The sequence below is a fragment of the Clarias gariepinus genome, chromosome 21 (genome assembly GCF_024256425.1).
Source record: "Clarias gariepinus isolate MV-2021 ecotype Netherlands chromosome 21, CGAR_prim_01v2, whole genome shotgun sequence".
NCBI lineage: Eukaryota > Metazoa > Chordata > Actinopteri > Siluriformes > Clariidae > Clarias > Clarias gariepinus.
Window position 1 is genome coordinate 22,236,928 of NC_071120.1, and position 144,179 is coordinate 22,381,106.

Here is a 144,179-nt window from a genome sequence, read left to right on the forward strand (position 1 = left end):
CGAGGTACAGCTTACAGGCCATGAGGAATTTCTTGCACCCCTCCGGGTCTCCGGCGTATCGTTCCGTTGGGGTGGCCATAGGTGGTGAGAATGTGGAGCGCTGTTGAGGAGAGGAAGGAGCAGTCCGATAGGCAGTGATGTCGCAAACACTGCAAGCTAAATCGCTAACTGCCCTCACTAGGCTGTCCATTTGCCCCTGTAGCCGGCGGATATAATCAATCATGGAGACTTCATCTCCCGGGAGGGGTGTCCCTGCTGCGTTCTGGAAGGTTTGGTTATCTATCACGACTTCCATAGTGATGAGACGAACTCAGGTGCAGGTTGAAGTAAACTGATATTTTTATTTCTCTTCTAATTAACACAAAGAACACACCGAACGGCTTTCTAGCCGCTTTTACAGGCTGGGTCTGCAGGGGGCTATCTATAAGAACAACTGAGAATGCTCTAGCTCACTTTTTTCTGGAGATGAACCATAGAGCAGAATGACTTTCCGAGAATTAGCGTGACCTTGAGGAAGGCACTTTTTCCCTATGAGCCTCGGCCTGCAGACGCCAATTAGTCCTGGGAGAAAGAGAGATAAATACAAGATTAGTAACATAACAATTGTGCATAACAGTGACAAGACGAGGTGGCATGGGTTCAGCTGGGTTAAATAGTGTGACACAGGAGGTAGACACAGGTGACTTCAGTTTAGTGTTAATATAACTTAATGGGGAACAATACCGACATAGACACACTAGGGGGAGACAAAGCCATGGCTCAGTAATCCGGTGAGCCAGATCTTACTCCCCAGGGCTGAGGTGGCTTAGATGTGACAAATATTTGCTAGTTTTAAAAAGGTTATGCTATTGTAATGTAAAAGAATCAATACGAGACTAATGAGCATCGTCTGTTATCCAGGTATTTTACTTACTTTTAAACAAAATACAATCTGTATTTTCCTGGTTTATGCAGATGACTGTTTTAACTTTGACTAGTTTTTAAAGAATAAATTTTTTAGTCATATCTCATAAGTCATCGTCTTATACCTTTTTAGTCACATTCCTTTGTAAGAGAGAAGATCGGTTAGACCCTCATCCTCCACTGTCATCGATATCCATTCCGCCAGTATCCATCATCACCATTTGGGAGTCCTGAGAGTCAGTCACATGCAGGAGCCAACATTCCATTCACAAAACAAACTTTGTGGCAGTTTACTAGTGGGTTTGGTGGGTACTAACCACCGGATACTAGGAACACCCACAGAACGTGCTGTTCTGGAAATGCTCTGACCAAGTAATTAAGTCATTTTTTTGGTTCCAATGAATCATGCATGTTTTTTTATAATGTACATTCGAAACTAAACAGAAAGACTTCCTCTTGCTTAGTTATGAGCCTTTATTCAACTACATAAGAGCATTTGACCATGCAGCAATTCAACTCATCAAACAGTTCACACACTACTCCAGTCTCATCTGAAAATTTCATTGCCAGTAGTTTACTGGGAGTTTGCTTCATACTGGGAGTCCCTGCTAACATAGCAGTAATTATACGTCTTACTGGATGGCTGAAGGGAGGCAGTTTTACCCCAAGACTGATGCTAAGCCTGGCTATATCAGATCTGCTCACTCTGCTGCCTCTGCCAGTTTGGATTTGGTCTCTGCTGCATGACTGGGTCTTTGGTCTGGTCATGTGTAAGTTTCTTTCCTATTTGGAGTACTTAAGTCTCTACTGCAGCATACTTTGTGTGATGTTGATGAGTGTCCAGCGATACATACAAGTGTTGCAACCTGAGAAATGGAACAAGCTTGGCATGAAAGGAAAGAAGATCCTTCTGAGTGGTATGTGGATCCTAAGTGGAATATTATCATCCTATGCTCTTGTACAGCGCACCGTAAGCCAAGACAGACAAGGACGCCTTCAGTGCAAGCGATGCTATAGTAATAATGTGGAAAGAGTGGCTACTTTAATTTGGGAGATTATACTGTTTATGATTTTGTTCTCTACACTGATTCACTTCTACTTTCATCTGTACAGGGGAGTTAATAACTCAGCTTTCTTCAGCAGTCGCTTATTTACAAAGCTGGTGACCAGAATTGTTGCATGTTTCTTTATTTTTTGGATCCCATTACAAATCTCCAACATTGTGATCATCACTGCTGTGTTGCTGAGGAAAGAAAGGTTGTTAAAATCTGCTGAATCTGGTGACAGTATTACTTCAGCGCTTACTTTTATTAACAGTTGTGTGAACCCATTCCTGTATGCCTTCTCTGCTCGAGCTTTAAGACAACATACAGCTAGGACAGAAAATGCTTAGTTCCTCTTTTATGAAAAGGTTTTTAAGAGTAATTAAAGAGAGCTAATTTCTCTGAAGGCCAATGGCAGCTGTTGCATTTATAAAAATATAATAATTCTGCTTTTCCTTATAATATTATAGGATATTATAGTTTTTGGCACAGTTTTGTTGTCTGTATTTTTGCTGATAAATGTAATCAGTTTATAATGAGGCTGTATGATCTTTTTATGGGGGAACTGGCATCAAAGATTAGTAAGTAAGATAAATAAGCCTGCACTAGTTAAAAAGTTAAAAATGTTTAATTTAACATTGATCAAGAGTACATTTCCTTTTATTTGTTTGTTCAATTTATGTTACTGAATGTAATAGTTTGAATTAAAATTGTAAAAAGGTTGCGATCATTCTTAGACCACAGCTGAAGTTTACTATATATTTCTAAATGGTACATCTGTTTGGAACATTTTTTAAAAGCATGGGTGCAACTAAGTGGTTAACACTGTGGCCCCCACACCTCCAGAGTCAAAGGTTCAATTTCTGACTTGGGCCTGTGTGCATAGAGTATGAATGTTCTTCCTGTGTTTGGTAGGTTTCCCTCAGGTACTCCAGATTCTTCTCACTGCCCAAATAATTCTGATTAAGACTAATTGGTTTAGTGTGTGAGTGAGAATGTGTGGGTGGTGGTGCATCTGTACTTAGGTTCGCTGTGATAGGTTGGCACCCTATCCAGGATGTACTCAGCCTTAGTCTTCTGGGATAGGCAGATGCAATTTGATGCACAATTGTAACATGAAAATGGCATTAACACCACAGGACATCACTCTCTTCTTTTTCGGTCAGCTTTGAAATGAAGGAAGGAAAATCCACTTTAAAGGCATCATGTCCAAGGCTGTGACCATGAGTAAAACTGATGAACAGATAGCATTATTTTATTTTATTTTATTTAAAATGCTCAATGTTAAATTATTGGATAATACCATTAATATGACAGGGACACCATGCATTCACAGATTCATCCACTATGAAACTGTGCTGTATTGAACAAAGGAAATGCAACTAAGAAACCGGTTATTTTGTGACATGACAATACTGTAATAATAATATTGTGTAATAAAAAGCTGTTTTTCAACAGTTATGAAAAATCTTTTTTTTCCTTTGCTTAAGTAGGATTTACAAATTACTAAACAATTTCAGTAACATTTTTTGTCTTCTTATACTGTACTGTAAATCTTGTGTTTATTTTGGTTGGAAGACTTTATTCAGTTTTCTTTGTCTTTTTTACCTTCGACTTTTTTTCCCTTATGATTTTTAAAAATGTACAGTATTTCTTATAAGGCATGCATTTTTAGGCATGGAAACCACAGAATGTTACAGTTCTCTTTTCTGTGTAGCTTTGAAATTATAAAGAAGATAGCATCATCAGCCCAATCAGGAAAAGATCTTTTAGAAGAAGTTAAAAGGTTAAAGCTAAAAAATAAGCTGATTAACTTTGATGTAATCAGTGATATTATTAATTTACGTTAATCCCCATTTACATGTCTGCCTGCAATGAAAATGAACTTCTAAATCTTTTAAAACAAACAAACAAACAAAACAAAATTTTGTTAGTGCTCGTATTTTAAAACACTCATAAATCAAAGCAAATTTTTCCATAAGAAATAATGGAAACTTAAATAAAAAAAATGGTTCCACAGCCCCAAAAATAAATACATAAGAATAATTAATACAAAATATAAAGTAAATATAAAACAAATCAACCTGCACTTTATATATATAAAAAAAAGAAAAATAAATCCAGACAGCTAAGTGTTTCCGTTTTGCACGCAGGCGCTGTGTGTGAATGTGTTTGTATGTATGTGTGTGTGTGTGTTTGTTTATGTGTATGAAGCTAAAGTAAGCGTGGAGGAGGAATGAGACTCTCCCCTCTCCATCCCTAGTCTTACACAGTAAAACTTCCTCCTCTCTTATTTAAGTTTTATGCTGTGCAGATTTAAAAGACTGAACGACTCAGACTAGAAGATATGAGAGGTGAGCTGCTCATGCTGTAATCATATGTCATTAGCTGCACTGTAATATTATCATTACTGAAACTAAATTTTGTGTATGCCAAAATTTGTGTATGTAGACGTGTTGGGGGTCTGGTTATTAAAAATGAAACATTTAATTTTATTTCTGATTAAAAGAACGAAATTAATTAAATGACAAAAAAAGATTTGTTCATTTTGATGAATGAGATTCAAAGAACCGAGTCACCTAAATTATTTAAACTTTCCACCACTAGTTTATAAAGGCGAGAGGAGGAGAAGGGTGTGTATGTGTGTGTGTGTGTGTGTGTGTGTGTGTGTGAAGGTGAGAGGAGAAGGGGAGTGTGAAAGACCCATTGGTCTTTAGTGGGTACCGCTAAAGTGTATTTCGTAAAAATGTCAGTCATAACTAACACGTTCTCAATGCCAGATCTTGAAGGTTCTAGGACTGTGAAATCTAAAGCCAAAATTTCATTTGGCCGGGCAGCCAACAGATGCCCCATGAAACTACCAGGGGCAGAGGGAACACTTTTAGCACACTGGCAACGCTCACACTGCTGGCACCTGCATGCAATGTCTACAGACATGCCCGACCAATAACAATGCTGGCGCACCAGGGCAGAGAGTCATCCGTTTCATCTGAGATCTCCCTCTACAGACTTCCTCTCACAAACTCTTCCCTTTTTACGTTAGTCTTTTCACCATAACCAAGATTGTCAATCCTTGTGCGGTTAAGTTCATGCTTTGCTCAACTATGCAGCAGATCAACCCCAAGTTTCATGTGTCCCAGTTATGCCGTCTTGAGTCATGCCCATTAAGCATCGAATGCCCCTCATGCCCCCAGCATAGATTTTTAATTATATAAATATTAAATGGTTTATAATGTCAAAACGTATGCATTCAAAAAGGGCAAAAAACTTTGCTAGACTATTACTGTTTTTTTTTTTTTTTTGAAGATCAGGAAGTGTACCTTTTGTCATCATAAATACTATTTTTATTGACATTGGAAACCACACACAGGTAGACTGCTGCTTACTCTATTGGGTAAAGTTTCCTCCTAGCCACAGTACAACATCTAATGATGCTGCAACTGCTCCTGTCTCAATCGCAAACCTGATTGCCAGTAGTGTGCTGACAGTTTGCTTCATACTTATAATCCCTGATAATATTACAGTAGTGTACAGTATTGTTTTTTCTAAGTTGTAAATGATCTACAATATTTAAATATATGTGTAGTACAGGTTATTTCTTGCTTAATTATGATCTACCTGTACTTTTTGCTTGTTAATCTACTACTATGTAGATTTTGCAATTTATTCTGATTCATTCAAGTTTAAATTGTTATAATATTAAAATAGATGAATGTAGAAATGCTAAATATCTTGCTGGACATTTTGTGACTAGCTGTTATCAAAAATCTATTTTCAGATTTTTGTTGGAAACCACAAACACCAACACTTCTGCTTACTTTATAAGCTAGAGCATAGACCCAGCTACATCACAGCATTTAACCATGCAGCCACACAACTCATCACACAGCTCGCTCAGTGCTCCAGTCTCAACTGAAGATCTGATTGCCAGTACTGTGCTGTCAGTTTGCTTTATACTAGGAGTCCCTGCTAACATAGCAGTAATAGTACGTCTTGCTGGATGGATAAAGGGAGGCAGTTTTACCCCGAGACTCATGCTAAGCCTGGCCATATCAGATCTGCTCACTTTGCTTTTTCTGCCGTTTTGGATTTGGGCTCTTTTTCATGGCTGGGCTGTTGGTTTGGTCCTGTGTAAGCTTTTCTCCTATTTGGTGTACTTAAGTATCTACTGCAGCATACTGTGTGTTATGTTGATGAGTGTCCAGCGATACTTGCAAGTTTTGAATACTGAGAAATGGAACAAACTTGGCAGTAATGAAAAGAAGATTCTTCTGAGTGGGATGTGGATATTAAGTGCAGTATTATCTTGCTATGCTCCCGTACAGCGCACTGTAACCCAAGACAGCCAAGGACGGCTTCAGTGCAAGCGATGCTATAAAAATGATGTGGAAAGAGTGGCTACTTTAGTTTGGGAGATTACAGCTTTTGTACTTCTGTCCTGCACAGTGACTTACTTCTACTTTCATCTTTACCGAGGAGTTAATAACTCAGCTTTCTTCAGAAGTAACTCATTGACAAAGCTGGTGATCAGAATTATTGCATGTTTCTTTATTTTTTGGATCCCGTTTCACATCTCCAACATTGTAATCATTATTGCAGCATTGCTAGGGAAAAATAATCTGTTAAAATCAGCAGACTCTGGTGACAATATTACTTCAGCTCTGATTTTTATTAATAGTTGTTTTAACCCCTTCCTGTATGCCTTCTCTGCTCGGGCTCTACGACAACAAGCAACTGGAACAGAAAATGCTTAGTTCCTACTTTACAGTATGTAGAGGTTTTTAAAATTAACGCAAAAGGGATCTTTGCAATTTTCTCTGAAAGTCAATGACAGCTGTTTTATAAAGATACACCTATAAGTTTGCTTTTCCCTGCTTCTCTATACTATAATTTTTGGTGCCATCTAATTTAGCATATTTTTGCAGATTAATCTAATTATTTCAAAATTAAGCTCCGTGTGTGTGTGTGTGTGTGTGTGTGTGTTCAATTAGCCAATAAAATTTGGGCAATGCTAAAGCATAATGGTCTAACATGTCTAACATGCAAAGCTAAAAAAAAAAAATTGTCTGTATTAAAGATTCATACATTTTTTCACCCTGCAAAAGCCTGTAAAAGTTAATTAAATTTAGTTTTCTGTTTAATAGTTTGTTTGTGATATTTATATTGTTGACTGAACAGGGATTTCATCATTGAATACTCATACTTTGAGCTATTAATAAAAGTGAATGTTTCAGAAACTCTAAATGGTGCATCTGCTCGCAAAGGTTTGGGTGCATGTTTGCTTGCAGAATATAGAGAAGGGTGCCAACACTGAAGTAGAAAAGACACACACCAAATAAAGTCCATGCTATATGTATATATGTCGCTTCTATATTTTACTTCTTTATCTTTTCTTAGAGTTCACACCCCCTCCCCTTTTGATCATCCTGTCTATCAGTTCCGACTAACTGAAAAACATGTCTGAGACAGTCCTCTCTCACTTCTGCAAATTCACCAATGATTTCTTTACTAACACATACATTGCTATGGAGTTTAGCTTTAAGTTCATCTTTACAAAGAACATGCTACAACAAATAGAACAGATTTGCAAAATAATTTCTAACTGATCAAGGTGCTGCATTTTACCACCACTGACCCACCACCCTCCAACACACCCACCTACATCCACACTCAACACACATACACACACACCACACAGGTGACCACAAGCTGCTCTGAGTAAAGAAGTAAAATTAGTAGAACCTGACACATAAAAATTCTCTTTCCAAGTGCAATTTATCTAAATAACTATCCCACAATGACAACATCACTGACCAAAGAGTCTAACAGCATTAGTGAATTACCAAAGTCCAATGAAATTACCTGGGAAATAGTTTTCTTTGGGCTTGGGAAGGTGCTTAAAAATGGCTTAAACATTAAAAAATGTAAAATATATTTTTTATTAGTAGGCTAGTGTCAGAGAACAGGGTCCATCATTGTATAGTGCCCCATAGCAGACAGAGTTAAAGGCCTTCCTTGAGGACACACCACTGGCAGAGTTGGGGCTCAAACCACTGATCAGTACCTTCTGATCAGTAACTCAGAGCCTTAACACACTGAGCCGCCACCACTGCTTCTTCTGCTGATGCAACAGCCTTGGTATACTTTATTAGACTGCTCCCTTTATGAAGAGACTTATGCCTGGTCAGGATGCCACAATGAAAAAAAAACTATACAGCAAATTGTTTAGAGCTGCTCAAGTTCGGTTTCCCCATGGCATTTTTGTCAGCATTTAGCACCATCACATAGAGTAGTTTTATCTCTATCAGGTGAACAGGTAGCTCACTCCAGGTCCTCATTTGATCATATGAACAGTGTGTTGTCATGTGTGATATTAGAAAAAAGGGTGCTGGCTCCTTTAAAAGTTGTAGCTTGCTAATGATGTCATCAATATAGGACCAGCTTTAGTCTGCAACCTGTTATTGTGGTTTCTTCCATCTTAAGCCATCTGCTACAGGTCTTGTCTCTCAGAAGTATCGTTGGTATGTGAGTTTATGTTAAGTGTAATTAAACTATAGTTGATAGTATTTGTTTTAAGTTCAAACTTTGATTCTTTATACAGGGGTGTGTCACCATGTGTTTATTGGTTATACACTAATGCTATATTACTTATGGTGCTATTTATTTAGTATACAGTTTGAAATGTAAAAGATTTTAGGTACTTTATTTACATTTACAGTGCTTATTTCATATGCATCAGTGCAGACCTGTATGCAGTGTTATTGTATACATGCTTACGGTACACTAGGAGTTATACAGTATGTGAAATATTTCCTTTCTTTCATGTACTTAGATTTAATTTGTTCTTTTTAGTTTTACCCTACTTCCAGAAATATCTGCTTCAGCGTGGTGATAGGTAGAGGAGTTATCTGTCTGTTAACGTATGCAGGGCGTATTGGGTGACAGAACAAACAGTGATTACTGAATTGTAAACGGTGATTGATTTTAGTTTATTATTTAAAACCCAAAGCATTTTTTAGCATTACTATGTTTTAATGAATATACTGTATACAGGCTTCAGGACTTTTCAATATAATGAAAGTTATTGATTTAATTTCAATTAACTATATAAACACGACTTAGGAAAAAAGGGTCACATAGGCAAGAAATACCATTGATGCATATTGTGATCAAGTGATTTTTTTTATGGTTGTTTCTGGTTGTTCTTATTACAAAAATATTATAATGTTGGTTTTATATGACATATCTAAAAAACCCAATGTAGGGTTTCATAACGAGAAGGAATGGTGGTCGCGTTCTCCCCCATTAATATGTAGTGTTTTAGCTCTGGGTCAAAGGTGAATCAAATCTTTAACAATTTGGGTTAATTTAATTAACTGAATAAAAATTTATAGATGTACACTTTATTGTCTATCCGTCCAGCGTTTAGTACAATTCAGTGTGTCTTACCAGTTGTCATGCATACTCGGTCCGCTACCGGCACTAGGACCCAGAAGTTATACGGTTGCGAACCAGGAAGCATAAAAAGAGACAAGAAGGCACAGCACATCCCTCAGTCATTGAGTTTGCCCATGTCGCCTCGGAGATTTTCGCAGATTCGTGAGTACTTACTTTCTTGGGTTTGCTCTCAGATTGAGTGTGTGTTTATAGGACGCAGGTTAAATTGTGTTTATCCCTTGCTCCCTATTAGTTCTTAGCAGAATTACTGAGCCCATAGCGGTAAACCCAGCGGATCACGTGCACCTCTGCAATGTGGTAAACCAGCACACCGTGCTAATCGATAAGCTAACCTGGGAGATCGCTACTCTGCGCCAGAGCGTCGAAGATGTCGTGGCTTTGTGCTGTGAGGTGGCGGAGCTCCGGCAGGAGAACGCGCTCTTCGCGAGGCTGTCGTTAGTGTGGCTAGCCAGCCACCCGTTGTGGCGGCCGCGGTTGGATCTCCACCTCCTGCCGTGGTTAACACCGGAGCCGGGGAACCCATGCAATTAGGACGTGCCCTTTTTGACCATGGCCAAACGTGAACACCGATTTCGAGAGGGATTGCGTGTCTACTGTGGGTCGGCGGCACACCACCAGGCGATTTGCCCACTCCGCCCAGGAAACACGCAGCCCTGGTGAGTAAGAGGGGAGATTCACCGGGCCCTTTCCAAATCTCCCCCCCTGCGGCCACCTCTACTCACTATCGGCCACTAAGACGCAGGCTATAGAGGAATACGTCCCTAGCGCTCTTTGCCATGTGACCATCTGGCTCTCCTCCTCACCAGCGGCCGCAGGGTTCTTCGTGAAGAAGAAAGGAGGTGAACTATTAAGAACCGACACCTCCGGAGCGCCTAGAACTTGGTGCGTATCAGAGAGGGCGATGAGTGGAAGACGCCATTCATTACCCCCACCGGACATTATGAGAGCCTGGTCATCCCATTTGGACTCAGCAACACACTCTCAGCCTTCCAACAATTCATCAATGACGTCCTGAGAGACATGTTAGGCCGATGGGTCTTTGTTTACCTCAACGACATCCTTATCTATTCTCACACCACCGAAGTTGCTCCGATTGCAGTACAGTTGCAGCACCACTAACCACTCTGACCAGGCCCTCATCTCAACCATTTCAACTCACCCCACCTGCCATTTCTGCATTTTAAGAACTCTGTCATCATTTCACCACCGCTCCTATCCTTATCCAGCCAGACGGCAACAAACTGTTCATTGTGGAGGTGGACGGGTCGGATGTGGGCGCTGGCGCTGTTCTCTCCCAGCGAGGTATAGACCAGAAACTACATCCTTGTAGTTTCTTCTCCAAGGAATTTAACCCCACTCAGCAGCGATATGGGGTAGGGGACCGCAATCTGTTGGGCATAAAGTGGGTCTTGAAGGAATGGCGTCACTAGCTCCAGGGCACCAGTGAGCCGTTCATCATCTGGACGGATCACCAGAACCTCATAACTATCAGAAACTTAAAACAACTCAACCCACGACAGGCACGGTGGGCATTATTTTTTGAACAATACAACTTCCACCTGTTATACTGCCCGGAGTCCAAGAACACCAAAGCAGACGCCCTGTCCTGACAACATTTCCTGACATTTCCCGGGCGGACCCCGTGCCCGTCATTCCCTCCTTCTGGATCATCGCACCCCTTCACTGGGACGAGGGTTCGCCAGGCACAGGCTGCGGAGGCCAGACCGGCAGGCATGCCACCTGGACGACTCTTTGCTCACGGCAGTTTTCACGCTTAGGGTCGGATTTACTAACAGTGAAATTAACGTGAGAATGTGCGTTCTTCCACGCCAACTTCATGTCTGGCGTACGTGTATTTCTTGTGTGTGTTTGATTTATTTCCATTGGCGACTCCTAGAGGCAATTATGTTAAATTGCACACTACAAAGTATCGCACCAACACATGAAAAACATTGCTTTTAATTCATAATTGATAAAATGGGTTAATTGACACAATATTTTTCTACCAATTTTTTGATTTAGTACATATAAAAGCATTTGCAAATGTATACAACCCTTAGTCTATGGCAATGGCAGTGTTGGCCTTATTAGAGGACATTGTCAATGGCCAAATCCTAAGGGAACGCGTTTTTAGGGATCACAGTGATTTTCTGGCCCACGATGATGACTGGCTTATTAGCCGTTTCAGATTTCCAAGAGCTATCCCTTCGGAGCTGAGGTGGGTCCAAATTTGGAAAGAGAGACAGCGAGGAGCCACGCATTACCCGTTCCCTTACAGGTTCTGACAACGCTTGGTTTCCTGGTAACTGGTTCTTTCCATCCACATGTCTCGTAGGTATATAAGGTTTCCATACCATGCAGTTGACCAGCCAAACATTAAAGCGCAATTTGCAGCGATCGCCGGTTTTCCTAATGTAATCGGAGCGATCGACTGCACGCAGATTACTATAAAGGCACCATCTGAAGACGAATTTGCATACGTGAATCGGAAACATTTCCAATTAATAAATGTGCAAATAATATGTGATGCTCAAATGCGCCTAACAAATATTGTGGCAAGGTGGCCTGGGACAACCCATGATTCATTCATCCTCACAAACAGCATGGTTGGGATGAGGCTCCAAGGTGGTAGGGTGCGCGATGGGTGGCTTCTTGGTGAGTGATGTATTTAAAGATATTATTCCAGCTAAGTTTTATTTTTTATCCTGGAGGACAAACTTGCAAATAACAGTTTTTCTCCGGTCTTCCTCCGATAGGAGCACCTCCAATTCACATTCTGTAAAGATTCTCTTCTTGCTTGTTTTTGCCATTGCTTTTTCGTTTGGTTTTGCCAAAGTGGAGTCATTACCATATTTATACGGGGGAGGAGGCAGGGAGGGGTCGGTCTTGCGCTCGTGCACGTGTGCTTAATTTCACGTTAATTCGGATGTACAAAGAGAATATGCGTGGGATTCCACGTACGCAGTGTTTCATACATCAGATTTTTTTTACTGCGTACGCACATTTACAGCTTTGCGCGTACGCAATGTTTTATTATGAATTCAACGCAAGTCTTTGTACATGAGGCCCCTGGAGAATTACAACCCCTTCCCGTTCCTCGACGGCCCTGGATGCACATCGCCTTGGATTTCATCACAGGCCTGCTGGTTTCCGAAGGACAAAACACCATCTTAACCATCGTTGACTGGTTCTCCAAGGCCATGCACCTGGTGGCCCTCACCGGACTCCCATCAGCTAAAAACACCACTGAGCTGATACTGGAACACGTAGTCTGCCTGCATGGGTTCCCAAAAGACATCGTCTTGGACAGTTCACTGCCCGGTTCTGGAAGGCCCTCTGCCATCTGATCAATTCCACCAGTAGTCTGTCCTCCGGTTACCACCCCCAGACTAATGGTCAGACGGAACAGACCAACCAACAGCTGGAGCGCTACCTGAGGTGTTTTGTTGCTGATTGCCAGTGCTCCTGGGCCCACTACCTCACATGGGCAAAACTGTCTCACAATCTCCACGTTTCATCTGCCACCAACCTAAACCCATTTAAGGTGTGCTATGGTTTCCACGTACTATCGGCCCAACAGTTGGTCCGTAGGTGTCGACAGCTTTGGAATTAAGCCAACCTTGCCATCCAACACGCCAACACCAGCTACGTCGCCCAGCATCGCTGTCGACACCCTCCGGGACGTTTGTATAAAGTAGGTGACAAGGTATGGCTATCAAAAAAAAATCTGCATTTACACACCAAATCCTGAAAACTTTCACCCAAGTTCATCGGCCCTTACCGCATCACCCTACGGATCAACCCTGTCACCTACCGGCTCCAGCTTCCTGCGGCGCTCCAGATCCACCCAGTATTTCACACATCACAACTAAAACCCTTCAATACTTTACCTATGGTTAAGCTCCTCCTCCCTGAATCATTGACGGCAGTCCCGCTTATACCGTGCGGTGAATCCTTGACTCGCGCCCTCGGGGCAGAAGCACTCAGTACCTGGTCGACTGGGAAGGCTACTGCCAGCACGCTTCATCCTCGACCCCGAGCTTATTCGGGACTACCGTCACTGGGTATCCTTCACCCCAGGACCGCCTAGAGCCGGTCCTGGACAGGGGGGTACTAGGACCCGGAAGTAATGCGGTCGCGAACCAGGAAGCATAAAAGGAGACAAGACGGCGCAGCACATCGCTCAGTCATTGAGTTTGTCCATGACGCCTCTCAAATTTTCGCCCAGATTGAGTGTGTGTTTGTTTATAGGACACGGGTTAAATTGTGTTTAAATTGAGGGGCCAGGGTTAGCTCAGTGGTTAAGGCATTGGACTACGTTTCGGAAGATCCCAGGGTCAAACCCCACAACCACCAAGTTGCCACTGTTGGGCCCTTGAACAAGGCCCTTAACCCTCAACTGCTCAGATGTGTAATGAGATAAAAATGTAAGTCGGTCTGGATAAGAGCGTCTGCCAAATGCCTAAATGTAAATATGTTTACCCCTTGCTCCTCATTCGAGAGAGTCCTTAAAACAAATCGCGTGGTTATCCTGCCTATTCGTGTTTTTCCGCATTTGGGGTTTACCATCCACGCTAAAAAGGGCTAACTGCTAAAGCTACGTCTTCTGGTCCACTCAGGTTAATTCTTGACACCAGTTCTGCTTATTACATGGCCAACAATGATAACAACACAAAATCTAGTATTCAGCAATTATGAGCAAGGTAACTTAAGGTCTGGGCAATTGTTAAGACTTTAAAATACACGACCAAGACAACAGTTCTTTATAAAGAAACAATAATTTAGTTAAAGGGATCATCCAGAAACATTTTTCATTAAATGTTAATATGATCTTTAGGGTCCTAATGAAAAGTTTGTAATATATTTAATTAAAAATTCTCAATGGTTGTGTAAAAAAAACAATACTTTTAACTGGTAAAAACTAGCTCTGTTCTCAGCAACTATTTCAGTGCATGTTCCTTTAAATGCTTATGATCTCTGCTGAGCCCGCCCCCCCAGTTCTGTGGGGCGTGTCTTCACAACACACGTGGGGTATAGCCACGGGAGTGTAGTCCAGTGTGGGCAATGCTTTGGACTTTGAGCCTGGTCAAGATGAAGCGGGAACACGAAGTTAGTACAGATCCATTTTTTAGAAGCAGCTTCCTAGTAAAACCTGCTTTATATTGACCCGTGTTTATAAAGCAGTCTGGTAAAAAATGATTAATGCAAACATGAACGCATTTAGGTAGATCTGCGGGGACGTTATCTTTATAAAACGGTAGTAAATGATGACTGCTGTGTTCCCTTTCAAAGGCTACACTCGATGCTGCGTGAAAACGCTATGGGAATATCTTTTCGTGTTGCCGGTTGTGAAGCATGTGTGTACCAAACACGCCAAATTTTGGCTTATATAACCTCGGTCGGGTGACGTCATCTGATTAGATGCACCTGCAGGTTATAAATAGGAGTGAGCCGGCAACATTCCTCAGATCTTTTTCTTCACCGCATTGTGCGCGTGTGTGTGTCAGCAAGCATAACAAAAATAAGCAGAATTAAATCTATAAAACTCACCAGTCATTATGGCGGAGTTTAGAACTAGATGTCCCCCTCCTTGTGAAAATTTCCTTTCGGAGGGCGATATGCACACATTCTGCTTCGAATGTTTGGGTGAAAAGCACGCTCTCGAAGGGCTTAATGGAGAGTGTGAGCAGTGATCTTCTCCCCATGAAGCTGCTTCGCGCGCGTCTCGCGTTCTTTAGGGAACCACGAGCCGCGCTGCACTCATGGGGATCACAAGCAGATCTGGCCGAGGCGCGAGAGACGGAGTCCCTCCTTTCTCTCGCCCTCTCCCCCGATCCCGATGTCTCTCCTTCCACTTCACGAGCGCACTCCGGTGCTTCTCGCGGGTGTGTTGAAGAGACGCGTTCTCCTGCTTCTGTGGAAATGGAAGTTGCTTCCTCAGAACGCTCCTCAAAAGATGAAAGAGAATATGAGGAATTGCTCGAAGTCATAACGCGTGCAGTCGAACGACTGCATATTGACTGGCCACAGGAGCAGGCTCACCCAAAACAATCCAAATTAGACGACAGATTTCTGTCGGGTGGCCAGGAGATGGAGCCAAAACACCGCTCTCTCCCATTTTTTGATGACCTCCACAACGAGTTGTCTCGTTCTTGGAGAAATCCTTTTTCTTCCCGTATTTTTGTACAATCGACTTCGTTTTATTCGAACATCGTTGATGCAAAAGCACAAGGTTATGTGGTGATGCCCCAGATAGAAGAGACGCTTGCGGGCTATCTCTCTCCTGGAACATCATCCTCATTAAAGAAACCAACACTTCCCTCCAAGCCGTGTAGAACTTCTTCTACCCTGGTAGGGAAAGCGTTCCAAGCAGCAGGTCAGGCCGGCGCTTCCTTGCACACCATGGCGGTTTTGCAGGCGTATCAGGCTGATCTGCTGAAAGATTTGAGCACGAGCGGCACACTGAATCAAGACGCATTCAATGAATTACGCCGGGCTACTGATTTATCCCTGCGTGCGACTAAACAGACAGCCCGTGCAATCGGCCGTTCCATGGCCTCCTTGGTGACCGCTGAAAGGCACCTGTGGTTAAATCTGACAGGCATCAAGGACAAGGATAGAACATTCCTCCTTGATGCCCCTGTCTCACCTTCCGGCCTTTTTGGTGACGCTGTGAATTCCGTCGCCACTAGGTTCCGAGAAGCTAAATTATATGAACAGGCTTTTGGGAAATTTCTCCCACGCCGTGCTCAAGAGTCGAGGCCCTCGGCCACCCAGCCTCGGCCAGATCTAAATCTCACCAGGCGAGAGGCACAAAAAGAGAGCGTCAGCAGCCGGGCACCCCCCGTAAGGACTGGGGTACGGCTCATCGCCCCCAAAAGGCTGCCTCCAAAAGATCAGATCGCCGCACTGTCTTCTTTTCAAAGACTAAGTCCTGAAGCCTACATGCCCAGGACTGTGGGGGTGATCCCCCCCGGGGAACGGCACTCAACTCTCTTTCCTATAAGAGCATGCCCCCCCGGACACCCCCAGGGGGTCGGTGTTCAGTTTCCGCCGCCTCTGGTGTTTCGGACCTCACCGACCTCCAGAGATATGTTAGTGCCTCGGTTTTATCCTGCTATATTCCAGGATGCCGAACCACTAACACCCCCCCGCGCACTAAAACTTGTACCCCTTTCGGAGAAACTGGCAGCGTGGAAGCTACTGCCAGGCATATCTCCCTGGGTGCTAAAGACTGTAGAGAAAGGTTACAGGATTCAGTTTGCTCATCGTCCTCCGCGTTTCAACGGCGTGGTCTACACTTCCGTGATACCGGAGAGAGCGCATCTGCTAAACTCCGAACTCCAGGTGTTGCTGGAGAAGGGAGCCATAGAACAGGTTCCTCCTCCAGACAGGGAGTTAGGCTTCTACAGCCGCTACTTTCTGGTTCCCAAGAAAGGCGGGGGGTTGCGTCTGATTTTGGATCTTCGCGGGTTGAACCTCTATCTCAAAAAGTACAGATTCAAGATGTTAACCATCAATATGATTGTCTCGCAAATCCAACCAGAAGATTGGTTCGTGACAATAGATTTAAAGGACGCATACTTCCACATAAAAGTTTTGCCACAACACAGGAAGTTCCTGAGGTTCGCTTTCGGGGGAGAAGCTTACCAGTATCAGGTCCTTCCATTCGGTCTAGCTCTGTCACCCCGCACATATACAAAATGTATGGATGCTGTCCTGGCTCCCTTGCGACTCCAGGGCATCCGTATTCTCAATTACATAGACGACTGGCTAATCCTGGCCCAGTCTCAGCAGCTAGCGCTCCGACATCGCGATGTCGTCCTAGCTCATCTTCATTCGCTGGGATTGAGACTCAACGCTACCAAAAGCGTTCTCGTTCCGGCTCAGAGGACAACATACTTGGGTGTCAGATGGGATTCGATCACTATGCGGGCACAATTGTCTCCCGCTCGTGTCGAATCCATCCTCAGCGCCCTCAAGGAAATCAGACTAGACCAGGAAGTGACTATTTATCACTTTCAAAAATGTTTAGGCCTCATTGCAGCTGCATCCACGGTGATACCTTTGGGCCTTCTGCACATGAGAGCTTTTCAGTTGTGGCTAAGAGCCAGGGGATTTCATACAAGGGCCAATCCCCGAAGGCTAATAAGGGTTACGCTCGAAGGACTTCGTACCCTTTCTATGTGGCTCAGACCCCAGTTTCTCACCTTGGGTCCCACTCTAGGTTCGTCTTGTCGTCGCAAAATGCTAACGACAGACGCTTCCCTTACCGGCTGGGGTGCGGTCTTGGATGGCCGTCCAGCTCAAGGGCGCTGGAGAGGTCATCTTCTCGCATGGCACATCAATTGCCTCGAAATGATGGCTTTATTTTTGGCCCTACAGCACTTCCTCCAGCAGCTGAGAGGCTACCATGTCCTAGTGCGGGTGGACAATACATCGGTAGTCTCCTACATAAATCGCCAGGGCGGACTGCACTCGCGCCGCTTGAACGAGCTAGCGCATCAGGTTCTGCTCTGGGCACAGGACAAGTTCCTGTCCCTCAGGGCGATTTACATTCCAGGGCACATGAATGTGGGAGCAGATTTGCTGTCCAGACAAGCTGTGACAAACGGGGAATGGAAACTCCACTCCGACATAGTCAGCCAAATCTGGGAAAGATTCTTTACAGCAGAGGTGGACCTCTTTGCCTCCCAAGAGACAGCACAATGTCCTCTCTACTACTCTCTGACTCATCCAGCTCCCCTGGGTCTGGACGCGATGGCCCATACGTGGCCCAATTTACGCCTTTATGCGTTTCCATCAATATCTCTGCTCCCGGGAGTCCTGGCGAGGGTCCGTCAACACGGTTTGCGCCTCTTACTGATAGCGCCCCGTTGGCCGGCCAGAGTATGGTTCTCGGATCTAATATCTCTCCTCGATGGCTCACCTTGGATGATTCCAGTGAGGAGGGATCTTCTGTCTTAGGCGCAGGGGACAATATTTCATCCCCGACCCGAGCTTTGGAACCTTCACGTTTGGCCCCTGAACGGGACCAACTAAGTCAAGCTGGTCTCCCAGCCAGCGTTATTGACACTATTCTAGCCGCTAGAGCTCCCTCCACTAGAAAAGCTTATGCCCTCAAATGGAATGTTTTTGAAAGTTGGTGCATGACGAAGCAGGTAGACCCAGTCCACTGCCAAATCGTTTCAGTGCTGAAGTTCCTGCAAGATAAGCTGTCCTCGGGCCTGTGCCCTAGTACCCTTAGGACGTACGTGGCCGCTATCTCAGCCTGCCACGCTCCAATCGAGGGGATTACTGTGGGAAAACACCCTTTAGTTGCCCGTTTTATTCGTGGAGCTAAACGGTTGAGGCCACCCACTAGAGCCACGACCCCTTCATGGGATTTATCTATCGTGCTCGAAGGTCTAATTGACACTCCTTTCGAACCACTAGAGTCAGCGCCGGACAGGCTTCTGACTCTTAAGATGGTTTTTCTTATGGCCATTACCTCTCTCAAGAGGATTGGGGATCTGCGCGCCTTGTCAGTCTCCCCATCCTGCCTGGACTTTGCCCCTGGGCTAGTCAAGGCCATTCTGCATCCTCACCCGAACTATCTTCCGAAAGTTCCATTTTCAAACATGCACCCTGTTGTTCTTGAAGCCTTCTGTCCTCCGCCTTTTACAGCTTCGGAGCAGGAGAAACTTCACCTATTATGTCCAGTACGTGCTCTTCGGATTTACGTCCACCGCACCTGCCAGTGGCGTAGATCAGAGCAGCTCTTTATTTGCTATGGAGGCCGCAACCGGGGGGCGGCCGCTACTACGCAGACCATGTCACATTGGGTGAGAGATGCTATTGCTCTCTCCTATGAGGCGCGTGGGCTCACTTCGCCTCTAGGAATCAGGGCTCATTCAACCAGGGGGATTGCTTCATCCATTGCACTAGCAAGAGGTATTCCCCTGCAACAAGTGTGTGACGCGGCGGGCTGGTCCTCTCCGCACACATTTATTAGATTTTATAATCTGGATGTTCCTGTTACTCCGGGCTCACGAGTCCTCGAGTCAGCTTCCCAGACATAGTTCTGAGACCTCTCAGCCTTGTGCGCACACGCTACACAATGCGGGGTCCAGACACTCGCAGTGCGGCGACGTTGGTACTCTCGTTCCCATAGCGTTTTCACGCAGCATCGAGTGTAGCCTTTGAAAGGGAACGTCTCGGGTTACTTTGTTGTAACCCTGTTCCCTGAAAAGGCGGGAACGAGATGCTGCGTCCCAATGCTGCACTGCCCACGTGACCGGACGTCCGTTCAGACAATCAGTCTGAGGAATGTTGCCGGCTCACTCCTATTTATAACCTGCAGGTGCATCTAATCAGATGACGTCACCTGACCGAGGTTATATAAGCCAAAATTTGGCGTGTTTGGTACACACATGCTTCACAACCGGCAACACGAAAAGATATTCCCATAGCGTTTTCACGCAGCATCTCGTTCCCGCCTTTTCAGGAAACAGGGTTACAACAAAGTAACCCGAGACGTTCGCTATTACACCCAACAACTGTACAACACACTCGCTTAGGCGCCATTTTGCTCCAGCGGCGAAAAACAATGGCCGACAGCTTCTTCTCACTCGGGGCGGGTCTTTGCTAAAACACCAGTGTCAATCAACTAGTGTAGGAGCGGCCTCTTGTGGTGTGGCGTCACAGTGACAGGCATTTGCGATTGGCCTGATTTCAGAAGGGGCATGTTATTGTAATAAATGAAAAGTAAACTACTGGGTGGCTCTTTATCATCGTAGAGTGGTTGTGTACGCACTCTCCTAACACACAGTTCAGTCCAAACAGCTTAAAAAAGTGCATGTAGGCCTGTATGACCCCTTTAACTAAACTATGACACATGAAATTACGCTACATGAATTGCCAGTTTTCGTATATTGAGAAATGTATAGCTTAATTAATGTTCTAATTTATATACACAGTACATACAGTTCCAGTCAAAAAATCTGGACACATTAGTCAAACATTCGGAAACAGGAAGGTCAGCTGTCCTTGCAAAAACAGTATTATCAAGTGCATTTTCCAGCTGATGTATTTATTTCCTCCCCATCCTGTGTCGCTAAGGATGAGACCCTACTTCATTGCTAGGTACTTCACCCCATTATGTTACACTTCACCTTCTCATTAGGTTACTTCGCATACTTTTGTAAACCCTGTGAGGACATTGCTCTGCCATCTTAATTTGCAGTTGTTGTCAATTTCCCCCCTTACTTGCTAATTTTCATATAAGACTACAAGTGGTGATGTCCGAATGGTTTTTATTTACAATATCACCTCTAATATTGCATACAGTATCTAAATTAAGTTTTGTGATGGAACTGTAACTCACTGGCATTTGAACTTTCATTATGTAAATTATTGTGTAGTCTCTGCTAAAACAGCACCAATAGTATGTCTTACTGAATGGCTGAATAGAGACATTTTTTATCCCAAGACTAATGCTAAGTCTGGCCATATCGGATCTGCTTACTCTTCTTGTTTAAATGTAGGCCCTTCTACATGGTTAGGTTTTGGATTGGTGCTGTGTAAGTTCCCCCCCTATTTATCTCCTATTTTTTGCTATAAGTAAAGAGAACACTTAGTGTAGCTATAACAGTAAAAGAGAACTCATTATGGGAGCAAAAAGTGAAGCAACTCCATCCAAGTGCCCATCATATGTTTGGCCATGTAGTGTTGTATCAACTAATTAATGAACACATGGGTAAATTACATTTGTGTATGGTACAATTGGTATACATTAGTGTGGATGTGGACTGTATAATAATCCTTTTTTTTCTTTAATTTAAGATTGCTAAGTAAGTACAATTTGATTATGTGTATGGGGGATTTTTGTAATTTAGATGTGAAACATGCTGAGTTGTGTCTGCTTTTTGCACCAAACCATATCCTTTTTCCTCGCCTTTTGGTCATAAACCTTAACCCACGATTTTATTGTTTTTACATCATTTAACCTAGTTCCTACTTCTTAGTGCATTCACTGTATATTTGCAACATATATTTTAAATGTGCATTTATTTTTTGTACAAAAGTAATGTTAACTGTAATGCTAATATAAATATATTTTTTGTTTTGTTTTATTTGTTTGTTTCTAAAGCTACATGCTTGCAAGTTTTGTTAGAAAAAACTATCAGCAAAAGTCCAGTGACCTCAACACTGATGGAAGATGAGTTTAAATTCTTTAAATTCCACAGAGGTAACCACAGAAACAAACCACTTCTGGTTGCTTACTTATTTAAAACTTTCGCCCTTTGCACTGCAGATGTGTCTAATCATGCAGTAGCTCAACTCATCAAACAGTTCACACACTACTCCTGTCTCAGTTGAATACCTTATTAGGAGTGGTGTACTGGCAGTTTGCTTTATACTTGGAGTTCCAGGTAATATTGCTGTAGTCTAGTGTGTGGTCTACCTTCCTGGAGTCAGTTTCACCCAGAAACTAATGCTAAGCCTGGCCATATCAGATCTTCTCACTCTAATTTCTCTGCCAGGTTGGATTCGGGCTCTCCTGCATGATTAGCTCTTTGGCTTGGTCCTGTGCACATTTGTCTCCTATTTGATGTGCTTAGTTTTCTACTGCGGCACAATGTGTGTGATGTTGATGAATGTTCAACAATACATACAAAAACAAGTTGTGCATTCTCAGAAATGGAGCAAGCTTGGCAGAAAAGGAAAGAAGATCCTTTGGAGTGGTATTTATATCCTAAGTTGAGTATTGTTTTGCTATGTTCTTGTAAAGCGTTGGACAAGTAAGGACAGGAATGGATGGCTTCATTGCAGTCCACATTATCGTAATGATGTAAAAGAGTGGGTACTTTAATCTGAGAGCTTATTTTATTTGATTGTCACTACTGTGTTACTAAAGTATGACGGTCTTAGAAATTGCTGAATCAGAAGACAACATTACTGCAACTCTGCCGTACCTGTTACCGTTCCTGTATGTCCTTTCTGTTCGGGTTCTACAACAGGAAAAGAATGGAACAGAAAATACTTAGTTCCTTCATAATGTAGATGTTTGAGAGAGTTTATTGTTTCTTGCTGATGGCCAATGATTTGTTGCAGTTTATAAGAATAATTACTTGTTATTTTGCTTATTATTACTGCAAAAGATTGGTAAAACAATGTTTGTACATTTAAAAGAATATTTTAAGTGGTTCTACAGCCATCCTTTAATAGCTTATTTTGTCACAGTGACTTTTGGCATTGTAATACTTTAAGCAATGTATTTACCTGCACAACTAACCACAAGACACTGTTCATGTTTTCAGTTAGCTCTATAATGAACTTGGTCCTTGAAAATGAATACATACAGGCTGAGTGTCAGTTAAACACCTTTCCTTTTCCCTTGTAATAATAAACATAAACCTATTTCATGTAGGGTATTATGTAACTTTTTCCAATGTATATGTGTTTGTATAAATGTCTAAGCATTTCTTTATGAATGAAGGTAACGTCTCGGGTTACTTGCTGTAACCCTGTTCCCTAAAAAAGACGGGAACGAGATGCTGCGTGCAAACGCTATGGGAACATCTTTTCGTGTTGCCGGCTGTGAAGTAAGTAAGTGCTTATATAACCTCGGTCGGGTGACGTCATCTGATGAGACGAACCTGCAGGTTATAAATAGGAGTGAACCGGAAACATTCCTGAACCGGAAACATTCCTGAACCGGAAACATTCCTGAACCGGAAACATTCCTCAGATTGATTTCCACAGTCTCGGTGTTTAAGTCCAGGCTAAAAAAAAAATTTTTTAATCAAGCATTTTTATAAATAGAATAGGAGCAGATCTGGGGGACTCATGGACGTAGAGTATTATGGTGAACTGGTATGTTTAGATGCTGTCCTCCCGACTCTCATTGATCACTCAGGTTTGTTAACGGTGAGGTGATTGGTTGCTTTACATCTTAGGGAGCCCTCATGTCTGTGTTTCCTTCTGGCTCTCCCTTTTAGTTATGCTTACATAGTTAGCCCTTCCGGAGTCTCTGCTTGCACTTTATAGTAAATATACATTTACATTATACATTATATGACTGTGACCAGATCTTACTGTTATCTCTTCTCTTCTGCTCTCTCTCCTGCTCTTTTTCTTCCCCCTCTCCCCTTCTCTCTTCTTCCCTCTCTCTGTCGAGCTACACATGTTGTTTCTGAGCCGCCAGTTATCCAGACTCCCTCTGCCCTCCGAACCTGTCTGACCCATCCTGGTGCCCCGCTTCTGGTTGGAGATCTCGTCACGTGGATGCCACCTGTGTCTCTTTGGGATGCCTCTCGTGTCTGGGAATGGTTCTCTCTACTTAGAAGACGGTTCTAGCCTCAACTGGTGTTGGCAGCTGTTTCTCTGAGGAATTGACAGTTCAGTAGTTCAGGACTGGAACTTTATACAAGTCTACCTGAGTTTTCAATAACTAACTGGACTCCATATTAACATCAATTAACATCAATTGTTATGCTGAACTGCCTGCCAACTAACACACAGTATGAATGTAGATCAATTCCTGCTTTCTGTTTCACCCAAATGAGGATGGGTTCCCTGTTAAGTTTGGTTCCTCTCAAGGTTTCTTCCTACTACCATCTCAGGGAGTTTTTCCTTGCCAATGTCGCCCTCGGCTTGCTCACCAGGGACTATCTGACCATTTTGATTTATACACATTCAAATTCGATACAAACTTAAATAATTCTTTTGATTGTGCAAAGCTGCTTTGGGACAATGCCAATTGTTAAAAGTGCTATACAAATAAAATTGAATTGAATTGATTTGTCCGAATGGACGTCTGGTCACGTAGGCAGTTACTGCAAAGTAACCCGAGACGTTCCCTTTCAAAGGCTACACTCGATGCTGCGTGAAAACTCTATGGGAACGAGAGTACCAACGCCGCCACACTGCAAGTGTCTGGACCCCAAGGTTGTGTAGTATGTGCGCACAAGGCCGAGAAGGTCTCAGAACTATATCTGGGAAGCTCACTCGAGGACCCGTGAGCCCGGAGTGGCATGAACATCCAGACTATAAAATCTAGCAGGGGAATACCTCTTGATATTAGATGAGGGGATCCCCCCTGGTTGAATGAGCCCTGATTCCTAGAGGTGAAGTGAGCCCATGCACCTCATAGAAGAGAGCAATAGCATCTCTCACCCAGTGTGACTAGGTCTGTGTAGTGGTGGCCGCCCCCCTGTTGTGGCCTCCATAGCATATAAAAAGCTGTTCTGACTTACGCCACTGGCTAGTGCGGTGGAAGTAGATCTAAAGAGCGTGTACTGGACACAGTAGATAAAGTTTCTAGCTGTGTCTCCCCACGTTATCGATTTGTTAGAAATAAAATCCGACTACTAAAGACAGATTCACAAGTAATCTGCCGGATCTGTCCCAATTACTTACTGTATTAGACCCCTAAATGCAGACGATCTAGATGAAGTGACTAGTAGCATGGCTACTATTTTTACCAGTACATTAGGCACTGTTGCTCCCATCAGATTAAAAAAAGTTAGAGATAAAACACTAGTTATACTCGCACCCTAAAGAGAGCAACCCGTAACCTCGATCGAAAATAAGGGATAAACTAAATTAAAAGTTTTTCGAATTGCGTTTAAAGACAGTATGTGCAGCTATAGACAGGCTCTAAAAACTGCTAGGATCTTAGCCAACTGATAGCAAGAAACCAAAACAATCCCAGGTTCTTATTTAGTAAAGTGGCTCGCCTAACAAAACCTAAGATGCCTGCAGAGAGTACTCCACAACATTTTAGTAGTGAAGACTTTATGGATTTCTTTAATGAAAAAATCGATAGCATTAGGAAGTAAGTAAGGTTCAACCTCTTATAGCATCTAATGATCTAGTTCAGCCTAAAGTTTCACATTTAGTTTTTCAGTGCTTTACAGGTATAGGACAGAAAGAGCTTTATAAACTTAACACCTCAGCTAAATCAACAACGTGACTGTTAGACCCAATGCCAACCAGATTTTTAAAAGAAGTGATGCATACGGTTGGAGAGCCACTTTTAAACATTATTAATTCCTCATTATATCTAGGTCACGTCCCTAAACCTTTCAAGTTGGCAGTTATTAATCCGCTTCTTAAAAAATATCATTTATACGCGAATGAAATAACAAATTATAGACTGATTTCAAACCTCCCCTTTAAAATAAAAAATATTTGAAAAAGTAGTATCAGCTCAAATATGCACATTCTTGCAGGAAAACAACATCCTTGAAGAATTTTAGTCAGGTTTCAGGCCCCATCATAGTACAGAAACTGCACTACAGATGTGGCCATTAAGACTGCGCGTGTTTTCCCGCGAGATGCCGCAATTTAGCGCGCGGCGTACATTCGGGAATTTAAATAAATGTGTTGTGCTTCACTGAATATCCGCCAGATGGCGCATAAAAGGTGACTTATAATAATAATTTTTACCTTTCAAACTGTTTGTGTGTGCGTGTATATATATATATATATATATATATATATATATATATATATATATATATATATACATACACACATACATACATATACATATATGTATGTGTGTGTGTGTGTGTGTGTGTGCATTTAAGTAGCGTAGTTTCATGTGTTGTAGATTAGTCAAATAAATTCTCGTTTCTTTATAAAGAACTGTTTTCTTGGTCATGTATTTTAAAGTCTAAACATTTGCCCAGATCCTAAGTTACCTTGCGCATAATGCTAAATACTACATTTTGTGTTATCATTGTTGGCCACATGATAAGCAGAACTGGTATGAAGCAGAACTGGTAAATTGTGCTCAACGCTGGACAGGTACTCGATAAAGTGTACACTATAAATTTTGATTCAGTTAATCAATTTAACCCAAACCGTTAAAGACTCGATACACCTCTGACCCAGAACTAAACAGTAGATATTAATGGTGAAGAATGCGTTGGGCATTGTGTCCACATTAAAATGTCTACATACTGTATATTGGTGGAAAAAAGTGACAGTCATTCGTTGTATTTATTATGTATTATGTAATCTACTGCTATTTCATCTTTAATCAACCTGTAGATTTCAGATAGATTTTGCAGCTAATTCACCATAAAATAAACATTAAATAGTTTATAATGGCAAAACATATGCATTCAGAACTGCAAAAAACCTTTCCTGTATGACTTTACATGTCATGTCCTCAGGAAGTGTAACTTTTTCATCATGAATGCTATTTCATCAACATTTGAAACCACAAACAGCTAGACTTCTGCTTATTCTTTTTGGTCAAGTTTACTCCCAGCCATAATACAACATCTACTGTAACAATGCTGCAACTCAACTCCTCTAACAGCTCACTCAATGGTCCTGTCTCAACTGGAAACCTGATTGCCAGTAGTGTGCTGACAGTTTGCTTCATACTTGGAGTACCTGGTAATATTGCTGTAGTGGTGCGTCTTGGTGGATGGCTAAAGGGAGGCAGTTTCACCCCGAGACTGATGCTAAGTCTGGCCATATCAGATCTCCTCACTCTGCTTACTTTGCCGGTTTGGATATGGGCTCTTCTGCATGGCTGGGCCTTTGACTTGGTTCTTTGTAAGTTTCTCTCCTATTTGGTGTACTTAAGTATCTACTGCAGCATACTGTGTGTGATGTTGATGAGTGTGCAGCGATACTTGCAAGTGCTGTATCCTGAAAAATGGAAGAAGCTTGGCAGGAAAGGAAAGAAAATCCTTCTGAGTGGAATGTGGATCCTAAGTGGAATATTATCATCCCATGCTCTTGTACAGCGTACTTTAAACTTGGACAGGGAAGGATGGCTTCAGTGCAAGCGATGCTATCAGAATGATGTTGAAAAAGTAGCCACTTTAATTTGGGATATTATAATTTTTGTGGTTTCATTCCCCATAATAGTTTATTTCTATTTTCACCTATATCGGAGAGTTCATAACTCAGCTTTGTTTAGAAGTAACCTAATGACCAAACTGGTGATCAGAATTGTGGCTTGTTTCTTTATTTTTTGGATTCCATTTCACATCAACAACTTTCTACTCATCATTGCTGTGTTACTTGGAAATGACAATCTGTCAAGATCAGCAGAAGCAGGAGATAATATCACTGGTGCTCTGACTTTTATTAATAGTTGTGTAAATCCCTTTCTGTATGCTTTTTCTGCACGGGCTCTACGACAGCAAACAGCTGGAACAGAAAATACTTGATGTCATGGTTTTAGAGAGTTTTTAAACAAACTTTTCAGTAAAGATTTGTTAAACCTTATTAATATGGACCTAAACCTACTACTTTCTGCAGCCTTATTTAATCTTTTTTGTTTGTAACAACACAAAAATAACCATACTTAAAAAAAAAAATAATTCTTAAAAAGGATCTTGAACTATCAAATAAAAAAAGACTTATTTTCTCCTTTTTCAACAGTTTGTTTTGTGACTGTGCCTTTTATAAATGTATTTCTCATACCCTAGACATGCCTATTTTGGCAATAATACTGTAAAACAGAACATCAAGCTTCGCTTTTCTGTTCTACTGCAGCATACTGTGTGTGATGTTGATAAGTGTCCAGAGATACCTGCAAGTTCTGCATCCTGAGAAATGGAACATCTTTGTGAGGAAGGGAAAGAAGATTCTTCTGAGTGGGATGTGGATATTAAGTGCAGTATTATCTTGCTATGCTCCTGTACAGCGCACTGAAAGCCAAGACAGAGAAGGACTGCTTCAGTGCAAGCTACACTACAGAAACGATGTTGAAAGAGTGGCTACTTTAATCTTGGAGATTACAGTTTTTGCCATTTCGGTCATGCACAGTGACTAATGCTTTCGTCTTTACTGACTCAGCTTTCTTTAGAAGTAACTTTTTGACAAAACTGGTGACCAGTATTGTTGCATATTTCTTTATTTTTTGGATCCCGTTCCACATCTCCAATATTGTGATCATCACTATGCTGAAGAATGACATTCTGTTGAAATCACCTGAATCTGGTGACAATATTACTCCAGCTTCCTGTACCCTTTCTCTGCTCGGGCTTTAACACAGGAAATACCTGGAACAGAAAATGCTTAGTTCCTTCTTCATGTAGAGGTTTTTAATATTAACGCAAAAGGGATCTTTGCTATTTTCTCTGAAAGCCAAACACCAATGCTGTTGCATTCATAAAAATATATTTATGTGTTTGCTTTTCCCTGCTTCTCTATACCATAGTTTTTGGTGCCATCCAGCTTTGCATATTTTTGCTGATTCATCTAATTAATTTAAAATGACGTTTAATGTTTAATGTTTTTTAAATGTAAAAAAAAATGCAATACGATATGGGCAATGATAAAGCATAATGGTCTGAATCAAAGAACAATGTCTAACATGTCTAACATGCAAAGCTAAAAAATGTTAACATTCGTTTCCTGTATTAAAGATTAATATATTTTTCACCCTGCCTAGTAGAAGTTAATTACATTTAATTTAATAGCCCCATTCCATTGAACCGAATTTGCTTCCAAATCTAGACCAATGCAATGATCACTTGGTAGAGCATTGTAACCGCTGCTTACAGACTCTGGGTTTGGTAAGGAATTCTGACATGTTCGTCAGCGTCGTTAATGTCTGGAGGAAAATTGGAGAGTACCACAGAACATCACGAAAGAAGGAAAATCCACTTTGAAGCTAACAGGTTCAAGGCAGTGACCATAAATAAAACTAAAAAACAGATAGAATGTTTTAAAATGTATTTTATTTTAAATTTTAATTATTGGAGAATACCATTAACCAAAAGGGGCCACCATGCATTCACAGATTAATCTACTGTTGCATAGATTTTGCGATTTAAACTGATTCATTCTTAAAGCTTAAATTGTTACAATATCAAAATAGATGCATGTTTTGAACTTCAATAGACTAATTTTAAACCAGCACTAGAACTTCCTGAAGCGTAGCTGACATCACAAATGCTATTTTAAAATTTCTATTCTAAAACCACAAACACCAAAACTTCTGCTTACATTATAAGCTAGAGCATAGATCCAGCTACATCACAGCATTTAACCATGCAGCAACTCAAATCATCAAACAGCTCGCTCAGTGCTCCAGTCTCACCCGAAAATCTGATTACAAGTAGTGTACTGTCAGTTTGCTATATACTTGAAGTCCCTGCTAACATACTGTAGTGGTAACAGTACACCTTGCTGGATGGTTAAAGTGAGGGAGTTTCAACCAGAGACTGATGCCAAGCCTGGCCATATATGCCCACTCTGCTTTTTCTGCCAGCTTGGTCCTGTGTAAGTTTTTCTCCTATTTGGTGATGTTGATGAGTGTCCAGCGATACTTGCAAGTCCTGTATCCTAAGAAATGGAACATATTTGGCAGCAAGGAAAAGAAGATCCTACTGAGTGGGATGTGGATACTCTGAGGTCCGCGCACGCATATATGCGTTTTAAGGCGTCTTCCCCTGATGACACCAATAAGAACTTAAATTACACTTTCAGTTTTGATCGTACAGACAAGATCTATATATTAATCAAATCTGTAAAGTGTCAACTTTTTTTGTATGCACACATGTTAAAAATAAAACTTTGTGCAAAAGTCTTAACATGCGAAGCTAAAAAATTTTAACATTTGCCTGTATTTAAGACTTATATATTTTTCACACTGCACTGTGCCAGTTACTCACTCATTGTCTATACTGCTTAATCCTGTATACGGGGTTGCAGGGGGACTGGAGTCTATCACAGGAAACTTAGGGCATGAGTCGGGGTACACTAAATGGTGCATATGCTTGCACATGTGTAAAAGGCATGGGTGCAACTTGCAGCACAGTTGTACATTTAACTTATGTTTTTCGTTTGGCACGATGAAAAGAATATAAATAAAGTCCATGCTGGTAATGGCTTTTTAAAATTATTATTATTTGGGCCAGGGGTAGCTTAGTGGTTAAGGCACTGGACTACGGTTCGGAAGATCCCCCGTTCAAACCCCACTGTTGGGCCCTTGAGCAAGGCCCTTAACCATCAGATGTATAATGAGATTTTAAAAAATGTAAGTCGCTCTGGATAAGAGCGTGTGACTAAATGTAAATTATTTTATTAATGAATTTATCCACTTGGAGGGATACTGTAGTTCCTATGAGTCACAATCATTTGCTATTAGGATTAATGTGTTTTGGCAACAGTTTAACTATAAAATAAAATACATCACAACATAATTATATAAACAATTGATACAGAAATACAGAACCAGAAACTCTGTCTCCCCTTCGTCTGTGTCTTCATGCTGCTCCCTATATAAAGAGACATGTGCCTGCTCTGTCAGGGTGCCCCAGTGGAAATAACAGTAAATTGTATAGGACTGCTTAAGTTTGGTTTTCCCATGGTATTTTTGTCTGTATTTGGCACCATCACATTCAACATAGAGTATATATTGTAGCGTTTTTACGCCGGGAAGAATGCTGGAGAGACGAGTGAGCTTATTTGCTACCCAATGCAATGGCTGGGAGTACTTTATTAAGCACACAGCATGTAAGGCATGAGCAGCACCTTCACTCAGGAGCCTACATCCAATTCAGCACTAGCTTGAACTGGAGCACATTTCACACGTCACACACCCCCTCAAACACAACAGGGCCTAAGCCACTAACCAGAACACCTTTCACCAACATGGTGAACACACACCGACATCCCCGCAAGGCATGCTGGTCGTCAGCCGCCGCCCCGCCCACGCCACACTGCCCCCACCCGAGCTGTGACCGTCCCTGGTCACCATGACGGACTTTGTATTGGAGGTGTGGAGGCGGTCGGCGCTGGCGGTGGGAACGCCGGCGTCCTCTGGCAGGTGAGGGGTGAACGCGAATGTAGTCCTGAGGCGGTCCGGCCTCCAGAGTTCGATGGTTCCACGGCGTGCGGCTGGTGAGGCGCAAGACGGTCCCGGTCGGGCAAAACTCGTGCCCGCCCTGCCAACCGCACCCGGTAGATGACATCAAAGAGCCGAGCTGGCTGTGAGTGTCCACGCCCATTCGCCCCATAGGTGCCCCCACCCAAAAGTCTTGCAGCGGTGCCCGCGAGCGCTGGGTGGGGCCCTTCTGCCTGGCGATGAGCGGTTCACAGTTCCACAACCCGTGGGAAACAGTGGAGCCGGTGTCCACGAGCGCCCGCAGTAAGACGCCGTCCGGCACACAGTCGATGTAAAGCCCCGCGGAGCTCCCCAACCGTCCACCCGGCGCTAGGTTAGCGGCTGCTGGTGTACGCTGTCCCTCAGGCCTGAGAACGTTGAAGCCGTAGTCCGGCTGTCCCTCAGGCCTGAGAACGTTGGAGTGGTAGTCCGGCGGTCCCTGGCCTCGGCGTCGTCGCGGAATCTCGGAAGCGGTGTCGAGGCCTAGCCGCGACGGGTAGCCCTGTCCCCGGCTAGATTCACGAACCGAGCGCCACTGAGCTGCGGGCGGTCACTCGGCTCTTCCGCCGCGATGTGCCGCCGATATGGGCGCAGCGCGCTCAGCCTCGCGCAGCGGCAGGTCGCTTTGCCGGCTAACGGCGCACGGAGCTGTATCTTGCGGGATTTTCTGCTTCCCGCTCCGCGTTGGTTGACGTGGTGTGCTCGCGCTAGCTCCGCCAGGAAAGCGCTTCTTCTGCGCGAGTAGTCGCTCCGCTACTCGGCGGCCCGCTTGGATTTTTAGAAGGTCCTCCTTTGTGCGCTCGAACCCGTTATTCTCCATCCCACTTCTGACACCAATGTAGCGTTTTTACGCCGGGAAGAATGCTGGAGAGACGAGTGAGCTTATTTGCTACCCAATGCAATGGCTGGGAGTACTTTATTAAGCACACAGCATGTAAGGCATGAGCAGCACCTTCACTCAGGAGCCTACATCCAATTCAGCACTAGCTTGAACTGGAGCACATTTCACACGTCACACACCCCCTCAAACACAACAGGGCCTAAGCCACTAACCAGAACACCTTTCCCCAACATGGTGAACACACACCGACATCCCCGCAAGGCATGCTGGTCGTCAGCCGCCGCCCCGCCCACGCCACAATATTTTTTTATCTTTATTATCAAATGAACAGGTAGCTCACCCCAGATTCACATTTGATCATATGAACAGTGATTAAAAATAAACATTTATGTGCAATAGCTAATTCAGTGGTACTTACTGCTGTTGCAATCCTGTAGATAATCATTTAGATTTTGAAGTTCACTTAGTCAGAACTGATGCATTCATAACTGCAAAATGCCTGGCTGGACATTTTTCAGCATAACTTCCTGAAGTGTTCAGTTTCTCTTAGACACAATAAATGCTATTTTTAACAATATTGCAAACCACCGACACTTCTGCTTACTTAATTAACTAGAACATACCCCCAGCTACTCAACTCATCAAAAAGCTCAGTCACCACTCCTGTCTCTACTGAAAAACTGATTGCTAGTACTTTACCGTCAGTTTGCTTCATACTGGGAGTTCCTGCTAACACAGCAGTAATAATATGTCCTACTGGATGGATCAAGGAAGGCAGTTTTACCCCAAGACTGATCCTAAGCATGGCCTTATCAGATCTACACACTCTGCTTACTTTGCCGGTTTGGATTTGGGCTCTTCTGCATGGCTGGGCCTTTGACTTGATCCGTTGTAAGTTTTTCTTCTATTTGGTGTACTTAATTATCTACTGCAGCATACTGTGTGTGATGATGATGAGTGTGTCCAGCGAGTTGTTTATGCGAGAAGGCATGCGTGTACAGCTCAAAACCTCCATTGGTTATTAAAGATAGCATCTATTTAAAAAGATTTGAGCTCCAGGCAACATGCCTCATGTACCCGGTACAACATAGCCTCGCCTCGGAAAGAACCTCTGAAAACTATAGCTGGCTTTGATGTTTCTGTAATGGTTAAAACAGTATTTTTAACTGGTAATCTTTGGTATAATATGATTATAGTATAATATATCGCAGCTGTGTGACCCATCTTGTGCGGTCCAGACTCTTTGGTGGAGACTAAGCAGTGTCTTCCCACCTGGAAGTTTCTCCAGCATACTGTATATCAGATTGATGGACATGAGTCCTCATCTGTTCCATTTTTTTCAGCCCACATTTAATCAATAATATTTTTAAAAGTATTATTGTTTTTGTTCTTAATATTATTTTCATGCAAATAGATAAATAATAGTTAAATTAGTAAAAGAAACAGTTTAATGGTTTAAATAGTTAAAATGAAAAGTTAAAATATTCAGATGGGAAATGTTTAATGTCATGTGGGCATTATAAGATTTATGTGTATATTGAACACTTCTAAATAAAAAGTGTCACTTGACACACCTAAAATATATGCAGGCGTTTTTTTTTTATAAATATTATAAAAAAATATATTATTTTTTATAATCTAAATAAAAATGCGTAATTAAATGTGGGATATTGTTGTTTACTTACAATATTTGTTAATTTTATTTAAATGAGGTTTAGGGTTAGGATGTTGATCCTCCTCTTTAATTTCCTTTGTAGTCTAAACAGCGCTCAACCGCATGCATAAAGTTTTCCAGAGCGCAGGAATTTTGTTGTAATAAATAATATTTATGCAGTATAATCAGGGCCTCTTGTTCCTATTTATTCTAGGTTTTTGTTCTTTTAGTGTTACTGCGTGTGCTTTACAATGTCAGACAACATTCAAATGCAATGAATGTAATAATTATATAATTCAACCCTTTCTCAATCACTGGAATGGAAGAGATTCCTTAAAGAGTTTCCTTATCATAAAACGTGTTGTATTGTTTTTTTATCACTCTACACACAATAATTTTCTTAGATATTTTTATAAAATGTTTTAATTTTGGATTTTATAAAAAAACAATAAACCAAAAAAAAATATTCCATTTGTAAAAAATCATGGATTGTGTATAGAGTGATTAAAAACAATACAAGGCATGGTATGATGAGGAAAGTTTCCATTTCTTCCATTCCAGTGATTAAAAAATGGTAACAATGTCAATTTTGGAATCTGCAGAAGCTCAGTGGTCCGAGCACAACCTCTTGTGGGCTTAGACCACTGAGCTCGCAAGATCAGTGGCTAAGATGCACGCATCTCAGTTTATTAATCCACACGTTCGCTTTAGCTTTAGTATTCAATGTGCACTGTTTGTATATCTGTAATATTACAACTATATTATAAAACTCAGAAGGAACTTTTGTTTTGGGTAAGCAACCTAACTTTTTTTCAGCAGAGCCTATGATTCACTGAATAATCCACGACTTTTCATGACTTATTGACACCTCTTAGGTGACACACACACACACACACACACACACACAAACACACACAGGCACACACACACACAGGCACACACTGTTTTACATCACAGCATGCAGACCAAATGCATGCAACATACAGACCAACAGCATGTTCGACTCTCAAACAGCGCAGAAATTAGCATTTACTTACATCTAACCAGAGTCATTTACATAAATCAATGATCAATAGCTCATGATACATACATTTAAACAATTTCTTCATACATTTACATGGAAATTTACAGGCTTGTCACTAAATGATTTACTTTAGGTCTAAATAAAAAGGCTTTTCTGAATGTAGGCTATTGTTGTTGGCTATTATTTGTTAAATTAATTTAAATGGGGTACTAGGATGTTGAGCCGGCATCATGATGCTCCTCTTTAATTCCCTATGTATCCTAATCAGTGCTCAACCGTGCACACAACTTTTTCCAGAGCGCACCGCCAGAAGTAAACTAATCATTATAAATTTGTTGGAAAAAAAGAGCAAGGAGACTGACCAATTCATTAACAAATTAGTGATTTCTTTGGTTTCGGCTGTAATAAAGGTAATCATGTCATTTCATCATCTCTGCAGCAGTAAATGTGTCTATAATTATTGCGTCTATTATATTAAATATGAATTACATAATCTGAAATATGTTTTCTATTATTTTATTTAAAAGCAGATATTTCGCTTTCCATATATATATATACTGTATATATTTCACGTCTGTGAGGCAAGTTTACACAGACCTTCGGTTCATTTTCTGACGTGTTCAAGTTCACCGAAACCCATAAAGAAAAGCGCATCCTGTAATTATTTTACAAAATCATAATGTTTTGTTGTCACTGTGAGTGCACTTAAAAGTGGAGTCTAATAAAGGCTAAGTAGCTTATATAGTTTAATTATATAGTTTTTGCACATTAATCTGACAATTACCGGGGCACACCCACTTTCTCTGGTGCACACCCTGTATTGATGCAGGTCTTGCAAGGGGCAGAACCGCGCATAAATGGTTCAGAAGAGGCAGATCCGCAGACTTCTACCCTGCAGAGTTCTGAACTGGCAAACGCGCGGCCATTTATCACGCATTCGTGTAGTAAGCGCTCTCAGGTTAAGTATAAAGTCTACACAAAAAACACAAACTTTCATGAATCCTCTGTAAGGGCATTGGCACCGAGTGGATCTTCTAAGTTTTTTTTTTCAGTTTCCAGTGGCCGGTCTGTTCTCGCATGGACGGTGGAGCTCTGTTTATTTTTGTGTTTTTAGCTTTCTTTGATTTCGTTTTAAGTTCTTAATTAATAATCCCATGCCATCTACAAATAGAAAGGTCTTCCCGTGCATATCATAAGCACTCTTACATACTCCTATTTTCATTGATCTGCTCTAAAGCCCTGCGTTAGGACTCTTACACAGTGAACACAGTACACAGTATCTCGTGGTGCAGCTCTCCATACCGCACCACATAACACACCCAGAGTCTGTTTTCTGGCTACGCGAGTGTTACACATAATAAAATATAAAGACTCACTGTGTTAACATTTATTTTGCTTAAATCCGATGCAAATCCGAAACACCTACAAATGTGGCTATTGAGACTGCTTGTGTTTTCACGCGAGATGCCGCAATTTGGCGCGCGGCGTGCCGCAACTTGCCGTAAGCAACATTTGGGAATTTAAATAAATATGTTGTGCTTCACTGAATATCCGCCAGGTGGCGCATGGAAGGACTTTATCTCAAAGCCAGACCAAGTACGACGGAGAATTGTGCATGATTAGTTAGCCTAAAACAATATTGTTTCCATTGCTGAAGCAAACATGAATTTTCTTTTGTTTTACAATAGATCTTTCATAATGAATGTGTGCTTAATATTATTTTTACAATGATGAAATAAGATGCCCAAATTCGTGTTTTAAAAGTTTCTTATATAGGTTTTGTAATGTCTTAACAGGGTCAAAACAATAAAAGACATGGCAATTTTGAGCAATTTCCCTCTGGGATCAATAAAGTTCTTTGAATCTTGAATCTCGGTTTAAATGGTCTTGAAATTAATTTAATTTCCTGATAGTATAGTAGGCTATCTGATAGTGTTAACTATGCGAATGTCCTGATTTGTGAATATGCCAGCATATCTTATTTAAAACATAAAAATGGCTTTTTAGAATAATAATAAGCATGTTTTTAGCTGTTTGTGTTCAGCATTGAATAATTATTTCATCCATTATTTGACCAGGGCTGGAAATTATAGCTGGAATGTGATTATGGATTTATGACTGAAATTATTCAGTCATAGGTGACTGATGTTGCCGTGCGGAAACCCGCGGCTCGTACTTCCACTTTACAAAAGGCAGCGTTTTTATCAAAAGGCTGATAACGCGTGTTGTACAGTATATACAACGTGACAGCGCGCTCAGTTACTGTAATCCTTCTTCTCACCTTTGATGTAGGTGTGAAGTTATCAAACCGGTTTTTGTGCACGCGTCTTATATGTGACATTCATATAAAATGCAATTCGTGATAAGTGTATGTTGTTAAAGTATTCGTGGATATGTATGTCGCGCGAGGGGCAGAGTCGCACATAAACTGTCCGGAATGGGCCGGGTCGTGATACCGCGACACTCCGTGTGATCATTCGGTCGCACCAGTAAAAGGTGTCAGGGCCAATGACAAAGCGCGCTGAAGAAGACACAAGCAAAGGCCAAGCCTCTGTCTGTCTAAGACACAGAAAGTGAGGGAGAGCGACACGCATCAGTTTAGCACGCGCTTTTGGGTTAAAGTGCACAAAGCACAAACTCTACTCTCTCTTCCTATAAATCCTTAGTGAGGGCATAGGCCCCGAGAGCATCTTTACTTTTTTATTTTTTTGTTTTAGTTTCCAGAATCCCGTCCGTTCTCGCGTAGACGGCGGAGCTCTGTTTATTTTGTGTTTTCAGTTTTCTTTTGGTTTCCTTTTAAGTTTATTAATTAATATTTCCACGCTATCTCCAAACGGATATGTCTTCCTGTGTCTGTCATAATCTCTCACAACAACTCCTATTTCACTGACCCCCTCTAAAGCCCTGCGTCAGGGCTATTATAATCCGTAAAACATCTCTTGGTTCGGATCTCCACACCGCACCCCCTAACAATATAATTAGTAAAAAAAAAAAAATTTAAATATTTTAAAAAATTTTAAATATGTAAATTAAGGATGTCTTGAAACATAATGCAGTAACTCTGTATTTATTTAAACACGGTAAAGGTGTTAATGTTTCGTACATTCCTTTATTCGTCCTTTCTGTTTGTGCTTAGGTTTCACCAGTGGCGGACTGGCCATCTGGAGCACCGGGAGTTTTACCGGTGGGCCGCTGGTCAATGTGGGCCGGCCCAGTCAGTACGCAAATATATAAAAAATGACAGAAACCATATAATGTATGTCTTTTCTACGCATATGGATGAATGCGTCGACCACACAGGCGCCGCCGACAAAGAGCGCGTGCTTATGAGGCTGGATCCAGCAGCACACCACATCCCACATCATAATACACTGGCTCATTAAAGTGGAGATTCATTTTTAAAACTACTTATGTGTACTAGTATAAAAATATAACACAATACAAAAACTGGTAAAAAAAAAAAAAGCATATATTGGGTCATATTTGTAAAACAAAGAAATAAAGAACAATAAGACAAACAACATGTAAAACTACCTATAAAGAAAATCAATATTTTTAGTGACCAGTAGTACCAGTCTCACAAAGACCCAGGAAGCTTTTGAGACACTTTGGCAGTATTGTGATTTATTTATTTATTTTAAAAGATGCAAGACAATACTGCCAAAATGTATCATTTACAGGCTGTTAGAAAATATTTTGTGCATTGTCTCTTATTGAGTCACAAGAGCGTTAAAAAGCATTTATCATTCAAAGTTATTCAAATCAGTGCAAAGTTAGTATGATTTTGAAAAACTCCACCTGGCACAGTCTCATCCCAGTGGCACAATTTGATTACATGTGCAGTGCCAAGTATTTGCCTTTTTATTTGTGAGATATCATGAACATTTCGCAGGGGGTATCATCATGATGCAGTGTAAGATATACCACTCATCAGTGTAAGATATACCACTCATCAGTGTAAGATATACCACTCATCAGTGTAAGATATACCACTCATCAGTGTAAGCTGTAAGTGTAGCAGGTCAGTGATAATGAACCAGTGCCTGCTGATGATGACCAACACCTCTCCCCTGATCTACCAGAGCCAAGTGAAAAGAATGGCAATCACACTGAACAGGATAGCTGGAATAAAATCAGTAGCAGCATTAACTCGTGCTAGTAATTATTATGGTAGTCAATATTAATTCAAAATAATGTTTTTTAGCATTATTTTGAATTGATATTGACTACCATAATAATTAAAATAAGTAACTAGTTTACTAGCGTGAGCTAATGCTGCTACTGATTTTATTTCAGCTTACCTGTTCAGTTTTATTGCCCTTCTTTTTAACATTTTGTCTTTGTAGATTTATATGTTGTTTGTCTTAATGTTCTTTCCTTTGTTTTTTGTTTTACTGATATGGGCCAATATATGTTTAGTGATACTTTAAATAATATGTTTAAATAACATTGATTTCTGTATTGTATTATATTTTTATACTAGTAACTGGGGTTAAAAATGTATCTCTACATTAATAAGCCAATCTATTATGATGTGGGCTGCTGTGGGCCAGGATGTCCAGGGCCACTTTTGGGTCCCAGTCTGCCCCTGGGTTTCACTGTTTTCCATATACATACAACGTTTGGACAACAAATGTAAGGAAAATACACAATTTTGTTTCAATACAGTTTTATTAGATATAGAATATTTTTATGTTTTGCTGGCCAAATACATTTTAGGCAAAGACTTTTCGTTTTAAACCACCCATTTCTGCGAATTCAAGTTCAAGTTCAAGTTCAAGTTCAAGTGGGTTTTATTGTCATTACAACCATATACAGTTAGTACACAGTGAAACGAAACAACGTTCCTCCAGGACCAAGGTGCTACATGCAACATAAACTTACAACATAAATTAACAGAGACACTAAACTAGCTAACCAAGAGGCCTAGTTAACTGGCTAGCAGAGACAGGACAGAGAGATCTAACATAAATTACAACATAAATTAACAAAAACTAACTAGCTAAGTAACATTTTTACAGACAACATAAAGTGCACGTGCAAATGTGCAAACAAGAGCAACAACAAAGTGACAGTGCGCAACCACGACATAACAGAACATAAAATATGGTGTTGAGGTAGTGGGTAAACAAACATTCCTTAAAACAGCAGCAAGATTTGAGGAATTAGTGCAAAAATGTAGTCCAGTAATGATCATTGTGCAAAAAGATTGTTAAAAACAGTGAAGCATTTACAGGTTGGTGTGTACGATAATTTGGTGGTGTAGGTCAGTGTGTCTGCACTTGTGTTGATTAGTCAGTCCAGTCTCAATATTTTGAGGTAGTTGAGTTAAGCTGTGTGATAATGTTTGTGTTTGTGTGTGTGTGAGTGTGTTTGTGTTTATCAGTCCAGTCCCTTTTTGTTGAGGAGACGGATGGCTTGTGGAAAAAAGCTGTTGCACAGTCTGGATGTGTGTGCCCGAATGCTTCGGTACCTTTTTCCAGATGGCAGGAGTGTAAAGTGTGTGTGAGAGGGGTGTGTCCGATCAGCCACAATGCTGGTGGCTTTGCGGATGCAGCGTGTGGTGTAGATGTCTTCAATAGAGGGGAGAGAGGCCCCGATGATCTTCTCCGCTGTCCTCACTATCCGTTGTAGGGTTTTGCGATCCGATATGGCACAATTCCCAAACCAGACAGTGATGCAGCCGCTCAGGATGCTCTCGATAGTTCCTCTATAGAAGGTGGTCAGGATCGGTGGTGGAAGCTGGGCCTTCCTCAGTCTTCTCAGAAAGAAGAGACGCTGTTGGGCTTTCTTCTGTAGGGAGCTGGTGTTGAGGGACCAGCTGAGGTCCTTCTCTAGGTGGACACCCAGGAATTTGGTGCTTTCGACGATTCCCACAGAGGAGCCATTGATGCTCAGCGGAGAATGGTCGCCTCGTGTCCTCCTAAAGTCAACAACCATCTCCTTTGTCTTGTCAACATTTAGAGACAGGTTGTTGTCTTTACACCAGTCTGTTAGCCTCTGCACTTCCTCTCTGTACGCTGACTCGTCGTTCTTGCTAATGAGACCCACCACGGTCGTGTCATCAGCGAACTTAATGATGTGGTTCGAACTGTGTGTTGCTACACAGTCGTGAGTCAGCAGTGTGATCAATCAATCAATCTTTTTTTTTACATCCATGGACACTATGGACAATTCCGCGCACACCTACCCTCATATCTACACTACATGTTTACATTTACATCCTGGACTATTGCACAAAGACACTTTAATAACTTTGCACACCTACCTTCACATCTACATTACATGGTTACGTTTACATCCTGGACCAGTGCACAAAGACACTTTAATAACCTTTGCATCTTTGTTCAGTCACTTTGTTCTATGCATATTTGCACACCATCTTTCTTACAAAATATCAAAATTTCTCAATTCCTTAAATGCTCTTGTACAGTACAGTATATTTCAATTTGTACAGTATATTTCTATTTTTCATGTACAGCATATTTCTATTTTTATTTTTAGTTCTATTTTTCCTAGTTTAATTTATTTTTTTCTATTTATTTTTTCTATCATTTCTTTTTTATTTAATTTTTCTATCTTATTTCTTTTATTCATATTTATTTCTTATTATAAGCTTTAATTCTCTTTTAGGGTCACAGTCGTATAAGCATTTCACTACATTTTGTACTGTGTATGACTGTGTATGTGACTAATAAAATTTGAATTTGAATTTGAATTCCCCCATCAGCGAAACCGGTTTAATAACTTCGCACCTATCATGAATGAAAGGTAATTAGAGGGATTACAGTAACTGGGGGTTATGGGTGTCACCTCGGAGAGCGCTGTCGCGTTGTATTTAAAGAATAGATTTAAACAGAATCATGTTTTAAACAAAAACAATATTGTATTAGGCTAACTTTATTAAAGATTATTCCCTTTTGTATTCTTTGTATTTGTCTTTTTGTACATACACGCGGGCATCTTTAAATTTGAACAAAAAACAATAGTAGGCTGGTAGGAACGTTACTGTAGAGGGTTTAGATGAATTGACAAGACAGAGCGGATGTCTATGCATAAAATAAATAGGTTTAAATAAATAGCTTAATGATAGCAATTAAATGAGATAAATCAGATTAATAGTTGGATTTGATACTTTTTTTATTAACTGTATGGACAGTCGTATTATGTTTTCTCTATGTTATTTATCTCTCTATATTTTCTAATTATGACTTAAATAAATCGGCTCACATCGAAACGCGCTGGCGTGTAAAGCCAGCGTTTATCTATCGAGTAGCTTATATAAGTGCAAGTCGTGGGTTTATACACATAATAAATGAATTTTAGGTGGATTTTAAAGCATCTTTTTTTAGGCCTAAATATAAATTTTAATTAATGGCCAGGTGTATTACGAAGTTGTTCTCTGCACGGTGTATCTGCACGGAGAGATTGTGTGTGTGTTTGTGACATTATCTTCTCCTTCAAACATGCTTCCAACCAACCAACCAACCCTGGCCTCCAAACTCAGAAGCTACGTGTCATAGCTGATAACTGCTCCTTTGATCTGCTGGTTACGGCGGGGCGTCGACTGTTGATCAGCGTAAAGACAAGCTCTTTCCTAAAAATACTGTGAATGTCTGCAACAAACACTAACCATTAAAATGTTAAGAATTTAATTAGGCACAAATATATAAATTAGATTTTCTTTATACATAATATTTTCATTATATATAAACTCATGCTAGGGTACTTTTACTACGCTGAAGTACCATTTAAGGCTATTTATTAATTTCTCTTTTATTTGCTTACTTACTTACTTACTAACTAGATGCTTTAGTAAAGAGCTCTAAAACAACGTCAATATGAATGACAATGGAATATTACAGAACGTGCGAGTTGACGCCCATGCACCAATCACTGACCATTAAAATGTTGGATTTGAATTAAAATGGCACTTATATACATATTCATGTTTAATTAAATTCTTAAATCATCGTTTTTACCCATGGGTTTACTGCATAAACAACCGTTTTTTGCATTGAGTTTAATCATGCGGCACTTTTTGTATTCATAGCAACAGCAACCATTTTCAACATTTTTAACAAATAAATAACTGAAAAGTGGGGTGTGCATAATTATTCAGCCCCCTGAGTCAATACTTTGTAGAACCACCTTTTGCTGCAATTACAGCTGCCAGTCTTTTAGGGTATGTCTCTACCAGCTTTGCACACCTAGAGACCGAATTCCTTGCCCATTCTTCTTTGCAAAACAGCTCCTGCTCAGTCAGATTAGATGAACAGTGTTTCTGAACAGCAGTTTTCAGATCTTGCCACAGATTCTCAATTGGATTTAGATCTGAACTTTGACTGGGCCATTCTAACACATGGACATGGTGTTGTTTTTTTAACCATTCCATTGTTGCCCTGGCTTTATGTTTAGGGTCCTTGTCCTGCTGGAAGGTGAACCTCCACCCCAGTCTCAAGTCTTTTTCAGACTCCAAGAGGTTTTCTCCTAAGATTGCCCTGTATTTGGCTCCATCAATCTTCCCATCAACTCTGACCAGCTTCCCTGTCCCTGCTAAAGAGAAGCAACCCCCCCCAATAACTTTAGTCCTGACCTGTCTGGTGTGTTCTTTGGACTTCATAGTGTTGTTGCTCCTAATATTCATCAGGCAATGTCTATGGGCAACTGACTGCACTCAGACCGAAGGGGGCTAAATAATTATGCACACCCCACTTTGCAGTTATTTATTTGTAAAAAATGTTTGGAATCATGTATGATTTTCGTTTCACTTCTCACGTGTACACCACTTTGTATTGGTCTTTCACATGGAATTCCAATAAAATTGATTCATGTTTGTGGCTGTAATGTGACAAAATGTGGAAAAGTTCAAGGGGGCCGAATACTTTTTCAAGCCACTGTACATTCCATTTGAGGGCATAAGCTCTTCTAGTGGAGGAAGCCCTAGCACTTAGAATAGTCTCAATTATGCTGGCTGGAAAACCAGCTTGACTTAGTTGGTCCCGTTCAGGGGTCAAACCTGAAGGTTCCAAAGCTCAGGCCAGGGATGAAATATCGTCCCCTGCGCCTGAGACAGAAGATCCCTCCTCACTGGAATCACCGACGGTGAGCCGTCAAGGAGAGATATTAGATCTAAGAACCACACTCTGGTCGGCCAACGAAGCGCTATCAGTACGGGGGGCCAGTTGGCAAGGTCAGCGGGAAGAAAAGTGCCAATATGGCACGCAGGTGGGCACACTCTGCCACTCTGTCCGCCACCATTGTTCGCCAACCTGTGCATCATGCCAACTAGGCACAGCCACCAGACCAGCAAGTGCACACACTACCTTTGCATACTTTCCTTAAACCCTTTTCCTTACCCATGTTTCTAAATAAATTGTTTCTTTCCACCAAAGACCTGGTCTCGTGTCTGTGTTTATAGTGCTGCCCATGCACCACACCCGTTACACCAGTTAGCAGCAGTTGTTTGTGTGAAAATCCCTTGTTGATGCCAGAGATCAGAGAACATATCTGTCATATATCTCAACAGATAGTGAACACATTCTGTTCCTTTTCAGCCTTTGCATGTCTGGCACATGACAGATGCAAGGTAATTTAACCTTGCAAGGTAATTTAACCTTGCATGGACTTTAAGGAAGTGTTTTGCATGATAAAAATCACTATGATGCCTGCCCGGTTTGCCTTAGCATAGTGCATGCAAAGAGAGATCTTGTGCATGAAAGAGTTCCCCAGCTGAAATGGTAAACTTCCTCAGTGTAGTTTGTCAATAAATAAAAAGCTTTTGTGGATCATCTCTAGAGTTGATCAGATGCACAAACTCCACAGATTCAGATAACAAAAAAATGCCCAGTGAGTGGTTGTTATATCATAACTCTATTATTGTCCCTATAATGGTTTATTTTTTTTTTCATAATGTTCTGCTAATACAACAGAACTGCATGAGACTGCACTCTCTATAGAGAAACATGTCTGCTTCATCATAGTAATAAAATAAACATTACAGGAGGAAAGTTATTTGTACAATATTCATACAGTTGTGTTCAAAATAATAGCGTGTTGAAAAAAGTAAGTAAAGCTCCATATCCATATAATAACTTTTAATTAGTTCATTGGACACCCTGCATATTCTATTCTGAATCACAACATGAAGAAAAATGTGCTAAATGGATTATTAGTTTACAGAAAGTGAAAAAAAATTAGTCTGGTTAAAAAAATAGCAGTGTCATCATTCATCTTTACAAAGTAATGAATTTACCGTTTAAACAAAAATGCCAAAAGTTTAATTTTTCTTGTGCATTTCTGAACTAATATTTAGTTGTGTAACCATGCTTTCTGAGAACTGCTTCACATCTGTGACAATTGTAACTACACGCCACAATTACTCTGCATTTCTTGGTTTTGCTTCAGAAAAAGCATTTTTACTGTCAGGTCACAACTTTTCTATTGGATTAGGGTCTGGGGATTGGGCTGGACACTCCATAACTTCAATCTTGTTGGTCTGAAACCAAGATGCTGCTTGCTTACTGGTGTGTTTGGGGTCGTTGTTTTGTTGAAACACCCATTTCAAGGGCATTTTCTCTTCGGCATGGGGCAACATGACCTCTTTAAGTATTGTGATGTACTTAAATTGATCCATGATCCCTGAAATGTGATAAATAGATCCAACACCATAGTACGAGAACCATCCCCATATCATAATGCTTGTGCCTCCTGCTTCAGGACACTTGTCTTCACAGTGTACTGTAACGTGAATTCAGTGTTTGAGGGTCGCCTGACAAACTGTCTGCGGCCTCTAGACCCAAAAAGGTCAATCTTGCCTTCATCAGTCCACAAAATATTGCGCCATTTCTCTTTAGGCCAGTCAATGTGTTCTTTGGCGAACTGTAACAGCACATGTCTTTTTTTTTTCAACAATGGGATTTCTTGCTGATAGCTTGGCTTTACATAGCCGTCTTTTAATAGTAACAGTACTCACAGGTTACTTTAGGTGTTCTTTGACCATGCTGGAACTGATCATTGTCTTTGCCAATTTTGTGATTCTTCGATCCATTCGAATGGTAGTTTTTCCATTTTCTTTCTGGTTTTGATCTCCATTTTAAAGCATTTGATATAATTTTAGCAAAGCATTTTCTGTATATGGTATGTTGTCCAGGGCTGCTAAAGGTTTAGTTGGCCCCTTGGTATTGTTTCCATTGAAGGGCATCATATTTAATATTATTCTTTTTGTCCTTTTGTCCTTGCATTATGCTTCCTGCTAAAGAGAGAATCAGCACCTTTCAAACTGCGAGATATTTTATACTCTGGGGTCAGGGGTAGCTCAGTGGTTAAGGTGTTAGACTAAGTCTTAGGTTCAAACCACCTGCCCACCAAGTTGCCACTGCTAGGCCCTTAAGCAAGGCCCTTAACCTCCAGCTGCTTAGATGGATGATGCGGAAAAAAAGAAAAAATATTTTCAATGTACAAAAGGTTGTTTAATAGTTACCATAACTTACTGCCATTTCGCTTAAAATTCTGTCGAATTTTTTATTAATTTAATGTGATATAATTGTTAAATTGTTTATAATGGCAAAAGATATGCTTTCAGAACGGCAACAGAACTGCACTTTTTTCTTCATTTCCTTCTCACTTTAAGAAGTGCACCGCTGTCATCATGAACACTATTTATGACAACATTGGAAACCACAGATACCACAACTTTTGCTTATTCTATTAGGTAAAGTTTCCTCCCAGCAAAAATATGGCATCTAACAATGCAGCAACTCAAATTATCAACCAAATCACTCACTGCTCCCATCTCGACTGAAAACCTGTTTTTGTACTTGAGCCTGAACTGCAGCAATCTGTGTGTTATGTTAAGTGTCCAGCAATACTTGGAAGTACTGTATTCTAAGAAATGAAACAAGCTTGGCATTTAAGAAAAAGCTTTAAGACAGTTCCAGTATTTTTTTTCTGAAAACCAGTGACTTGTTAAATCTTGAACATATGGACCTAGACCTACTTTCTCCTGCAGTTTAACTAAATTTCTTTTCTTTGTATTCTTTAATCAGGTATTTTGTTTGCAGATTGAGCAAGGAAAATGAAATGAAATGAAAGGAATAAGTGTGTCATACTGTGACATGACAATATCTTTCATGATAAAAAGCTGTTTATCAGAATATTTATATAATGTAGGTTATTGGGGCATTTGGTGGCTCAGTGGTTGATGTCTCACCTGGCATACCGAGGCCTGGGTTCGATATACTCAATGAAATTAAACTACACTCACTGGATGCAGTGCCAGTCCCAAGTCCAGACAGCTTTAAAATGATGGAAGAGAAATGTGGTAGGCAGCATGTCCACGGCAGTAAATACAGTGTCATGAGTAAAACATGCATTCACAGGTTCATCTACTCTTGCACATAATTCAGAAATCCTAAATGGTTATAAGGCGAGAATAGATGAACTGTATGAAGAGATGCAGAATACCCTGCTGCACATTTTTTTCAGAATAACTTCCTGAAGTTTATCTTGGTGCCATACATTCTATTTTTATGCTCATTGGAAACCACAGACACCAACACATCTGCTTACAAGTTGTAGACCCAGCTACACCACAGCATGCAACTATGCAGCAACTTAATTCATCAAACAGCTCGCTTCCAGCTCCAGTCTCAACTGAAAATCTGATTGCCAGTAGTGTACTGGGAGTTTGCTTCATACTGGGAGTCCCTGCTAACATAGCAGTAATAGTACGTCTTGCTGGATGGCTAAAGAGAGGCAGTTTCACCCCGAGAATGATGCTAAGCCTGGCCATATCAGATCTGCTCACACTGCTTTTTCTGCCAGTTTGGATTTGGTCTCTTCTTCATGGCTGGGCCTTTGGCTTGGTACTGTGTAAGTTTCTCTCCTATTTGGTTTACTTAAGTATTTACTGTAGCATACTATGTGTGCTGCTGATGAGTGTCCAACGATACCTGCAAGTTCTGCATCCTGAAAAATGGAAGAAATTTGGCAGAAAAGGAAAGAAGATCGTTCTGAGTGGGATGTGGATGTTAAGTGGAGTATTATCTTGCTATTCTCTTGTACAGCGCACTGTAAGCCAAGACAGAGAAGGACGGCCTCAGTGTAAGCTGCTCTACAGAAATGATATGGAAAGAGTTGCTACTTTAATCTGGGAGATTACAGTTTTTGCGTTTTTGTTCTGTGCAGTGACTTACTTCTACTTTCATCTTTACCGAGGAGTTAATAACTCAGCTTTCTTCAGCAGTAACTTATTGACAAAGCTGGTGACCAGAATTGTGACATGTTTCTTTATTTTTTGGATTCCTTTACAAATCTCCAACATTGTGATCATTACTGCTGCAATGCTGCAGAATAACAAGCTCTTAAAATCTGCTGAATCTGTTGACAATATTACTTCAGCTCTGACTTTCATTAACAGTTGTGTGAACCCATTCCTGTACGCCTTCTCTGCTCGGGCTCTGCGACAGCAAGCAGCTGGAACAGCAAATGTTTAGATGCTTCAAAATGTAGAGGTTTTTACTAGTAATAAAAATGATTTTTGATATTTCTCTGAAAGCCAATGACAGCTGTTGCATTCATAATGCTATAATAATTCTATAATATGTAATATTTTTTCTTGCTTCTCTATATGATATTTTTTGGTGTCTTCTAATTGTTATCAGTATATATATATATATATATATATACTATATATATATATATATAAAGCTCATGCAGCTTCATAATATATATACTACTCACTAATTAGTTAGGGATATTTTGAAAGACTTAGTGGATGTCATGCATACGGTGTTTGTTTCACTTCAGACATTTTTGGGATAGGGAGGCAATTGTATTGGGGTGATAGACAGACCTCATTTTGTGTTTTTCATGTAATAATCTCATTGTGTACAGACGTGCCTTAGATTGGGGCCAATCCCAAAAGACAACCTTTTACAATGTGGTATCAATTTCAACATTCTGTGGGTACAAAAAGCTGGTATTGTCAGTAAGCCATTTCAAGTTCATCATTCAAACAGGCGTGAACAAACGACGTCACTTAACGGACGAGCAGCGCCACCTGGCCATGGCGCACCTTCGGGTCGGTGGCAGGCAGTCAGATGTTGCTCGTGAACTTGGTGTGTCTCAAAGTGTCATCAGCAGACTTGCATCAAGACACAGAACTACAGGCAGAGTTTATGACAGACCCAGGAGTGGAGCCCCACGAGTGACAGACCGCAACGATGACCAGTACCTAAGGACCTATGCACTTAGACATCATTATGCAACTGCCACATAGCTACAGGCCCGTTTACGAGATGCGTGGGGTACTAGGGTTTCCAGACAAACCATTTACAACCGACTCCACCGCTTTGGCTTTGACTCCACTGACACCAAGACACCGCCGTAAACGTTTGCAGTGGGCACAAGACCATGTGATCTGTACAATGCAGCAGTGGTCTACCGTCCTGTTCACTGATGAGTGTCATCAGCGTTGCTGGAGAAGGCGAGGTGAGCGTTCCACTGAGGTCAACATGGTCCCCAGGGTTTGCTTTGGTGGAGGAGGTGCAACAGTCTGGGCAGGCATCACCAGTCAGCGCAAAACAGATTTGGTTATTGTACATGGCTCAGTCACTGCACGTTCTTACCTCAGAGACATCATAGAACACATCATCATTCCCCAATTGCGCCAGCACACCCCCAACTTTCTGTTCATGGATGATAATGCTCCACCACATTGTGGCATAATTGTCACAGCTCAACTACAGGAAGTTGGAGTGCCTCATATGGTATGATCATCAAAGTCCCCTGACCTGAACCCCATAGAGCACATCTGGGCCCAGTTGAAGCTGAGACTGGATGATCGTGCCCCACCATCACGTGACCTGGCAGAACTGTGTGTAGCACTTGTGGAAGAGTGGAACGCATTGCCTGAAAACATCATGATGAGGCTAGTGAGGAGCATGAGACGTCGCTGTCAAGCTGTCATTGCAGCAAATGGTGGAAAGAAACACCCGCTACTGACATTGTCAATTTTTGTTATTTGGGGCTATCCCTGTTATTGTCTAAATTTTTGGTTTAATAAATATTAAACTAATGAAAATGGTGTTTCTTCTCATACATTATTAGTAATATCAAAGAGAACTTTTATTTATTTCATTCAAATTCAGAGCAAATCAAAGTAAACCAATATCCCTAACTTATTGTGATTAGTGTATAAAATCTAGTCAATACAATTTAGGCAATGCTCAAGTGTAATGGCCTGAACTAAGTCTTAACATTGTACAAAAATGTTCAAATTTGCCTCTATACCCTTTTCAGCCTGTTTGTTTGTGTACTTTAAATATCTGACCTTCATAGTTTTGATAATATAGTTTTAAAAATAAAAGAGGTTGTGACCATTAAACGCTTATATTTGGGTCTAAAAACCAAAGTGAACTTTAGAGTAAATGGTGCATCTGTTTGCAAAGGGAAAGAGGAAAGAGGAATCATGGGTGCAAGATGTAGAGCAATTGTAACATAACTTGTTTTTTTTTTTTTTTCATTTAGCTTCAGAGGACTCTCAGATGTTTAACTGTAGAGAAACTGATCCATGTAATTTTGTTTATTTTTTGTAAGGAAAACAATTATGGCTAAACCATGCATTTTTACTTATTTGCATAATATCCATCCTAAATTACAATACACCAGTTAGTGTTCACATTAACACCACCGCCAGGTGAATTGAATAGCATTGATTATTAATTATACTGTACTCAAACTGGTAAGAGGATTATAGTCACCCAAGGCCCATATACTGTAGACACATGGAGACCAAAGGCCAGCCTGTCTAGTCTGATCCTACAGAAGCCAGTACAACCCAAACTGGCGAAAATTTTAATGCTAGCCATGACAGAAAGGTACACCAAGCACATCACAGCCTGCTGCACTTAAGGCTCAGCCATAACTTTTTGCTAACATTCTGCTGATGTATGAGACTGTGTCTGCTCTGTCAAGGTGCACCATTGGAAAAAAAAATACAGCAAATTGTCTAGGGATGTGCAGATTTGGTTGCTACATTTTTCTTTTGTCTGCATTAAGCACCATCACATTCAACACTGTGTACTTCTACAGTACCTTAACTAGGTAACCATATTATTATCATATTATTACTAGTAATTTTAATTATGCTAAGGTCTTGGTCCCTGATGTAATTGGCATTATTCAAACTACAAGTAAATATTTACCCAATGTACAATGATCGGTTCAGCAGTAACTATCATAGCAACTATGTACTGTATAGCAATCTACTACTGTATAGCAATCCTGTTGATAATCATGCAGGTTTTACAATTCACTTATCATTGACATCTTATCATCTGATTTATGAAGATGAAATCATGTCAAAACAGAGACATTCCTAACTGCAGTTGTCTTTACAGTATTTTCGGCATTCTGTAACTTCCTAATGCTATTTTAATTGATGTTGCAACCACTGTCACTTCCCCTTACTTTATTTTAAGAACCTGAACCCACCACATAGTCTAACCATGCAGCAACACAACTCATCAAACAGCTCGCTCACCGCTTTTGTCTCAACTGAAATCCTGTTGGGCAGTACTGCACTGTCAGTTTGCTTCATACTGGGAGTCCCTGCTAACATAGCAGTAATTATGCGTCTTACTGGATGGATCAAGGAAAGCAGTTTCACCCCGAGACTGATGCTAAACCTGGCCATATCAGATCTGCTCACTCTGCTTTCTCTGCCGGTGTGGATTTGGGCGCTACTTCATGGCTGGGTCTTTGGCTTGGTCCTGTGTAAACTTCTCTCCTATTTGGTGTACTTAAGCCTGTACTGCAGCACTCTGTGTGTGATTTTGATGAGTGTCCAGAGATACCTGCAAGTGCTACATCCAGACAAATGGAACAAGCTTGGCAGAAAAGGAAAGAAGATTCTCCTGAGTGGGATGTGGATGTTAAGCGGAGTATTATCTTGCTATGCTCCTATACTACGCACTGTAAACCAAGGCAGGGAGGAATACCTTCAGTGCAGTCTATGCTATAGTAACGATGCAGAAAGAGTGGCTACTTCAATATGGGAGATTATACTATTTGTCCTTTTGTTCCCCACGCTGACTTACTTCTACTTTCATCTTTACCAGGGAGTTAATACCTCAGCTTTCTTCAGCAGTCGCTCATTGACAAAACTGGTGACCAGAATTGTTGCGTGTTTCTTTATTTTTTGGATCCCGTTTCACATCTCCAACATTGTGATCATCACTGCTGTGTTGCTGAAGAATAACAAGCTTTTAGAATTTGCAGAATCTGGTCAGACTATTACTACATCTCTGATTTTCATTAACAGTTGTGTGAACCCCTTCCTTTATGCCTTTTCTGCTCGGGCTTCACGACAGCAAGCAGCTGGAACAGAAAATGCTTAGTTCTTTTATTACAAATGCTTACTTAATTCATTAGGTTAGAGAGAGTCTTTTGTTCTCTGAAAGCTAATAACAGATTATTCTATATATATATATATTCTATATACTATCTTTATATACAGTACCATCTTATCTATATACTGTACTTACTGTAGCTATACAAACAGATACGTAAAAAGAAAAAACTGCTAAAGCATAATAGCTTGAAACAAAGCAGTACATGAGAAAGCAAATAGCATGAGAAGGTTTTGTTTGAAGTTTCGTGACATAACCTGAAGTGGACTTGTGTATGTTTTTGTTCATGTAATTATACTCAGGGTTCAAACTTTTCCAGCCTGCACTGTAAAGGGGAAATGTTTTTAGTCTAACCCTTACAACCCAAAGCATTTTTAGTATTTTTGCATTAATAAGTTAATGAATAATGAATAGTAATGAATATACTATATAGAGGTTTCAATTTCTTTCTTTCTTTCTTTCTTTCTTTCTTTCTTTCTTTCTTTCTTTTTTACTTCATTTATTTATTTGAAATAACTGTGCAGTATAAACAGGTCTGAGGAAAAAGTGTCACATGGGCATAGAAATACCACAGAAATGCCATGATTTTATTGTTGTTTCTGGATATTTCTAGGGCATAATAATAATAATAATAATAATAATAATAATAATAATAATGTAAACGGTTTATGAGTACTTAATTTTTGTGCCATTTTCCCTTACTCCCTTATTTTTTTTATTCCAGCAGTTTAAAAACAATAATAACTTTGATTCTACATAATTCTACATGGAACTTTGAATGTTTAAACATGTAGAACGATGTATAACTAAACTTGTCCTTATTTTTAAACTCCCAAAATAAGGGAATGATGTCAACACATATAGAGCTTGCAAAATGTTCATATTATTATTATTATTATTATTATTATTAATAATAATAATAATAATAATAATAATAATTTTGAGTTCTATATTTTTGTGGCATCATTCCCTTATTCTAGTAGTGGTTCTACACATTTGAGCATATAAGTTCCAAAAAACTCATCAGTGATTAATGTTTTGTATCCATCCAAGTTTGAGTTAACATTGTTTAGAAGTACAAAAGGTTTAACTGAAATTAAAAGAAGGTAAGATTCCTAAATACTTACATCTAGAGCTATAACCGACAATACATTTATAAAAAAAATGTAAATGCTTCATCTGGGTGAAAGCATGGGTGTATTGTGCAGCACGACTGTACCATGTTATAACTGCAATCTATACAGCAACTTATAGGGAGGCAATATTGTGTTTTTCAAATGAAAAAGTTATGGTTTAACCATACATTTACATTAGTGTAATGTCCATCTAAATATACAGTGCAGTACAGTACTTCATATTTTGCAAGCTATCCTCAAAAGCACATCATATTAGCCTCTTCTGGTTCATCTTGAATTGTATACGTTTTGTCTTTTCTCCACCTAGTTTCTTTTATGTCTTTTTCCTTACCTGTTCCTTTATCCTCTTACTCCTCTTTTTTTTTTTTTTTTTTTACAGGTTACTTTCCTACCTGCAAAAAAAAAAAAAAAACTTGTCCGAGCCTGTTCTGTGTAATTTCTAGTGGTTTTGATCTTGTCTTCACAAACTTACTGCAAGAAATTATAACTGCTTTTCTGCTTTAATCCTACGTATATAATCATGTAGTTTTCTTTATTAAAAGTATTTGATAACTGAATGTAAATGTATATAAATATTAAATAGTTTTTAATGTCAAAATAGCATGACTTTCAGAAATGTATCTTTGATGCCAGTACAGTAATGCTATTTTAGCTACAAGGGAAACCACAGACATAACACATCTGCCTAGAGTTTCCTCCACAATACAGCATTTAACAATGCAGCAAGTCAACAGCTCCCTGATAACTTGATTGTCACCATGACGTTGGCAGTTCATTTCAAGATTGACGCCAAGCCAAGCAATATTATGTGGATATTAAGTGGAACATTACTGTCCTACATTCTTGTACAGAACACTCTAAGCTTGGACAAGAAAGTACAGCTTGATTCCGATCACTACTATTGGAATAATGTTAAAAGAGTGCCTGCGTAAATTTATGAGATTATAAAATTTGTGGTTTTCTACCCCATAGAGACTTATTTCTACTCCAGTTATTTGTTTAAGCAAATGCATATGGCCTTAACCTTTTAAGACTGACTGGAGTACCGGCGATGCCATTTGCATATTTTAAATTAAATATGACTTTCCATATTTATAGCAAAACATTCAACCTGTTCCTATAACACCATTTTGATATGAATACGCGTTTCCAACTAAAAATTATCAAGTGCCCAAACCATTAAGTGTCCTTTCACACAGGATCTATAGGTTCGAGGTGTGCATGCCCTCGAAATCTATGTTGTTCGCACATGCTACTCTGCTTGTCCTGTGCGGTCTCCTCGTGCTTTCTCTAGTGCTCTGTCAGCTGCATAGTGTTTTATTCTTCGCTCTCTTTATCACTGCTGTTTTGCACTCTTTCTATCACACACACAAAGACACCCCTACACTTTTGCATGCATAAATAAAAAGAAACTCTTCTCACATAAATGAGATATAGAGATATAGACGCACAGCCACCTACAAATGAAAGCAAACAGAAAAAAGCGCTTTGGCAGTAATACTCAGAAAATTTGTCATCTGCTCCACAGTTCCCATGTTTATATGTTGTGTACGATATGTGTGCCTTCCTCTTACTTAAGTCCTCATATTGAAATGATTTTATAAGAATGTATTGGCTAGGACTTTTTATTTCATCGCTTCATTGTTTGCTGTTTGTTCCTTTTATGTTTGTTTGTTCATTGGTGATCTAAAGCACTGTTTATAAAAAATAAGTACATCTCACAAACTAATTCTCACTCACTCATCTTCTATACCGCTTTATCCTGTATTCAGGGTCGCGAGGACCTGGAGCCTGTCCCAGGAGGCTTAGGGCACAAGGCAGGGTACACCCTGGACAGGGTGCCAATCCATCGCAGGGCACACACATACACACCCTCACACACTCATTCACACTCACAAACTAATTGATAAATAAAATTAATTTTGCTGAGTTTTAAAGTACTTTCTGCAACGTATTTATATTAACAGGATTAAGGTTGACATTTGTGGCACTTCTCTATTTAAAACCATATGTAGGATTTTTTTTTCTTTATTTGTTGTTTATTGCACTTTTAATCAATTTATTTATTTATTTGGCATTTATTACATATGTATTCTTGTAGGTGAGGGTCAAAGGATTGTATTGCTGTATGACATGAAAATGCTCACATTACCGCATTTAAAAATACTAAGATACGCTCTGGTGGAGCACTTCTACTATGGCAAGTCTTAAAGGGTTAAACTCATATCTGCTTACTCCTGCAGTCTATCTTTAAACTTCCTTTTTGCATGTTAAATCAACTTCGTTTGGAGGTTAACCGAAGGAAACAATGCATAAGAAGTCATCCTGTATGTGGTGGCAGGCTGACATCACAGCCTCACAATGCACTTCTTGCACCTCAAACGCCAAAAGTAAAACAAAGTAGCAACACATGGCTGGTGCCATATCATCTTGACACTTCTTCGCCCTCCAAGAAGAAACATGTGCAGTAAACAGAGACAAATAACACAAGCAAGTAAGATCTTAAACTATCTAGAGATCACTGACTGGCGCCCCTGAGAAGTCCAGCAGGCTTACTCCACCCACTCTAATGCTGACTATGACATTATTAAGAGCTAATCTGGCTTGTTGCAGTCTTCCTCTACCAGTGCTGTTGCTTCCAAAGTGGACCTAAAAGACAGATGAGAACCCCAGGCGATTATATTCTTGAACTTGCCCACAACACCGCCATACCCCTCAGGGAAATTTCACGTTATGGAAACTCTCGGGACCTTGGAGCTTGTACTCCTCTGTAGTCCCATGTGGCTCCCTAAAGACCCCGCATTAATGGTACGGAAGATGCTAAAGCAATGCTGTTCATGAAACACCTCAAGACTTCAGAAGAAAATGCCAGCAAATTCCTAGCAGGACACACTGTATACACTTTTATCAAGAGGGTTGGTTAGGCCCATCAGCTGGGTTACACACAATATACAACTTTAATCATCGCCAGCATTAACATTTTCACCAATTTGTGCTACAGTATGTATTCTATGAGATTACACTAGACAGGGCTAGCCTTTGCACCCCACAAACATCACTGAGCCATGGGTACACCCAAGGGCTGCTTGAAAATCTATGGTTGTCCTTCCATGAAAAAGTTTTAGTAGATAATACTTATTGCATACCAAGAATATCATGCAACATCAGCTGTTTTGGAGATTTTTACACCATTTTAAAGATACTCTAACCCAGACTTCTGTTTTGGCCCTAACTGTTCAGTTGCTGCCGAATATATCCCACTTCATGCATTAATGTTGTAAATGAATAGTGTACAGTATATGATTATTTTGACTGTACACTATAGAAGCAATAGATCATAAAGGGTATTAGAAATAAGATGTAGCCATTGTTTCAGTGGTGAACCTGAGACACGTTTAATAAGAAATATTTAAGATGAGAAGAAATATAGTCAATGAAACATCACTGAATGACTTCCAGCTAAGAAGCAGTAAAACAGAATACTACACACTGCTGCCATTGCTGAAAATGTCCCACAGCCTGTCATAGCCTGAGGGAGAGTGAATACCTGGTTCTCTTAGGCAAACACACTGAAGTGCTCTCTGATGGCCTGGAAATATATATTGGTTCTGTTATCCAGCATACACTGCATATGAAGTTAAATACACAATCATTTGTATTTATAAGAGAATGGACAAATAAAATTTGCCAGTGTTACCCCCTAGTGGCTTAATACTGCAGGTGCACCTTTGGAATGTTTACTGTGTTTTGCATGTTAGCTGTAAGTTAAAATGTTTTTTCACTGTGTTGAGCTTCACAGTTGTGTTCAGCTTGGACTGTTGATGAGTGTAATTATTTAAACCCCTGGTTTCATACCTACGTTTTCTTGAATCAATTCATTTCCTCTTTGTTTTTTTGTTTTGTTTTTTACTTCAGCTTTATGTTATTTGCAGGGATTGCTGATTAGTTTAATAGGGATTTAAAAATCATATGCTGACGGGAGGTCATACATGGTTGTACAAAATGGGAATAAATACAATGGTCACCACTGGCCTTTATGATCCCTGGTTGGACTACATTCTAGATGAATCATATCCTGTGGTCTTTACATTCACCAGATTTTATCCAAGTTAAATAATGTACTTATGGGAAACATCACCTTGGCCATTAGGAATGTAGGACTCAATCTGGTCAGATCTTCAGATGTTTTCTGTATTGACTTGGACTTGTCTAGGATGTGGACATTCGTATCAATGAGTATAGTCTTGATCTTTATCCTGTTTTGTATTTTATCTTTAAATGTAAAATTTAGAAAATCACACCTAGCCCTACTCCTGCACCTGTCTTGGACTAGGCAATGGCATTCTTGACTACAGCACTGTTTGGTCTTCTTTCCTTCTCTGCGCTTTTTTAATTCCTCCTTTCCTGTGTTCCATCCACCCTGATCTAATTTCTTAATGTGTTCATTTTTCTCGCATCAACCTTCCTTCTTTTCCTGCATTTTTATTCTCTTTAACCTTTTTTTTTCATCTTTCATTTTTTTTGCTCCCTCCTCCCGACCACGAACACTCTTTTCACATTCTCACATTAATTAACTCAAAGACGGAAATATCTTGAGGATATAATTTGCACAATTCTAAATCTAAGGACACAGAAAAGCCCTAAATGATATTACAGAAAGAGGTGCTGTGGCTTAGTGGTTAGCACTGCCACCTTGCTCCTCCAGGGTCCTGGTTTGATTCCTGCCTTGGGGTCCACTGTACTGTATGTGTGAAGTTTGCATGTTCTCCCTGTGCTTGGTGGGTTTCCTCCAGGTGCTTCGGTTTCCTCTACAGATGAGGCTAATCGGTGTTCCCAAATTGCCCGTATGTTTGAATGTGCATATGATTGCTGACTAGAGGTAATAAAATAGGAATAAATACAAAATGAATCACCATTGGCCCTGTTCCTATTTGGACTACAGAGATTCCTAGATAGAATGAATGGATGGAGTGAGTGAGAGTGATGCTGTGATGGTAATGTCTTTAGGGTGACCTTCGTACTAAGTACTGTATATTGTGCTTGCATAAAAGTGCATTGATTAAAAACATGTATGAAACATGATTACAGTGCATACAGTAGCTGAAGTGTGATACATGCAATGATTGACTTTCCCCTAAAGCAATAGGCTAAAGGAAGTGCTGTTGTTTTATATTAAGACACTTTGTGTTGAGGATGGTTGGCTACAGGTGTTGTTACTACTGCTACAATATATATATATAACGGAGCGTGCGCGCACGCAGCGCAGACGGACGCGTGCGCGCGCACGGAGCGCATGATCCAGGCAGCGCGGTACTTGAGTGTCGGAGCTCCGGGATGCGCATCATTCCACTTATCTCTGGACACGAGAAAGGACAGAGCCATGAGTTTCCGCTGAGAGTAAGGATCTAGTCGGATATCTCACCAATCCAATCCGTGAACTACAGGAGGAGGCGAATGTGCGCCTTCATCCTGAGAACCTTTTTTTTTTTTCTTCTCCTATCCTTTGGTGTAGTCATTTCTCAAGCTTCTTGCACTGCGGACTAGTGGAATGAGCTGCTTTTGTCCCAGTGTTGTTTCCTGTGCAGTATGGGAACTGCTGTGTCCAAAAGAAAGAATTTAAGGAACGATGCCATTTCTTCCGTCGCCGCAAAAGTTAGGTGAGTAAAACCGGGCATTGCGTCCTGATGTCTTAATGCAGCAGTTTAAAAAAAAATAATAATAATAAAATCAATTGCTATTGTACAATATGCAATAAAGGGTGTGCAATAAATGTAAATGTGTAATAAAAGTTTAATGTAGTGTCACACTACAGAGAGCAATGCATCTCCAACAACAAGCATACATAAATCAGACCTTTATCTTAATTCTTTTATTTTGCAAAACTTTAAATCTTTACATGCTGCATGTTCCTCCGCAATAATGTTTTGAACATTCTAGTCACATCTCAGCAGCTGTTCCAGCTCCTTGAAATTCCCAGAGCACTGCTGTTTTTTATTTTTTTTGCATTTATTTTTTTCCCATTTATATGCTGTTCTGTTCGATACTTTTATTTATTTATTTTTATTATAAGAAATGTATGTGATCACATATTTGACTTATGTAATCAAATCATATCTGGAGAAATAAAATCACCTTTAAGACATTTATAAAATTAATATGTAAAAATAAATTACTTATGTAAAAATAAAACTGGATTACTTGCATGTAAAAAATGAAGTATTCATGTGATAAAGAAAAAAAAACTTTATATGTGACAAAGTATTTTCTAAAAACATATTAATGTTAAATATTTTAAAAGTTCACCGCATTTTCGTATATAAAAATATGTATATTTAAAATGTAAAATGTATGTGAGTTTACTGTCAGGGCACAAAATAACAGACAAATACGAAAGCAGTAAATGTTCTATTTAGGTAGTCTTTAAACTCCAAAATTATAAACCTTCATGAATATGAGTTTAAAGCAATAGCATGAGCTCTTCATATTTTGGAGAGACTTTACTGTTTTTTTTTAACACATTTTTCTCCCTTTCCAAACATGCAAGTTTTTCTAAGTAATGCAATTACTTCTTGGAAAGAAAAATATCCACTTTAGTGAGAATAACAACACTGAGTCTCCTCTTGTACTTCCTAACAAGAAGCGATGACTCACAGAACACAGTGAACCCTTTTACACCTTTTAGAATTGCACATGTGGACAACCTTCTTTAATTTACACCACAGGCTTTAAATAAAGAGACAGAGATATTGCGGTTGTTTAACCTTTTTAATATTCCTGTGTTACTCTGAATAAGGGTTATCCTGGTGAAAGGTGTATCTCCTTATTGCAAAGTTTCCTGACAAATATTAAAATCTTGCAGGTTATATTTTTAATTAGTTGTTTGTTTGTAATATGGTTCTGAATGCACTTAGTCATATTTTTAACTGCGTCAGAATTATTATATTCATTAAGTGGTATGATTTCTATGTTTTAATTAATGATATCAAATAGATAATGGATGATTGAGGAATCGCAAATGCATGTGTATGACCTAATATTTAGCCAACAAGAGACTTTTTTAAATACTGAGTGCAATAAAACATTTCTTATATATAGACAGACGTAAAATGCATACATTCTTTTAAATAATCCTTAGAGGCTATATTTTACTCATTGCTATATGAATATAATTCATACAATATTTTTTGCATTTTACCCTCTTTTTTTGATATTGGCAGTAATTTGGGAGTTGCACTTTTAGTGTCTCTTAACACTTATGTTTTCGGTATTAAGTTTTATGCTCATACAAGCTAAATGTGTTTACATTTTATAGTCTAACCTTTATATACTCATGGACAAAAGAAATGTTGCACATGTAAATGAATTCCAAAATATTTCTGTCAAATAAATAAGAAATTGCAGTTTTATACAAAATGTGTGTGTCCAAACCAGCAATTCACATGGTACAGCTACAGAGATCATAGAAATAATGAGGTCACCAGCATCAAGTTGCCATGTTCAACATTCATGTCGCCCAAGTCAAAATTGAGTGTTATCATATACAACATGACAATGCAGGCTGGATTTTCTTTATGATTTCACAAATGACCACTGAAATAGTTTGTCTGTTCTTTAATTAGCCTATCTTGTCTTTAATTAATCTGTTTTATTTTTAATTAGTCTGTCTTGTCTTGGCGTTGTCACTCTTGGCTTTCCAGACCTAGGGCAATGAGCAGTGGAACCATATGTTTGGAATGTATTCCACAGCCGGGAATTGGTATTCTTGGCAACTAAACAAAACAGGGCATGATAGGGCACTAAACTGAGCATGATGACCTTATGTGTTTGCTTAAATGTAACAAGGCAAATAACTGTATACTGCATATATATATATATATATATATATATATATATAACTGCATATATATATATATATATATATATATATATATATATATATATATATATATATATATATACAGTGTGTATACAGTGTGTAAATTTAGTGTTTTTGTCAATGAGTATAGATTAAGGAGACTTTGTTGGCTATTTATTAATAAGATGTTTAGAGAAACTACTATGTTTTTGCCAAAAGGTATGTCTCTCCAGATCAGTTATTTGGCCACAAAATAGTTCACTCAAGCCAACTACCGTACATTAAATAGAGTAAGATACAGAGAAAAATCTAATTAATTAAACCAATGTAGCCACAGGGACATAAGTGAGGAGATAATTAATATTACACTTTTATTTCCATATAAATATACCAGTAGTTGAAATTATCTTAAGAGAATTCTCAAATCAGTTTGACCTTTCGTTAGGTCTTAACAAATAATTAACCAGAGACCATGTACTAATTATGTCATTCTCATGATATATTAAGTCTTGTGCTCAAGTGGTCACAACCTTGCTATCAGTATAATTATTAGTATCCATGAGACATGCAGTTTGTGACCTATTAATATTAATTTGCAGTTTTAATATAGGACATTATAGCCATGTCTTATTAATAAAGACCAACTGGGTCACCTCAGAGTCTCCAATCAAAGCCTATTAGCCAACTCATTTTTGAAATTTAAGCCTTTCCTATGAAATTTGCCTGAAACGAGAGATTAGTGAAAAAGCTGACCCCACACAAGCATTCCCGTTATATAGATAAAATACAGCGGGGCAGTAATCCCAATAAGTGGCCATGAAGTCTTGTCTAACTAAAACCGATATCATAAAAGGTTATAAAATACCATAAAAGGGGAAGATACACAAGTGACAGAGGCATTTAAAATGTCTAATCTCACACAGACAGCAGGGGCTCAGACTCGGTTTACTCTTATTATAAAAAATGGAAGTCAGATTATCTCTTTAATCCATCTTAATACTCTTTTCTCACAGTCTCTCTGTCTGTAAGGATGGCGGCTTAAATCTCTGGCACTGATGCCATCTTTGACGGAAGTCACACATGTCACTTAGCTTCTGCCAAAAATCTTGACGATGGCACAATGTATATCAAATAACCGTTTCATTTTATTAGCCTATTAGTGAAATAAACACAACATTTGAGTTTTTTAATCAAATCAGACTACAGTTATTTTTGCAATATTGTAGCTTACTAAGTATATATCTAATTCCCTTCTAGTATAAATCCACCGTTAGTTGTAGTTGCTATAGTTGTAGTTATATAAGGCATGTTTTTTTTATTATCTAGTATTCATTTAAAAAATAACATTTTAAATGATATATGTTGCCTTTGAACCTGTAAACTGTTGCTATATGGGTCTTTATGTCTATAGGCTATAGTATATGTCTATACATTTTCCATCATTTGCATTATGAGAAAAATTTATACATTACCTAACATTATCTAGATTATAAATTATTCAAGTTTTATGGTCCTGTGCGGTACTGTAAGATGTAGGTTTGTTTGGAATTGTAACAAAATAAAAATAAAATTAGGATATTTATAAAAATGTATACAATCATGATACAGAAAGAATCACAATACAAATTGAATAAGCACTTGGGTATCGGGATAATCATATCAGTATCAGAAGGTTCCAGGTGATTTCCATTCATAATATATAGTGGTTTTATAATAGAAAATTAGTAATATCTTATAGAGATAAATATTATGACCAACCTATACTGACAGTACATACATAATAATCATGACAGAAGGTGGCACAGTGGCTTAGTGGTTCACTAAGTTCTCCAGGATTCGGGTTCGATTCCTGCCTCAGGCCCGTGTGAGTTTGTTGGGGAGTCATGTTTTCCCCGTGCTTGGTGGGATATCAGTTATTAGCTCATTCACATACTCATTTAGTGAACCATATTTGCTTAACGTATTAGAGCACATTGCTCTGCTGTTCATTTATAGCACTGCTGTAATTCACTGTCTTAAGTTACAGTAATTATAAGCTGGCAGTCTTTCATTCATTCACTTGCTCTAATTGATTCTCCTGGCTCGGCGAGTCTTGTCAGGATAAGCGTCATGAATAGTGTGGCGTCAGCATATGACACCAGTCAGTCGCATATCTGTCTTCATGTCATAATGCAGAGATGGGCAGTCTCATGGGGAAAATCTTATACACGAAAAATGTCATTTATAATAGATCTTGTAGTAATGTGTGTAGCACTACTGAGTGCAGAGACACAGCATGAACACTTTATTGTGTTTTCCAAACTATCTGTATGTTAAAAAAAGGCTATTTTTATGGTGCCTTCTCACCCTTGTACCACTTAATATTTGACTTTGGTAGAAGTAAAAATGTTGATGCTTAATCTAAAAAAAAAGGTCAATCAAAATCAATCATGGTAATATCATTTGTTTGCTTTCAGTCTGAAGTACTTAAAATGCGAATATATGTTTAAATAGCATCCATTCTAAAGGCACAAGTACATTAAGGATTTTGTCATGATTTTTTTTTTTTAAATGAATGTTTTGTATTAAATAATGTTTACTTTGAATTTTATTGCAATCATATGATTAAAAAATCTCTAATGAAAAAATATTTACTGAAACAGGCTGCGAAGTGCTTTAAGACACAATTTAAAGTACCAACCTCAGCAGCAATCTCATTTCCCCTCTCGTCTGTTCCAACCACTCAGCATTCAGCATAACCAGTGTACTAATCACCGGCCTGATCATCTGTCATCATCTGCACCAGTTTCTCACTGGTTTATGCCCTTAGTTAGAAGTTAGATTCTGTGTGGCTTAACAAATAAAAAACAAAGAGTCTGGCCTTTTGGAAGCTAAATATAAAGAAATTATGGTTGGCTCACTACTTTAGCTTTTTCTCTTGTTAGCTTGAGCATATTTTTTCATCGATGTTTAAAACAAGGAACAGTAACCATCTCTCAAACTCATCTCCCTCAGCTGCTGATGTAATGTGGTGGTAATGGTGCATTATTGTTATCAGTGCGAAACAGATTCACACTGAATACTACCCCATTGACCTGTGGGTACTGGGCTTCTCTATTAGTTTTCTGAAAAGCAGTTTGTTTTGTGTAATGTCTTGCGGGATGGAATGCTTTAGAGATGACTCATGGTTTAGTGTTGTAATTGCTTGACCTATGTAATGCATCGAAATGTGATGATTAGCATTTTGGCAAATTCTTTTAGGGGATGCACAAATTTAATTACTTTACTGGATCTAAGTGCTTACCCTCTAAAAGCTACTGTACTTCGACATGAAAACAGCTGATGAAGATATATGAATATGAATTCTTGAAGTGATGACATAACTCTCTGGCTTTTAATGTGATATGGCCATTCAACTTCACTAGCAAGAAAAGGAAAGCAACAACCTGACTTACTGTATACTTGTAGCAGTTTGACTGCAAACATCAGCTAAATTGATATAGGCAATTTGGGGGGGAAAAAATATTTTATTTAAAATTAGAAAGACTTTTTACAAACAGAGAATAGATTTTGTGGATGTCTTCTTTAAGTAAAAATTATTATTGTCCATATTGTCAGTATTAATGATGTACGATTTGGCAAAACACTATAAATCCACAATATATATATATATAATATTTTTTTACTGCTCATATTTCAGCTTGCAGTTGTGTTTGTGCCAACTTTAATTGTGATATTGTGATTATGTAGTCGCTTCACTGATCATGTGACCTAAAGAAGTGATGTGATTGGCTCTTAATGGATGTTTTCCTATGTCATGCAGTCAATCACCGTCATGTCTTTCCAAAAACAGGTACTGTATGCTTAAAGCTTCTAAAAGGAGGATTTGTATAAATTTTTAATGTTTAAAAGTTTTGTTAGCGTCTGAGGAAAAGTATTTGCCAGGAAGTCCACAACTGGTGTTTATCACACTTTGCAGTCAGGCCATACATTTATACTCACTAATGGCTCCCATTTAGTTTAACAGTAAAGACTAATTGGTGAGCATGAATAATTAATACACAGTATAACCTGCTTGGTAAATTTTATTTCAAGTGTTTATAACATTGTGTGTACTCCGTTGTGTGGTAGTAAGGATGTAAAGTAGATCAGCTTTTAGGGATTAGTCTCTGCTTTTTAATTCTATAATAAAAAGAAGGTTAATATGTTCACTATTAAGGTTACAAAGTTTTTGTACAATATGTGTGTAAAAAATATTGTTTTTATTTTGCAAACATACCAAGATCATGTTTGATTTTAGATATTATTTTTGCTTTGTGATAGATTGCTTTCCAGTTACACATACTGTATGGTTGTGATGCATACAATTTATGATTTAATAGTTACGGAGGATCATAATTACTGTCATGAAGATATATTGGTACAAATGTAAGCAATATCTCTTCTTGGGGTCATGTTACCTCTGCGAAGATGAAATTCAGCAAGCAGTGCACTTGTTTAAAGATTTGGAGAAAAGTAAAAATATGCTCTTATTGCATCCCGCCTTGATTATTGTATTGTAATGTTGCTGCTAGACACGGTTAGACGATATTTCACCAGTCTTGACATCTCTACATCAGCTCCTAGTCAAGTATAGAGTTGATTTTACCATTTTTGTCCCTGCAATATTACCTATACATCAGGAAGGGTTTTATACTTACAAATTCCTTGGCGTCGCATGGTCTTGATTAAAACACAAAGGCAATCGTGCATTTTCAGTAACCGCGCATGGACTGTGGAACATGCTGCCTCTTAATGTACGATAAGCTTTAACTCTTGACCAATTTAAATCCTCAAGCCTCATCTCTTCTGCTTTGCTCATCACTGTCTTTAATCTTAAGCATTTTTTCAGTATATGTCCAACCCAGTTACACATTAAGGAGGTGCTTTGTTCTTAGTGTATTGATTTTGTTGTTAGTCTTATTTCACTTTGTCCATTGAGTTACCTGTTAAATAGAGTGTCTTTTTGAATCCGGTCTTCAGCTCCAGCTTTAAATGGGCTTTAAAAATCTGTTTCTGTACCTGTTTAGTGTTCCAAAAATCCCTTTCTGTACTCTGATGTCTCCTAAACCTTAGCTACATCCCATGAGTTGTTTTATTCTGCTCTAAAATAAAATTTATCTTATTCTTTAAATCTGTCATTAAACAAGCACTACCCTGACAAGGCAATTACTAAAGATAAATTAGGGAATTCTATTAATACATTCTGCATGTGGTTTCTTTGTCCTGCAGTCTTTGTACAAGTACGTGACCACTTGCTCTTAACCGTATATTTTAAAAATCAGTGCTAAATCCGGCCTCGGACAGGGTGCCAAGTTGATGTTGAAATTACGAAGGGAGAATATATCACTGTAAAAGCTGGATGTACAGTAATTATTCTAATTAAAGCATAGAGCTGATTGTACTTGCTTAGCTCAGTTAAAGCTTATAATTATTGGTGTCGCTTTGCTATTGTGTGAGGCACAAGGTCAGGACTTTATGTCATCATGATAGCGCATTTACTCCCTCTTAATGCTATGGTGTTTGTCTATATCTGTATATTCTGACTTATGTCTAAGTGTTAAATGCATTTTTTTTATAGAAAGCTATGTTTATATATGTCACCGACCTCGTACTCCTTCTTTAAAGTGAACTTTCTGTTTGGACACGGCTTTAACTCCCCACCATCATCATGGGTACTTAATTTTGCTTGTGCATCGTTTAAGGGTCCTTTTGCAAAGAACTTGCACATGTTTTGCTATAAAAACCTGTGCTCTCACACTCTAGTCATTTCCTCTACTGTTCCCCAAAGCCCTAATAATTTATTGTCTAATTACACTTTATAATTTACTATATGACAGCACCGTTGAATTCTTAATTCTGATTGCAGCTCGGACAGTAGTAGCAGCAGCAAGGCTTAGGTTTATATTCATGTCCTTACTCTAATATATTAACAACATATACAGGGACTTAAATTGCAGACAGTCTGTATAAACAGGTTTAAAACAGGTCGGTTGATATGGCATTTTGGGGAGGAGTCGTCAGTGTCAATGCTTTGTAACGTGTTAACTAGAAAAGAAAGATTTTTGAGAAATATTGAAAATCTCTTCATAACTTCCTGAATACTCATACAGTATACAGTATTACCTATAATAAATTTCAGCCCTTCATGATGAAATAATTACACAAGTCCATATAGAGGTTTAGAATTTTTTGCGATAAATTGTGCAGCAAATAAATATATACTTTAAATATACTGGTATATAATGTTATAACAGTATGCCCTGCTATGTTTTATTTATTACTTAAGGCATTTAGTAAATAAAAAAAAACAAAGTCAGTGATCACTCGGAGATCGCTAGTTTGATTCCCGGGTGATGCTGTAATCTCTCGCAGCCGGGGACCTAGAAAGAGCTGAATGGCCAATCTTTTTCAGAGGGGTGGGAAAGGAGACACTCACATCAATCACAGCTCTACAGCCGGTCATGGGCGTTGGTGAGCTATCGCAAGCGGTAGGAGCGGATAACGTTGTCCTCGAAGTGTCTTGCACCGCCCCTTTGGTCCGTGAGTGAGAAGAAAATGATGAGAATGCTGGGGTGCACAGAATGAACAAGAGAATGATCTTGACTTTGCATCCATGTGCTCTGTTTGTGCAGACTGTTTGTTTGTTTAACCATGTCCATATTTGCTCTGAGACATTTTTATTTTAACCACTCAATCTGCAAATCTTCCCTACCAATGGACAAAATTTAGTCAAGGAATTTGTTCTCTTTATTTCACTCTTACCCACCTTAGCTCTTTCTGGATCCTTGTCCAAAGTACATCTCCCTCTGTATTTACTCTTTGCTTAACTTGTTAAATTCTTCCAATCCTACTGTACCTTGATTAGTCTGTTCACATGATATAAGATGCTCCAAGAGACACAAATCTGCCTTCTACAAACAAGGACACAGGATGAAGACAGAGTGATATTGGATTTTGTATTTTCACACTATGTTTTATTCATGTTTTAATTCATCTGCCTGAGTGTTATTCTGTTTTTGTCTTCTCATAATCCAGATCCTTTGGAGATCCACTATTAATGCAGGGTAATTGCTTTTGTCCTGTTTTGCAGCGGTCGCGAATTTAGTGCAGTGCTACAGTTTGAGAGAACCAGCCAAGAGTATAATGGCCTCTAAAAGGTTGCAGAGTTTATTGTTTAAGGGTATAGTCAGGGATTTTTAGCGAAATAAAGCTAGATAAACAAAATCCAAACACATGGAGATTTAGAAGCTGCTCCAAAGCTACCTCAAAACACAAATCTCAGTTATATTACTTATATCATTAGTAGTCATCTATTATGTCTATTTCTGATTTCTTTTGTTTGCTGCATCGAAAATACTGTATTTTAATGCTGTTCATGCAAGAGTTAGTTCTAACTGAGCAATCTCTTTCAACAAGAGTCATTCCACAACAAGAGATGTAGAGCATAACAGCACTGCACAAAGCTAACTATCTACTAACACAAGGCTGAATCTCAAATCCATGTCTAACCCCCAAACAAGGGCACTACATGGTGTGAAACAGATGATTTTACAAACTACCGCACTACTTTTCCAATTAACCTTATTTGTAAACCCAGGATTTACCGGTCAGTCGCTAACTGTTGATCGCCGGCCCCACGCTAGTTCTGCCAGTTCCAGGAGGATCCAGGATGTATTAGTGGAGAAAAAAAATAAACAAACAAATCATATAAATGGTGTTTGTGGAACTGTTGTAAGAAACCAATAGCACACTTGAGGTTGTGCTGTTGTACTGAATATCAGCACTCCCTCTCGTGCAATATTTCTTAATCATAATATCACAAATATTAAACAGTGTAAATTATTATCTAAAGAGTTAAATGTCAACTTCATTAGTGACTTATTTAATCATTTAAAATAATTCTTGAATGTATTCACACTTAAATTTTTTGGTAGATAATCTCCATCTGTCTCTTAGGCCCTGTTCACATGGGCGTTAAAATCGAGCGTTTTTCTGGCGTTCGTAGCGTCCGGTGAGCCCAGATCAAGCGCAGAGGGTTTCCTACACACTGGAGTCAATGAGATTGTTCACACGGGCTTTGGTGGCGTGCGTTTGTCCGGCTACACGTTTATACTGTACGATGTCAACAAAACGTTGCATGCAGCTTTTTCTTGCCGTTCAATTCGCAACGAAGCAAGGAAAACGCTTCTAATGCATTTTCTTCGCGTTCATTTTACGCTTCGGAGGACTGGATATATCCCATGATCCTACATGCTATACATAGGGAAATGCGGAAAAAAGCAAAATAAAATGTTTAAAAAATAAAACTTGCGCGAAAATTTTCGCATTTCTTCATAAACCACAAAAAGACTTCCTTAATCCGATGTTGTGCAGTCAGAGGGTGAACCTAGTAGCCGCGACGATTTTTCTTCTCTCCCTACGTGGCCGTATTAGCAAAATGGTCCATATTAAAAGGAGGCACCTCAAATAAAACGACAAGGGCTTTCATATTGCGACACTGCCCCCCTACAGGTTGATACACAAACTACAATTTGGGCTGTAGGCTGGCGTTAGACGGAGCCAAACCAACGCCGGTGTAGAAGTCAATCGAGCGCCGCTACAAAACACAACATAAACGTTTAGGACGTTCAGAGCAAGTTCGTTTATCTAAAAATTTAACCCTTGACAACTCATCAATAGACTTAAGGGTGTTTATTTTTTGGGAAACAGTAAACATATACACACACACACACACACACACACACACACACATATATATATATATATATATATATATATATATACAGTATATATATATAGTTTTTGTGTAGGATCTTTCATTTTCATTTTATTGAAAGAGCGTTGGCTGCTTTTTTGTGTAATCGGGTGAACTTCTTCTGGAATTCTCCTGTAGCACAAGAGATAACAGGAACTATCTGGTCTCACAGATGTTTTGCAACACCATAAATGGGTAAAACGTATAATGTATCAGTTATTTAATTGTATGTTTTATTGGCTGTGAAGATGCTATGAAGGATAAGAAACATGATGCACAGTTACTTCATGTACTGTACTGTATGTGTTGATGTAAAAATGCTAGAACCATCTCCATGTTACATATAGGATTTCTGTTCTCAGTGTAGAACTTACCAAATGAATCTTGAGCATCTCTACTTAGAGAACAAATCATAATTCCAATGTATCAGGTAGAGTACATGAGTAAGGTTACTTTTTTTTACACACACTCACGATTTGTTCACACACATTTCTTTTACTCTTTTACGGTGTGTAGTGAAAGGAAGGAAGAAGGAAGGGATAGATGGAGGGGGGGGGAGCGGGTGAGTGAGTGAGTGCTGCATGCGTGTGCAGGCTGGCATTTAATTATTGAGTGTGTAGTTTCAGGCAAACGTCACTACACCAACACTTCCATTTCCCTGCGTCCCCAGATAGTGCCTAGATTGCATAATCTGCCTAGAGCTGGTCGCTTATAGGGTTTGAGTGATCGTGTGTGTGTGTGTGTGTGTTAAAATAGTTAAATTGGAGACCATAAGGAAGGTCAGTGCTGAGTGTTTGCACATCTGTAAATTTGTGCATGTGTAAGCATGTGCAGGAATATGTTTGTGTGCGTGCGTGAGTACGTGGAGCTGTGCCTAAAGGAAAAGCATGTGTGTGTGGGAAGGTATTAGCATTAGTGTTGGATGGACTGTGAGAGAAAATCTAAGAGAGAGACAGATTGTACCAAAGCAATGGATAAAATCTGAGTGGTTCTGAGACATTCGTGACAATAGGACAAGAACATGAATCTAGATAAAATGATTCCCAGTCAGACTCGATTCTCGTCTCTGTATGCATGCATGTTCTCCCAGGGATTGGTGAGTTTCCTCCGGGTACTCCGGTTTCCTCCCACAGTCCAAAGACCTGCAGATAAGGTTAATTGGTGTTCTTAAATTGCCCGTTATTTGTGAATGAGTGTGTGAGGGTGTGTATGTGTGTGCCCTGCTATGGATTGGCACCCTGTCCATCTGGATAGGCTCGAGCCTGGCCAGGAATCGAATCCGGACAGCCTAATAATACATTTATTTTATTGCTAATATGTGTTGTATTGTAAGGCCGGGGCCTGAATTATGAAAAATAGCTAAAAAAAGGGGGGAAAAAATAGTGTCTGTGGAATTAATGCACCAGGATGGACCGGCACCGAATGAGATGCATTTTTAAAGAAGGTATTTGGGCACCAGAAATAATTAGATGAAAGACATTTTGCAAGGTTTATTAGCATATTCTTGCATTTCTCATTGAAGAGGAAGCACATAGAGAAATTAACTTTCATGTTCAAGCTGTTGGAGGAGCGGTGGCCAGTATTATTGATTAATGTGCTGTGCATTGCCATGTTGTACTGTATGTTATATTATGATGGATGACAGACACAAGCAATATAGCCCAAATCTGTCTGTGTGTGTTTACATGCTGCATATTATGACAAACCTGCTGAACCATATTTTATCTAAAAAAAAAAAAAGAAAATCCATCATCTCACTCCCACATGCATTTGCAGCATTCACCCCAGTGAACTTGCCTAACCGCTGGAGAAATACGCTATCACTAAAGTGTATGTGGGCCTTTTCAGATTTAGCATTTTAAATATGTATAGAGTACCAGACACAAGTTTGGAACACCAGGTAAACTGAACTATACTAACTCAACTTGATACTATACCAGTAAACTGATTACAGGATTCTGGCCACCCAAGGCTCACCCATGCTTCTGGAGACCAAAGCCTATGCAACACAATACTCTGAACAAATTAAATGCTGGTCATGATAGAAAGGCAGCAGAACATCCAATGTATCACAGCCCATCACAAAGAGGACCCAGCAGGCAGAGAGCCTAAGGCCATCGACCCGGCCTCTAAATTCCCCAGACCCCAATCTGAGCAAGCACGCATGAACAAACAAGTGCAATCCACAAAAGTCCCACAGCACCCAAAGGATCCGATGCCAAAGTCCTGGTGGCAGACACCCAGGCATATTCCCAAAGGCCCTATGAAGCCACATCCCAGGGGCCAGTACTGCCTCGTTGGCATACGGAGATGCCAAAACTTTGGTGGTTATACTGTTAGTGGATTTAACAGTAAAAATCTTTTACATTTAGGCATACGCTCTTATCCAGAGCGACTTACATTTTTATCTCATTACACATCTGAGCGTTAAGGGCCTTGCTCAAGGGCCCAACAGTGGCAACTTGGTGGTTGTGGGGTTTGAACCTGAGATCTTCTGAACCGTAGTCCAATGCCTTAACCACTGAGCTACCCCTGGCCCCTTTTATAGGACCCTTAAGCTGTAACATGCTCTAACACTCTAGAGCTCTGATGCATAACATGATGGCTACTGTAACTTATAATGCATTATAGTACACTCTTGGCTCCCTCTACTTAAGCGCAGTATTTGACGTTAGGATTGACTGTAAAACAGCCTTTTATAACTACTGATGAAGCCTTTGCACATTACATAAGACTATGTTATCTTTGAGGTCAATTTGACCCCATTTAATGTTTAAAGTTTTTAAATAAATGAAAAAAATAATTGCTTTATATTCAGTTACTTTTATACATACACTTGGGTTATCATAATTTTAATTATGATAATTTTCTGGAGGTTGAAATTGCTGGGGTCAAATTAACCCAAGGATAAAAGAGGTTAGTGAATTTGAAGGTAAATTTAAAGGAGAGTTAATGCCCTGGCCAGTTATTATGATGTATCAGTTTGATTATTTGTCCTGCGTTCATCTCTCTCCAGAGCAGCTAGAGCATTTGGAGATTACCTATCGCACAGCAACCCTGAGAACCGTAACGGATCAGGTCAGACCACACACACACACACACACATGCATACATGAACATGTGCTCAACACTTTTATTTGCTCTAAATTTAACTCTTATTTAATGCTTCTTTTTGACAGTTGCTGCTATCCTTTTCACCAGACTCAATAGCGATTTCTCAAAGCCATTTACTTTAAATATATGATACACACTTGACTGCTACGTTTTAATGCCCTTCTCAATCTTTGTCTCTCTTGGGCAAGCCATCTTTTTCTGTTTTATTAGGGAAGACACTCCGGGTCAACTGCTGCTAAGACAGTGTTTGACAGAAAATGACTTGTTCCCTCTGACCGTTTCCTTCTCTTTGTCATTTTGTTATTCTGTTATTCTGTTTTTTGTCTCTCCTGTACTCAGATCACCTGCTGTCTGACACCATTGTTGGCTCTGAATCCCCAAGCATTAGCTGCCTGCACAACAATAACCATCTGCAGCCATACTCCAGAACATCTCCCATAGCCAAGCACACACAAGATCAGCCAGATCCGGGCCTTGTGCCAGTCGCCGTGTCCGCCTGTGCCAAGCGTCGCCTGTCGGTCGAGCGCAGCCTCTCGTCTGAGGATCAGCCTCAATCACCGCAGCCACAACAGAGTTCAGTGAAGCCTGCACGTGTCTATACTATTAGCAGGGAAGGTGGAATGCTGGGTGCCAGAGGTAGTGAGGAGAGCCTGGAGCTCGATGTCCTAAAGGGCCCTCAGGCTCGCAACAACCAACAAAAAACAAGCCATCGTAGTGGTCATGCCCACCACCATCATGCTCCATCTTCTCAACCACTACAGAGCTCAGGAAGCGCACATAACATCAGGGATTGGGGCTCGAGAAGGAGTGGCTCAAGAGAAGACTGCCCACGGTCATCATGTCACAGCCAACGCTCGCTTGACCTAGATTTGATGCCAAGAGACAGCTCCAAGCAGCGCAAGAAACTTGAGAGGATGTACAGTGAGGATCGGGTGTCTTCTGAGGAACGAGGTGAGAAGAACAGAGCGTACAAATTGGAGCGCAACATACAGAGACAAAGACTGAATGGAAAAACTAATTTATCATTCTATTAGTAGAGTTTAAACTAAACTAAAAACATTTACCAAATGTCCAAAAGTGCCACAACATGCATATTCAGGGCACATCTTATTTATACAACGGGGTGTTCACATCAAAACAGGACTTAATGTATGATAGGAGTTCTTGTGAATTGGTCTGTAAAACTGATTGACAATTACAGAAGACACCAAAGGTGTTATGTTTGTGCAGGACAATGCATGACCTTATTCTGCCCACCAAAAATCATGCACATTACAGGAACTTGGCTAGTAGTTACAGTCCTGAACCGTCTCCAAGCAATTTTCACGTTTGGGCTTTTGAAAAGAGTTCCTAGGTGTCCAGTGTTTTAGCTGTGAAGCAGGCAGTCGGATCTTGGTTCTGGTGTACTGAGGAAACCTTCTACCTTAATGGTCACGAAGCACTTGTGAAAACCTGGGACATGTGCATTACTGTAGTAAAGGATTATATATTGAAATGATATTTTGTGCAGTCAAAAGTCCTGGTTAGACATGAACGACCCCTCGTATTCAGTAACCCTTCCAAAAAGTAAAGCTGACGGAAAGTTACAATAGACATTTAATATTCCAATAATGCAGTTTAGCCACTGCAGATCATCGGCTGCCATAAACACAATGACTTTTCCTCCTTATCATTTAGTCTTAATCTAATATGTAGTCCTTGTATACTTTTTTGTGTCATTAATGTTTCATGAAATTACTTACATTTGTTATGTTATGGTAATTATATGATTTCACAAACTCTTCACATACACAGAATCTTTTTTTCCCCAATTAAATGAATTTCTTATGTACAATTTTCAAATCAATTTAATAATGTCCAGTTTGATAAATAAGGCACAATCCTTGAAAAATCATTTATTGTTGTCTATTAAATGTCTAATTAATCATTCAAATGTCTAAATGGTTTCACTCTACCTCTAGTGGTTAGTCATATCTGATTCAATTTTCGCCATTTTTATCTTTTAGAAGATCACACCAACAACTGGTTACCCAAAGAGAACATGTTTAGCTTCCAGACTGCCACGACCACCATGCAAGCGTGAGTACATAATGCTCACAATACTAAATCCTGACCTCAAGTCTTGCAAATCCCCAGTCCCTAATCCCCAACGGCAAATCACACCAACACGCAAGAGTAGGAGAACTCTGAGGTCCTCTCTCTCTTTTTGTTTGCCTTTCTCCCCCTGGGGCACGGTGGAGCTGAGCTATCCTCAGCTCTCCTCTGACTCTCTCTCTAGGCTTGACTGCTTAATTATCACCTGCCTGCTGGATGCCTTAATGACAGACCCTACATACTGAGCCTCCTGCTGAGCCACTGTCTTTCCCTCCATCTGACACTCCAACCTCTTCTCACTCTCCCTCTCACACACACACACTCTCTCGCTTCTACATTTGGGTTGTCTTGCTCTGCATCTTGACATACTCATTTGTTCCTTCCGTCTGCTGAATGTCCAGAAGCGACTTCAAGCTATCTTACTTGGGCTTTGTCGTTTTATTTTTTAGACAAATGTCAAATCCTTGTTATTTCACATAAAATGTGTCAGTCTTGCTTTTGCATGCAACAGGACCCATTTTTCCCATCATTTGTTATCATTTTAAGGAGATACGTTTCCATTTACTGGCCTACTGACAAAAAGTTTACACTTTTCATCTAATTCTGCAGTTATGAATAATTACTGCTGTTGCACTTAACTTCTCTTTCTTTTTTTCTCTCTCCCTTTTTTTATTTTTCTCGGGCACAGAATATCGTGAGTAACTTTTTTTAGTAGCAGTCTAAAAAGCATCTCCAGCCACTGTCCTCCTGTGCTGATGTCCTCCATGTCTCCTGGTGTCTGTTCCCCCTCCCTTGTCCATCAACGAGTGTTTGAAGTTATCCTGGAACATTTGCCTAATATGCACACCTGCTCTCAGCTTAATTAACCCACTTAATTAATGCTTTACTAATTAATGAAGATAAATTATAAAGCAAGGTAAACAGTCAAAGTGGTGCATGCAGTGAAGTAGAGATACCAGAATTACGGTCTACAGCGGTGGGTTTTTCTTATTTGATTGATATGTTGTACCATCTTGTCTTGTCTGTGGCACTAACAGTAATGCAATACTATAATAAAGTCAGTATTTAAAACAGGTACTTAACAGCAGCTGTTTTATAGTAAGCATGTTAGTTTTTTTTTAATATTGACGCTCGAGGGTGAATACAAGGTACAGTATTGGCGACAATGTAAGGGTGATCTGATTTGGCATTGTGTTGAGTAAGGGGCATTCCCCATGTTCCCAAATTTGACCTGTAATATCTCAGGATTGTAGGAAGTCCTTAGGAAATAGTTCATCTCAGATCCCCTGTGGTTCAGGAGAAATTGCAGCTGATTTTAAGCGTACTGTAACTACGCACCCGTCAGAACAGCCAACTAACTTATAGTCTAGAATTTCCCGGGTTGTCTAAGAACCAATGCATTCCTGTTACAAACTGCTTAATATATCACGTACATCCTCATGATCAGTGGACACACTAGCCTGATGATGGAGCAGTGTTTCCCAACCAATGCTACGTATAGTGCACAAGATTTAGCAATTAAACTTTTGGTCCTAGACTATTTGCTAAGTGCTTATTTTTCAGTGAACTGACAGGACTGGAATGAAAAAGTCTGAAAATGGGCTGCCTTTCAAATGGTCCATGACCAAAAATACTTAGCAAGTCTTGAAAATTTGAAAGATTCAGGGGTGGCCCAGTAGGCTAAGAGCCCAAGCTTATCGACCTGGCCTTAAAATTCTCCACATCCAGTAATGGCAAGCACTTTCAGCAAGAAAACCCCTCCGAGAACGTTATGTCCTCTTAAACAACACTTTGTCTCTTTAGTAATTACTTCTAATTCATCCTCCTAAGGCATTCAATTGCCTCCTAAGTCTCAATGTTCCGCCAACATGCTGAGAGGATCACAACTCACCTCACCGCTTTGTTCACGGCTAACACAAACTACAAAGAGCACTGCTTGATGTGTGGAAAACCTACGTACACCCTACACACAGTAGCACAAGCTTCCCATTTTACACTGTTTAGGATTGAAACCTGGAACAGGTAGCTTCCTTTCTTTTCGTTTTTTTTTTCTTAACAGTTAATTAGCCAAGGCTATTCTAAAGCAGAATATATGGAGACATAAAGAGAATTTACAGTACTGTCCACCACCTCCATGGTTTATAACGACACCGGTTGGCTACCAGAAAGAACTTAAAACTTCACCCATGGTCATAAGCAGGGGTTAAACTGGGATTTGGCAAGTGGGGAAACCCTAAAATTCAGTGTAGTGAACATGACTCTCCTGAAAAATAAAACAGACGCATGCATCTGGAGAAAATTCAGGTGTTTTAATCAGGCACCCAGTGAAGGGCAATCCTAATGCTTCAGCATACCAAGACATCTTGGACAATGCTACTGTATGCTTCCAAATTTGTGGCAACAGTTTGGGGAAGGCCCTTTTCTATTCTAACAAGACTGTGACCCAGTGCACAAAGCAAGGACTATAATTAGATTGATAAACTATAAAAAGATTGTTAGATGAGTTTGGTGTGGAAGAACTTGACTGACCCGCACAGAGCCCTGACCTCAACCCCATCGAGCACCTTTGGGATGAACTGAAACAGAGATTGCAAGCCAGACCTTCTCGTCCCAACATCAGGGTCTGACCTCATAAATGCTCTATAGAATTAATGGGCGTGAATTCCCGAAGACAGCCTTCCAATAAGTGTGGAACTGTCCTAGCTGCAAAAGGGGGACCAACTACAAATTGAATTATATAATTTAGATGCAATGTCATTGCAGGCTTGGCTAAATTTGTTCATCCATAAATTATTATCTGATTTTTTGAGTGAGTGTCTTGAAGGTCTGCACATGAAGGAAAGCAAAGCTGCAGCCTGACTTCAACACATTAACAGTTAATTTACCGGTTTGCTCAACATATATACCATAAATGATTTCTGATTACGGCATTACATTTTTTGGCTAATACACGTCCAGTTCTTTGAAGATTATTTAATGTGACATCACAGAGACAAGCGAATAAGAACCATCAAGAACATCTAATGTCAGACCACTGTCACAAACCATTCAGGAATGTGAGAAAGTCTCACCCTTCTATAGGTGGAGGCAGCAGAAGTAGATCTATATTTCTGTCCCTTTCACTCATGGACATGCAACATGCTGTAGGTTGTTGGTAACTTCATAACTCGTGGGCACAAATTTGATTTTGCCATGGACTGTCAGCGATGAGGCTGTCACGCTGTCAAAAGCAATGATTCAATGTAATAGATGTAATTGACTGTGTGTGTGTGTGTGTGTGCACCGCGGCACTTACATACAGTGAGGTTAATGGTACAAAAAAATGTCAACCTCCCTGTCTGTGTCCCTGTTTGTTCAAGTTCTGCTACTTCTGTATGAAAGCTGGAGAGGGACAAATTACAAAACATGTTAAAGCATTTAAATGATTTAAATTCTTCTCTAAATCTAAAAATGTTTAAGCAAATCAGAATCAGGGATCCTGTGACATGTGCTGGGAGCAGTGGTTGAATTGTAAAATAAATTCAAGGGGGGAAGATGAGGCCAGGTATTTATTTGAACTTTTTTGGGTGGGACCCACAACTAACCATACAAAATGATTGTGAAATATGTAAAAAAAAAAATTGTTTTATTAAATCAACTTGGAGCTAAAACAAAACACATGCACTTAAACATTCAATTGTCAAAACTAGTATTTGATCCTTTCCATGGCTTTCATCTTGGAGGATTATAAGAGTAGAATAAAAATCTATATTAAAGTCAGTAATTAAATAATTAAATTTAATAGTCTTGTAGTTTTGTATGACTACGCACCTCTCTCTCTCTCTCTCTCTCTCTCTCTCACACACACACACACACACACACACACACACACACACACACACACACAAATCATGAAATTACTATTATGGCATTTAAAAATCTATTTTTGACCCTTTTGTACTAAAGCATGTAGGTTGAAGCCATTAAAAAAAACAAAGCCTTTTCTTTAAATTGAGATTAAAATTACACATATTGGGTAAAAAAAAACTCATCTTTTCTAATCATTAAAGCTGTCAGTCATCTCTGACAGCCCCATGTTAAACTGGATCCTTTGTTTTCATCGTGTCTCTGCTGAGAGGATTTGTGCACATGCATTATACCTTCAGTTCTTTTCTTTTTAAAATATATCAAAAGCTGTGCTTGAACTGTTCTTTTGGTCATTGCAAAAAATGACGCAAACTTGTGTGAGCTTGTGAGCAGTGTGTTACAAGGTTGAATTCTGATTGGCTGATCGCCGTTATTAGTTCGAGTTTAATCTAAAGGGGATGGTAATGAGGATGGCGGTTTTACAGAGGGAATGGTTTTTGTCATTTTTTTTCAACAAAGGGGAAATGTTGCAACCATGACAGACCCCATCCCCTCCCCCACCCAACTTCCACAAAACTAAGGTGTAAAGTGTTGTTCTTCGTGAAGCAGGGTGGAGGAGCGAGATAAGGATGGTTGAGTCATGTCATACTAGTGTCCTCTGTGGACCCAAGAGATGGAGCAATGCCCTCTACAAAGTGTGAAGGTGGAGCAGGTGATGAAGTGATGTCTGCGGTGGAGCAGGAAGGCTTAGTGATGCTCACGGTGAACAAAAAGGCATCCTCAGTGGTGCAGATTCACGGGAGACAAAGACGTGATCACCAGAGTCAGGCGATGAAGCAGGTTGTACACAGGTACGGCCTGCTGGTTTGCATGGGCTTCTCTTTTTACTTTGGCTTACATCCCTTATGGGGCCACATTGTTGGCCTCTGTTTGAGGTTGCTATCAGTGCTATTAGTATCCATCTGCTTAGATCCCATACTTTTGTAGATTCCCCAATCCACCTTCCTGGGCCTGCATAAGCAGGAAGGTTCCTGCTGCATCCGTTTTCTGGTCTAGATTTCTGATATTCGGAGGCATAGGTGGTTACTAAACTAGATGTGCCTGTGACTTTGTTCATGTGGAATTTAATTGCATACTCATAAGTGCGTTAAAAAAAAAATGTAGAACACCATCTGTTTTATTTTGGCATGAACTGAAAATTTTCACGTGGAGTGATGGTATGAAATCATGTTTATTGCACACACATAAGCATGTATAAAAAATGTACATCACCATCTGTTGAATTTTGAGATGAATCTTTTCGTGATGATCTTTTTTCAAAGTCGATTTTTTTTTTAGCATATAAAAATTTAAAAGATTTTTTTAGGACATAAAAATTTCAAATTTTCTCTTTATTTAGGCCGATTGAAATGAGACAGAATTCCAAAAAACATCTTGATGTGTTCTATTATTCATCTTACATCCCCCCAAATTATTCTTTCACAAATATCTTCAATGTATAGGCATGCCAACTTTACAGTTTTATTATGTGTATAGATTAAAGAATGCACAGACAATTCACTACAAATAAACATGAATATACTAACATAATGCACGAGTCAAGAAACACAAAGACTATGACTATTACTGAGTAGTTTAATAGAACATACACTGAAGGCTAAATAAACAGAACATGAGGAGACGCAATGTGCTCGGTCTGATGGGAAATATAGATGAGACATAAAAATACTATTTGGCACTTGCTGTTCCCTTTACTCCTGACCTGTGTGTGTGTGTGTGTGTGTGTGTGTGTGTGTGTGTGTGTGTGGTTTGATACCTCTTGTGGTTCTTACACTTTGTGGTCTCTTGGTCTCCCTCAACTATTCCCCCTGTACACTGTGTACACAGGCACACACACACACACACACACACACACAGAAACATGAACTGTGTGCATTAACAGTGTGACCGGTCCTGGCAGGGCTTTCCGGGTCTTTGCTGACAGAAAGAGGAGGAAAAGAGAGCAGGAGGCCACCGCACTGATGGAAAGGTACTGTTTACTAAATTTGCTGTGCAGCTTCCTCCCTCACACTCACACATAATACACACACACACACACACACACACACACACACACACACACATGCTGGATGTGTTGCAGAAGAGACTTTTTTCCAGACATAAATAGGGAAGTAGTAGGACATGGGATATCAGCAGTGATGAACGTTGTTAATGTCTTTTGATGGAGAGGTAAAAAAAAAAAATCTTGGACAGGACCTTGTACAGTACGTTAACATTCTGTTGCACAAAAGTGGACATACAATACTGCTTCAAAGTCTTGAGCTGCATTAATTTTTTTCATATTAATTGAATAATTTAGGTTGAATTAAAGTAATGTAACTGATTACTGTTTTTAAAAAGTAATTTTGTAATGTAATTAGTTACTTTTAAAAGTAATGTTGGTAATGCCCCCACCACTGCTAAAGATATAATTTAGGAATTGGTTGTTTTTGTAACTATCCCAGTAGCAGCCTCATTTCTTCTCTCGACTATTCCACCCATCAGCATTCAGCATCACGAGTATACTAATCACCATTAATCAGATGGGTCTCCAGTGTGTGTTCAAACAAAAAAACATAAAGAAACATTCCTTGCTTTTTGTCCTTTTTTATATTGGCTAGGGGATCCCCCCCCCCCCATGTGACTGTACAGTATATATATGTACTGTATATATAGGTGATATATTGCTTTGCTGTTCTCTGGTGTATTTCATGGCTCAGTAGTAGCTCATTTACATAGACACTGAAATAAAGGAAGCATTTGGTTTAGGAATGAAACAGGCAGTTTGATGTTTGGGTTTAAAAAATGCATTATCTGAGGGGTATTTCAGCGGAGACCTACAGTATTTCTAAGATTTCTACAGTATGTTAATTTGCAAAAAAAAAAAAAAAAAAGTACAATATGGGACTTTGAAGTCATTACCAAACTAGCAGAATAGTAAATAGTAAATTGGCAGTTCTGGGAAGCGGCTGGTAAAGAGTTAGGCTGAAGATTATGAGGGGCACGATCCTCCTGTAAAAACACACTAAGTAGGCTGCAGCCCCCTAACTGTGGAGTGCGTCATCTCTTATATAATGATTATATATAACCTGATTACTTTTTGTACTCATACAGTCACAAAGTACTGTAGCTGAAAAAAACATTACATTTTGTACTGAGACTTGTAAGAGGAATGGACCAGGTCAGCTATGTAGGTCAGAAGGCTTTTTTCACCTAGTTGTAAAGAAGTGGAACAAGCCTGATTGGCATTAGAAAAATACCAAGCAAGACAAGAACACAGCAATTGCAGCAAAGAAGCAATAGTTCTATCGTGTCTAGCTTAGTGTACCACTTGAGTTGTGTAATTCTAAAACGGTCATATACTAAAGGGTGTTATGTAACTGCCCCGATCTAAGAGAATGACCTGTGCCAGCCTTGCACCCCCCAGTCCAGAACCTCCACTAAATAGATGCCCAAGGATGCTGTTGTTTTTAATTGCCTGCTGATATGCATGAAGTGCCCCATAAATTGCATATGTGCCTTTTAATTTTAATATAAAAATTTAGAGAACAGGTTTTTATTATTATTATAATGTCAAGTGATTTGAGTGTACATATTGGTCAAACTACACAATTGTAATAATTAATGTGCTAAAACATAGTTACTCCACCATAAAATTAAAGAGCCAATAATGTCCCATTATGCTTATTCAGCCTGTGTTTCATTAGGAATAAAGAAGCAGGAGATGTATGGTTGCAATCGTATCTAATTAGTATTTTCATAAAATCAGAATATCAGGGAAAACCAGTCTGCTTTTGTACTATTGTTCTGTTAGATAAACACTTTTTTAATAGCAGCATCAACACATTGTTGACCTAGTGGTAGATTTTTTAAAAAGTAAAACATTGCTTATTCGTTTCGCTGCAGTAAAACATTTGAATGGTGCAAACATTTTAAAGAAGGCCTTATGTCCGTGAATGACGTTCCATATCGAGGTGATTTGGAGCCCTATGCTCTGGATCCTGTGAACTGTCAGTGAGAGGAGCACCTAATCCTTAAACATTAATGGATAACTTTTCACCAACTTAGGAAGACATGTGGAAACTGTACACCTGATTGTTCATGAACACCACTCTACAGGAACTCACCTGACCTTGTTCTCCAAACCATTTCTACATGCTTGGGCCATTAAAGGAGTTCCTGGGAGGCCAGCGTTTCAGAAATGAAGCAGGGAGTCCAATCATGGCTCCAGCATACTGAGAAAACTTTTCATCTTGATAGGATCCAAGCACTTGTGAAACGCTGGGATAAGTGCATTCGTGTGTGGGGGGGATTATATCAAAAATAGTTTTTTACTCTAATAACTGTGTTTTGACTTCCTCATATTATTCAGTATTATGGTTAATTGAATGTTATCACATTTTAGTAAAAGGCTTGCGAAATGCTTGGAAATGGTGCAAAAAGATCCACAGTCATTGTTGCATATTCTCCACAGCATAGAACTTTAACCTGTATGTCTCTGTATTGGATAAATACACATTCACATGACAAAAACTCACTCACTTTCACTCATTTTCTATATCGCTTATCCTGCACTGGAGCTTATCCCGCAGGTACACCCTGGGCGGGGTGCCAATCCATCGCAGGGCACTCACTCACACACTACGGGCAATTTGTAAAAACAGACACAAAATCTGTTCATTATTTTATTAGACCTCTTTCTAGGATATTCCACAAAAGAATAAAAAAAAAAATCAATGTAGCAGGGTAAAAACGGGTATGTAGAATTGTATAATGTGGCAAAGCCTAATAATACCAATATAAAAATGCTTATTTTTAATGTCAACATCCCTCTTACTGTTTCTCTGGAGGAACTCGTTCTTTGTTTCATCATTGGCCACAGTGTTTGTTTTAATGGGGGGAAAAAAGGCATCCTTTGGCAACCTGTGTTTTTTTGTTTTAATCAGAACTTTTGTGCCATGATGCCTCCTAAGTCGAACTCTTTGATTGTAAATGAATTCACTCCAGCTGCCTCGATTAGTGCCACTCCAGTTCCACAAAGTGCCTCCTTGTTTCTTCCCACAAGGCAGAAGTGAAAAAAAGAGCTAATGTTAATGTTTGACAGTGAAATTTGTTCAAGCAGGCGGTGGGCTGATCTCTAAAAGATACAGTATGTAATTTGCTGAGTCACTGACAGTAATGAGGGAATGATTGTGTTCTTTGGAGAACTGAGACCCCTCTTCTTGTAAATGGTCACTGGACTGCTGCATGCTGCATTGTTGTTATCATTAGCTTGCAGTGTGCTGTGTGTGCTGTGACTGGTTAAAGTGTGCCTTTTAGTGGTTGGGTGCTTTTATTGTAGTGATTACATTGTACATGCAGTGTATTTCTGTAAGCTTGATGATACTTAAGGCTTTCTGGGATTGCAGAGTGTTCAGACCTATAGCTATTTAAACAACAACGCTGGGTTTTGTGTAGTTTGTAGTGGTTCATGCACATCCACACATTAGACACATAGAGTGCTTTGAAAAAGTATTTTTCTCCTTCCTGAGTTGTATTTATTATTTGCATATTTGTTACTCTTAATGATTGAGATCATTAAACAAATTTCAATATTACACAAAAATAATGGCTCTCGCTGAAGTCCCAAAGCCTAAGAGATGGCTTGGTAACCCTTTTTAGACTGATACATGTCAATTACTTTGTGTTGTCTTTTTTTTTTTTTACAGTAGATCTTTTAGCATGCTTAACTTTTTTTATTTAAGTGCTTTCTTGATTCAACATGTCTGGCAGTAATTGGTGTGGCAGGTAAAATTTAACTCAGCTTTCCAAAAATCACAGTTCATTCATGATTTTGCGCAATATATATATATATATATATATATATATATATATATATATATATATATATATATATATATATTCACATAGGCCCAGGCAGGTTTGGATATTTTTTTTTCTTCATTAATAAATGAAATCATTTAAAAACTGCAATTTGCATTTTTTACCCAGGGTATCTTTGTGTAATATTCAAATTAGTTTGATTATCTGAATTTACTGAATCTGAATTGATTATTTGAATTTTATTTTAGTGTGACAAATATGCAAAAATAAAAACAAAACAGCACTAAATAAAAACAGGAAGGAGCAAATACTTTTTCCTGCCACTTTATGCATGTCCTTCATAAGACATACCACTTATTATTTAGTATAACAGCATTACTCTAGGGCAGCAGGGTGGTGTAATGGTTAGCACTGTGCCACAGTAACGGGTAAACCCACAGTAACGGGTTTGAGTCCCGCCTTTGCGTCTGTATGTGTGGAGTTTGTATGTTCTCCCCATGCATGGTGGGTACAGTGCAAAAACATACAGATGAGACCAGTTGGCATCTGTATTTTATGTAATTTTACATACATTTATAAACATTCTTAACATTTGTTAGTAAGAATTTTGTGCAAATAATGTTCATGCATTACAGCATGTATTGTTGTTTTTACAGCACTATTTTTACAGATTACATTTACAAGTATGTTTTAATACTGACACATTTAATTGAAGAAAACATCACTATGTAAACTTTGATACCCAGTAATTTACTCTTTGTTTGTGTAGCATCCTCCTTACAAACCTCTGTGTGACTTGTTAGCATAGAAACAATAATTTCTTACACATCATGTATTAATATAACACTTTACTTCTGACACTGTGGTCAGAGCTGCTGTTAAAATGCTTTTAAATTTTGCACCGTAACCTTTTGACGACCTGACACGTATTCTACTGAACATTCTCTTCATGTTCTTTGTTAGCATTCGGAAATCACTTAAGCCGAATTCAAAGACATACAAAACACAATACATGCCACAGTTAATAGCCAGGTCGTAACCTTTAAAATCAGACATCAGCACACAGCCACTCAAAAAGAGAAGCAATTGAGAGTAAAGGAGCAGGTCAATAGGGAGCTGTCAGCAAGACACAGCTCAAGGACTTCTTTAATTAATGTACCTCGCTGCTCAATAACAGAGTTCTGCAGGATGACATCAGAGCATGATGCATCAGACGATAAGTCCATACACCGTGCATGGCTATCTCATTCATACAGGTTCATAGTCAAAATACCAGGCATACCGCTACACATTATATACAGTACATACTGCATACTACATTGGCTCTGTACAGAGGACTAGCTTAGCGGGGTCAGACATCCCTAGGGCTGGCACTGCCCTGATAAATGCTCTAAGACAGCCCATAGAATAAACTTGTATTCCTCAAAAAATTCTACATTAAAATCAACTGAATTTTTTTTTTAAAGGAGCTGGTCTCTGTATTTTCCCGTTGTCCTTTTGACTGTGATGATTCTTTGTAAGAACACAAAATATTTCTCACTGTAATTATGATTCTTATTAAAATCTCTAAATTAGGGAAATGTTTCTATTCATGATATATAATCCCACACAGTATGTTTTTCCAGAGTTGCAGATACACTGCCTAGCATGTTTTAATATTTCACTCGACTGCATTTAGCTTTGATTGTGCTGCACAGTGTGGGGGCCAATCATGTATGAAAATGATTTCTCATGCTTCTAGAACCCCTCTTACAATTTAAGTAAAGGAATACACCCATGCCATCAGAAAAGAACAACTCTATAGATGTGATAACCTGAAAATGCAGTACAGATCTCCGATCATCAGCTGTCCTTATGTGCCCCATAACGTTGGTGAGCTTAGACCTGATCAACTGAAGCAACCCCAGATCATAACACTGCCTCCAGAGGCTTGTACAGTGTGCATTGTGCATCGCTTCATGTGCTTCCCTTCTTACCCTAATACACGTATCATCCTGGAATAGGATCAGTCTGGACTCAACAGACCTTATGATCTTTTTCGATAGCTCCAAATTAAAAACTGACACCTTTTTTTTGATTAGTCTGATTAACAAATGGTTTTATTATGGCACACATTGTTTAGTCCCAATCCTATGAGTTTTCATCAAATTGTTCTTACTTTCACTATTAAACATAGCTGTGATATATACTGTCATTTTTATTTATTGATGCAAATTCACAAAGTGTTTAAGTGATCTTTGATAATGGTCATTCATATATTGTTTTGTCCACATTTCTTCTTTAAATATGATTTTTCAGCACTATAGGTTTTAATAAAGCTTGTCTCAATTCCAGTAATTTTAGAAATCTCAATTATTATTATCAGTTACTATCTGTTTGCTTTGTTTTTGTGCTGGCACTAACATTTCTTCTCTCTCACTTCAACTACAGATCTTGGTCTTGGCTTGGTTATTGCATCTATTTTGGAATAGAGAAGTGTGTTGAAATTTTTATCCGTGGAACATCCATGTGTCACTCATGAAGTTGACTTTTTTTTTGATAGTGCTGCAGATATGTCAAACATGGTGAAGTGCCAGAGCGCTAACAGTGTGTCTAAAGGCCAGGGGAGAGTGCTGACGCTTTTCCAGAGCTTAACAACGACTGTCCAGAATAGTAAAAGGTGTTATTTTGTTGAAATGCCTGCCAGTGGGGATAAATTGATGTGGTGTGTCTCTTTGCTCTTTGCAGTTCACATAAAAAAAAAGCTCCTTCTATAAGATCTCTTGTTGATAAAGTATTTGTCTTCTTTAGGGAAATAAAAATGCAAATGTAAAAATTCAGGACACATTTAAGATATGCATGGGACTATGTATATAAATGTACCCAGTCATTTAAGGTTAAGGCTCTGGGATCTAATTCATATTTGTTTGTTACATTTGTGTTTTAACCAAGGGGCAACCTCCGCTTCTAAAAAAAAAGAAACAAAAAACAATGTACAATGGATGTACAAAACATGGAAGAGACAAAACCCTGCAGTTCCTTGACTGACCAGTAGGCTCCAAAAGTGAGTCAACCACTATAGAGCTCCATAGTAAAAAGCCCAAATTTACTACAGAAAATCCTTTTTTTTGTCTGCATATCAAAACTTTCCATTTATGACAATTATATGTGGTGAATTTTTATGTTACTTCTTCTTCTTTGTCTTTCGGCTGTTTCCTTTCAGGGGTCGCCACAGCGAATCATCTGCCTCCATCTAACCCTATCCTCTGCATCCTCTTCTCTCACACCAACTAACTTCATGTCCTCTCTCACTGCATCCATAAATCTCCTCTTTGGTCTTCCTCTAGACCTCCTGCCTGGGAGTTCCAACCTCAGCATCCTTCTACCGATATATTCACAATCTCTCCTCTGAACATGCCCAAACCACCTCAATCTGGCCTCTCTGACTTTATCTCCAAAACATCTAACATGGGTTGTCCCTCTGATAAACTCATTCTTAATCCTATTCATCCTTGTTACTCCCAAAGAGAACCTCAACATCTTCAGCTCTGCTACCTCCAACTCTGCCTCCTGTCTTTTCTTCAGCGCCACTGTCTCTAAGCCGTAGAGCATCGCTGGTCTCACCACTGTCCTGTACACCTTTCCTTTCATTCTCGCTGATACTCTTTTATCGCACAACACACCTGACACTTTTCTCCACCCATTCCAACCTGCCTGTACCTGCCTCTTCACCTCCTTTCCACACTCTCCGTTGCTCTGGACCGTTGACCCCAAGTACTTAAAATCCTGCACCTTCTTTACCTCTGCTCCCTGTAGCCTCACCGATCCTCCTGGGTCCCTCTCATTTACACACATGTATTCCGTCTTGCTGCGGCTAACCTTCATTCCTCTGCTTTCCAGAGCATACCTCCACCTCTCCAAATTTTCCTCCACCTGTTCCCTGCTCTCGCTACAGAGCACAATGTCATCTGCAAACATCATAGTCCATGGGGACTCCTGTCTTACCTCATCTGTCATCCTGTCCATCACCAGAGCAAACAAAAAGGGGCTTAGAGACGATCCTTGATGCAGACCCACCTCCACCTTAAACTCTTCTGTCACACCTACAGCACATCTTACCACTGTCTTACAGCTCTCATACATGTCCTGCACCACTCTAACATACTTCTCTGCCACTCCAGACTTCCTCATACAATACCACAGCTCCTCTCTTGGCATCCTGTCATACGCTTTCTCTAAATCTAAAAAGACACAATGCAACTCCCTGTTACCTTCTCTGTACTTCTCCGCCAGCATCCTCAAAGCAAATACTGCATCTGATGTACTCTTTCTAGGCATAAAACCATATTGCTGCTCACAAATGCTCACCTCTGCCCTTAACCTAGCTTCCACTACTCTTTCCCACAGCTTCATTGTCTGGCTCATTAGCTTTATACCTCTATAATTGCCACAGCTTTGCACATCTCCCTTGTTCTTAAAAATTGGCACCAATACACTTCTCCTCCATTCCTCTGGAATCCTCTCACTTTCCAAGATCTTGTTAAACAAACTTGTCAAAAAATCTACTGCCACCTCTCCCAAGCACTTCCATACCTCCACAGGTATGTCATCAGGACCAACAGCCTTTCCACTCTTCATCCTCTTCAACGCCCTTCTCACCTCACTTCTACCAATATTTGCTACTTCCTGTTCCACAACAGTCACCTCTTCTACTCTTTGTTCTCTTTCGTTTTCCTTTGCCACCTCTACCTTCACCTTACTGTACTCGCGTCTACTCTCTTCAGTCCTCTCAGTGTCCCACTTCTTCTTAGCTAGCCTCTTTCCCTGTATACACTCCTGGACTTCCTCATTCCACCACCAAGTCTCCTTGTCCACTTTCCCCTTACCTGATGATACACCAAGTACCCTCCTACCTGTCTCCCTGATCACATTGGCTGTAGTTGTCCAGTCAACTAAAAGCACCTCCTGACCACCCATAGCCTGTCTCAACTCCTCCCTAAAGACTTCACAACATTCTTCCTTTCTCAGCTTCCACCACTTTGTCCTCTGCTCTGCCTTTGTCCTCTTCACCTTCCTCACCACCAGGGTTATTTTACACACGACCATTCTGTGTTGTCTGGCTACACTTTCCCCTACCAACACTTTGCAGTCACTGATCTCTTTCAGGTTACAACGTCGACACAAGATGTAGTCGACCTGAGTGCTTCTGCCTCCACTCTTATATGTCACCCTATGTTCCTGCCTCTTCTGGAAGAAAGTATTTACCACTGCCATTTCCATCCTCTTTGCGAAGTCCACCACCATCTGTCCTTCTACATTCCTGTCCTGAAGACCAAATCTGCCCATCACATTTTCATCACCTCTGTTCCCTTCCCCAACATGTCCATTGAAGTCTGCACCAATCACCACTCTTTCACCTCTGGGGATTCTCTGCATCACTTCATCTAACTCACTCCAGAATTTCTCTTTCTCTTTTAACTCACATCCTACCTGTGGGGCATAACCACTAACAACATTGAACATTATCCCTTCAATTTCCAGCTTCAGACTCATCACCCTATCTGATACTCTCTTCACCTCTAGAACATTCCTTACAAACTCCTCTTTCAGAATAACTCCTACTCCATTTCTTTTCCTATCCACACCATGGTAAAACAATTTGAACCCTGATCCTAAGCTTCTAGCCTTGCTACCTTTCCACCTGGTCTCCTGGACACACAGTACATCCACCTTTCTTCTCTGCATCATATCAATTAACTCTCTTCCCTTCCCTGTCATGGTCCCAACATTTAAAGTCCCTACCATCACTCCTAAACTCTTGCCTTTCCTCTTCTCTCTCTTTTATGTTACTTATCAGTTAAAAACATATTAATCCATAAAATTACACAAATTACATGAGGTGTTACCGATTTGAGGGGCAGCTGCAGTGCAGGTGTCAAACTGCTAGCTGTGTTCTCTGAATGACTTTACTGTAGGTAACCAGCTAATTGGAATGATGAAGTGCAGTTCATGAAGTTTAATTAAATTCAAAATAACAGTTGCAAATAAATTAACATTAGCCTTAGCATTCTTGATACCTAAAACTAAGCTATCTTGCTTGCGCTTACTTACCACATTTACCAAGCTAGCTAGCTTAGCTTTAGCCACCTAACACTTTTTTTTTTTAGCTTAGTAACTGTGGTAAGTAGGCACAAGCTGGCTAGCTTAGCTTTTCAAAAAATTTAAGGTGACTAAAGCTAAGCTAGCTAGCTTGTGGTAATTAGGGTACGTAAGCACAAGCTAGCTAGCTTAGCTTTAGCTTATCAAACATTCTAAAGTGGTTAAAGCTAAGCTAGCTAGCTGTTCCAAACAATAGCCAGGCTCTGATTGTTCTGCCCATTTGCCTATTTATGAAATAACAGGTTTAGGTAGAGTCAGCTCCTGCCAGGATAGTGACAACCACATAGTTAAGCTTTAATACCGCTCTTCAGAAAATCACAAAGAGTTTGTTCAGTTTTTATACATGCTTTTTTTTTTTTTTTAGCAACGCATCATTTTAACATGCACAAAGATACACACAGAACCGAAGCGTACAAACTGAAATAGGCGTAGTCTGAATGTGTGTAAATAAAGGCTGTCTTTATTTCAAGACTTCATGGTAGCAAACAATGAACATGTCAGAAACACTCAAGCAGAAAGACTGAGTCATTTCTCTATTTTAAACACTCACAGTCTGTTTCAGAGTCACAGACAGATCATTAGAGCATATAATTAAAAACTTTCTTAAAATACCTGGCTTTCTTGAGGAGCTTTCTATTTTTGAATCGTGTTAAAGATCCGTGCTGCTCATCACCTATCATAATTTCTAACAGAGGTGAAGAAAGAAGGAATTAATAAAAACACACCAGCAGGGTAAAAGAAAAAGCAGTGCTGTCGATGTTTATAGTGTTGTTGGCACCTTGTCCTGCTTATACTGTATAGACATGAACACAGAGAGGAAATGCATGATGACATGAAAATCTCCACATCACTGTAGTTTTCAATCACTATAGATGACCATATCACGAGAGTGTTCAAGTTGGAAAAAGGAATGAGCTACTCTAACAGCTAGGTTGCTGTGCAACACTGCGGTGGAGTGATTGCAATTTCATATTAGCCAAGCAGAATAGCAGTATTATTTTATTATGCTTCTAGATGAGAATTTTGCTTACATCACACCTTTATTTTTAGAAAGAAACAACATTAGAATGTCTGCCAGTAGAACATCATCTCAAGTTATGAGAATGTTTACAAATCATTTTCATTTGTTTTTTTTTCATATGCTAAATTAATAAGAAAGCTAAATTCTTGAATTTGTTCAGTTAGAAGGTGTTCATTAATCGTCTTCATCAGGAGGTCTGCCGCTAGCTCCAGCTGTAGTTTATATAGGTATTTACAGATGGCACAGATAGCAGAAGATGTCCTACTGTCACGCTTCTTACCTCGGTGTGTGTGTTTGGGTGGCATAATCGCAGGAGGCGAGCTGGCGTTTCAACACAGGTTCTTTTATTAAACATAAACACATAAAACAAACACCGACATAAAGTCTATAAATGGCAACAAAAGCTAGACGCCTGACTGAACTTCAGTCAGGCTATTTATAATAAACTTAATTACTTCCCTCGGTTCAGGTGAATGCCTACGTCACCTGACCGAGGTGCAGTCTGGGACTTGAAGTCCAACTAAAACAAACTACAAACAAAACATAACCAAACCCAGTCTTTGGGCGCTTTGGCGCCCTCTAGGGGTTAACCCTTACAGTACCCCCCCCTTAAAAACGCTCCTCCGGAGCGACACCGGAGGTCCCGGACTCCCACCCCAGCGGTAACGGTCTGGACCCGCAACACTGAGGCAGTCGATCCCCTCCCGCGAGCAGAGCCGCACTGCCTGCTTAAAATGATCTCCCATGCTCCGCTGTAGCTGAGCCGGTTCTGGGCCAACCTTCCCACAGCCTGACGGCGGAAGCAGGGCTGGGGCAATGTCAGTGGCGCTCGGCGGCGGCTGAGGAGCTGGAGCGGCGCTCGGCGGCGGCTGAGGAGCTGGAGCGGCGCTCGGCGGCGGCTGAGGAGCTGGAGCGGCGCTCGGCGGCGGCTGAGGAGCTGGAGCGGCGCTCGGCGGCGGCTGAGGAGCTGGAGCGGCGCTCGGCGGCGGCTGAGGAGCTGGAGCGGCGCTCAGCGGCGGCTGAGGAGCTGGAGCGGCGCTCAGCGGCGGCTGAGGAGCTGGAGCGGCGCTCGCTGAGCTGGGCGGCGGCGGAGCTGGAGCGGCGTGCGCTGAGCTGGGCGGCGCCGGCGGAGCTGGGGCGGCGTGCGCTGAGCTGGGCGGCGGCGGCGGAGCTGGGGCGGCGTGCGCTGAGCTGGGCGGCGGCGGCGGAGCTGGAGCGGCGTGCGCTGAGCTGGGCGGCGGCGGAGCTGGAGCGGCGTGCGCTGAGCTGGGCGGCGGCGGCAGAGCTGGAGCGGCGTGCGCTGAGCTGGGCGGCGGCGGCGGAGCTGGAGCGGCGTGCGTTGAGCTGGGCGGCGGCGGCGGAGCTGGAGCGGCGTGCGCTGAGCTGGGCGGCGGCGGCGGAGCTGGAGCGGCGTGCGCTGAGCTGGGCGGCGGCGGCGGAGCTGGAGCGGCGTGCGCTGAGCTGGGCGGCGGCGGCGGAGCTGGAGCGGCGTGCGCTGAGCTGGGCGGCGGCGGCGGAGCTGGAGCGGCGTGCGCTGAGCTGGGCGGCGGCGGCGGAGCTGGAGCGGCGTGCGCTGAGCTGGGCGGCGGCGGCGGAGCTGGAGCGGCGTGCGCTGAGCTGGGCGGCGGCGGAGCTGGAGCGGCGTCCTCAAAGCCGGGAGGCGGAGGAAGAAGCGCGACGTCCTCAAAGCCGGGAGGCGGAGGAAGAAGCGCGACGTCCTCAAAGCCGGGAGGCGGAGGAAGAAGCGCGACGTCCTCAAAGCCGGGAGGCGGAGGAAGAAGCGCGACGTCCTCAAAGCCGGGAGGCGGAGGAAGAAGCATGCCGTCCTCGCCGCCGGGCTGAGGAGCTGGAGCGACGTGCGCTACACAGGGCTGCTGTGGAGCGGGGGCGACGTCCTCAAAGCCGGGAGGCGGAGGAGGGACGATGCTCTCCAGGCTGCTCCTTGTCTCCCCACTTTCACGCTGCGGTGGAGGAGGAAACGCGTCGTCGTCGCTGTTCAGCAGCGCTGCGTCACCCTCTACGCCGAGCAGTGGAGGTGGAGGAAACGCGTCCTCGTCGCCGTACTGTAGCGGCGCGTAGTCCTCCGCGTCGTGCTGAGGTGGCGGAGGTGGAGGAAACGCGTCCTCAACGAGGAAGAGAGGCGGAGGTGGCGGAAGCACGTCGTCCTCTGTTTTGGGCAGAGGCTGAGAAGGAGGAGGCTCAGAGCCTGTTGCTTGGCTCTCGTGGAGTCGGATGAGCAGGTGTTGGAGCTGTTCCACCTGCTCCTGCAGGCCCCGAATGCGCTCCCCATTCACCTCTGCCCAGAACTTGAGCAGTTCCCGGGTCCCATCCTCCTTTTTACCTCGCTCCTCCTCGGGCTCTTGTTCCCGTCCGCCTCCGATGTACCCGACCTCCCTGGCCCGTACTTCCTCGTCGGAGCGTGGGAACTTGTTTCCCTCGGCTGCCTCACCTCTAAACGGCGTCCGCCGGATGGCGAGCCTGCAGCCTTCCCAGCTTTGCCGCGCGTCTGTCTCTCGCTGCTCCTCGCTGTCTCCCAGCCAGTCCGCCGGTTCGGCGAGCTTGCAGCCCTCCCAGCTCTGCAACAGCTCCCTCTGTCCTTGCTCCTCGCTGTCCTGTATCCATTCCGCCAGCTCGGACGAGATGGTAATAGCGCCCCCCCAAAAAACATCCGGGGAAACGACCTCCGCTATGCCACTTATACGGTCTAGCTTTCTGTCACGCTTCTTACCTCGGTGTGTGTGTTTGGGTGGCATAATCGCAGGAGGCGAGCTGGCGTTTCAACACAGGTTCTTTTATTAAACATAAACACATAAAACAAACACCGACATAAAGTCTATAAATGGCAACAAAAGCTAGACGCCTGACTGAACTTCAGTCAGGCTATTTATAATAAACTTAATTACTTCCCTCGGTTCAGGTGAATGCCTACGTCACCTGACCGAGGTGCAGTCTGGGACTTGAAGTCCAACTAAAACAAACTACAAACAAAACATAACCAAACCCAGTCTTTGGGCGCTTTGGCGCCCTCTAGGGGTTAACCCTTACACCTACAGAACTATTGGAAAAGTCTTCAGGACCCAGTAAAGCCCTAATAACGTTAGCAACCCAGATGTCCTCATAGTAAAGTAATTGACGGCAGACGTGGCAATAACTCCCAGCCAAGTTTTTTCAAAGTCCTGTAAGTGTTGTTCGTAAATGATTGTTTGTACAGTTCCAACAGCCAGATGTGAGTGTTCACGGGAACAACTGTAGTGGGCTCCGAGCCCCCTTGGCCTTCTTTAAAATGTTTCTACCATTGAAATATTTTACTGCGGCTAGGAGTCCCATCATTGTACTATAATTAAAGTCTTTCCTAAAACTTAATCAACCATATGATGAATTCTATCACAAATCCCTGTTTGACTTGAACAGTTCATTGATATTAAACTGGGATAACAAAATTAGTTTTATGCCTTAATGAGAATTTTCAAGTCTCGGTTTGACTTGAACGCACTTCATACCTAATCGGACAATGTTAACTTGGCTTCATACTACACCACATCACACAATGCAGTTCTTGATTATTTTTTTTTTATCATCATCATCTTTCATCTTTTAATATTTAGCATACTTGATTAAAAATATTTTTTGGCATTTGCACCATTCTCACAACATGTACTGTTATTACGTGAATAACGTTAATGCATTTATGCACATTCCATTATCAAAATAGTGTGAGATTGCAGGAAAATGTTGGCACTGCAGTTAACTGGACATCTTTGATAATACTGTATATTTACATTACATATATTTAGAATTGCTTAAAAAAGAAGACAAGGAAAAGGACTAGTGTACAGACAAGGGTTATCTGAAATCTAGGTCTGTCTGTGTACAAAAGCTGTATTGATAATAACAAAAACCGATGGAGATGGATAGCAAGGAGATCGAGTGGGAGAGATATGAGAGAAAGCAGAGAAAACTGAGCAACTTGGCTTTTTTTGATTAAGATCAGGAGTCACAAGGGAAAGTGTATCTGTGTTTGTCTGATCATTATACCTGCCAGGCAGCATTGAAAGAAATTAAAATCAAGACATGGTAGATAGAATGGGTTTGGACAAGGCATATTTGTCACTGTGATGGTCGATGGCTCTTAACAGCCTTTTCAGGACACTGAAACAAAACAAACAAACAAAAAAAAAAGAAACACTTTTTATGAAGATTTATGCGAGGCAGAATTTTTTTTGTGATTTGTATGAACGAGATGCTGTAAATAACTCAAGTATTTGGTATGCAGTGATTTCTGTCTGACCATTTAATGACGCAAAAGAAAGATTGAAATGCTTTGTCGAAATCGATTTGTTTTTCTTAAAATACTAAATACTGGGTGGACATTATTGTGAATGGATCATCAGTAGCAGTTGACCAAGGTTAAGTTTGTGATTGATTGCAGTGTTTAACAGCCATGAGGCTTGTCTTATTTTTGGAAGTGATATTGATAGCTACCGAGACAGCATGTTGGTGAAGTGGGCTTTTTTCCTTCTCCAAATTCTATTTATTAACTTTCAGCACTGAAGAAGGGATTTTGTAAATCTATCACCGCTTTTCATTGCCAAAGCATTTGGCAGTGCTTGAGCTGTTGGAATGTCAGTCAGACTTTGTCTTGTCTTGGTCCGAATCACATACAACCAGGATGTGTTTAATAGGTTAAAATTTTTTTTCTTGGTTTGAATTACAAAAATGATGATACAATGATGCCCATGATCAAAATATTAAAATGAAATTAAAATTTTTTAAAGTAAAATTGACAACACTCTTTCTGGCATTAATACATGTATTAGGATGTTAAAATGAGTTTTTCAGACAAATCCCACCTTTTGTGTTATGGTTGTTTACAAGAATTAGAAAAAATCTATTATTTGACTTATAGTAACATAGGTGATTATTTAAAGAGGGTATATAAAGCCCATAAAGCAAAATCTTAATGCTGAAGGTTAGGAATAAAAAAGCTACATCACAGCTGCAAAGGACTATTTGCTTAGGATCTTTTTTTATATAAGCCATTTTTTTTTTTGCAAATGATTTTTATTGAACAATCTTCATTTAGCGGCATGGTGGCTTAGTGGTTAGCATGGTCTCCTTGCACCTCCAGGTCCTGGGTTCGATTCCCGCATAGGGTCTGTGTGCATGGAGTTTGCATGTTTTCACTGTGCATGTTGGGTTTCCTCCGGGTTCTCTTCAGTTTCCTCCCACAGTCCAACAATATGCAGATTAGGCTAACTGGTGTGAATGTTGATCGGAGGTCCTATAACGATTGTACAAATGGGAATGAATACAACGGTCACCACTGGCCTCCACTCTAGAAACTCTAGTCTCTAGAAAAATGTAAAGATAACCCCAGACAAAACCAAAAACACGCTCCCCAGTTCAGAAGGGTCTGTGTATCCTGAAAATCTTTTATCCACAGAGAGATGGAGGAACACTTAATGGACTTTAGGGTAAAAGTATGAAGCGCCTGGCCAACAAAGATAAGAATGTAATAACACATTTATGTGCAGAACTTAATGGAACTAAATCATCTGGAATGCCAAATATAGCAATTCATGGCCATGGTTGCAACTGTACACCTTCTGCATTGTCTTACCCAGTTTCTGGAATTGTATTCCAGTCTGAACACTTACATTTTCCAGAAAGTAAGTACAATGTATTACATTCAAGCCCTACTGCAATGTACTTATGTGTGAATCAGATTTGATTTAAGACGGACTTGAAAAACCCAAACTATCCCTTGAACAGATTACTGCCTAAAGTCGCTTACATGGTTGCTACAGCTTTTGTTAACATGCCTATAATAAAAATCTGACTGGACAATTTTTTTTCCTTCCTCCAGTAACTATCAAATCACATGTAAACTCGGATTCGAATCTGTTCTGTAACTTCAAACACTCATCCTCCTGCATTCATCATAAGTAACTGGATCACATCTGAATGAATCATCTATCAACCTTCCTCTGCTTCTGTCTTCTCTCTGTGTGCGTTGGTGTTACTGTTCTTTCTGTTCTCTCACCTATCTGTCTCTTCAACCCTCTCATCCTCACTGAATCCTCTGCGCTTCAGAAACTTCCGGAAACACCTGCGGATGGTGGGCAGCAGGAGGATGAAGGCCCAAAGTAAGTAATGTGTTTGCCGGGTGTGTGTGTGTGTGGGGGCGTGGGTGTGTGTGTGTTTGCAGTAATTGTGGCCATTTTTATCGTTTTCATTCAGATTACATGTTGCTTGAAACAAAGTCTGAAAATAAATAGATGAATTTATTTTCACGCATTAACACTACTGTATGTTTATGTTTGTCGTTTCCCTGACACCAGACCAATTTCCGCAGTCATAACGCAAACAAAGAAAAAGTTGCAAGGATAGGAGGGCGTGGCATGTAGATTAGTTGTGTTTTTGAGTAGGATTTACTGCTGTAATTTGGTGTGGTTACAGTAGGTGTGCTGAGATTACCTTTCGAGTCTTGCTTTTGTATTTGACTTTTAATTCAGCATCCATGTCAAATTTTTAATTATAGATTTAGATTTTAGATTGTAGATATTATAAAATATTAAAAATATAAAAATATTTTGGCTTTATGTAAGATTAACTTATGTCGGTTACAAAAAAATTAACTTTGTAAATGTACATACTGTAATTCCATTTAATGAGTTAGATAGGGCGGCACGGTGGCTCAGTGGTTAGCACTGTTGCCTTAAACTTACAGGGTCAAGGGTTGATTCCCACCTTGTTTTTGTGTGCAAGAAGTTTGCATCTTCTTCCCGTACTTGGTGGGTTTTCTCTCACAGTTCAACGACATTCAGATTGGCGTTCCCAAATTGCACAAATACTGTTTAAATGAGCGTGTGTTTGTGTGTGCCCTGTGATTGATTGGCGCTCCGTACAGGATAAGCAGTACAGAAGATGAATGAATAAATAAGTTTAATGTAAGAGTACTAATTTGTACCACTATTTATTTTTGTTACTAAGATTATTCAAGTCAAGCCAGGACTTTTGATTAAACAGAATAACAGAATACAGTTATGAGAGTAAAAACTCCTATAATTGTTCCATATAATCCCCTGCCACACTAATGCACTTATCCCAGCGTTTCACTAGTGCTTGGATATCATCAAGGTAGAAAGCTTTCTCTGTACGCTGGAGCTACCTGGTTAATTTCTGAAACGCTAGCTTTCCAGGAACTCCTTTACTGTCTTAAACATGTGAAGATGGCATGGAGCGAGATCAGGACTGTACGGAAGCTGATACTTGAAGTCTTTTGTCCCAGTATGACCCGAACGCCCCTTTTATATTGATGCACTTATGATTTTTTAATACCATTTTTAATACCAGTTCCTCATAAACAGATTTTAACATGTGTAGTCTTGGGTAAGGTGAAGATATCTCCATCGTTAGTGCTTTGTTACTGTCAGTAAATAAAAAATACAGTTTGGCCTCTGATGATGTGCCTTAAGTTGTTAACAAACTCCTTGCACAGATTTGCGTTTGAAAATACTCGTCCCCTGACAGATGGTAAATGCTCTGATGTTAATTCCAGAAAGCCTTTACCAATAAATCACTCGCCCCTACATGAAAATAGCGCTTCTTGTTGTTTACCAAAGACTCAAAGACTTTGGATGTAAATTCCAAGCAGCCACTTAAAAAGCTTGACAGCTCGATAGAAAGACGGATCAGTGCGCATCACTCTCGCCGTTCTAGTGACAGCGAGATGAGTGCGATGTGTGTGTGTGTCTGAGGTGAACGGCAGCATGTGTGATGCTCTGCTCCTCCACTCCATTACTAGCATTCGCCGATCGCAAAGCGAAGAGCTTCAGCCGCTCCTGGAGTGACCCAACACCCATCAAGCCAGACTCGCTTCACGACTCCAGAGACAGTGAGTGTGCACACACTCACCTACACAGACCTACACCAGCAGTGTAAATTCCAAATTGTGCAGGAGCGTGTGTACACAAGCACTAGCATCAGGACCTGCATGCTTCATAGCAGTCTATCTTTCACACACAAACTCCTGTAGCAGGCCATTTGTGTGTGTGTGTGTGTGTGTGTGTCACTTCACTGTAACAGTTACTGTCTCTGTTTTCACATCTATGCATGTGTGTGTGCATGTGAGAGATGAGAGTGTATGTGTGTGTAATTTCATATCTCATCTCCATACTCCATCTGTCTTTGTGTTCTATACTGTATTATATAGGACATGGGTGATCAGTCTGCTGTTTGCCTTGCTGATTTTTTTTTTTTTTATGTTACTAATGTTATAAAAGTGTGTAATGCTTTATAAAACTCAATATTGCCTGTAAACTAATGTGGCTAGTTTCTCCTTATGGTATTTCAGGGTTTGATTTTAAATCCTGTACAAATTCCAGTTTGGTTGCACCACCAGTTCGTGGGTTTGATTCCCGGCCATGTTCGATTCCCGCCTCTGTGTGCATGGAGTTCGCATGGTCCCCCCCATTCTTGGAGGGTTTCCTCATGGTACTCCGGTTTTCTCCCACAGTCCAAAGACATGCAGGTTATGCTAATTGGCGTTCCCCAAATTGCCCGTAGTGTGTGTATGTGTGTGTGTGTGTGTGCCCTGCAATTGATTGGCACCCTGTCCAGGGTGTACCCCGCCTCGTGCCCTAAGTCTCCTGGGATAGGCTCCAGGCCCCCCACGACCCTGTATATAGGATAAAGCGGTATAGACAATGAGTGAAAATTCCAGTTTTCTGAGCCGCACCCGTCCATAGGCACCATGTACAGAAGTGGACTTGGTCATCTTATTGTTTTTGTTGTCATTTCTATTATTCTTACAGGCACTAGAAGGCTTCAATGACTGCAACCTGCTTCTTTAAACAGCAGGAAATCACAGGCTACAGTTCTTATATCTTTACCCTCATTCTGTCTGTCTCTACCTATGTCTTTCTGTGTCTCTGTGTCTGGCTTTTTCTGGTTCTCTGTCTCAGGTGGAGATCTGCAGGCGTCCTCTGGGACTCTGGATGAGGGAGAGTATGATGACGTGGACTGGGAAGAGGAGAAAGAGCTGGAGAGGCTGGCCTGTGAAGGAGATGACTTCATTCCTCCCAAAATCATGGTGAGCACATGGGCAAGTCATACTCACACATACACTCGTGGAGTTTAGCGGCACCTCACCTAACCGACTTCACTGTACAGTAAGTAGGTTTACTTTCACACTAATAACCTGGTCATTACCTTGTTTTAACACTTACCAGAGTATTCAACTCATCAAACTAAACATTGTAATGTATTGTCATATAATGAGTCATACCTCAGTCATTTGACTCATAAATATGGTTCAGCTTCACCCAAGTAGTGTTTAGATTCTCGTTTCTGGAAAACCTTAAATGGACCAAACATGTGGAAGGTCAGGACTGTATGGGGGTGGTGGCAATAACTCCCAGACGACTTCAAGTGAATGATTGTGTGTCCAGTTTCCACAGACAGATGTGTCTCTTCCACAAGTTGGTGACAAGTTATCCATTTATCCATGCTAAATGTCCACTGAACGACTGCTTGAAGTGTTTTGTAAAATACAATTAAATGCACAATCAAGTCCTTGTTTGACTTGAACGTCCATTGTGGTCCATATATATTAAAATGGCTAAATAGCAAAATCAGTTATTTTACGCTTTCATTTATGAGAACTTTCATCAGAAGTCGCAGTTGAACTTGAATGCCCATCGTAGATCATTTACAGTGCATTAAATTATGGTAAGAAAATCAGTTTTACACCTTCGTTCATGAAAAAAATTCATTAAATGTCCCGGTGTGACTTGAACTCTCCTCGTATAAAGTCAATACAGCTATTCATAGAACAAGATGATATTGAGTATAATTATAGTTATTCATATTTTACATGCCTCCCTTGGTTGGAAACAACTAGCCCTTTTGCTTTGAACTCAAGCCCCTTTAGCCTGATTGCCTTGAGCCAATCCAACTGATTGATCTTGTATTCCCCTGTCATGTTTTGTTTTGTTTTTTCATCGTAGCTGATTTCATCCAAGGTTCCGAAGGCGGAGTATGTACCCAACATTATACGCAGAAACGACCCGTCCATCATCCCCATCCTCTATGTGAGTCTTTCACTTCACTCGATTATTCATACAGATCAAAGCAGCTTTTGTCTAGCATGTTATGAAAGATGCTTGGAGATGCTAATGCCCTGATGGTCTCATGTGCTTGTCCCTGCTTTTGGGCTGTGTTAGTGATGTAAATGACATTTTTGCAAGGCTGCCATAACTGAACTTGAAGTGAGAAGAGGATTATTTTGAATAAAGCACACATAATGAGGTTTCAGGATTTTTAAAAACAATAATGCACACTAAGTGCTAATGTTCTCATCTGAAATGCTCTTGTGTTTGTCTGTGTAGGACCACGAGCATGCGACTTTTGATGATATACTGGGTGAGTGTTTTAAATCGTGACCCGTTTATCAGCTGTATTATCTTTACTACCAGAAGCTCTTTCGATTATTACCTTTTGTGGACTAAATCATTCTCTATGTCTTCATATATCTCTCCCTTTTCTCCCTCTTTTTGTCTTCGCCTTGCTTCGTCTCTGCGTTTCTGTTCTTCTCTGTCCTCATCTCACTCCTTGGAAATCTAGAGGAGATTGAAAAGAAACTCACCGCCTACAGAAAAGGCTGCAAAATCTGGAACATGCTTATCTTTTGTCAGGTGAGAAACCTGTGTTGTCGTGTGTGCGTGCATTGTCAACTAACGAGGAAGTGTGTGCATGTCTGTAAACCGTGCCTAACCACATCACTCCTTTATAAACTGTTAGGGAGGACCTGGGCACCTGTATCTCCTGAAGAACAAAGTGGCCACGTTTGCAAAAGTGGAGAAGGAGGAGGACATGATTCAGTGAGTCCCACACACACTGACAGACATCGCATCATATCAGTCTTACACCATTTGGAAGCTAGGAATTATCTAAAAGGACCAGACAAGCAAACTCCAACGCAAAAATGACAACGGCGTCTGCAGTGAACGTAGGTAGAGGTATAATTTAAGGACTGAACTCCTATTATTATGGTGGGAATAGCTATTTCATAAATATAAGATGAACAGCAGTGTGCAAAAGAGCCATCATCTCATGATTACCATAATTATAATATGATGTGAATGCATTAAAAGGAAGAAAAAAAAAACATTTGCATAGCTCATATTACAGGTCACTCACTCATTCACTCATCATCTATACCGCTTAATCCCATATATTGTATGTTGCGGGGGCGGGGGGTGACAATCCCAGGAGATTTAGGGCATGATGGTGGTACACCCTGGATGAGGTTGCCGATCCATCGCAAGGCACACACATATATAAATACTTATTCACACACTATGGGCAATTTGGGAACGCCAATTAGATTAATCTGCATGCCTTTGGACTGTGTGAGGAAACTAGTAAACTAGAGGCATTGGAGAACATGCAAACTCCATGCACACATACCTGTACCCCAAGGCGGGAATCGAACCCGGGCTCATATCACTGCTAATCATGTTGAATTAATTAAGAAAACTAAATAATTTAACAACCCTAGACAGGGGGTCTAAATGATAAAAAATTAAAATATTGATAACTTATGCAAGGACATATGATGTTGAAGTTTCATATAAAAAATTAAATCAATGATACTGTAGTTTTGTTTGTTTGTTTGTTTGTTTTTTAACAAGATGTTCAGCTAGCTTTTTTTTTTTTGTTTTTTTTGGAAGAAGCCCTCCAGTGTTGTTGCTGCAGTAGTCAGAGTTCATGCAATTGTTCAAGACACAGGACTTTAAGGCTTTGTGCTTCTCACTAACAAGCTGCACTTTTTTCTCTTATTAAATTCAAGAGAGGAAAAAAGGGAAGCTGGAGAACAACTGTTTGTAGCTGTTATACAATACTGTAGTGTTACAGGAACAAATGCTGCAATCCATTCTGCTTGGAACTTATGAATGTTTGTAGTGCTTTCAGGCAAAGCAGGGATTCTCAAAATATTGTATGATCATGTTTATATGGCTGGCATCTAAAAATTACTAAACATACAACATAAAATCATATGAACCACATAAAATCTTGACATGTTATTAATCAATGCATAAGACAAGACAGGTGTTTTGTTCATATTTGCTTAAAGATGATGTCACAGTAGTCCTTTTTTTACTGCTGTCCGTGCACTGATATCATTGTGATGGCAGGTGTGTTTGACATGTAACCTGTTACATCAAATCAGGTATTAAATCACGTTTAGAAACCACTCAGTTGAGAGAGCTGAAGACTATGACGTGTGTCCTCCGAACCACATGATGCCAGCCGACCGCATCTTCTCAAACTGCTCGCTACCTCCTTAGCACTAAGTACCTCCTCTAGGACAGAGCTCGGCCAATCAGCTGTGCCACTCGGAGGCAAGAAAGGAACTATTTACCCCCCGAAAACTAACTTAACCAAAAGCTTGTTTTTTATAGCAAAAAAAAAAAGAAGAAAACTATTACCATTTATAACTATTTATTACCCATAGATCAAAACTAATCTGGGCGACTACAGTAAATATGATGTAATATGACGTTTCACACTTATGGTTTAATTCATAAAGAACAATATTACTAGGATTTCTATAGAAAAACTAATGGAAGTTCTATTAAACATACTATGTTTATACTGTGAATTCAATGGGCACTAAAAGAGCACTGGCTTGTTCAACCGTCAGTGTCTGTGATTGGTGTCCTGACCAGGAAATAAACTAAGGCCAAGGTGGTGAAAGCATTAAATGCTAACCTCTTGTCCCAAACCTTAGCATTAAATAAGGATGAACTTTTACTGGTTATAAAGTGCTTTTTCACTAGAGTCTCCACCTTGTTCCTTTTAAAATACTTCTTCTGAACCATTGACAACTAAACAACTGATGACATTTTGTTTAAAACACAACATTCAATATTCCAGGCAGGTCGTCTCAGAAATTTCCTGTTAAGAATTTTTTTAAAAGACCAAATGACCAAAGGTATAGAGACAAATGGCAGTACTTTGGTGTCACTCGCTTAACCCATGCCTGCTTGATTGCTTAGTGAAGATCATGTGAAGAAGATGGTTTCTTGACTCTTCCTGCCTTCTTTACTGCTGTTCAACAGTTTGCTGTTGGGTTTAGATCTGGAGATGATCCAGGCCATGGATAGGTTTAATACATGGCATTTGCTGTCTTAATACTTAATATGATATAATGAGAAGTTCTACAGAAGAACGTGCACCTTGAAGCAAAAGAGAGTCCTAACGAATTTTATATATGTTATGTTATGTAGAAACTTTATAGAAAATTTTAGAAAGGGCTCGGTAAGCTATATGTTACTTAAACTTCTTGTTGCGTTTTATTGCACTTTTTACACTAACAGTATGAGACCAACAACAGTCCTATATTTTACCAATTGTAAGATAAACCACTTTCAGGTATTTAAATCATGTTGCCTAATTTTGTATCTATCTCCTTGTGTTCAGGTTTTGGAAGAAACTTGCTCGGCTTATGAGTTTGCTGAATCCTGAGCCCAATCTCATTCATATTATGGGCTGTTATGTGTTGGGCAATCCTAATGGAGAGAAGGTACAGCATGCATTATTCATCAGATAACAAATCTCGAAAAGGCTGCACTGTTCAGGTTTTACTGGACTTTAAGTATATGGTTTAAGTAAAGTCTGTGTGAGCAAATTATGCCCGTAGACTGGGACTGTTATGTAAGCCATAGTCAGGTAAAGGTGGGGGAATGTGAAAGATGTACAGTAGGTAAGATGCTGACACACCGTGACTGACAAAGTCACGCTGTCACCACTGACATGCCCACCTCTGCAGATCACAATCTTGCTCTATAAGTGTAAGTGCATCTCTGTCTTACATTTCATATATATTAAGGACTGCATATTTAACTGCAATAATATACAGTATATCTGCAGCAACTTACAAATGTAGGTCCTCATTAAGTAAAATCACATGCTTATTGATAATTGGACATGCAATATTATTATCATATAAAAAATGCAAGTAAAATTAATTTAGTATAAAGTTTTCGCAGGGTTTTATTGTAGCAAGGCATAATTATTTCATCTGAATTGTCTAGATTTCTTTAGGCAGGATTCTAGCATTTACATTATTATATTAATGCTGTTTAAAGTTAACAGCATGTCTATAATAAAATCATATGAATGATGAATGTGTGTGTGTGTGTGTGTGTGTGTGTGTGTGTGTGTGTGTGTGTGTTTTCTTTTTAGTTTTTCTGTGTGTTACTGAATTTTTATTCATGGTTTTTATTTTTTAATGTATGCTGTTTTACAATTAAATAGTATCATAGGCTTTATTGTATATTGTACTGTATATTGTATAATATTGTGTTGCAAGCATAGAATCATTCTCACCGATGCTAACTTGACAAATAATAAAAACACTAAAATTGCATGAATTGATAGAAAAAAATAGATTAGAGGATTAAATCATTTTTGATAGTATTCTCATCTCTGTAAAGCATTGGGAAAGGTGGGTCCTCTTAAACCACCACCCTACCGGTTTGGCCTTTAAAGACCTTATAAACCACAAAAACCAGTATGTGTGTGTGTGTGTGTGTGTGTTTTCTTTTTAGTTTTTCTGTGTGTTACTGAATTTTTATTCATGGTTTTTATTTTTTAATGTATGCTATTTTACAATTAAATAGTATCATAGGCTTTATTGTATATTGTACTGTATATTGTATAATATTGTGTTGCAAGCATAGAATCATTCTCACCGATGCTAACTTGACAAATAATAAAAACACTAAAATTGCATGAATTGATAGAAAAAAATAGATTAGAGGATTAAATCATTTTTGATAGTATTCTCATCTCTGTAAAGCATTGGGAAAGGTGGGTCCCCTTAAACCACCACCCTACCGGTTTGGCCTTTAAAGACCTTATAAACCACAAAAACCAGTATGTGTGTGTGTGTGTGTGTGTGTTTTCTTTTTAGTTTTTCTGTGTGTTACTGAATTTTTATTCATGGTTTTTATTTTTTAATGTATGCTATTTTACAATTAAATAGTATCATAGGCTTTATTGTATATTGTACTGTATATTGTATAATATTGTGTTGCGAGCATAGAATGTTCTCACTGATGCTAACATGACAAATAATAAAAACACTAAAATAGAATGAAATGATAAAAAATATAGATTAGAGGATTAAATCATTTCTCCCTCCTTTAAGAATAAAATAATGTACAGTACAAAACTTTGTACAGAACTATGATGTCTAATACAGTGTCTTTGTATTGGCTATAAGCTTTCATATTTTTTCTTATTTTATTTTGATAAACATTTCTACTGTTTTTAATAAATGCATGATACTTTGGTACAAATTCCACCCACATATTCTACATTATTGTGCATATCTAGATTCATATTTAGTACTGTAGATATAACTAAGATGTTTCTTCTTATTTGCTTAATGTATTATTTTACATTTGGTGAGCCCCTGGGTAAAATAGTCTAAATACATATGCAAAAGTCTTAAAACCACTATTCATTCCTTCATATTGTGCTTCCAAAGAAATATTTCTGATAAGGTTTTGTCTCTCATGTTCAGTCCAGTCCCTGTACCTGACCAGTTTTAGATGAATGTTTTATGTTTGCTAAGCCACACAGTGATCTATGAATTATTCAAGTATAAAATGCCATCTAATTTAAGGCATGGAGCAGTAAGAAACAGGTGCAGATAATGACAGATGATTAGTATACTGGTGATGCTGAATGCTGAGTGATGAAACAGATGAGAGGGGAAAAGAGGTTGCTGCTGAGGTTGTTCAATAAACAACCTATTTTTTTATTTTGTCTTTAGACACTTTGCAACTTGTCAAAAACTTTTGATCCCATTTATTAAATTGAAGCTGCATACTTGAAAGTAATATGAAGAAAGTCAGGTTGGCTTAAGACGTTCGCAAAGTACTGTGTATTAAAGTGGGTTAACAAAATCAGGCTGTACAAAATAGTACAGGACATTCAGTAGAAAGTGTAAGACTTACAAAGTAGTAACTTATGCATCATTTTTAGGCTGGCAGAATTCCCAGTTTCTTTTGCAGCACCTTTTGTACTTTTTCTAATTATGAAAAGAGCTTTTGGGGAAAACAAGACAAAATTGGCTCAGCAATAGCCAATGAAGCAATTAGGCTTAGCCAATGCGTTCTATCAATTATTTCAGAGTGATGCACTACTTGGTGCATACCATCTTTTCAATGAATATGTCAAGGATAGTAAACAGAAAGCCTGTAACACTGTCAAAGTATTTGGACTAGACAATGTATCGGGTATCTCCTTCTACTGTACGAGGAATTTTGTGGTGTGAAACTGACTGTCACTGATAACAATCTTTGTACCATTCTTTATATTTTTGGAAACCATTCATGAAGCTGTTACACTTTCCTCCCCAAAAGTGCAAAATAGTCTTTTATGACATTTGCCAAAAGCTGTTATCTAATACGGATGCCAAAATTGAAAATTTATATTGATGCCTCTAAGAGATGGGACCTATACCTCTGCCACTCAAATTTTCTTTCTCCATATGATAGCTATGTTTGAACATCAGACTGTAGTGTTTTACTGTAGTCCTGTATACACAGATACACACACCATGCAAAAAGAAACACACTTTCACATTTTTTTACTATCATGTACTTGTGCACTAACATTCCTCCTGAAAGCTTTACATGGGTAACGAACCATGGCAATTTCTTCTTTTTTTCGCAACTTATAGAGATTTTCTGCCCCATTGCTTTCACCTGTACTAACTCAGCTTTTCAGTAATGGAGGGGGGCAGCTGGAAACTTTAGTCATCCTTCTAAAAATACCACCCCTACTTCATCTACACGTCAGCAGCACTTCAGAGGTCCGTGCCACACTGCGCTTGATGCAACATATTGTTCTCTAGAGGAAACAGTAGATGCTTATGGTGTATAAGATCAGTGTATTCTTAGAATGCAGTCTCGGGCATTTTCGAGCTACGAGCATGTAAGCATTTATATTGTAATATATTATATTATTATTATAAGAGAGCATTAATAAGTTTTTAGGTGGAGAATTGTACATTATCTCTCTTTGTACAGAGCACATTGATCAGAACAGCAGTCTGAGTTCAGAGTGTGTACTGTATACTTAGAGAACCATGTTACTTTTGTACTTATTGCTGGTACTTGATAAATGAGAATGGTTATAAAAATCCACCAAGAACCTGAAACAAGATCCAGATACAGAGGTCTGAATAAGTGACTTTTTTCTGGGAAGTAATAACAGTAATCCTGTCTATTAATGTTCCATCAACTAATTAATGAATAGGTCTAAAGCTAAAAATAAGACTCTTTTAAATGGAGTCATTTTGTTTTTTAGTGTCACTAGTGCCATGGACAGATGAGAAGCAACTATTATTATTGCATGGAGAATAATGTCTGGAACTTGAGACAGAAGGGTTGCAGACTCGTTTTTTAAATAAACATTGTGCAAGCACACACGCAAAAACAAAACTAGATCACCACTACAGGGACTTTGGTGCTGGGCGCAGGGACAAAAACAGATACTCAACAAATGCTAGACAAAGTTATGATAAGAAAAACCGGACAGAGGTACAGTGGTGTAGTCTGTAGAGCAGGATATGGATAAAGACTCAGGTGAATGTGGTTAGTTACAGGTGGTGGCTATAGTAGAGCACCCTCAGGGCGCTAACCTTGTTTAAGGTGCAGTTCCTGAACGTCTGAAAAGACAGTCATCAGAAAACAGAGGGCTGATCCCTAAGGAACCACAGAGGATAATGTTCTTTAGAAATCAGGGGACGAGGTGCGAAGTTTTTTTGTGCTGCAGGTAGAGAGAGGAAAGTTCTTTAGTTGGACAACATAAAGTGGAGAGCAGGGAGGTGGTGCACTGTCCTTAACTAGAAGAAAGGCAACATTCTGATAAGCAGAGCACTCTTGTCTGTCGGATTTACATTTAGGCATTTGGCAGACGCTCTTATCCAGAGTGACTTACATTTTTATCTCATTATACATCTGAGCAGTTGAGGGTTAAGGGCCTTGCTCAAGGGCCCAACAGTGGCAACTTGGTGGTTGTGGGGTTTGAACCTGGGATCTTTCAAACCATAGTCCAATGCCTTAACCACTGAGCTATCCCTGGACTTGGTGACACAGTTGTGCCAGTGGTGGGTCAGAAGACAAGATGATACGTTCAGCAAAATCAGATGATGCAGTGATATCAGAAGCAGGTGGGCTGACATTCTCAGTGGCATTTCAGGTGAAGCAGCACTGTCAGTGCCATTTCAAGTAAATGGGTTGATGTTCAAAGTGATGCCCTGAGAAAAAAATAGTGTCCCCAAAATAAAAGGGTGGCTGGGTGAAGACCTCATCACAAGAAGCAGGGGCTGAAGTGACTGGACTCAAGAGGTCTACTTCTCACTCTCTGGTCAGATATTTAGATGTTAAGATGATGTCACCCTCATCCACTGAGTTGGGTGCACCCAGTAAGGCCACCGAATTGGACTGCGGTAGTGAATCTGTCCCCTCCAGCCTATTGGATGGACTTTGCTAGTACTATCCTCTGGGATGATCGGTAGTGTCATTGATGTTCAGGAACATGTCTCTGCCCAACACTGCAAAGCCGATCACGCATCCCAAAATAGCAGTAGTGTGCGTAAGAAAACATAGACAAGTGCTTTCCTTTTTAATAAATGCAAACTTCTCAAGCTTCCATCTTTTCAAAGACATTTTCATTGTCAGTTTAAATCCATTGAGTCAGTTTGCTAAACCTAAATGAAAAAAAAAAAAAAACTAACTGTTTTAACGTAACTGACAGTCCTGTAACTTGTCTTAGGTCTAATCAACTGCCAATAATTTTTTTCTAATGCATGGGACTGTGATCTGTTAATAGAGGATCTGCTGTTGTTTTTTTGTATCCCAGTTGATGTTGCTTAAGACAATTTTTTGTTGTTAAGATTGTGAAAAGATTTTTTCACATATCCCAATTAGGGAACTTTGGTTAGAGCACAAGGTCAACCAGGATACAGTGCGTCTGGTGCAGATAGGGTTAAGGGACTTGCTCAAGGGGCTCAACAGACCCCTAACCGTTTGAGGCACCACTGCCCAATGATTTCTTGATTTAAACTCATCTTCCCTTAAACAGGGTGTTTGTTAAGTGTGGCTTTGGCTCAAGTGATAAGAGAATAGATGTAATGGTAGACACGGCATCCTAAGCCCCTACAATCCTTTTCCCAGGCTGCACTTGAGTGCATCATACTTGCCATCATGAGTCTCCATGTGTGAAAACCGATCATATGGGACAACCAAATGTGTAATGAACTTGGCGGCTCATAACTCACTCGACTGCTTGTGTGATTATCGTTGACTTTTTCTCATCTTATGATGAATTAATCAATTTTACATCACCTTCAAAGAAAGAGAAATGACGCAATATAACATTGATAAAAATGGGTGTTGTACCATGGAGAAAAGCAATGCTTATAGCTTATGGACTAGCTCTGGATCTAATTATGTAGGGTATATAATGCATTTAGGTTATCTTTTATTAAGTCTTCAAGAAATAACATAACACAATTAAGATCTTTACATAACTTCATACTGTTTAGAACTTAAAGAAACTGTCCATAGTGGTTATTATGTGTTGATGGCACTGAAACACAGTTATTAAAAGTTTTCTGTTGATTTTGAATAATGAATATACACTGATCAGCCATAACATTATTACCAATTAACATTAACACATTCATTCATTATTATGATATTTGATATTGATATTGCTATTTCAGCATAAATTATGCTTATGTTGCAGATGACACATGCGAAAAGGAATCAGAATTAGGTTTATTGTCGAGTAGGTTTTCACTTACAAGGAATTTGGTGCAAAGAAATGTTAGAAAGCATGCATTAAAACGGCGAAAAAAGGGAAAAGTACTGCAGAAATATATATTTTTTAAATTAGGAATAAAAACAACTGAGTAAGAGCTCTGTTTGTGACATGAGTTTTGATATACAGTGTAACGTGATCCAAAGAGAATGGATTCTCGCAGAGGTTACATCAGAGTCCCTTCCAACAAAGGTCAATCATAAGCCTTACTAAAACCGACAGCTTAGAACTCTACTGTTCCTTGTAATTTCACTCCTTCTGCTCCGTGACACACAACCGCCTCCACTTCCCTCAGGCGCCCAACAACTCTGATAACCATCACGTTCTTCTGTAGGTTTCATCTGATACTGTCTAGAAAATACTTCAACTGTTTAGACATAACGTAAACTTAGTTGTATGATTAGTGATTTTGTTTCTTTTATCAAGCATTTTTAAATTGATTTGCTGTTTAGTTTTCTTTGCTGTTTTTTTTCAGCTGGTGCAGAACCTCAAGAGACTGATGAGACCGTATGCTGTGGACTTTAAAAGTCCTCTGGAACTCTCAGCACAAGGTGAGTACACACACACACACACACTCTTACACACTCTCTCAGTCTTGCAGACTTGGATTTACTGTCTCATATATATTTATATACAGAGTCAGACAAAAAAATATATACACACTTCAGGAAAAGAAAAAACTTGTATAAATATTTTAATACAAAATTTATTGCTATATGTTATATATTAATATATAAATGATAATATTAAGATATTAATATTCTTTTATTATTGTGTATACATATTTTGGCTAAATATGACACTTTATGCAAATGCATATACTTCAATCTCCATTCCAGTTCATCCCAAATGTACTCAATAATGTTGGCGTTACAAGGGCTCGGTGTGCGGGCCAGTCAAGTTCTTCCACACAAAACTCAATAAACCATGTCCTAATAGTCCTTGCTTTGTGCACTGGTGCACAGTCATATTGGAATAGAAAAAGGCCTTCACCAAACTGTTGCCACGAAGTTGGAAGCATACTGTAGCATTGTCTAGGATGTCTTGATATCCTAAAGCATTAAGATTGCCCTTCACTGGGGATAAAGGGCCTTATTCAAACACCTGAATTCAATAATTAACAAGTTTGGCCAAATACTTTTGCCCATATAGTGTATACAGTATATTAAAAATCCAGTACTCAGTAGGTCATGTGTCCTGCTGAAGGTTTCCAGTATCTCAACTCGGTCATGGTGTGGGTCAGGAAATGACTCTCATCCATCACACATTGGCAAATAAACAGAAAGACAAGCAGGCAGGATCACACATGAGTGATACATGCGTTCTCAGCATGGATGCATGCACAAATCTGACTTGCTTTAACTCGTGGTTATTTTTTCCGGCTATTGATTGGTTGTTAATTACATTCCATTTAAGCTCCCAATACGTCCCCCTACAGACTTGCTCTCGTTATTGGACCCAGGAGAGTTCTCTCCTGCTGTTCCTCCATCTAACCCTCCTCCTTTTCCTCAGTTGCTTTGTCTCTGTTTTATTTATCTCCTCTGGATTCATGCACAGCTGGATCAGATGTCTGGCTGCTGCTGATAATTGGCTGTGTTTTGAAAACAACATACAAACCGACTATGTATCATTTTCCTTTCTTTCATTCTTCAACCTCAGCAAGTGAAATCCTTCTTTCTTCTGCTGCTTTAGGGAAGGAGATGATCGAGATGTACTTTGACTTTCGTCTGTTTCGACTATGGAAGAGCCGGCAGCACTCCAAACTCCTCGACTACGACGACCTTTTGTGACGACTCGTCCTTTCTCTTTAGAGTGCCCGAGAGAGGCACGTAGCTCCATTTAGGGCCCTACCGTGGCTGTTCCTCACTAGAGCCTCAGTGTGAATGCTCTGAGCTGGAGGAAGATGGTGAGACGGCATGAAGACGGCTGTTTGAGTAGGTCGCTCTGACATGCGGATGATGGCAGGAGATTCGGCCATTGCTATAAGGTGCCATTTGTCCACCCAGACCTTTTGACCTCTCACCTACGAATGAGAGATGTAATGGATAATGGTGATGAATGATAGGTTCATATAGAACTTAATGATGTGTTTTAATTGAAATTGATTTTCTGTTTTTTAGAGGACGTCCTTTGAGAGGAAGCTAACATAGCCGCAATTGTTTTTGAGTAGCTGTGTAGCTGTGGTTTAACGAACCCCTCTGGGACCATTTTTGGTCTTTGTGATACAGTCTTCTTTTAGAAAGTACTTACATGTTCTTTATCAGGTAGAGATGGTAAAATGAACACATATATTTTACTAATCTCACAGGAATCCACATAGTACTGTAGTTGAGAACTTATAGTAGGATGTCTACATAGTACTGTAGTTGAGAAATCCAGTATTCCTATCTTATTCAGAGCATTGATATTTTTTGACACATGGCCTGTTTTTTTTTTTTTCTTCTTCTTTTTTTCTGGAGGAGAACTCAGGTTTTATAAAGTAACCTCCCTGACCTTCTTCTGCACTCCAAAAGAAAACAGGCCAGGAGACAGCAATGATTCAGAATTAATCACAGAAGTCATGGGAGTTGTGGAAATAAAAGGTCAGACAAAATATAATGTAGAGTTTCTTTTGAGTGTGTGTACTGTATGTGTGTGTTAGATTTCTCTAGAGTTAGGACTTGGGTTTTCTTATTAAAATATGTTCAGGTATCTAACAGGAATGCTTGGGTGAACTTGATGGCTGTTATAAATTTGCCAAGCAGATGCCAGATATATGAGCATTGTCTATGTCAGATGTAGGTATGTACCAAAAATACTGTCGTTTAATATTATGTCACAATATGTAGTTATGATATTTCTAGTGACATCATGGTCCCACATTAGCAAATTCAAAATGAATCAGATTACTTAAACGATATATTATGACTTCTTACAAATTTACAGTAATATAAAAGTCTTGGGTCCCCCCTTATATATTTAATCCAGCTATTAAATAGTATATTTAGGCTCTTTTTAGCCTGACACAGTAAAACATTTCCTCCCATTTCTTTAATTTAATCCATCTTATTGAATTTAATTTAACATAAGGATAAGTTTAAATAAATATTTAAATTTATTAATATTTTAATTAAGGGGTGGCTCAAGCTTTATTTCTGAGGTCAAGCTTAATTAAATCATATTCCTCTAGAATGCATATTGTGACAAAATTACTCATTATTTATTGAATTTTATTATTATTTGTTTCATTTAGTTTATTTTGATCAAAAATTACAATTGAATTAATTGGTGTCTAAGACACTTGATAAGTGTTTAATAAGATTCTATTAAACTCACCATGAGAACGTTATTGTGCTAATTTATGATGGTTTTAAAATATTAAGGGTTTGATGTTAAAATGCTGCTCAATATAATATTGTTATATAGTATCTAATAACATGATAAGAATTTGGTCATTTGGTAATTTTGGGACATACAGTACCTTGATGGATATTAATATTAGGTTGATGTTTTGTGATTATTGAGGTGTACTGATGAAATTGACTGTTGAGTGGATTCGCTCCGATATTTTCGTAAAACCTCTCATATACACTATGTACTGTACATGTCTACATTCCTGTCTGCTCAGATGTGTATTAACAATTTGTAAAGTAGATCACCGGCTCTGTAAAGTCAAAGTGAAGAAGCTGATCTAAAGCTTGTTTATAATATAAGGATGATAACGCGTGTAATTCTTTGCAATACTTCTTTAATAATCATAAGCATTACCAAACAAATGCTACTGTGATATATTTTGGATGACAAATCTGCTTTTTTTTCCTTTTAATTATAGCTGGAAAATTGTAGGTTTGTTTTACTGTATGTCATCACCTCACTGTTTGCTTTTGTACAGTATGTACACAAGGCACTATCATAGATAAAACATGAGAGCGTGTACAGTTATAGGAAACTAATCAATGACTTGGTGCAGTCCGTCACCCTGAAGTTGATTGTTTTCTAGTAATAGCATGTTTTTTTTTATGTGTTTTATTCTTCTCATATCACATCAATTCACCATCGTTGTATGTTTTATCTGTTAAAATTTACATTTAATGTTGTGGAACCTAAATAGTAATAATAAGAGGTGATAATAGAACTAGATTTTATTTGCTAGCTCATTCATGTATAGAATTTCTTTTTTACATTTTTTCAGCACTGTGCTGTTTTGTTTTCCTCCTACTATCCAATTGCATTCCTGATTCCATGTCCATAAAGCGCCAAGGATATGTAGGTCAACAAGAACAATAGCACTGACCTTAATCAGCTTGTTGGAGGCCTGGGATCGGAGCCAGTCAGAAAACCATAAGGACTCAGCAAGAGACGTAGAACCATCTGGGTGTTGGGCACGGATCTTTTAGACAGGACACGATGTGACTGTGACTTACACACATGCCTCATCTAAATCTGGAGCGTGGTATTATGATGAATTTGTGAGATTTAGCGGATTGTGTAATGCTGGACATTTTTCTGCGTCATGATTTACATACGTCACCTCCACCTGACTGGACTCGGAGCTCAGAGGAGGATTTTATACCTGCATGTCTTTCACTGGACGTCTTCGAATTCATATCTTTCGTAGCAATAGACATTGTGACATTAACTGTAGAACAATCTGTATGTGTAATGTTTTCATGTGTATCTCAGACTATTGTTTTATCAACCGCCGGGTTCGCAATAGAGTGTGTGAGAAATGTTTAGGATCAGACTCAGGACAAAAAATGCTTAGAACAAATAACAGATATTATCTGTAATTATAGATGAATTGTATTAATTGATGTAATGTTACACGAGGGACACTATTTATGGGACAGAGAAGTCCTTCGGTGATTGTGAGATTTAACTTTAGAAGGTATCAGAAACTAACTTTATTTATCATAGTGGTACAGAGTAGTGTTCATACAGTAGATACAGAACACCTGCATAAGCCTTTCATGCCGAGTTGACAGAAATGATTACGGTTCATTTCCTTTTTAGATGTTTTAAAAATTGACGACTAATATTGAAGTCATAACAGTTATGTCAAGTCACTTTGATCTGTTTTTAGGATAGACTTATTCTTAATCTTAAGGACAATTCGTAGTTCCTGGTTCTGGGATGTCCTAGTCACATAATGATGTTATGACGTCAAACAGCACTTTGGGGCGTTCAAGCCAAACCAGGACTTGTGATAAATTCTTTTGTTAATGACGACGTATAAGTGAGAAATGTCTATAGAAGAATTTGGAAAACGATTACAGAAGACTTCAAACAAAAAAAAAGTTTTTACTCTCATAACTGTGTTCTGTTATTCCATGCAATCAAAAGTCCCGGTTTGACTCGAACTCCCCAGATTACTTTCCTGTCATCATGGTCTTGCCAATAAGTATTCATTAGGATCATATGAATAGTAAAATTTATCTCACTTTACATAGTCAACAATAAAAAACACACATATGTCAGTGTGTTATGAAATTGTCATAGTATACTGTACAGTACATCACTTTTATTTAAAAGCTTAACCAAAAGTAATGCTTTCATAGAGGTTAGCCGTGTTACCAAGCAGGATTTTATGTCAATCTTATTAATGAACCAAGTGCCTAGTACAGGAAACAGTGGAGTGTTAAATTTGTCACCTAACCAGCGTTTGCAAGTAATGTCTCATCATTGTTATGTGACTGTGACATGACAGCCAGACTTGATACAAAGGCGGAGATACGTTCTGTACTAGGTGTTCGATAGTAGAACTGGAAATGGTTTCAGACAGTAATGAAAAACAGTAGCCAAAACATAAACTTATGTTACATGGTAAAAAACCTTCTCTATGACTGTTTAAATAGTCCTTGACTGTCTGCAAAGGCTTATTAAGGTTTCATGTATTTTCATGTATACTACTCACTTTACAAACTAAAGTGTTACTTATCTAATTAAAGTTTAATACCAAGAACGAGGGGTCTGGCGAAATGGGGTGAAATTTCGCCAGACAGCAAAATGTTCACGCAAATGTTCAAGGTCAGAACAGAAATCATACCGAGGTCCTTTTGACCGTCTGATTGTGCCTCGGAAAAGTGGGCTGTAATGAGTCATTTCAAATCATTTTTCACTGGCGCCTCGAATAATCGAAACGCAAATGAAACCTTTTTGCAGCGGGCACGAAGACGGAGTTCTTTTCGGGTGGCCCATTTGCCATATCGTTCTCTTTTAAACGACTCCGGGGATGATGATTGGATTAAATCACGACTGATTGACAGCGTTATGAATAGACTGCATGATGTCAGCTCACAGAAAAGAAAAGGGAGGAGTCGAATGGACTTGAACCTTGGTCCAGGTTTGAACTCTGGTAATTTTGATACATTCGAGAACAATGAGCTAACTCATGGTTTCTATCTTTATTAGTCCTATATATATATATTTATTTATTTCAGAAATTGTATGAAACTCTACAGATTTCCTGTAACGCTGTACTTACACAGTTGAAGTGTATGGTTTTAACTTTGTCCTGTAGCAGTACAGCACTGAGCATTAAAGATGTTTCTAAAAATGGATTTTCCAGTAAAAATCTAGGTTTAAGTCTATATCTGTCTTGTTTCTGTTCTTTGACTGTACTGTATATATATATAAAAAAAATACACACAAACCTCTTTAGGACTAGGATAATAAATGTGAGAGTGAGCATGTCACTACAACATACTGTCATGGGTGCGGAACCTATTTTAGGAGCTCTTAGCTAGTAAATTAGTTTTAATGCCAATACCAGGTCAGTGGAGAAAGTTCAATCAAAACTCACACTGATAATAAAATTGAAGAACAGGAAAGTGAGAGGGGGGTCGTTCAAGTCAAACCGGGACTTCTTGTGAAAATGGCGTAAAACCGATTAACTTTTACATGGGATGGGATATAAAGTCTGGCCGAAATAACTTATGGTAATTGTACTATAGTAGCACTACTGTGGGATAGCCCGAACAGTCTAGCCTTTGCTGCAGATCCCATGCAGATTATTGAGCCTTGGACACTCATGTCACTAGTTCACCGATTAATTGTCCTTCACTGGACTTCTTTTAGTAGGTACTAACCACTGCTTACACCAGAAACACCATAGAAAACCTCCTGTTTTGGAAATGCTTTAAGTTAACATTTTAGACATCCCCCCTACACCGTCATGCATGAAAGTGGTTATACGCCATGTTTCTGCTGAAATGCTGTTTGGTTTTCAACAAAAATGGTGCTAGCCATAAAGGCCAAACATTCGGTCTCGTTCTTCAATGGGACATCGTTCTGTGAACCTTAGTTGTGCTTCTGTTCTTTAAAATGGTTTCCTTGCAATCCTTCTAAACAAAACATACTTGTTCAGTCTTCTTTTAATTGTACTGTCATAAACTTTACCATTTAATTTGCTTAGTGTGGGGTCTAAGAAATAGTAGCTCTTGGACAGATTGCCAACCATTTTGAATGCTTTTTACATTTAGAAAATTGCCCAGATTGATGTACTGCAACATCTTGCTTCTCCAAGACTATTGCTGATATCTTTCCCTCTTGGCATTGTGTTGACACACACCTGAATGCTCCAGACCAACAAACTGCCAAAACGTTTGTTTTTATGGAGGTCTCTACAGTACATTGATAATTAGTTAAAATAAAGGGCTGATGATTGGCAGGCCCTGCACCTTACCCTCTTAAATCCTGTGGATGCAGTAAGGGCGTACTTAATATTGCCAACATGTTTATTTGTTTATATTTTTGGGCTTAATTTTTGTTAAATAAACAAATAATTGCACATTGAAAAAACTGCATATGTTGTTGTAATATTAAAACCCGCTATGATCACATGACTTGCATTGTTTTTAAACAAAAGCATATAATTAACAGAGGTGGTCTAACTTTTGAACATGACTTTATATCCCACCCCTTGACAGGTCTCAGTATAAGGAGATAATCAATATCATCTGTCAGTGCTTTTAATGTTCGATTTCATTGATTATACTGTATGTATAGCGTACAATTTTCCCCAAGATGAAGGCGCTCAAGGTAAAACATGCTACAAAGGAAAATTTTTCTGTGTCATATATATTATTTTTATTTCATATTCTATGTGTAAGAGTTTTATATATATATATATATATATATATATATTTGGTTGCCTTATCCCATCAGCACCATGAATCCTCTGGTTGCCGAGGCCAGCGATCTGGCGAAATCTCCTGGCATATTCAAACAGTTTGCACATTTAATTGGTATTGGTGATATAGAACAGCTGCCCACTGGGATTTCTTGCTTCATTAAAAATAATGAGTAAGAGACGTTTATTAACGTATTGTTCTGTGGTGTAATCGGAATACTGCAGAATGTGTGTAAACAAGCACATGCTCTGTGTCAGCAAGAAGTCTTTCTCAGTCTCCTGCAGTGTGTGTCTTATGTGTGTGTCTTATGACCTTCCATTGACTTTATTATTAAGGCAGCTAATAATGAATGAAGCTGTTCCTTACTTAAAATAAGTTTAATGCTTTATTTGTTTGTTTGTCTGCTTATTAATTACAAATTCAACACCCTGTATTATCTGCAATGAATTTGTATGCTGTAGAATAGACATTTCCTTCACTGTAAATACAGTAAGAATTAGTAGAGTAAACCTGTTCAAGCATGGCAATCTGTGGCCTACTGTATGTGTAGACAGTAAAATCCGTGAAGACACATTTTGTCAAAGCTGTACAAGAGGAACTGTGGGTGCCCCCACACAGACCCCTGACCTCGACCTCATTGGACCACCTTTGGGAGGAGCTGAAACTGGAACTTTTGTGTCTCACCCAACGTCAGTGCCTGATCTTAATAACGGCTTCACTAGTGTGGTTGAATGCACATAGATCCACACAGCTACTCTCTGAAATCTAGTTGAAAGCCATTCCATACTGTAAGTGTTATATTAGCAAAAATGGGGCTAAATAAGGAAAGGGATGTTTAACAAGGATATATGGTGGTCAGGTATCCACATACCTTTTGCCATTTCGTGTATACTGTGCTCTACTTATATTTTTAATTAGAATTGATATAATTGTTTTGATTATCTACAAGACAATCTAAAAAATAACAGCATCGTGTGTGTATGTTTGTGTGTGTGTGTGTGTGTGTGTGTGTGTGTGTGTGTGTGTGTGTATGTTTGTGGGTGTTGTTGTGTATGTTGTTGTTGCTGATGTTGGTATCACAGAAGAACCTTTCTATGACTTTCAAAAATATTAAGATTTAATTATTTGGTCACATATTTGGTACCTTACAGCACAGTGATTTTTTTTTTGTTGCATGTCATAGCACAGGGTCAGCCAGTGCCCCTGGAGTAGACAGGATTAGATGGATGGACGGATGGACGGACGGATGGATGGATGGATGGATGGATGGATGGATGGATGGCTTTATTGATCCCATGACGGAAATGTTTGCATTACAGCAGCAGCAGATTACACAAACAGTTGTAGAGGGGGAAAACAGAATGTAATTAAGTAATTGTTACATATACAAATTAACACAATATTTCAGATAATGAAAAAGTGAGCTCGCTGCAGCTGTACTGTAGATGACCTCATCATCCACTCCCACAGGATGACACTACATTGTAGTGGGTCCAGGGAAGGTTTCACCAGTAGCATGTTTTCCATAGCACCGGTTTTCTTTCCCACATCAGTCTCAGATATTGCAGGATTCCAGACAGCTGAACAGACTTAAAGGCCTTGCTCAAGAGGACAAAAGTGGACACTTGTCAGTGGTAAGGCTTAAACTCCCGACCTTCCAATCAGTAACCCAGAGCCATAACTGATTGAGCCACCACTGTCCCTACTCCGTTGCATCTGTCATGAATGTGATGCATGGAATGGACTACATACGTCAGCTATTACTCCCTATGTGTTGTACTTCTCCATGCGCTATAAAACACTTCTGGGAGTGTTGCTCGTGGTCTGTTTAGCTACTGCACTTACTAAGCGGAGTATGCGACGTGCATGCTAAAACATGGAAAAGCGGCATGCGAGCGGGGGCAATGTAACGAGCCCCAGGGACTTCAAAGAGGCGAGTAGAACAAGGTTTGACCTCCACGACAAGGACAGTCGTGGGCTCACTGCCAGAGCTCCCCAGCTCATGAACTCTCGCATAGAGACGGATTTCATGACCCGGTCGCCGAGGAAGAAAAGGACTCTAGGAGGTACATGTCACAGCCTCTGTTCCCAGCTATGGAAAGCTGCCCAACCGCTGCACGTTACAGAGGACTCCCGACTGCTTTATAGTGCCGCCCGTGCAAAAAGGGTCGAACCCTTTATACTACCAAAAGTGAATCAAGAAGGGAAACCGATGGACTGGTGACTGGGTCGTGAGCGCCGAAGACTCACTAATGCACGTTGGGAGCGAACACATTTTAGATACTTTACCTGAAATTTCTAAGCAGGTTAATGGTGGTTTCAGAACACACAGTGCATGACTGTTTTGATGGAAAAAAGGGAGGACCTTCTCAATTGTCATAATGTTATGGCCGATCTGCATATTGTCTGCATGTAACACATCTTTGTATCTTGCATTTTCTCATTATATATTCCACTCTAGTCTTTCAAAGGCTATTAACCCAGTCAAGGAAGACATAAAAGCAGTAGGGGAAGCATTTTCCTTTAATACACCTATCTGAGTGTTTATAGGAGTGTCACATTAAGCTGAGCACTGCAGGATGGACATACAGGTGTGACCTTACGCTGCTACAAAATACAGTCAATATGTAATAGTAGCGTTATATAATGTCTGCTCCTCTCTGGTTGGCTGGATGAGAGAGAGACTATTACATTTTTATACTAAATGTTAATGGGGAATAGGTGATTGAAACAGCTGACCATCTTACTCTTCACTTTTTTAAACAAAATTCTTATGACTTTTAAAGTAATCTAAACTTAAAAAAAAATCTTGCTTTGAAAACCTCACTGTGTTAACCAGTGCATAAGAGTGTGAATAGCCAGATTGCACTGCAGATTGCAGAAGTCTACAGTAAGTGTAAAATAAGTATCAGACACTTCATGGATGGTGGGAGGAACGTTTGAGGGTCAGGCTATTTTTATGCTAGCTGTGGCCTTTTTAATCAACTCTATGCAAAAAAAAATGCAAGAAATGAAAATAATAATTAAAAAAATGAAAGAAACAGATGGCAATTAAAACATACAAATATTCAGCAACCCAAACGTCTGGATCCATGAGGATGTTAATCTTAAATTAAATTCAATATTTTTCTTCTTATTTCAAACCCCAAATGGCTTTTAAACTAACAGTAGAAAATCAAAAAGAACCTGATCTAGCACAACTTTTTTCTTTGGTGTCATCTGATGTCAGTAGTCTACAAGAATCAGGTCAGAACAATTGTTCGCAAAAAGGTCTGACACATTAAAAAAATGCTCACCGCTTTTGTATTCCGTGTATACACAAGTGCCAGAAAGTCAGACAATGCCAATTTGAGCATTTCGCAAAAGAGCAAAAAGCAATATCACACAAGAGAGAGCTGTTGTGCTGAATATCAACACGGCTGTACTGCAGCCATAGGCACAAGGGCCTGCCATGGAGATGGTGGACGGTGTTCCACTTTACAATACAGTACCAAGTATACTGCTACTAATACATTTAAATTATATGGTAAGCTAATGTGCTATGTAGGGTGTTCAATTTCTTGTTCCGTACACCAAGTAGTGCCCTTGATCAAGGGTTAAAGAGGGACTTCAGGATTCAGTCTTATATTAAAAGCACGTTAGCTTTAAGGCTTGAGTTAGCCATGAACAGAACGAAAGTGCTGAAAATGCTTTCGTGACAGATTTTGAATGTAGGTGCAGCTGCTCTCTGTTTTTTACAGAACCGTACAGATGTACTTTCACCTAAGCTGGTTACAAACACTGTAATTAGCGATTGCAATTAACAAACGTATAACGTATAATTAAACACTCCAGTGCTGTTGTGCTCTATATCAGCACTTGTGGTATACCTCTCGTCAACTGTTGCACAATTTTAAATAAATATTTGCTGAAGGATCCAGATGTTTGGTTCACCTTGTATGAACAGTATAATCCATTACTATATTTAAGTACTTTTTAATTATCTGTACTTTCTAAAGGTATTTAAAGTTTTGTAGACGTTTACATTTACTTTAAAATTACATTTATTTTTACAGAAACATTTCCTAATATCAGCATATTCTATATTTACTCCATTACTTTCTGCATGTCATCCTGAAGTAGAAGAAAGCTGAATAAATAAAAAAAAAAAAAGCCACAGATTAGGCACACAAATTAAACAAGATCTGTCATAATTCACAAAATATCCAGCTCTCAGTGCTATGGCACTCTGAAATGGACAAGTAATTTTAAGTAAAAAACAGTCCATAGATTTATTTTTTATTTTTTTAGATTTTAGTACTTTTTAACAATTATAGTAAGATCAAAAAAGATTTGCTGCGGTAATGCTTAGAGCACTAGTTTACTGTGATTAGAAGGTTTTAGGGTTCAAGCCCCAAAGTATCACTGTTGGGCCCTTGAGCAAGGCCCTTAACCCTTTTCGCTCCAGATGAGCTGTATCATATTTGACCCCTATGTAACCTGGGATTTGTGACAAAAGAATTTCACTGGTACAATTCAAGTACAAATATAAATAGACAACCTTATTATTTTTCTTACCAGCTTTCATTCAAGTGCATAAACATTTATATTTTGTTCTTCAGTCAATATCATACTATTTATACAGTATGTTGCATTTAAGGCTAATTGAGCACACAAAAAAGAGACAAGCAATGGCCAAAACATTAACGAACATTACGTTCTTTACTAATCTTTTACATTTTTACTTTAAATGTTAATTGTACTGAATGGATAAAAAGGTAGAAATGGGTCACATCACAAAGCAGATAAAAACAGCCAATAACAAAGTTTTTCAAGGACAACTGGGAAAACTGACTGACATAAAAAGACGCAGCTGTAAATGATGATTAGGGAGACAGACCAGGACAGCACTGGAGAAAATTAAACAGGTGCAGAAAAGCTGGAAAAATATTAAGTAACAAAAACAATTAAATCGCAAATACATAAAACACAAATTCAGCTATTCAAAGTACAGAAACAGCATCAGTCAAATGCTAGATGAATCAAAAGCATCCAATGATGGAGAAGTTCTGATGTTTAAAGGTAGACTGTTCAAAGTGTAATTTTGAAAAGGCTTAAAAACGCAAATTAATTAAATAACAATTTACTTTTTTAATTAGAAAAATAAAAAGAGGCATACATAAATAAATAAATAAATAAATAAATAAATAAAGGGACAACCCATGTTAGATGTTTTGGAGATAAAGTCAGAGAGGCCAGATTGAGGTGGTTTGGACATGTTCAGAGGAGAGATTGTAAATATATCGGTAGAAGGATGCTGAGGTTGGAACTGCCAGGCAGGAGGTCTAGAGAAAAACCAAAGAGGAGATTTATGGATGCAGTGAGAGAGGACATGAAGTTAGCTGATGTGAGAGAAGAGGATGCAGAGGATAGGGTTAGATGGAGGCAGATGATTCGCTGTGGCGACCCCTGAAAAGGATCAGCCGAAGACAAAGAAGAAGATACAAAACAAAACAAAAAACACTAAAATATTCTATACAATGCAGAGTAGATACATTATTTTTAACTGTAATATATAATTATGAAAATAATTATATATACCGTATATATACTATATATGGTATATGTATATGGTGTAACTGACACTAGAACGCGGCTACTGACAGCAAAGAAACGATGTAAAATTAGAAATTAATGGCGTTTGCGCATTGCAAATGTTCTCTGTAATGTTCAACTTTTTTTCCTTAGAAAAGGAGGTTAATAGCCTAAATGGCACCCTACTCATGAAATCAAAGCTCTCTGAAGTGTAGTGGCCTTTGGGCTGATAAGGGCAATGAAGCTGTGCTTGCTAAATTTAGCTTCTCACCACACTGTTTGCTGCATAGCAGAGAGATGTAATAGTGTGAACCAACATGGGGACGGATTGCAAACCCATCTGCTCCTGCCTGCCCACATCTCCTGTTCACTGTGAGTGTGAGGAGATTAATTGGATTAAAGCGTATGGATCTGTTCAATCCGCTAAACTGAGAGAAAGTACAAGAGCACGTGGGAGGAGAAGAAAGCACCACTTTCCCAAACCTAATGGTCAAATGCAAGACTACATCTTTGATTAAAATTACGTTATGTTCGACGTTCAGTATGAATTTACTCCCAAAATAAGAGAGACAGAGAAAGACAGAGAGACTTAACCTGCAAACTGACATTTTCTATTTCTTTACACTTTATTAACTCTAATTGGTTTTGGCATCACTGTGTCTGATGTGATTAGAGGGAAGGTGGCAAGAGGGCTCATTGGAGAAGTGGAGATATAAGATATGTTTCTCTGATGCATCCATCACAATTAAAAGGAACAGGGGTGTGAGTCCTTTGGTTTCATCTGACTTAGAACCATTATGTGGCCATGATGCCACTAACAAGAAGACTAAATTTCTTATATATAATGTGATATTATAAATACAGTATGCAGAAAAATATACAGTACTAAATCTTAGGCATCTCGGGTGTATATGTGCGATTGTCAACACGGCCAAGCTCTAGCTGCACTTATTTATAGGAGTAAAAAGAAAGTCGTGTTGTGCAGTTGTTGTTGATTCAGCAAGTAATCGAGAAGTTCAGTAGATTATTTGCCTTTAATTAATGGTTACAATCCTGGGGTCAACAACAGAGATTACCCTTTGTTGATAACTGGAATGTTTTCTGGGAGTGTCCTAGGCTCTATCACACCGATGGCCTGCACCCTAGCAGAGCTGGAGCAGCAGTCCTCTATGACAACATCTCCAGGACACTACGAACCATCTGACTGGTGGTAAGTCATCTTTTAGATCCCTATCATAATAGCCACATTACAACTCACCATTCTGGTAGACGCGCACACATAGCTTGTCCTATAGAAATTGAGTCTGTTCCCCGAAAAGTGAAAAAAAAAAAGAATAAATTCGTTAAATTCGCTCAAAACAATCTGAAAACCAGAAAAAGGCCAAATAAGTAATCTAAATCTACCTCTAAAGTTTGGGCTTGTCAGCATCAGATCCCTTGCGCCTAAAGCACTTACTGTAAATGAAATGATCTCAGATAATTGCCATGTTGTACTCTGCCTCACCGAAACCTGGCTTAAACCAAATGAATATATTGGTCTGAATGAGTCTACTCCGTCAGGATATTTCTATAAGCACATGCCCCAAGTATGTTGATTTTCTTAAAGAGTTTGAACATCTGCTATCAGACCTATTTATTAACTCTGACAAAGTGTTGATAGTAGGAGACTTTAAAATTCATGTAGATGATGCTAATGACGCTTTAGCGCTCGCATTTGTGGTTTGCTAAACTCCTTTGGGGTTAAACAAAATATAAATAGAACAACTCACCTGGTAATCATACGCTAGATTTAATTATATCCCACTGTATAGATGTCTCTAATATAGAGATTTTACCTCAAAGTGATGATATCACAGATCATCACCTCCTGATATATACTCTACCTGTAAAACAGATTAGCTGTGTCTCCCCACGTTATCGATTTAGTAGAATTATGAATCCGACTACTAACGACAAATTTACAAATAATCTGCCGGATCTGTCCCAATTTCTTATTAGACCCCTAAATGCAGTCGATCTAGAGGAAGTGACTAACAGCATGGGCACTATTTTTGTTACTATCAGCACTACTATCTGTTGCTCCAATCAAATTTTAAAAAGTCAGAGATAAAACACTTGCACCATGGTACAATAGTCATTCTTACGCCCTAAAGAGAGCAACCCGTGATTCTAAGCAAAAGTGGAGAAAAACTAAATTAAAACTTTTTTGAATTGCATATAAAAATAGTATGTGCAGCTATAGATAGGCTCTAAAAGCTGCTAAGGCTGAGCACCTGAGCCAACTGATAGCAAGAAACCAAAACAATTTCAAGTTTGTATTTAGTACAGTGGCTTGCCTAACAAAACTTACTGTATGATGCCTGCAGAGAGTATCCCCTCACAGTTTAAAAGTGAAGACTTTATGGACTTCTTCAATGAAAAAAATCGATAGAATCAGGAATAAAATAATGGAGGTTCAACCTCTAACAGCATCTCATGATCCAGTCCAGTCTAAAGCTTCAGATTTAGATATTTAGATTTTCAGTGCTTTACAGGTAAAGGACAGGAAAAGCTGTATAAATTTATCACCTCGGCTACAGTAAATCAACAACGTGCTTGTGGGATCCAATCCAAACCAGTTTTTTGGAAAGAAGTGATGCTTAGGGTTGGAGAGACACTTCTAAACATTATTAATTCTTCATTATATCTAGGTAATGTCCCTAAATTTCAAGTTGGCAGTTATTAAGCCTCTTCTTAAAAAAATCAAATTTAGAACTGAATGTAATAACAAATTACAGACCGATTTAAAACCTTCCACTTATATAAAAAATGTTAGAAAAGTTAGTATCAGCTAATATGCACATTCTTGCAGGAAAACAATATCCTCTAAGAATTTCAGTTAAGTTTCAGTTACCATCATAGTACGGTACAGAAACTGCCCTAGTTAAAATTGCAAATTACTTGTTTTTAGCTTCGGACCAAGGCTGAATCTCAATACTAGTCCTACTTGATCTTAGTGCTGCATTCGACACTATAGATCATAATATTCTCATAGATTGATAAAAAAAATCACACATTAAAATGGTAAAGATTCTACCTGTCTAATTGATACCATTTTATCTAAATGGAGAACTGTCCGGTGTTATGCCAGTAAAATATGTGATTCCACAAGGGTCAGTTTTAGGACCTTTGCTGCTCTCAATATACTTGCTTCCCTTGGGTAACATCATTAGAACACATGGGATTCGTTTTCTATTGTTATGCTGATGATACCCAGTTATACATCTCAACAAAACTAGACGAAATACCCTTGTTGTCTAGACTAACTGAGTATGTACAGGATATAAAAGATTGAATGACTGATAACTTTATTTTACTAAATTCAGATAAGACCGAGATATTACTTATTGGCCCAAAACCACTACACAACAGCTCTTACAATTCAGCTTGCATTTAGAAGGATGTACTGTTACTACCAGCTCGAAAGAAAAAGACCTGGGCATAATATTAGACAGTAACTTGTCCTTTGGAAATCATATTTCCAATATCACAAAAACAGCCTTTTTCCGCCTTAGAAATATTGCTAAGCTTAGGAACTTATTATGTGTATCTGATGCAGAAAAGCTAGCTCATGCATTCATGACCTTCAGACTGGACCATTGTAATGCATTACTACTGTACTGTAGGTGCATCCATACTCCTGCATCCATAATAAACAAGCAAGTTAGTCTAAAATGCAGCCGCTAGGGTTCTCACTAGATCAAGAAAATATGATCATATAACCGCAATATTATCATCCCTGCACTGGCTACCTGCTCAGTTTAGAATTAATTACAAAATAGTATTACTTACATCCAAGGCTTTAAATGGTTTACCTCCCACATATTTAGCCAGTCTCCTGATATGTTACAATCAACCATGTTCCAAAACTCCAGATTATCAAAATCTACAAAAGGGGATAGGGTGTTTTTATATTCAGCTCCAAAGCTTAGAAATTGCCTTCCAGACAATGTTTGGGGCTCAGACCCAGTTTCCCAGTTGAAAAGTAGACTCAAGACACATCTCTTTAATCTGGCACCCGATATTTATCCCATAACCTCATATTTCAGTACTGTACATTTATCCTGAATGGCAACTACATGAATTCTTTCCACCTGTTCTTTATTTTTCTACCCATCCCGAGGCATCTGGAGACTGTGCCAGCTTCAGTAGACAAAGGCAAACCCCGCAAGGATCCTGAGGCATCCAGAGAAGGACCAGCTGGATTCTGCTACATGATGGTTTGGAGCTACACATGCTGCTCCTGTGCTCCCGAGGATGGGTTCCCTGTTGAGTCTGGTTCCTCTCAAGTTCCCTTCTATCTATTGCCATCTCTGGGAGTTTTTCCTTGCCACTGTTGACTTGCCCATCATGAACAATCTCATTATTATCTAGATAAATTTTTATCACACATACTGTACACACGTCCATAAATTTTCTTTTCATCTTTGTGAAGCTGCTTGGAGACAATGACCATTGTTAAAAGTGCTATATAAATAAAATTTAATTGAAAATAGGATGAAACAAAAAGGATTCATAGTTGATTATTCATTCCGCTCATATAGAAGTGGTCTTAAATGGGGAAAAGTTTGAAAAAGGTGGCAGAACAATTCCATTCTATTTACCAGATCTTACATCACTGGATGCCTACAGTACTTGTGGGGAATGTTAAATGAGAGTCTTGACAGGAATCTTGCTTGTTTGTAGGTGGCCAAATACTTATTTTACTGAGGAATTTATTAATTAAATCAATTAATTCATTAAAAATCTTACAATGTGATTTTTTGGATTTTTTTTCTTATTTTGTCTCTCATAGTTGAGGTATACCTATGATGAAATTTACAGGCCTCTCTCATCTTTTTAAGTGGGACAACATGCACAATTGGTGGCTGACTAAATACTTTTTTGCCCCACTGTATATATATGTATGTATGTATTTATGTACTGTATGTGTATGTATTTAAAAGTTAAAATCACATTGAGTCACATTTTGAGTCCCACTTGTGCCAACAGGGAAGCTCTGGCATCAAGATTTAGGCAGCACATTCTTTGAGTGCTTTGGTTTGCAGGGTGGGGGCTCTTTTGATTGGACATGTTTGTCCATCACATTCATGGGCACTAAATCGGATTGTAAACTGGGAATTTGGATTTGGTTTGGGGGGTTTGGGCTCTTTGCCTACTGTGCCCTGTGCACTGAAGGCTGTGGTTCACTGAGTTTTCTGGTATCTTTCTATGGCTGACAATTCCATGACATATATTTCTGTCCTCAACTTATCTTGTAGCACTTTCCTCTGTCCCATACCTGGCTAAAGGGGTAATTATACAGCTCATTATGCGGTTCTTTGTCTTTGCTCGTGTGAATTACAGCATTATTCATGATCATTCACAACTCTTTGCATATGGCCTTTCTAAACAAAAAGTGGCTTAGAAAATTTTAATGAATGTATTGTTTTATGTAAATGAGTGAGCGAGATGACTGTCAAATCATTTCGAAGTAAAACCTCTACTTTACAAGATCCAGGTCACAAAAGGTCACATTTTTTTTTGTTGTTTTCAACAATCATGCATAACTGTTGTGTGTGAGAGAGAAACAACATTGCATTACATATTAATATTGAGTAGGGACTGTGCTCTCAACAACAAGCCTAAATTTTTCATTCCATGGATTCTACAAGCTGTTAAACACATTCCGTTGAAAGTCTGGTTTATGTTGAAATGATTGCATCACACAGTTCTTGCAGACTTTTACAGGTGCTCTTTTAATGTTTAAATATCCTGTTTTATCATATCTCTAATGTGTTCTATTGGATTCATGGCTGTTGACTGGGAAGAACAATGGAGAACATTGAAATCATTGCAATGTTAATGAAACCAGGTTGAAACAGTTCTTTGTCATGGTGGAACTAGCCATTAGCAGATGGGATAATTCTGGGTATAAAGAGGTGTCATGGTCAGCACCAACACCTAGACATACAGTACACAAGGATTGATTGGTATTGAAACCATTTCCCACACCATTGCACCACCAGAATGCATTAACGACACAAGGTTGGATGGATCCAATGGGTTCATGGATGGGTTCATTTTTTCTCCATTTTAATGATTGTGTGGAGAATACACAAATTCGGTGGCCCCTACAGTATCTGTAAGATTTCATTATACAGTACATTGCTTATGCCACACGGTTAGCTAGTTTAATAATTGTGTAAATAAATGATGCATCATTTTTCAGCCCATGTTGATGTATTAGGTATGCAAGTATTCAGGATTGTAATCGAAAATTTTAAAGCATGCCATACTATAAGAGCAACCAGGAATTGCCAGATCTCCTCTTTAACATTAGCATGTGCTCTTAGTCAAGTTAGGAGGAATGTGAGGAAATAGGGCGCCCAGAATGTGCATAATGCAAGCTCTTTGGGTGCACAATGTGTGGCCTGTTCACTCAGTATTCCTCCCTATGAAAGCAACTTGGCACCATGTTCAGTCTTGCTAGCTCGCTGCTGCTGTCTGTTTAGCTGGAGTTAAAACACTGGAGTTGCAATTTGTCGGATCTGCTTTCCTGATTATGTAATTATCACCTGTAGGGTTGTGTGTCTTAAACTGCCACTCAAATCCCTCCAACCGAACCTAATGGCCACTTGTCTGTGTTCTTTTTATGATAGTGCTGTGTGATTGCTCAGCCTGTGTGGTCCCTGCTGTGTCTTGTAAGGTTGATTCTTGGATTGATCTCAGTACATCCTTCCATCAAGAGCAGTTCTTTTAATTTTTATTCTCTTGTGCCTTGTGCTCTTCAACTTGACAAACACCAGGCCTAAATATTCTTCTTTCTTGTGTGAAGTAGTTTATATTTGCTATGTGTAATCATGGGTGTCTGAGTAACCACTCCACTGGGAGCAAAACATTTTATTAGGCATATTTAAATTCAGTAATGCATTAAGCCCAGTCGGAGGTTGAATATGATTGCTGTAATTTTAATGCAATCAGAGAAGTGTGTTTTAGGGTTATGCTTAGACAATGTGTTTTCTTAAAAGTGTTTGTTTGCTCATGCTTTATCGTTTCTGTTCAGGATATGTATAAAAGGCGTGTCTCCTGACAAGTGTTTGTTTGAGCTCCCATCAAAAAAATTTTTTCAGGTTATGCATAGACAGAGTGTCTTCTAAGTGTTTATTGAGATTATGTACTAATGGCATGTTACCAGTTCATTGAGGTTATGCTTACTGTATGGTGTGTCATGTGAGCAGTGTTTGCTTGGGTTATGTGTAGAAAGTAAGTCTCATAGGAATCTAAAGTATACAGCCTAAACATTTTATGTCCAAAATTTTGGTAGAGCACATTTTAAGTTATATATCATATTGAAAAATGTGTTGCGTTTAACCTGATTAAGCCATGTCTACTATTCGGTTGAGGTATGCTACGTATGCAAAAAAAAAAATCCACTAAACGATGCTGTGTCTTTAAATAATAGTATGCCTTTTCAATTGCTTTGTAGTTCACTTTTGAGAAGTGTTTACTGAAGTTATGTATAAATGATATGTTGCCAGAAAACTGTTCCTACAGTTTATGTTTATTTGGCAGCTTTCCTGGAAAATGTTTCATTTAGGCTATGCGTAGATGGCGTGCCATGTGAGCAGAGTTTGGGTTTTGTGTAGACAGTAAGTTTCATAAGAAACATATATTGAGGTATTACTGTATGTCGACCCCAAGATTGAGCAGTGTGTGATCTGGATTTGTGTAGCAAACACATCTTCTAAAACGTTTTGATTTAGCTTATATTTAGATGGCATGACTCTCACACTTCTCTATACTTGGTGCATCAAATGTTTTATATTAAATAGCTTTTGCTAGAATAACCTGCAATAGGTAATCCAATTGCTAACAAGTAAGCTAGTATGTCTGCCATATTATGCTTCCACGTGTGGCAGAAAAGCATTGATAAATTTAAATGTGTTTTTCTTTTTTAAGAACAGTGCTATGCTAATATTTGTTTGCTACCATGATCCAATCCAAAGCATAGAGCTGAACCCCTTTTCATGTTTTGCTCAACAGTTTTTGCTCTCAGCATTTTTGAGTATGAGTACGTATATATTATATTGAAAAATGGGTTGAATTTAACCCAATTAAGCCATGTCTACCATTTGGTTGAGATATGCTATGCAGAAAAAAAACACGTGTTTTAAATAATAGTATGCCTAACAGCTAATTCACTGCTCTTGAAGCTTGCAACCTTAAAGGTCAGAGAGTAAAAAACCTTGAGATCACTTGACAGTGCTTTTTGGAAAACTCTTTCAACTTTAGAAGCATTTTTCTGTGGCCTGAAAAAAAAAATCTTCCATGCACTGCTTTTTAAAAGTGTTTGTATTACATGCCTTGTGGCTGGTTCTCATAGGATTAGATGTAAAATGCCAAGTGCGAACACAACCTAATTCTCGAGAAACACTTGCCGAGTCTTACCAGGTGGTCGTCTAAGATGGTTATTAATAAATAAAACTGGAGCAATGAATATATGTTGTTTGAACAGGCTTTGGCATGTTGTTGCATATGTGGTATTTATATAAAATATCAGGGTAGTCCCACCGTATGTGGCCTTCTGAACTCAAAAAAACCCAAAGGAAGATATTCAAGGAAGCGTGCCATCGCTGCTAAATCGGGTCTGTTCATCATGAACGTCTACCTCACAGAGAGTGACAGACAGCTGATCAGTAGAACAGATTTGATGTTTTGATGCTTCAGGGTCCATTCTCAGCAGGCAATGTTTTGTTCTTCACCATGTCTTTGATGATGTGGTGACATCAAGTCCCTCTGACAGAAGACAAATGAGTCCTGAGAGAGATTTTTTCTGCTAAACTTAACTTCTTACAAAGAGCTTTTCCAATGATAAAGCAGGAACTGTGTGTGCTGGTGGTCTACTCAATTACACAGGAACATTACTTTGCTGTGCTGAAATGATGAAATGGATGGCTGGATTTGCCACACATTCTGGTCACGTAGACATACAGGACATCTAATTTCATGATCCATAGAGATAGAAATCAATACATTTTCATGGGCAGTTTCTTGACAAAATTTGTCACTTAAGATTAATGATGTTAGATGGATGATATAAGTAGGTTATTTACTGCACAGTGCTCCTCCATGTATATTGTAGAGTGTTCTAGTATACTGGCACAAGTGGAGAAATAAGTTTATCCCTGTTGTTGATATGGATTCATACTAATACTAATCTAACCACAGTGACATATTTTTCAGCTGCAATTTTAGCACTTTTTTGCATCTGCTGTTTCTGTGTGGGCTTGTTGAGCTCGCTGTCTCATATGTACTCAGTGGTATTTTCTTTATCTACACATACTCATGGATAATTATCAAAGATGGCTGGTATAAACAGGCTAGAAGGGCTCTCCTTCTCTTTTAAGGACAAATAAATGAAGGCTTTTTTTATCATCCACATTATCATAAGAGGGGTTTAAGAGATTTAAACAACTTTTGCATTACCTTACACAACAACACTACCAACAGTAATAAAATACACAATATTATCCAGTAGAGGCTTGGACTAATGTTTTAATTGAAGCATACTAATGGATAGTCACTGGTAGGGAAAAGTGTGGTTAGAGAAGGGGCACAAGCAACAGGTATAAAAAGATTGCAGCCTTAATAAGTTGTCAAGCAAAGCAGGTCCAAGAACTTGGAAGAGCTTCACAGTGAAGAGAGTCAGTGCATCAAGAGCCACCATTGACAGACAGTTTCAGGAACTGGGCTGTTGAACAACTGTTGAATACCTAGTTTCAGCCAAATTTATTTAATCTGGATTTTTGATAAACTAGATTAAATTTTACATCCAGCATTTTGAATCTAGAAAATAGGTTTAACTTTTTAAAATAAAATTATGAAAAAATACTTTACTATAATAGTTGAAGTTTTTTAAATGCAGTGAATATTTAAACTATTTATTAAATACAATACCAGGTCCGATAAGTATAACCAATATCTAAAAAAAATATCGTTCCTTTGGACAAGAATCTAGAAATAAATCCTAAGAAAACATTGTTCCTGAAAAGAGGCTCACTACTCTGCAAGAAAGTACACAAAGGCCAATCTCTTTTGGAAAAAAAGAATTCCCTTTGTGAGGGTCCTTTTCATTTAACTCTAGAACAATTACCCACATTTGCATAAAGCTGTTAAAGTCAGACTCTTAAAGATGGCTCTGTGGGTTTTAATGACAAAAACCAGCATCCCAAACAAAGTGCAATTATAAAATTAAACTCAAAGCCCCAGTCCATGACCTCCCTTGGCCTGTGATTTGCAAAGGTATCACAAGTTTAATTAAGGAGAAGCATAATTAAGTATTCATTAAAATGGCAAACTATCAAATTATGATCACATATTTTTTGGCCCGCATTGTGTTTGCACATACCGTAACAACATAGACCATGGCCTGGTTTCCAGTTAAACTTGCATTGTGGTGCTTAAAAAAAAAAAGCACTGAACTGGTGGTGTAATATAAAAAATGTTTGCCATGGATTAATGAGTCATGTTTATGAATCGTTTCTCTTCTTGGATGATAAAACCATCTCACTGCCAACTTGTATTCTATCTCAGCTGATTCCCTATGGGATGACAGTTTTTATTAAATGGCTACTCCAATATGTTCAACAACAACTCATATCCACCACATCTGTACTGTATATATTATTACCACAGACAAGGACTTTGCCACATGCACCAGAACTTATATGAATATAAATCTAATAATTTGGACTGATTTCTTAAAGACTTTATTTAAAGATACTTACAGTACAGTCATGTTCAAAAGTTAGTACCCCCACTTTTAATTTCTTATGTTTTTGTGAACAATCTGCCTTGATTAACTAATCATCAGCAGGTGTACAGACGTCAATAAAAGCAGAAGTTTTAGCACTAGTCTGGAGCATTCAGAGGTGTGTTAACACAATGCCAAGAGGGAAAGACATAACAATGATCTGGTAAAAGCAATTGCTACTGCACATGAATCTGGAAAGTGTTATAAAACCGTTTCCAAACAAGCTGGAGTCTAATGTTCTACAGTAAAAAAACATTATATACAAGTTGAAAGCATTCAAGACGTTGCCAATCTTAGCAGGAGTGAACATCCCAGCATGTTCACCCCAAGGTCAGACCATACAATTCAAAACAAAAAAGCCCCAAGAGCTACATCTCAGTTCCTACACGCCTCACTCAGCATGTTAAATGTTAGGCAATGGCAGCACAATTAAAAGAAGACTGAACAAGTATAGTTTGTGTGGAAGCATTGCCAGGAGAAAGCCTCTTGTGTCTCAAAAAAAAATATATGTAAAAACGAGGTTCGGAAAACTGCATCTCAACAAGCCACAAGACTTCTGGAACAATGTCCTGTGGACAAATGAGACCAAAATGGAGTTGTCTGTCCTTAATTCTCAGCGCCATGTTTGGCAAAAACCAAACAGCATTTCAGCAGAAACGCCTCATTTCGACTGTCAAGCATGGCGGTGGAGGGGTGATGATTTGGACTTGCAGTCTCTTAGCACTGGCTCCAGATTCACAGACACCCAGGCCAGGATAAAGCATTTAATGAAAATACATTAATGAATGAGTTTGACCAGCGTTAAAAGCTTTTTTTATTTTTAAATCTATCACAGATTAGCTGACAAAGATTAGATTGAACATGGCTGCCACATTCCTTTATTATTATTATTATTATTTAGATTTCTTTTTGCCTAAGTAATACATATTAGTTATTGTGTTAAAAAAAACAAACACTTAATTTCTTGTTTTAAACACTTCTACTTTATAAATCTCCCAACAGCCATTTTTTTTTTTTGGGCTCTGCTACGTTACTGCTTTAAGCACTCAACTCAGTCTGCCAAAATACTTGATGACCGCTTTGTAATTCCACAGTCACAAACCCATAAACAAATCTTGTTTGGTGATTTACTTTTCCTATTTCTACATTTCTCCTTCCTCCTATTCCCATTTTAAATGAAACCGCCATTACCGTATATACTGATAGCAGCAATGATCACATTGTACACTCAAGCTTATCGCTGGCCTCACATACACACCTCCATTTATCTCTCCCTCCTCTTTATATCTCCAGCAATACTGCTGTCATTCCTTCATCACATGAGCAGAAAGTATAGTCCACTTTACCAGCTCTCTGCAGCATTAGAAATTTATCACCCGTGCATTTTCTCACTCCCTTTTCTACCCTTCTCTTTTCAAATCTCCCCACTTTCCCCATAACTGTGTCACTTTTATCATGCTTTTGTAGCATAAACAACCTTTTATATATTTTCCCATTATGTTCCCCTCATCCTCTGTATCCCTGCACAGTGGGCATGCCCTAGATTACATTTCCGTACGATTTGACCTTTTATACTTCAATACAAGAAAGCATATAAGAATTTGTCATTTCAGAGATTTTGATGATAATAAACATATAACTTGTCTTATTAATAGTGATTCTGTCCGTTATTCTCTAACACATCCCTGCTTGTCATTTTTTTGTTTTAATTACCATATATGGTCAAAGTTTCCTGTTATTGTTACCGCCTCCTTTTTCTTTTTTAGTTGACTAATCTCACCTGTTGCTTGTTAACTCTCTCCAGCTTTCCAAAGCATTGCTCAATTCTGAGCTGTTGTTTATTCCCATGAGTCTTCACCATGATCTTATTTCATCAGGCAAAGCTAAGAGAACATGTCAGTTCTTATAATGGCAATTAATCTTTACCTATGTGCATGCATGATGCTTAGCAGCACAGTGGCATACTTCTTAACACTTTCACACTTTTGCACTTTCAGAGTTGAAGGTTTAAATCTCACCTCTGTGTGTGTGTGTGTGTGTGTGTGTGTGTGGATCTTGCATGTTCTCATACTTGTCAGTGTGTCTATGGCTATAGGTTGCAATGTGATCTAATCTAATGTGATTTACAACAACGAGTCAGACTACAATTTAGTCAATAAATAATTGAATTCCCAGCAATGGCAAGCAACTTTTTTTTTTTTTTGGTTACGTGGAAACCATTACTCTTGAGCTGCTAGGGAAACGGCTGAGCCTTATTTAATAATGGTTCAAATGCTTAAGTGTACTTCAGAGACTAGCCAGATAATGGTTTAAGGTGTGGTAGCTCCATCTTTTAAATTTTTTTTGTGTTTTGTATAAAAGTCTAATAAACAGAACTGATCAATACAATCTTTTAAGCTAATTATATTATTGGCTATCAGAACACAGATTATGCAGTGATGAGTTTTTCTCATCTTTATAATTGTGTTGAAAAGAATGGTGGCATCTATGACGAGTTGTGTCTGACACACTGTATGTCACAGCAGCCAAGCTACTGTATGGTCAAAGCTGCACCTGTGTCCCAATTACTCCTGTTGATGCAACATGGACCATAATATTACAAAATTCAATCTGGGTTAAAATTGAAGAGCAGAAAGCCATTTGGCATATAATAAGTTCAAGTTTAAAAATGTAAAAAAATAAAATAAAAACTGTACATCTTAAAATTTTGGTGATTTGTCCACTAAAACATACTAGTTTTAAATGTCTGGTGCAAAGGCTTTAGTTACTTTAGGCACTGTGCAATAAAAAAAACCCCTGTCACTCATAAGACGACACAGAGGCGGAGCGATAAGCAGTGTGGTCTTGCACGTCAGGGGTCGAAGGTTCGATTCTTGGTCTCATGCTTGGTCAGTTTACCTTCGAATACTCTGGTTTTCTCCACAGTCCAAAGACATGCCGATTAGGCAAACTGGCATTTTTTTAAATTTCCTGGTGTGTGCACTTGTGTGCCCTGCAATTGATTGGTACCCCATTCAGTGTAAAAAAAATAAAATAAAATTATGAGGTCCTTATTCTGTTAAACGTCAAGTATTATTTAAGTAACTTCAGAATGGAAAAAGTAGGGTGTTTAACCGGTGCAAGATGGGAATGGGAAAAAAAAAACACTCAACCTAAAATGAGGCCACTCCGCTGTGCCTCAAGCCACTACCAACAAATGAGGGATGCTGGCAGAAGAGGCTGTTCCCTGTATGAGGATTTTGGTATCAGAACTGCAGCATTATCACAGATTACACTCCCTATCTGTGTCCTGTTACTCTCTGGTAAATTTAGTAGCCCTCTAAATCCCCACCTAAACATGAGCACCATGATGGGGCCGTGACAAAGATGGAGAGGTTCAACACTGATCCAGTTTTGCGTCCTTTTTCTAACCTTTCTTGGTTTTGTCCTGACACGGTTTCATCGGTCTAGAAACTGGGTTGTATATATCCCACTATCTTTCTCTTCTTTTCCATTTGTTTTCTATTGACCCAGAAGTCAAGTCCTGCATTGCTCTTTTATTTCACATGACTTGAATTAGTATCGATCGAGGAGATGTACTTCTTTTCACAACTATCTGAGCATAGCGTCTTCATTTACTGCATCAGTCAGTGAAAAAGGAAGTAAAGAAAGTATCAATCAATATTGGAGTTTATAATTTTTGTCTTTATACTGTTAGTAGGGGAAAAAAGCTTTCATAATGGTTTAATGGATATTGAATGGTTCTATCTTTACCAACAATTCCCAATGATGCAGATTTCTCAATATGGGAAACTAAAAAGATATTTATAGATTAAGAAAATTATGATCTTGAGTATGGCTTTGAGTGATCATCAAGATCAGATACTGTACATAGCCTCAGAATAGTTACATTTATTGGCTTGCATTAAGCAAAGAAAACATTTAAAATGATTGGAATTTGGCACATTAGTAAAACCTGGACATTTTTAGCTAGTGCTAAACTGTGGTCAAAAGAAAAGGAATGACAAGAATCAAATATCATTTAAACACTTGCTGAAGTTGCATTGTTAAAAAAATCAACAATAGAAATCACAGCTATGAATAATAAAAAATTTGTTAGAGCATTTTCACACACACAGTGTGATAAGAACTCACAAGATTGGGATTGAACAGCTGTGTGGCCATGAAAAAACGCTTGTTTTAGTAGGGAGCATATAGCTTGGACTTTGTAGCAGTAGAAAAGGTTAAGGAGGGAAGTGCATTACGCAATGCACCCATGCATCATGCATAGTGGCCATTGTACAAGACTCTGGAGGCAGTGTTATGATCTGGGGTTGTTTCAGTTGGTCTGGTCTAGGCTCATCAATATTATGTGGCAATAAAATAGTCAGCTGTTGACCTAAATGTACTAAATGATCAGGATTTCACATTAATGGAGTTTTTACCTGATGGCATGGCCTAGAAATCTAGGATTTCTAGAGTGGTTGAGAGAATTGAGAGAGTGGTTTTATGAGCATATAGAATTATATCTTAAGACATGATTTAGCACATTGTGCTGTAATTGTGATCATGATTTAATGTTCTGTGATGTAGTGTAAAGTTTATATCACAAATAGAATTTCACTTCTTATCAGTTACAATGTGTCATGTTTGCCATATGAGGTGGCAGATGCAAATGCAGGGTGAACACACAATTCTTTGTTTGTGTGTAAAGACTTTCTCTTTGTCGTCTATCAGCATATTTTTTAAAACCACGAACTGCACGGGAGATCTTCGTGTGTGCATTCTCGCATACTTTCTCCACTGAGCCACCATGGGTATGTCGATGTGAGTGGCGTCCCAGGGACAGAGTGGGGGCTGATGCCCAAGCACACACTGAAACGGCGTTAGGGCGGTTGAGGAGTGGCATAGCGAGTTCTGCGCATATTCCTCCCAGATTAAGCAGTCTGCCCGTTCATGTTGTCAACTGCTACAGTATGCTCAGAGGTATCTCCCAAGTTCTTGGACAGTCCGCTCTGCCTGCCCATTAGACTCGGTGTGATAGCCTGACATTAGGCTAACAGTGGTCTCCAATTTCTGAAAGAAAGCCTTCCAGACCCTGGCGATAAATTGGGGATCATGATTGAAAACAATATCCTCCGGGATGCCATAGCAGTAAAACACTGTTTTGAATAGCCACCTGGAGGGCTGACGGGAAAGAGCTAAATGGGATAAATCGACATCCCTTGGACAATCGATCTACCACCACAAGGATTGTCGTATACCCTTTAGACACTGGCAGATCTGTGACAAAGTCCACCGCGATGTGTGACCACAGCCTGTTAGCTGTTGGCAGGGGCATTCATTTACAAACAACAAGGACTTTTAGTTGTTGCACAGATCGCACAAGAAAAAACTACTGTTCTCATGGTTTCCCGCATTTTTGGCCACCAGAACATTAGTTCTAGAAGTTTCTAAGTACTTAATATGCGGGGGTGTCCGGATGACCAGCTAGTGTGCGCCACTATTGTCACTCGTTCAGGAAGTGCCTCCAGTACGTATATGTTTGATCCAGAGGCAGCTCCTAGGCGCAAGATTGGACCACGCCCACTGAGCTATCTCCGACTCGATGTCCCATCCCAACGGTCAGAGCCACCACGAGCGACGAGGGCAAAATATACTCTGGATTAGAGTATGCCAGGTAATAGCGGTACAACGTATCTGCTTTTATATTTTTAGAGCCGGGCCGATATGTGATGTAAAATCGGAAATGCGTGAAGAACAGCGCTCACCGGGCTTGATGGGGGTTTAGTCTTTTGGCTTGTATGATGTACTCCAGATCACTGTAATCTGTGAGTACCGTAAATGGATGTTTAACTCCCTCCAGCCAGTGCCACCACTCCTCTAACGCTGATTTTACTGCTAGCAGTTCTTGGTTACCGATATCATAGTTTCGTTCGGCAGGTGTAAATTTCCAAGGAAAGAAATGAAGGATGGAGTTTTTCTGGGTTGCCCTGGCGTTGTGACAGCACCGCTCCTATCCCTACCTCCGACGCATTGACCTCCACTATAAAGGGCTTTTCTGGGTTGTGTAGTTTTAAAATAGGCGCAGTTGTGAAAGCTGTTTTGATCCGCGGAAAGGCTTTTCCCGCTTCCGGTAAGACCTCGCTAAGTCGTTTCCTTTCAATAGTGGCATGAGCAGTGCTGCCACAGTAGTGAAGCCCTGAATGAACTGCCGATAGAAATTGGCGAACCAAAGAAAACTCTGTAGCGCCTTGACTGACTTGGGTTCCTTGTATTTTACTGTAACCTTGTTGAGACCGTGGTAATCAATACAGGGCCGTAACCCCCGCCTTTTTTCTCTATAAAAAAGAAACCTGCCGATGTAGGAGACGTGGACCTGCTTATGAGCCCCTGCTGAAGAGCCTCGCTCACGTGTTCCTCCATTGCCCTGGTTTCTTCCACTGACAATGGATAAACATGCGAGCAAGGCGATGTTTTTTCCGGCAAGAGCTCTCACGGACGAAGACGGGGATGTCATGTGGCTGCCCTGACACTAAATACATCCTTAAATTCCGCATACTCGGGTGGCACACTTATTCATACATGGGCACTCGAACTTTCAATGTTAGTGGTTTGGACTGTCAATGCCGACGGTTTACATAATTTGGCGCATCTAGGGGACCAGGATATGATGCACATATAAAATAAAAAAAATTTTATTGTGGGAGCTGAGCCAGGGTAGACCCAGCACGATGGACTGATCTCACAGAGGAAGCACATAAAATTTTAGCTTCTCAGTGTGATCGGGAAAAGTTAACCGTAGGGGCGCTGACATTAGTTTAAGAGGCGATTGTTTTAAGTCGCGGCCATCCAAAGCATTAACTGATATTGGGCATGGAAGCTTCAACACGGGAGCTCGCAGCGAGAAAATTACAGAGGTGGAGATGAAATTTTCAGTCGACCTGGAATCTATAAGTGGACAAACGGACATGGCGTGATTTATTATAAGAAATTTGTGCTTTTAAACAAAAAGTGTGGTGTGTGCTAGGTGGTTTGACCTCCCCCTCTGTGTTTCTCCCCCCCACAGTCCAGGCACAACCCCGAAGTCAGTCTCTGCCGTCTTTCCGTTGCCGATAGGCAGCAAGTGCTCACATCCATTGGTTCCAAAAGGGCACCTTCGCTGTGGTCTAGAAGAGGCTTGTTGAGGCTGTCACTGTGGCTGAACTCATGCCGTTTAGCCTGCATCCTTGGTGGTGTGTGACGGCACTGGCTGCGGTGGTGCTGATCTAGTTTAATAGCCAGGTTAATGTATTTGTCTAGAGTCAAGCCTGCATCCCAGCAAGTGAGTTCTAGTTGGACTTCCGACTGCAGTCCATCACGGAACCTGGCTAACAAACTTTTTTTCACACCAGTTGCTCTCCACGGCCAACACCCAAAACTTCATGGCATAGTCAGCGACAGGGATGTTTCCTTGGCGAGGCCTCAATAGCTGTTGTTCTCCAGACCTGCTGTGATCGAAATTGTCAAACTCTGCGAAGGGTCTCGATGATCTTCCCGTAGTTGGACGTGATATCCCTGCCTGTGGCTCAAACAGCTGTGGCTGAACCTGTTAGCTGTTGAATGATGAAGCTGATCTTCTGTCTCTCCGTCATGTCGGGATACCCGCCAGGTACAGCTTATAGGCCAGGAGGAACCGTGAAGGTGCGGAGCGCCGGCGTGGAGAGGTTGAGGGAGACCGTGCTGTCATGAGCTGACTCAC

At 39.5% G+C, this 144,179-nt stretch overlaps 6 protein-coding genes and 2 pseudogenes across 6 annotated transcripts; all 8 read left to right on the forward strand.

The window, feature by feature from the left end:
* Positions 1-1,402: 1,402 nt before the first annotated feature.
* LOC128509558 (C5a anaphylatoxin chemotactic receptor 1-like) lies at positions 1,403-3,323 on the forward strand. Its single transcript, XM_053481333.1, has one exon. It carries the CDS (start codon positions 1,406-1,408, stop codon positions 2,294-2,296), a length of 891 nt encoding a protein of 296 aa, XP_053337308.1. The 5' UTR covers positions 1,403-1,405; the 3' UTR covers positions 2,297-3,323.
* Positions 3,324-5,794: 2,471 nt separating this feature from the next.
* LOC128509624 (leukotriene B4 receptor 1-like) lies at positions 5,795-6,700 on the forward strand. The gene has a single exon (XM_053481432.1). The coding sequence runs from the start codon at positions 5,810-5,812 to the stop codon at positions 6,698-6,700; it is 891 nt and encodes a 296-aa protein (XP_053337407.1). The 5' UTR covers positions 5,795-5,809.
* A 14,275-nt stretch (positions 6,701-20,975) lies between these two features.
* Positions 20,976-23,028, forward strand: LOC128508953 (atypical chemokine receptor 2-like; annotated as a pseudogene).
* Positions 23,029-26,680: 3,652 nt separating this feature from the next.
* LOC128509525 (leukotriene B4 receptor 1-like) lies at positions 26,681-27,986 on the forward strand. Its single transcript, XM_053481295.1, has one exon. The coding sequence runs from the start codon at positions 26,696-26,698 to the stop codon at positions 27,584-27,586; it is 891 nt and encodes a 296-aa protein (XP_053337270.1). The 5' UTR covers positions 26,681-26,695; the 3' UTR covers positions 27,587-27,986.
* LOC128509083 (leukotriene B4 receptor 1-like) lies at positions 27,650-28,443 on the forward strand (annotated as a pseudogene).
* An 18,887-nt stretch (positions 28,444-47,330) lies between these two features.
* LOC128509005 (leukotriene B4 receptor 1-like) lies at positions 47,331-50,482 on the forward strand. The gene has a single exon (XM_053480511.1). The coding sequence runs from the start codon at positions 47,379-47,381 to the stop codon at positions 48,267-48,269; it is 891 nt and encodes a 296-aa protein (XP_053336486.1). The 5' UTR covers positions 47,331-47,378; the 3' UTR covers positions 48,270-50,482.
* A 540-nt stretch (positions 50,483-51,022) lies between these two features.
* Positions 51,023-52,561, forward strand: LOC128509563 (leukotriene B4 receptor 1-like). Its single transcript, XM_053481339.1, has one exon. The coding sequence runs from the start codon at positions 51,285-51,287 to the stop codon at positions 52,173-52,175; it is 891 nt and encodes a 296-aa protein (XP_053337314.1). The 5' UTR covers positions 51,023-51,284; the 3' UTR covers positions 52,176-52,561.
* A 6,142-nt stretch (positions 52,562-58,703) lies between these two features.
* On the forward strand, positions 58,704-118,509 carry nsmfb (NMDA receptor synaptonuclear signaling and neuronal migration factor b). Its single transcript, XM_053481407.1, has 17 exons — positions 58,704-58,980; positions 72,971-73,032; positions 73,408-74,019; positions 75,075-75,147; positions 75,851-75,856; positions 80,969-81,037; positions 98,123-98,175; positions 99,837-99,926; positions 100,996-101,123; positions 102,040-102,123; positions 102,421-102,454; positions 102,656-102,726; positions 102,833-102,912; positions 105,518-105,620; positions 112,416-112,491; positions 113,633-114,522; positions 116,112-118,509. Exons 1-16 carry the CDS (start codon positions 58,910-58,912, stop codon positions 113,728-113,730), a joined length of 1,710 nt encoding a protein of 569 aa, XP_053337382.1. The 5' UTR covers positions 58,704-58,909; the 3' UTR covers positions 113,731-114,522; positions 116,112-118,509.
* Positions 118,510-144,179: the final 25,670 nt, after the last annotated feature.

Excerpts from the sequence above, each read along its gene's own strand:
- LOC128509558 (XM_053481333.1), top strand. The coding sequence starts at position 1,406 with ATGCAGCAATTCAACTCATCAAACAGTTCACACACTACTCCAGTCTCA.
- LOC128509624 (XM_053481432.1), top strand. The coding sequence starts at position 5,810 with ATGCAGCCACACAACTCATCACACAGCTCGCTCAGTGCTCCAGTCTCA.
- LOC128509525 (XM_053481295.1), top strand. The coding sequence starts at position 26,696 with ATGCTGCAACTCAACTCCTCTAACAGCTCACTCAATGGTCCTGTCTCA.
- LOC128509005 (XM_053480511.1), top strand. The coding sequence starts at position 47,379 with ATGCAGCAACTTAATTCATCAAACAGCTCGCTTCCAGCTCCAGTCTCA.
- LOC128509563 (XM_053481339.1), top strand. The coding sequence starts at position 51,285 with ATGCAGCAACACAACTCATCAAACAGCTCGCTCACCGCTTTTGTCTCA.
- nsmfb (XM_053481407.1), top strand. The coding sequence starts at position 58,910 with ATGGGAACTGCTGTGTCCAAAAGAAAGAATTTAAGGAACGATGCCATT. Across the intron at positions 99,927-100,995 it reads GCTTCACGACTCCAGAGACA|GTGGAGATCTGCAGGCGTCC; the intron begins GTGAGTGTGCAC and ends TCTCTGTCTCAG. Across the intron at positions 102,124-102,420 it reads CCATCATCCCCATCCTCTAT|GACCACGAGCATGCGACTTT; the intron begins GTGAGTCTTTCA and ends TTGTCTGTGTAG.